The sequence below is a fragment of the Pelobates fuscus genome, chromosome 4 (genome assembly GCF_036172605.1).
Source record: "Pelobates fuscus isolate aPelFus1 chromosome 4, aPelFus1.pri, whole genome shotgun sequence".
Classification (NCBI taxonomy): domain Eukaryota; kingdom Metazoa; phylum Chordata; class Amphibia; order Anura; family Pelobatidae; genus Pelobates; species Pelobates fuscus.
Genome location: NC_086320.1, coordinates 113,175,688 through 113,319,866, shown reverse-complemented (window position 1 = coordinate 113,319,866; position 144,179 = coordinate 113,175,688). Strand labels below are relative to the sequence as shown.

General features: G+C 40.8%; 3 protein-coding genes across 3 annotated transcripts; 2 read left to right on the top strand and 1 right to left on the bottom strand.

Moving 5' to 3' along the window:
- Window positions 1-469: 469 nt before the first annotated feature.
- On the top strand, window positions 470-58,209 carry GREB1L (GREB1 like retinoic acid receptor coactivator). Its single transcript, XM_063451493.1, has 33 exons — window positions 470-487; window positions 7,065-7,224; window positions 7,445-7,642; window positions 8,200-8,376; window positions 8,817-8,993; window positions 9,323-9,445; window positions 10,019-10,153; window positions 10,257-10,394; window positions 11,743-11,850; window positions 12,071-12,193; window positions 12,695-12,880; window positions 13,166-13,492; window positions 14,354-14,482; window positions 15,273-15,407; window positions 15,935-16,132; window positions 16,679-16,859; window positions 17,408-17,600; window positions 18,183-18,316; window positions 18,756-19,095; window positions 20,338-20,453; window positions 22,427-22,671; window positions 23,785-24,338; window positions 28,960-29,062; window positions 29,538-29,693; window positions 41,649-41,788; window positions 48,073-48,234; window positions 48,454-48,661; window positions 49,223-49,391; window positions 50,865-51,095; window positions 52,799-52,940; window positions 53,206-53,406; window positions 54,751-54,889; window positions 56,866-58,209. Exons 1-33 carry the CDS (start codon window positions 482-484, stop codon window positions 57,027-57,029), a joined length of 5,898 nt encoding a protein of 1,965 aa, XP_063307563.1. The 5' UTR covers window positions 470-481; the 3' UTR covers window positions 57,030-58,209.
- Window positions 58,210-99,709: 41,500 nt separating this feature from the next.
- On the bottom strand, window positions 99,710-124,045 carry ESCO1 (establishment of sister chromatid cohesion N-acetyltransferase 1). Its single transcript, XM_063451491.1, has 10 exons — window positions 123,750-124,045; window positions 118,130-120,048; window positions 117,449-117,533; window positions 116,700-116,766; window positions 110,737-110,860; window positions 108,880-109,011; window positions 108,490-108,579; window positions 108,227-108,370; window positions 101,654-101,841; window positions 99,710-100,903 (listed from the first exon to the last, which is right to left on the bottom strand). The coding sequence occupies exons 2-10, from the start codon at window positions 120,044-120,046 to the stop codon at window positions 100,753-100,755; spliced, it is 2,898 nt and encodes a 965-aa protein (XP_063307561.1). The 5' UTR covers window positions 120,047-120,048; window positions 123,750-124,045; the 3' UTR covers window positions 99,710-100,752.
- Window positions 124,046-124,172: 127 nt separating this feature from the next.
- Window positions 124,173-139,260, top strand: THAP2 (THAP domain containing 2). The gene is made up of 3 exons (XM_063451492.1): window positions 124,173-124,257; window positions 136,568-136,763; window positions 138,716-139,260. The coding sequence occupies exons 1-3, from the start codon at window positions 124,193-124,195 to the stop codon at window positions 139,073-139,075; spliced, it is 621 nt and encodes a 206-aa protein (XP_063307562.1). The 5' UTR covers window positions 124,173-124,192; the 3' UTR covers window positions 139,076-139,260.
- Window positions 139,261-144,179: the final 4,919 nt, after the last annotated feature.

Genomic DNA, 144,179 nt, shown 5'->3' with positions numbered 1-144,179 from the left:
TTTTTATTTTGTTTAGTCAACCTCTTTATAGAGATGACACACTACAGATGTCCTGATTATCATTGTTTTTGCGTAACACAATTTTCTGCAGTTTTAAAACTGTACATGATAAAGTTGTCATTTTTTACACCGTAGTTATTTTATGCGGTGACAGATCTTTACGGGGCTGTTCGTTGTGACGGTTTAAGTCATTGCCACAGTCAAGATCTGTTAGAGTTTTGCAGTTCAGTAAGCTCAGCTCGCTAAATAGAGATGGTAAAGAAAGCTACATGTGGGAATGACTGACTGTAACTGAATGTCCTGCATAATCTGAAGACTGGGCCACTGTGACCCTTGTGTGTTATCTGTGCAATCACTGGCACATTAGTGAGATGTTAAGCAACATAGTAAATGAATAACAAGGTAGTAACTGCTAGGATCCAATACTGCCTGATCCATACATAATAATCTTCACAAAGTCAGACTGTTATTGCAGAGATGGATGTGGGTATGTGTATGTGCTGGTTTTTGTTTTTGCTATGCATTTAAAAAATAAATCACTTTTTATGTTCTTTAAAATGTTATTGACTTTGTTATTTTTGTAAAAACTCTTAATTGAGTATCCGTTGTTTTTGTAGAACTGCATGCAATAGTTATCCTTTCCTTTAAATAATGTGTATATATATATATATATATATATATATATATATATATATATATATATATATATATATATATATATATATATATAATTTACATTTTTTTTTTTTATATAGAAAAAGCCACTGATTTATTCCTCATTCACCCAGTGTATGCAGACTTCGACCTGATAGTGTAAGGTGTAGAGATGATTCACAGGAAGCCAGTCACATAATCTCACTCTTGATTTAGTTAAGGGTCAAGAGAATTGTTGTAAAGATCAGGGATCAGGCCTTGCTCTGTTTTCTCTGTTTAGATGGGTAGACAGATGGGAAAGGGACCCCTAATGCTAAGCTGTGTGAAGTCTGAAATATTGTAATGTCAGGACATACCGGTACTTGAAAACAAGAGAAATTTCAACATATCTTTCCTGGTAAAATATTTTATAAATAAAATAAAAAATTATTATTGGATTTTGAATTATTTATTTTATTATTCCATTTTGAATGATCAATTTTTAATTCAGAATTTGCTAGACTGTTCAGTTTGCAGGTTTTTAAACAAGATGTAAAAAAAAGGCCCTGCCCTTCAAGCTTACCTTCTAGATGAGGATGCTGTCTTACGATTGTGTTGATATACAGGTATACAGAGATATTATTATATAACAACCTTACCATCATATTATTTACAAGGAGCCTGTGACTCTGTTCAGAACAATTTTAGGCACAGTCAACGCCAGATTTGGCAATACATGATTTTTTCGGTTTTGTTTTGATCTTTTTTTGAATTTTTATTTTTTATTTTGTTTAGTCAATTAACCACTTTATAGAGGTGAGAAACTATAGCTGTCCTGATTATTATTGTTTTTGCTTAGCACAATTTTCTGCAGTTTTTAAACTGTACATGATAAAGTTGTCGTTTTTTTACACCGTATTTGTTATTTGATGAAGTGACAGATCTTCATGGGGCTGTTCGTTGTGACGGTTTAAGATATAGATAGATGGATAGAGAGAGAGATCAATATATATATATATATATATATATATATATATATATATATATATATATATATATATATATATATATATATATATATATATATATATATATATATATATATATATATATATATATATATCTTACTCGTACACTGTTTCTGAGGAGCAGCATGCATATATATGTTCCCCTACAGCGCCGAGGGGTTAAATGTATTTATTTATTATGCTCTGGCTCTTCCCTGATAACCAGGCATTTAATAGGAATTACAAAATAAACATACCGTATGTGGAATGTGAGCGGAAAAAAGTAAGAATCTATAACCAACCACTGTTTTTAAATGTATAGTGAATTCTGCCCTCTATTGACGACAGTCACTCATTGCGATCTCTCCTAATTGGATCTCCTGTATGGATTTTCACTGCAAAAAATAAGATCTCATTAGGGTGGCAATGAAATGACTTTGCTATGACTTCACTGGTCTGAAACTTTAACGTTAACATTTACTATCTAGAGTGACGTTAAATTCTTTACAGGTATACTCTGACTCAGTCCAGGATGATAGCTGGTCAAACCGGGCACAACTCTCTCTGGTACCGCATTGACAGAGCTTTTCCCCCCACCCCCCCTGGCTTTTGCAAAACCAGTTCATTGTGCACCACATCTAAAACCTACATTAACACATGCACTTTACCAAACCACTCTCCCATAAAATGCAGTGTAACCCCATCATTCCATATGTTCTGCAAACTCCAAAATAAATTCTGTACAAGAGCACACTGGCTCAAACATTCCTTCCATAGTGCCATCTGCATTGGATTAAAGTGAGAATTGCTTTTAATTCAAAGTTCATTTCAAATTTAAGGCCAAAAAAAGCCAAACTGCAAAAATTCAAGTCACCTTATGCTTTTGTTGCCTTAAAATTTCAATCCCCTTTGTATTCTCCTTGACTTTCTTGCGCTTCTTACTTTATTGAATAACCCTGTAAATGTATCCATTAGGGCAAGCGGGCTACTATTCAGTGAAAGTGCGGGCCATGCAAAATGATCAGTTTGGCCTGTTAAAGTGGGTACACTTCCTTGTAAGAGCACTTACAGTGCACTGATAAGACCATGATGAGCTCCCTTTGCCACATTCACTGCTAGAACTGTTTGAAAAGGATTTTATAAACGCAGGCCTCCCAAGATCAAAGTGATTTACTCTGCTCTGAGAAGCTGATGAGGATTTGGCAACAGCTGTGTTAAATATAGATTGGTTGCCCTGACTGACACTTCTCTCGTGCCTACTCTTTACCATACAACACGTGTCCTTTTGTTTCATTTTTTTTTCTTCACCTTCTCTTGCTGTGTTTGGTTCTAATTCAATGCGTTGCCTTGTGTCGCTTATTATTGTGACATGTCCCTTGGCTTCATGTTGCTGACCACCTGTCTATGGCTTGTCCCTGCCCCCGACCTACTCCAATACCATTGACAGATGGGTATGAGTATACATAAGGGGATTTACCCTTTGAATGCCAGATGGAGGTGGAAATCCTACTGTTTTGCAATGCCTTGCACACTACTGTGACATTTTTCAAATATACTTAGAATGTCATGCCGGGAATACATCTTAATTGTAAGCAATCTTATAATTTATTCCACTTTACTGATTTAATTTGTAATGCAGCCATAAGTGGTTTGCTCCACTAATTATTTTTTTTTTTTTTAAATTCTTTATTTTAGTGTGCAATAAAAGAATAACATACAGGCTTGCATAGCCACGACAGCATCCGCAAGCTTATTATGGTCAAACATTTGCATACAGTGCCATGACATATGAAACAATTGCACTTTTTTTTTTTTTTTTTGAAAGAAACAGGCTGAATTATAGATTGTATTGTAAGACTTAGAAAATTACAGGCTAGAGACCCTACTTTAGTAAAAGGTCGATTGTACAAGCTTAAAACAAGGATTTATATAACATGAGTATTTTACAAGGAGAGTAAAATAGGCTAGTGAAACCTTAGAAAGGTACAAGCTGTTATTGCCACTGGGAGACCAGGCCCTGCTGCAGAGAGTAGTGGGGCGCTTTTCATAGAATACTTTAAAACAATTTAGCATGGTGTAGCTAACAGAGGCTCACTGGTCTAGCTGAGTTAAACTAAGGGCACAATATTCTGCGTCTAACTTGTTGAAGCCACATTATGATTTATTACTAATGGCACCAGGCCACCATTCCATCCTTTCAAGTGGCTAGTGGGAGTAAAAGAGTTAAGGACAGAGCTGCTACTTTGCAGTGGGAAGTTACATGGTCACCTCGGGGACCTGTGGTCAGTTCATCATGGGTGCTGGATCTTGCCTGTGTTGTCCCCATAGTATGCAGGTGTAGTTCGGCGGGACACTCAGGCAGGACTTCCGTGTGTGTCTCTACTCGGGGGTGTCCTCCGTGCGCCTCTCCAGCCACTGCTGCATGCCTGCTGTCAGGTGTTCATCGCGGCTCTTTCATGGGATGCTGGGGAAGGACGTCCGGCTCTGCGGCAGAGGTGTGCGGCTCGTTACAGTGGAGACCAGTCGGCTGAAAGGTAAGGTTTCTCAGAGTCGCTTGCCTGTTCCGTGGAGTGGGTGTTGTCTCGTTGTGCTCCCTTCGCCGGCTTCTATCCTGTTGAGGCATTGCAAGTGAATTTCTGTCCAAGGTCTCTGCTGTCAGGCTGTAGCTTGAGGGAAGAGTATTCATTTTCTCTTTCTTCTGCGTGCATGGCATCCGCCATTTTGGGCGAGGTGCCGGGGTCGCTGATCAGGGTGGTCTTGTTCCTGGGCCCTGATTGTACTGCAGCAGTCGGGGTTCCAGGGCAAGGACCGGGATCACCCCCCCGGTCCAGAGGGGGGGGAAACAGGGCCAGATCCACTCCGCTTTGGGCCTTCAGGTCAGGCATCGTTGGGCGGGATAGTGGGGCAGCGGCCGTCCGCCTCACTCACCGCCGGAGTAGGCCCCATCTGGGGTTTCAAAGATTCCTCCTCCAGGGGACTGAAGCTCAAGTAGCCAGCCTCTCCCCGGACTCAGTGCCTCCTTTGGGCCAAGGACCAGTGCTGTCGGTTAGCTTTCAGGCTGAAATTCGTATGTTTATAGGCCTAAAGTAGAGGGATTTGCCGGAGCTGATTAGCCTTGCGACCGTCCAGCTCGGCGGTCCGGCCCCGCCCCGTGCTCCACTAATTATACAGGTCTATTTGAATAGACAATTAAAACAAAAATTAAAATAATTTTTTAGCATTACATATAACCAACTATTATTTTCCCTTCGCCAATTACCAATACTAGGTATATCCTTAGAATGCCTGACATACAATCTTTAGAGCACAATCATGTTCTAATTTCATTTTGCAAAGCGAGAATACCAAAGTGACCTAGAGTGAATATCACACGGAAAATTATCAGGAAATTGTTCTAAACCCATTTTATTATTCAGCATGGCATGACTTTTAGGTGTGCTTTTTTTAATCGAGTAATGATGGTAAATATTTACATAAGTAATGGTGATCCTTTACCTGTAGGTAACAGCAATTATACAGTGGACAGGTCTATGACCCCAGCTTTATTATAATCTCAACATGTCCGCATAAAAAATACCAATATGCCAGCTTTTGGGTGAGAATTCCCCCAACAGACTGTTCATTCCATAATTTTCAAAATGTGTCAATATCTAGCATCGATCTTCAGTCTCAAGCATATACAGAGAATACCCATGCGTGCATGTGCACACAGAATTTTCAGCAGAAGTCTGTTGTGCGTGCATGTTCTGTAGTGTTTATGGTGCCAGAAGTGTCTCCCCTTAATGCAATTAGTCCATTTGACAATTTATCTCTGATTTGCAGGGTTTAGCTCTGGAGAGCAAACATATGCTCCACGCTCTGCAGGAGCACCCTCCTCTTAAAGGGACAATCCACTGCCCAAATGCAAAATAAATAAAATCACTGTTTAGTAGATATATCCTAAATGAAAACTTCCGTGCATTTAATTATTTAGTTTTTTTCTTCATTGGGGCCATATCTAAAATCAGTTTGCAGAACCTGCAGTTCTCTTGTCTGCAGCCTTTGCAAGCCCTCCCCTTCAAACCCCCTCAGACTTTCTATGGCTGTCCAATCACAGACTTCCCAATGCAGCTCAATGGAAGTCAGGTGCTTTGGGCAATTGCTGCATTGAGCTATTGAAACCAGGAAGTAACAGGATCTGTTTTCTGCTTGAAAGCCAGTGGGTGTAACCTGGTTAATTTATAAAAGTGTTACTTTCTATTGTAATGTGCACTTTTGCAAAATGAAAAAAAGAGGACACACTACTCACACACACAGCTTTTTGGCAAGCTTAATGTTGGTTAGGGGTCTGGAGTGACCCTTGAATGGAGGAAGAGATCGGCACCTAGCATACCCTAGTTAAGTATTCAAGCTGCTCAAAACAAATTGACAAAATTTTCTTTGTCTTTTTAAACATGCCTAGCCATTTCGTATACTTTTGGAATTTTCATATCCAATTAAAATGTTCTTATTTTCAGATATGCCTGCTCCAGTAATATAGTGTTTTAATAATTTCCATTTTATCTTTTTGCCCAACACCTTTGTCAAACATATTCGAAAATGAACATACAAAGAAACTATGGCTATGTAAAGGAAATAAAAATAAGTTTGATAACTGTGCAAGAAGTGATCTGGTTAAAGGGGACTTGTCTTCCTATAATTTTAACATGTGAAAAATAAATTTCAATGTAGAAATCCACATACCGGTATTTCATTGAACAGGGTGCCTCCATCGTGACTTCCTGTCATTTATGAATTTAAATATTTCTTATTTTAAACATAGTTAGTTACCCCTTTCTTCTTGATTTGGATAGTGTGCCCTGGTTGTGCATGGACTGGACTGGACTGGATTGTGGTGTCACTTGCTAATTTCCTATTAACATATTTTGTAAGCACTTCATATGGAAAAAGGTTAACACAAGTTATTAGGTGATATTCAATGTTTTATTCAATGTTTTATTCAATGAAATTATCTCCCAAGAAGTAACCGTTCTGGTTTAACGTACAAGATTAATGTTAAATAGCATTTTTTTTTTTGTCCACAAAAAGTTTCCATCAAATTGTAGCAGTTTTTTTTTTTTACTTTGCTGTGTAGAAAAGCAGTGTGACATTAAAATCATAAAAGTACATTTTTGTTGTATATAAACGCCCATTGATTACCTGAAAGATAGTCCTTCATAAATCTCTAATATGTGCAATTTTAATTAAATGAATTGTTTTATTACTACAAGTCTGATTTGGAAAAAATATTGTTTAGGTCAAAACAAAGTGTTTTTGGTTTGTATTTTATTTGTTTTAATTTGATGTATATTTTTTTACATTTGTTTATTTATTCATTTTGTTTGTTTATGTTATAATTTGCGATTTATGTATTTCTAACTACCCACAATATTTTTCTATCGTTAGGCCATGGGGAATTCTTATGCTGGGCAGCTCAAGTCTGCGCGTTTTGAAGAAGCTCTCCACAATTCTATAGAAGCGTCTCTTCGGTGCAGTAATGTGGTACCTCGCCCGGTATTCTCTCAGCTCTACCTTAATACTGACAGCCCTACATCATCTCCAGGTGGTAAGTGATATGGGATACCTGATCTGTATTGGGGCATCAACCCATCCTTAAAGCTTCACAGCCAAGGGGGTATCTGTTGTGTCAGTTACTTCTGTATCCAAATTCAGGTGCCGCTTGATGAGTGAATAGTATCTCAGATTGTAATGGTAGATAGGATCCCCTTTATTGTCCCATTGTTCACATTGATTTTAAGTTTTGCATCCTGTTTGTTATGGCATAGATGTGAAACCGAAGTTGGAGGAGCTAGACAAGGATTTTGTTCAAAGAAGTAATCCGCGTGGGGGCTTGAACTTCCCTAGCAGCCAGACAGTATGTGAAGTAGAGGAAGACGATGATGACGAAGACATCTCAGATACAAGTAGTCCTCCTCTACCATATGCCCAGAAACCAGCTCCAGAAGGATCTTGTACTTTGGATGGTAAGAATTAGTTTGTTGCAGAGTGCAATAACTACTTAATGTTCAAGATTTTTCTTATTTATGGTTATTATTCTTATTATAGCTTTTGTTTATTAAATGTAAACCATTTTCTGTATTTGGCATTTGTATTCATAAATTGGGCTCTTTAAAATCCATCCCTCTGCTTACCGTGCTTGGTCAAAACAACCATAGAGTTGGTCTTACTGGATAGATGATCACATAAAACGTTACTATGAAGGTCAGATGTTGATCAATAACTTCATAAGAGCTTAAGATTTTAATTGTGTATGGGTGTATTGAAATGCTATATATTCTAACTAGTAATCATCCTGTTCATAAATCTATGCCAGAGTGCCTTTTTGGTACACTTTTCTTACCTAAACAGTGACCTATTATGGATGTCAATTTCTTCAGGGAGAGACATCAGATGTATTTACCCCAGCAATATGCGTTTTTCATAGTGTAACAGAGATATACATATTTTTTGGGGGTGTATTTTTTTTTATTACATTGCCTGCATGGTTAAACTAAAATAAAGATCTGTTTGTTTGTCTCAGGTTTTTGCCAGGCAGGGAAAGACTTGCGGTTATCGTCCCTCTGCAAAGAGCAGATTGAGGTGCCTTCAGGATTTCTTTTGGTTGGAGTAAAAACTCAAAGCCTCTCCGAGCACATTCTTGTCTGTGCTGTGGACAAGAGGTTTTTACCAGATGACAATGGAAAAAATGCACTTTTAGGTGAGAGGGTACACTTTAAATGGCTTTACCAAGCAGTAAGTCTCTGGGGAAAAAAGGCATGTTTAGCTCACCCCATTATAACTAACTTGAACAGTGATTCCCTGCAAACCGTGTAACATAATTTTGCAAATAACTTTTCTCTGATCTATTGAAATGTACGGATTTTGAACCACTGGGTCAGAATGCATACATTGTACATTCTATATATATATATATATATATATATATGTTAGGTGTTGCTGCTATACTGAAGCTGAATTGTGGCATTTTGCCCATACCCAAATTAGGGTATTATTGTGGTTAGTACTTATTTTGCGATAATCCTTTCAAGCAGCGTGTAGATACCATCCTATAAATGCTCATCTCAAACAATATTTTATGGCTTAGTATTTCTTCTCAATATATCAAATGTGATTTAATTAGCTGATATCTATTTAAAGGTTTCTCTGGAAACTGTGTTGGCTGTGGAGAGAGAGGTTTCAGGTACTTTACAGAGTTCTCCAATCACATAAACCTAAAGTTGACAACTCAACCAAAGAAGCAAAAGCACTTAAAGTATTACCTAGTGAGGAACTCCCAGGGAGTTTTATCTAAAGGTCCCTTGGTCTGCTGGAAAGGTAGGTCTACCATATATTATCAATTCCTAACCACGTTTCTTACTGTGTCCATGTTATGCTATATTTTCTCTCACTAATTGCTAGTGGAGAGTGAAATGTGTTTAGCTCTGCTTTCATTCACATGGGCATTATCAAATTGCAAATTGTTAATTATAGTTCCTATAAAAAATAAATTAAAAAATTAAACTCTGCTTAAGATATTGTGTATTTATTTTTTTTTTTACATTTATTTATTGACCAGGGCAGGACATCAATCATTTGTTTAACATTGCCACATAATGTTTGTGTCTGTCACAGTGATACTCTTTGTATTCTTTTAAATGTTCTAGAGTCCCGAAACCGACAATTTCCTGGTGTCGTTTCACCTGCTAAGCCACTTGCATCTGTTTCGTTGACATCTCCAGTAGAGAATGGCAGCAGCAATGGATATAAAACATGTTTTGGATATTCAGGTAAGGGATAGCAAGTCCTATTTCTTGTACCAAACATGCCAGTTATTCCAGGATTGTATATTTCCAGAATTCAAAACTACAGTAATCTAAAAACAAAATGGTTGGACTAAAATTCACTACACTTATGCAAGGTGGAAAAATTTGTTTGGTGATGCTAAACTAAATTTGTTTATTTGGATGACTTAATTTAGTTGTCTGAATTTTGTACATGCAAATTCAGACATCCAGAATTAACTAGTTTTTAAGCAGTCACTGAACGTTTTTGCCATGTTCGTCCATTAGTCTTATTCTCACATAATGCAGAAAAATAACTTTACATACTCTTTATCTTATTAGCAGGGCTCTGTAAGAATATTTTACAATGTACTCTTACACATCACTAATATGTAGGGCTATTGTGGGCTTTATTATATATGTAGGGCTTTATCATATTGTTATAAAGCATATTTTTTAATTATACTTTTAGAACATTTTCCGTAGCACTGATGACTCTTATGGAGGCTTGGTTGGCCGCTTAAACTCATTATTTACATAATGTGATGTTTTTGTTTTTTTTAATCCACCTTTTGATAGAGATCCAGTCTTTCACCTCCGGAAATGCACTCACTACTCCGATCTCGAGCACCCCTCAGGATCTCTCTCGAAATAAAGGCGTTGTGAAACCATTACCTATTCCTGGGCATATTGTGGGGAAGACATTTCCTGCAGGTGAGTTGTCATTTTTCACAAATGTCACTGGAGATTTAATGAATTTTCCTTTGATAACCTTGCCTAAAAAAAATAATAATTATTGAATTTGATGATATTTCAGCACCAGTTTCATATCAATCCCCAGAGATGTCGAATGGTTCTGCGAGTGGAAGTCGTGTTACGCCACTAAATCCTGCACCTTCTCAGCCTGTTCGTCACGCAACATCACCAAGTCCCGGTAGTGTTGCTGGTGACCATGGTATAAATGCTAAAATTTGCTTTATTTATTTCAGCAATGGTAAAGCACAGAGCAGTGAAAAAGGAATTTATTATAGGTCTTCGTCTTGGTCTGCATCTTAAAGGACCACTATAGGCACCCAGACCACTTCAGCTTAATGAAGTGGTCTGGGTGCCAGGTCCATCTAGGATTAACCCTGCCTGCTGTAAACATAGCAGTTTCAGAGAAAATTATAGTTCCTTTAAAAAAAAAAAAAAAAAAAATTACTAACGTCAAGCCAACTACCTCTCTGACTTACCCGCTAAACATCAGCTACAATATAAAAATACCACACAGCCGCGTAAACACTCATATACTACTATACGGTTACCATCGACGAATACGACCAACCAGAATACCTTACCACATAAAACTACTGCTGTAAAAATACAGCTACTGACGCATACTTATTAACATAAGCTTTGTACAGGCTGGTTGGAGCAGAGAAACTGCTATGTTTACACTAGGGTTAATCCAGCCTCTAGTGGTTGTCTCATTGACAGCCACTAGAGGCGCTTCTCACTGTGATTTTCACAGTGAGAAGACGCCAGCGTCCATAGGAAAGCAATGAGCATGCTTTCCTATGGACTGGCTGAATGCGCGCGAGGCTCATGCCGCGCATGCGCATTCAGCTGATGAAGACCGAAGGAGGAGGAGAGTCCCCAGCGCCGAGGGAGCCCGGCGCTGGAGAAAGGTGAGTGTTTAACCCCCGTTTCTCCCCCTTCAGCCCGGCGTGAGTGGGACCCTGAGGGTGGGGGCACCCTCAAGGCACTATAGTGCCAAGGAAACGAGTTTGTTTTCCTGGCACTATAGTGGTCCTTTCAATTTTACTTTGAACTCTACTCTTTCACTAAACAAATGTTTTGTTTGTTTTCCATATCCTAAATCCCAAGTATGCTTGCGCTGATTCTTTCTAGGAAATTCTGTATTGCATATTTTGATAGTTGATTATTACATTATGTATCGGTGTGCATGGCATCCGCAGGCTAATTAATCCCCTTCACTAATTGCATTTTTCATTTCTGTATGCATAGAAAGCGCACAGTATTTAATGTTACAAAAACAAAACATTTGGTTGGATAGAAAAAAAACTTTAAACATTTTAAAAGTTAATTTTCCAAATATTGAATTTATAGATAAGAAAATAGTGTTGGTAAATAACAAATCTGAATATGTGGCATGTGGCATGTGATTTGATCTATACTCACATAGTGAGGAGCAACAGCTGTTTGCATTACAAATTGCATCCTGTTCAAAAGTATGTGGTGGTTTTTTTTTGTTTTGTTTTTTGTTTACATTTTATTATAATTTTAAAATTTTCTCAACACAGCAGTTCTTTCAATCTGTGGTCCACCAAAGAAGAGGCACAGAGGCTGGCCTCCCAGCTCTCCTGTTATAGCAGTTACTGCTCCTCCTGTCCGGCCAGTCACAAGAACAGGTAGCTTATATTTAATCAGTTTTTGTCAACGTAAAACTAAAACCTCTAACCATATATTGCGGTCTCTCCTGTTTTTCACAAAATATGCTACATGAGATGACGTATTATCGATATTATTATTATTGCTTCTTCCCCTACATGGGAATTTCTTTCTTTTTGTTTATATGTTTGTTTATTTATATAAAGATGTACTCCATTCTCAAAATTGTTGTCTTGATAGCGTGCGTGCCACAACCTGTTTTGGGAGGCGTTTTCCAACCTCAGCCATTGTCAGCTGCAGAGACTGTGATTGTACCGGAAAATCTATTAAATAACTCTGGAATACGGCCTGTTATTTTGATCGGTAAGTATAGTTACATTTAAAAATACGTATGTAATTAGTTTGGTAGAGCTTTTACTTCCACTTACTAAACTTCTGATGACTAGTTATAATAATTCAATAGTGGTTTGATTAACTGAGAAACCCCAGCTATTTCTGATTCTTCTCTAAATTCTGCAAATAATTTAATTTTAAAATGACACTCGTTGCACCAGAATCACCACAGCTAAAGGAACACCAAAGTACTATATGATGCTAGGAGTGGACAGGTACCCCCATTTGCAAGTAGTCAAACATTTTAGAAAAGTTTGACTTCTTTCCTGAGGTAAACCAGCACCACTCCCCATGGTGGTGAGACTAGAAAATTCATGGGATAGTTCTGTCCTGAAAGCAAAGTAATACAAGTTCATTATAGGAAATGTACTCAATTGGATTTGTTTTACCTAAAGACTGTTCCTATACATGTTTTCTTTATTTTAAGTGACATATATTAATTTGATGTCTTGTTTGTTTTTGGAATGTCAGGGCGTGGCACTTTACCGTATTTCTATGGGAATGTTGGAGATCTTGTTGTAAGCCCATTGTTGGTGAATTGCTACAATTTCCAGGAAGTTGAAAAGAAGGAACTGGATCAGATGGGAGTGTGTAGTACCCAATTTCTAAGCGTGGAGAACATGATTCTCCTTACGATACAGTATTTAGTGCGACTTGGTGAGAATTTTCTACACTTACCGAATTAACTCTTTTAGATCTTGATTATCTTTTTTTACAGATATGGATACAATTTAGATTTCTGTGGGTCAGTGTTCTAAATTAAACTGAACTCAAGTTTTATTTAAACTTTTCATTAAAAAACAAAAAAACAAACTGTTTTAGTTCTCAAATTACAAAACTAACAAAGTATCTTGGGAAATAAAATTAATATAAAATATTTTAATGTAGTGTAAATATTCAAAATTCTACCTTTCATTTTTGTGTACATTTTTTTCCCCTTAGGTCCTGATCAGATACCAGTCCGTGAAGTTTTCGAGCAGATTGTGCTTAAAGCGTTGCAGGAATTAACAAATAAAGAACATATTTTACCAATGGCTTCCCCAGGAGTGTGTGTGTCCCAGGGGCAGCTCCCTTGGCTTGCCCGTCTGTCTGCCAGTGTTTCTCAAGATTTGGTGCGTGTGCTGGTAACCCAGAATACACTGGCGGAAGGCATTTCAGAAACACTTGGGTCTCTTTGTGAAACCAAGCAGTCCCAAAAACTACCAGACTATATGGTAGTGATTTGTTCCTCAAAAATGCGTGGCAGTGAATTTTGTGTGATTGCATTAGGTAAGTAATAGGGCTATCTTATGATTTGTTTAATACTGTAGTCCAGATACAAGAGATACTGTTGTTAAACTATTTCTAATAATGCACATGATGTGTTTTTATTTTTTTAATTTTTTTATTCTCTAGTCAGAACATTTTCTGTTGAAGACGCACTCAATTTCTCTTTAGGTTATTGTTACTTTTCTTTAATGTGGGCTAAACAAATTATATTTAAAACTAAAACAAAATAGCCTTCAAATATAATTGGTAACAAATTTCCTTTATGTATCTCTTACGTTTCCGTTATATTACCCAGAATGCACAGGCCATTTTGTTTCTGATTGATTGTATAGTGTCCTTGGGGGGAGGGAAGGGAGGGAAGGGTTCAATTTTTGTCCAAAATGCCTGTCACTTACTTCTAATAAAAATTAAAAATAGCTTAGAAATTGCTGAACTCCTTTAAACAATATATATTATGACAAAGACAATTTAGTATGTCACATTGTTTAATGTAAAGGTATTTTGTTTTTGGTAAATATACAAAACTAAAATAAATGATTAATTTGGGGTGATCAGAATGTAGACTGTTGGATACTGCAGGCATGATGCAATGTAATAACTGGCTACATGTGCACAGTCTGGCATAACGTTGACTGTGTTCTAAAGGTTTGTTCAGTACATGACCTGCTTCTTTGTGCTTGTATGTCATGGCAACATGACTTTTTGAGCCTCGTGTTTCAAGTGGCGTTCTCTGTTTGTTCACTTCAGCGAGATCATTCGTACTTCTGCAAGCTATTTAGTTAAGGTATGGCGTTCACATCTGTAAATGAGAATTTGAACATCTTCCCAGCATAATTTGTGCTCTGTGTTTGTCTTTGGCAGGGCAGTACAATTCACGTGTACTTGCTGAAAGCATGCTCACAACCGGTGAATTTTTAAAGGAGATCAGCTATGAATTGATTACTGGCAAAGTCAGTTTTTTGGCATCGCACTTCAAGAATACATCTCTTGGTGAGTGTTCCTTTTTGCCCAACTGCCCCCGGTCTGGCCTGTCCCTCTCTACCCCGTCTCCTTGTTCCTCTTCCTCCTTGTGGTCCTACCTTTTGTCCCTGTTTTTTTTTTTTTTTGTAGTAGAAATTTATAGGGGTGAGGCAACCTACAACCGTATAAGTTGATTTATTTTCAATCCGTAAATGTCACCTGCTATCTCTATCAACTTATTTACACAGGGAGTACTGGTTGAACGATATAAACCAGAAGAAAGTGCATTAGTGCTTGTAAAGTGACTGCAGTCAACAAATTACTTTAGAAAACTAGGGACTATCAAGAGAGGGACATGGGGTAAGGCAGGGCTTAACACATGTTTTGTTGTTTTTAAACTAATCTTACGTTTTCAATAAGAAAAATTGAATTCTTAAGGGACACTAAAGACACCAGAACCATTACAGCTTAATGCAGTTTTTCTAGTCTATAGCCTGTACCTGCAGACCTTGCAATGTAAACTCTGCCTTTTCAGATGCCTACTGCCTACCTCCATGATCTGATTTGATGCCGCAGAAATAAAGTAGGTCGTCTTCCTAAGGAAATTAATACATAGGTTTTTATTACAGCTGTTGGCTGGATTTCATAGGGAGATTTATAATTATTGGTCTTTCTAAAAGGTCAATATCTTCAGCTGAATGTACTGGGAGATTGCGGAAATCACGGAGGTCTTTTGAGTTCAAAATACTAAACAAGTGGAGCTTAAATACTCTTCTGTGTGACAAAAAAGGTGTTCTCAACTGTTCTTTGTCTCTGTTAGGTGACGACCTGGACAAATTACTGGATAGGATACAGCACAAGAGAGGAGATAATGTAATTATCCCTTTTCATGGAGATGTCAAAGAATGCGTCTCCTCTCAGGAAGCTTCGACTATGGTGCCTATTCGTGGCCCAGGTAACGTGGACTGGATTGATAATTAATCAATAGGTTGACTGGTTAGTTTTTGCCTGTTGTTACTTACATGCTATAATGGTGGTATTGCTTCATGACCAATATCAGATTTTTTTTGTGTAAATCTTCTCATAACCACAATTAGTCCTCTGACATTATGGATTATCTGAATCAACCGTACTTGTACGAAAGCCAGGCAATTACACACACGACATGACATCTATATGAACACAAGGTCGAGAACATCAGAAAGTCAGCAATCCATCTTTATCCCGGACATGAAATCCAGACTGACATGGCATCCTGCCAGTGACTATCTGGTCTTTCTATCAGAAACACTATATAATACTGTGAAAAATAATTGACCTTTTTCTTAAAATATATATTTTAATTCCTGGATAAATAAATGAAGAAAAGTGGCTTTTGTGCTTTGTATGTGTGTAATAGTTCATATGTTAATGCACATTTGCAATTATTTACTGAACGATAGTGAGTGTATACCTTTTAAATGTGTATGCATTGTGTTTTAGGCTGTCACATAGACAATTTCCAGATACACCAGACTCAGCTGTTGATGGCAAGAAGACTTCTTTCCCAGGTGTGCAGTATAGCAGACAGTGGCACACAAAGTCTTGATTTGGGCCGTTTTCGCAAAGTTGACTTCCTCATTTTGGTCCCTCGTTCAGAAGTGTTGGTACAGCAAACACTGCAGAGGATAAGATTATCTGGTAAGGAGAAAAATTGTTCTGGTACACACACACGCATAAATATGCTCGTGAACATGTATATTGTCGATTGGGGACAATGTGAAAGTGTTACCATCAGAGTATTTCTGCTAAGCATTGTTTCTGAAATGCAGTCGCTTCCTCTGTCGTCCTCTCTGTTTATAACTGAGCACGATCAATGACTGCCCATTGGAAATTAATTCTAACCAACAAAATAAATGGGATGTTCATTCCAGTTAGAACTACTGTACTTATTTCCATGTTTCATAATAGCTTCACGGATCAAACCATCTGGTAATCCTCGTTTTCCAAATGTGATGGTGGGGAAATTGTAATCTTATGATGGTATACTTGTTGTGCAGTAGTTTTACCTGCAAAAATAGAGAAAAGTAAAAAACATAAAAAGTGTTATTACCTTTCACTTATTGCTGTAATTTTATAAGCAGAAGGAGATGTTAACTAGAAAGAGATGGTCAAGTTATTGAATAAAGAATTAAAAGAAAACGGTTGCTGCTATATTTCTCATTTGGCTAATTTATCATTTGGCAGGTGTGCTAACAGACTTGGGTCTAGAGGAGGGAGGCTCTGCACATCAAAGAGCAGAAAAGTATATCCTTCGACTCGATGGGGATGTCCAGGTGAAGTTTGAGGCATTCATGAAGAAAGTGAAACAGAATCCATACACCTTGTTTGTTGTTATACATGATAACAGTCACGTGGATTTAACTAGGTAAGTGCACTGCGGAGCTCAAACCTTTCAATATAAAATACAAACCACTCTTCCTCATCAAGAATATTGATGAGATCTGCAGGGTTAATGTATAAAGAGCAATCCTGCTACAATATTTTGAAATTGCTGCAGTCAGAATATACATTAATATTTTCCATGATATCTCCACATTTAGTGCAGCATTTAAAAGACAGATTCAACCTGAAACTATTAGTGGCAAAAAAGGTCACTTTTCATATTCAAATATAAAATCTTCTGAAATCCTAGAGTCTGATTTTAAGATTAATAATAAAAAAAAAAAATCTATCTATTGTGTGTAATTTGACCTGTTTGAACTTATAACAATTCATATTTACAAAAATAATAATAAATAGGAATAATTTTATCTCCCTCGATGTGATATAAATTGTTTATAAATTTAGCAGTATTTACGTCTGGTGGGGGCTGTTTTTCTGTTCTCTCTTCAAAAATGTTAAATGTATATTTTAACTATTGAGTGTTGTTGTAATCGTATAACATTTTATTAAAACAAATGCTTCTGTCTTAAGTGCCTTATCAGGATCTCTGTCTCACGGAGAGCCCACGCAGGGGTTGTCTGATCGGATTATCAATACCAAAGAAGTGCAAGACGCCCTGAATCTTATTGTACTTCAAGTCAGCTCCTTCCCGTATGCTTTGCAGACACAGCAGTCCAGGATAAGTCCTAGTAATGAAGTACACTGGGTCCAGCCTGACATTGCAGTAAGGCATTTACTAATTAAATTCAGAGAGAGTTATCTGTAAAATGTAGAATCCAGCTTTTCTACTGTCTACAGGCTTATAAAATGTAACTGTGTAAGGTCATCTCATTTTCCATTTATATTACAGCGAAGAAAATGATCTATTATTGACATTAAGTTGAATATAATAAAGCGTTGTTCCTGTGATATGAATGATACAAACCAGAAATCCTAATTTCTTCATTTTGCAACTATAAATTCTTTAGCGCCAGATAACCTGGGTAAAACTCAGTGTGAGAGACAAACAAAATCTGCCTACAGGATTACAATCCAATATCATCCTTTAAAAGCCCAGAGTGGGATAAAAATTCTGAAGCACACACAAGCTAGTCGTGGCTTTCATCACTTTGGGTGAATCAAATCTCTTTAATACATTGGTCCTGCAATAGCAGAGGGTCCTAATGTTTCCTACTGGTTAACAGTCCCATGATACATTTTGGCTTTAAGCATATGTTTTCCATATTTTCTCTATTTAAGAGATATTTATACACGTATTTCTATACAGATGACTGGTTCTGAATATTTTGTTTTCAATTTTACATAGGAGGAAGAAACCAATGAGCGTACTGTTTATTTTGGCATAAATGAATACTGTAAATCTCTTCAGTGGGGTATAACAAGTCCCCTACTCCGGTGTGATGAAACCTTTGAAAAGATGGTTATTACGCTCTTGGAAAGGTAAATGAAGCACATTTTTACTCTGTATTTTACATTCACATACATTAAACCGGCAATGGAACTGAACCTTCTACTGGCCTAGGTCCAACAGACACATACATGTGTATATATCAACTTGCACAATATTGCATGCATTTCACATTTGTTGCAATTCTCTAGTCATGTCTCCACAGCTCCTAGGGTTAGTGAATAATACAAGTGGTGGTCCAAAATAGATTTGCAAAAAAAAAAAAAAAATATGCTCATTTGGCTAAATTTATTATTCGGCTGTTTTGACACAAAACTGCCTAATAAGTCAATTTTTCTGGTTCACTGAATAATCTTCTACGTAATGGTCAAACTGTTGACATGCATAGATTAACACTTAATCATTTGTGTACCATGCACAATCAGGTGTTATGTATCTTGTCTTATCTCGTGTCATGCATATTCCCTACAGGTACCCCAGATTACACAGTATGGTGATACGATGCTACCTACTCATCCAGCAATACTCTGAAGCATTAATGGCTTTAACCACCATGGCATCACTTCGAGACCACACCACACCAGAGACTTTAAGTATAATGGATGATCTGCTTGGCTATCCGGGAAAGGACAAGAGTGGTCACGGACACATGCTGATTATCAGAGTACCTTCTGTACAGCTTGCAATGTTGGCTAAGGATAGACTACAGGAAGTGAGAGATAAACTGGGTTTACAATACCGGTTTGAAGTTCTGCTTGGTAACCCATCTACAGAGCTGACTGTTTCTAAACACTTTGTGACTCGATTAAAGGTAAGAAAATAAAAACCGAAAGTATCATTGCTTTAAATCCATTATAGTAGACTTTTGATAATCCCAAAAAAATAAACAATTTCTAAGTAATTAAGGGGAAAGAGAACTTTTAAAACCTTGTTAAATTGAGTCATACAGTGAATGGTACCAGTTTTTAAATGTGGGAAAACCTATATCATACCATTATACCTTCTGAATGTTTTTGGAGCCACAGTGTCTGCGTGCACAGTATTTTGTGTACAAATGAATCACCAAGCATCTAATCTGTACAGAAATCAAAGTGCTGTTGTATATTGTACTTGTAGATTTCTGAAGATAATTTGTTCTGGTTGCCCTATTGCAGAAATGCCTTGCCCTATTAAATCAGTATTAACAGTAGGTCTTGAAGTTTTTTTAAAAATTCTTAAAATTGTCTGGACAGCTTGTCACCTTTCTAGCTGCTATTCAAATGATATGTTCTGAGTTTACTTGTGATGCTTTTAGATGGTGTGAAATACGATATTATCATATTGTTATAATTCACTCAGCAGTCTGTGATGCTTTAATTCTGGATTGGTTTTCTGAGAGATTGCTATTGCAATGTGTTTCCAGTCTAACTGACCTTTGTATTATTATTTCTTTATGGATTTTTGTTCATTTTTCTCTAATTATTGCTGTTGAATGTAATCCAGAAATCTTACATTTGTATTTTGAGGTGGACATCTGTAGAACATACTCAATTAGGATCCATGCTAATGATTTTGTGTATGAGTAAAGGTGTTTTAGTACAGTTACAGTGGGGAGAGTAATCCCAATGTTCTGTAGTAAAAAGTGGTGCAAAAATGTAAAAGGGGAGAAGTTACAAGTGGGATGCACCTGCTGTTTCCATGGTGACTGCCTTACTTTTAGTATTTCAGACCATATTTTTAGAATAGAACATTTTGATAAATCACCCGCATTGTCTCTCATTGCAGGAACATTTAGGACACTAACCAGATGTCCTGGGCAGGATGAAAAGAAGCATGTATTTTAAAAATTGTGTTCGGTTTCACAATTTTTGGTGCATTGTACGAATGTTTGCTTTTTTCAGACTAGCATGGGTGTTCTTTAAAGTTACACTTTCGTTCTTTAGTGGGTATTCTGGATGGTAGACTATAATGCTTCTTTGATCTTATGGTAATTCAGATTGCGAGTGGTTACCATTGTAACAAGTTAGAAGAATACAAAATATGCATATTTGAGTTGCATTTCTTTTTTGTCAAGGTCTGGAGGGGATGTGAAAATGAAGACTGGGTTCCAAGAACGTTTGGTGACCTTGAAGGACTTCCTTGCATTGTTGTTCTTACTGGCAAAGACCCTCTAGGGGAAACATTTCCTAGGTATGTGTATATTTTAGTAATATTGCATTGGTTATACCTTAGAGGGACACTATAGGCACCTAGACCACTTCAGCTCATTGGTCAAACACACCTCCAATGACTCTCTAGACAGCCACTGGAGGTGATTCCAGCTGCCACACCTGATTTAAACTATTACATGTTTGCAGTGCCATAGGAAAGTATTAATTTAATGTTTTATTATGGGGAAAATTGTTGCTTGCGTAGTGGGCTGTGCATTATCTCCCGAACGCTCCTCTATGTGAGGCATTGGATTGGACCGACTCTGGAGGAGACCATACCTCCTCTGTGACATCACAGGAAGTAGAGAGATAAGCAGCACAAAAAGTACCTCAGTGCAGGAAAAAGTTAAAGTAAAATGTGGTGGGGGCTGCCTATCGGGACAGGGACACAAAAGTGTATTCATAGCACTTTACTATTCCTTTAACATTTTATGAACACCATCTCCTAGTGAAGGTTTGAAGCATTCAAATAGTGATCTCCAATAGCAATATATAAGCCAGCCTTCAAGTAGTGTGTGATGTTAGATTCATCAAGTTTTTCTTTAACATTAACAAGCAGTCTTCATGGGCTGTTTCTGCTCCTTTGCACACATCTGCGCAGCAATGTAACACAGAAAAATTCCCGTAATTCAGATATGTAAAATCATTCAAAACTTATTTTTGTTTCTTTAAATCCAAATGCAAGAAAGTGGAGAGTGATTTATCCAAACTTGTATAAATAAAGAGAAGTCATAATTTACTCACTCAATACATTTCATACTTAATAGTTTAAAGCTATTACTTAAATCGCTTGAAACGCTTTGAGGGAAATATCTGTAACGGGCTAAATTGTGGCTGTTGTTCATTTATTGCAAGTTTGACTATATTACTTTCCACTTGTTTGCATGCTGTTTTATAGAAATATAAAAAAAATTTGAATACTTTTATGGATCTGGACTGTGGGCATTTCTGTATCGCATTGATTCATTATTATACCTTAAATGGGACACTAAATACCCAGAATGAAGAGGTTTTGGAGCAGTGTCGTGTTTCACTTCTGCAATGCAAAACATTGCTGTTTTGGAGATATGACTATGCTTATATTATGGGGCTAAACACACCTTTAGTGGCTGTCATCCTGATAGTAAAGGGATCGTTTAATTGGGGGGGTTGGGGGGGGGGGAGTTAAATGCTAATAAGGTCTAAAAATCGAAATATCTCCTCTAACTATTTAGGGCAAAAAATGTCTATAAATGCAGAAAGAGAAGTCCTGCGCTCACTCCCATCACTACTGGGCGGCAGCAATGACTACAGTACACATCAGCCCCAATATATAGTAAAAACCAAAGAAAAGAAAGTTACCTGCACCCTCTCCTTAATCCCTATGTATATTTAGACAAATGGAGGTCATTTAGTTACTCCAATAGCCATTGGGGGGAATGCCCGCCTGCCAACGTCAAGGCAGACCCCCCCCTAAGCGGGTCCTACGCTGACCCTTCACCTTGCCTGCTTGAGCTTCTGGCAAAGATATCTCTAATGAGACAGAGAGGGGTATTTTTTATATACACCCCTATATATTAACCCTTAATAAGGAACACATGGGATGGGCGGCAGCATTGTAACAAGGCTGAGTGATCCAAAAAATGGATACAAATGCAGAAAGATAAGTCCTGCGCTCACTCCCATCACTACTGGGTGGCAGCAATGACTACAGTACACAACAGCCCCAATATATAGTAAAAACCAAAGAAAAAGTTACCTGCGCTCTCTCCTTAATCCCCATGTATATTCAGACAAATGGAGGTCATTCAGTTACTCCAATGGCCATTGGAGGGAATGCCTTGACGTTGGCAGGCGGGCATTCCCTCCAGTGGCCATTGGAGTAACTAAATGACCTCCAAAAAATGTATATGTCTAGCTTTAACAATGTTTCATTAATGTGATTAAGCAATTAATTTTCTTTCTGTGTTCTAGGTCATTAAAGTATTGTGACCTTAGGCTGATCGACTCCAGCTTTTTAACACGTACGGCCTTAGAACAAGAAATTGGCCTGGCGTGCTGCTATGTGTTAAAAGAGGTTGTGCGAGAACAGATAACTGCGTTGGATCTTAGCGATAAGGAAGGAGATAATTTTAACAACATAGAAAATGAATCTGATGAACTGTTTATAGATTTGGACAGACCTGAAAGCAACAGCAGTGCTTTCACTGGCACCTCTGGTTAGTTTACATCCTCTTTTAGTTTATTTAGTGGTGTTTATGTTCATCTGATGGTGATTCAAGTCACTGAAGATCTTTTCCATGGCCCCTCCTGATTTTTACAGGAAGCAGTAACTCATATTAAAATTAAATCATGTATTACTATGTCCTATGCTGAACTTTTAATCCTTATTGATTAAAAAAAGAGAGAAAAAATGTGCTCCATAGGGCCATTAGCAATGAAAAAGTATCAATGAACATTCTTCCAACACAAAAATGGTGATCACCAGGCTCTACAGAGTATCTGGCAAATCCTGAAAGAAAATAAACTTATTATTATTATTATTATTATTATTACTGGAATTTACAAAGTGCCAACTTATTCTGCAGCTCTGAACATTTAGGGAAAAAGAGCACCGTATGCAAAGACCAATACAAAAGGTAAAGAGGACTTTGCCCACTTGCTAAAATCTAGCCATTGTTTTTGGTTAACAAACATTGTTTTTTTTTTAACAAAGTACTTAGCCTGTGCGCTTACAATCTAAGAGTAACTAGGATAAACATGTTTTATATACATTCTGACTTTGTGAAGAAGTAAAATCATTTTTGGAACATGGTTTATAAGCAGATATAATCTAATGAGTGAAGTTTGGGTTAGGGTTACATTGATCATATAGACGTAATATTGCACATTTAATGTTGATTGGGGTAGGTCTGTGCAACACAAGTCCTTGTTTTAGTTTTAGACAAGTAGTTAGTGGTCCATTAGAGAAAATATGTTGGTCAGTTAAACGTAGAGCTTTCATTGAATAGTTTTATTGGACATTTACAGCTGCTGGCAGGGAACCAAATGGATCAATATACCTAACTTACCCCAATATGCTATAGGTTAGAAGCCAGAAAATAGGCTATACATTGTCATATACTCCTCCAAGTTCTCAAACTCCTTTGAATGTATGTTCCCCTTTAAGTCTTCTATGATGAGAATTTGACATTCCAAAAAAATGGTCTGTAACTTATTTATTTTTCTTTTCTACAGTGAACGATTATATAGTAAGTCACTAATATAAGTTTTGTTGAAATATTTTGTCACAAAACCTGTCTGCACCTAAACCAAGCCTTTGTTTGGAACAGGTTCCATCGTGGAGAATGGAGTCAGTTCATCCAGCGCAGCAGATGATGCACAGAGACCGCTACCAAACCCTGCTTTCCAGAATGCGACAAACGGCTCAGTGCATGAGGGAACCTATCCAAATTCCACTGCTACAGACTTTTGTAAACCTGAATGTGACTCTCTGGGGAACCAAATGGCCAGCAGCACTACTTCAAAATTATCCCCTCCATCACACACTCTCCAGTGGACCACCCAGTCGGGAAGAAAGAGCAGGACCACAAATCTAGCTCTTCCTCGAATTGTAATTTTGTCAAGGGCTACCTACAACTTAATGGCTTCACAGAAAAATGGACCGTCTCCTTCATCCAGTTTGCTCTTGCCTCATTCGGATGTAAGTTGGTTGAGGTCTTTGAGGCCTTCAATGGATAAAGACATTAGCACTGAAGGTCTCTCCCTATACTATAGACAGTGGACAGCACCTAAGCACCATCATGCTGATTTCAGTAACACCAGCGAACCAACAGGAATAAGGAATTCTTATCCTCGGCGTCTGCTACTGGTTGGACCACCACAGGTAATAGGAATTCGTATTTTTTCTCTGATTTATGGTATGATTTCAGCTTAATATTCTCTGCTTATATTGTGTGTAAAATCTAGAGCTGCGCAAGTTTTTATTCAAATATAGTAAAAAAAAAAAAAAAAAATTATATAACATTAACTTTAGGGATTTAGCATCATGGAAAAGTGGTGTGACGGACCGCCTGGCACCCCGACCGGGTACCTCCATCAATCGCTGCTTCCTAGTACTTGCGAGCACCATAAGCACTGTACTGGGACACCATAACCACCTTAAACGCTGCAGCTTGGTTGGGATCTCCTCGTCCTCCACCCACCCTGGACCCAAGACCAGGATCCAGCTTCCAGTGGGTAGACCTCTCCTAGTCCAGAGAGCGTAGCAGGAACAACTCTTAGAAGAGCTAATGATTATACTCAGGGGAGATATAGCAATTACCCAGAGTGTGTGTATTTATCCAATTCCCCAAACATGAGCCAAGACTTCATGAAGTGGTAAACAAATCTTTAATGGGAGCCACACTTGGCCTTTTATGACAATCCCTATGCAAGTGGTACGCCCACATGGACCTTGTTGGGGACTCCAACACAAAGACACAGACCAATAAGAACAGTGATTCAATGCCCGACACTCCCATAACAAACATACAATCCCTCCTCCCTGCTTGGGAGGTAATTAAATCAGTAACTGTACTAATTATAATCCAATTATCTCCAAGCACAGAAAAAAGATACTTTTTTTTTTTTTTAAACACCCCAAAAGTACCCTACAAATGCATAAAACCCCACAAATGTTACATTCCCCTGATTTCTCTGATCTGGGTGGCCAACATATCCAAAAATCACCCAGATCAGTTCAGGGGTTCAGGAATTTCCTGGAAGTAATTTATTTGACAGACCGCAGGCATGGTCCCATAGCCGAAAATAGTTCTATAGATTTGCGGCTAAGTGCTGCTGGAGGGCCGACCGGGAACCGCAACGTTTTCATGCCGAAAATAGTTCCAGGGCATTCAAGTCCCCCTGAAGTCTATTCGCGGTTTTGGTCCATGCGAACAAGATGGCCGCCACCTTGTGGTCAGCCATAGGAATTGTGGCCACCCAGACGAACACTTGGACCACTGCGGTGGAAATTGCAACAATGTATCAATTAAGCTCAACAAGCTCCAGGGTGGTCTCCGTTTCGTGTGGCTGTTCGGTAAACGGACCATGTAGACCCAATTGCACAAAGGAGCCTGTTTAAAGTATTTAAGCCAGGTCTATTGCAAGGGCCATAGTCACAGGGTAGGAGGCTGGCAAACAGGAAAAACTCACAGAAAATAGGAGTGTCACAAGTGGTATCAGTGACCCACAACAAACCAGGCATGATAGTGCATGGTGATAAATACCAATCTTACATAAACTTTGCTGATGCTCTCCGCTAATCAGTGACATCATGTTATGTAGTAAATATTCCTACAATTATAGTTGTCTTCTTGGCATTTAGATTCAGTGGCGATACCCAGACCCTGCAGCCTCCCGATCTACTCCCGCAACGCCATTCGGACTCTTCTTCTTCTCATTCCATCCAATGCTCCTCATAGACAAGTATTGGAGACGAGAAGCACATGTGCAGCCAACCGCGCACTGCTCCTATTAAATGCTCCGTGAGAACAGTGTCTTACTCTGTTATCACAGCAGAAGCAACTCTAGTGGCTGTCCGGAAGACTGCCACTAAAGGGCTTTTTAGCTTTTCATTTGAAACATACAAACCACTAACAGGGGCACTGCACCCAGACCACTCATAGAGATTAAGTGGTCTGGGTGCCAATAATGTGTCCCTTTAAAGATTGTCACATTTAAAACTTGTGTAATCTTTCTAAGACGTATGTCTTTTTGTCAGTTTATGTAAACCTGGACATGTTGTGTATCCCTGTACTTGGGTTATATAGCTTAATTATATATATATATATATATATATATATATATATATATATATATATATATAAAATGTTTTTTCTTTTTGTGTGTGTGTGTGTGTGTGTATGTATATGCATTTTGATGAGGTGTAAGCCAACTAGAAATTGAAATGTTTCATCAAATTATGCTTCTGACTCATTTGCCCCTATTTTTTATTACAAGGATGGAGCTACCATCGCGCAGCTCCCTCCTTGTAATATGTAAAAATAGAAGTGGCAGGGAGCAATGCTCCCCGCCACTTCCTAAGCCCCCTATGTCCTCCCTCACTCTATGGGGGCAAATATGACCTTCATAATGGTATAAGGGAGATTAAAATCTCCCGAATGCCACCATGAGCGGCAGGTGGGGGCCCAAAATGAAAATGGGGGGGACCGATTGTCATCGTCCTCCCCGCCCCCGCCCATGAGCGCCGGGAGGGAGCCCTAAATGACTATGGAGGGGGACCTATTGTCCTCCCCCACCCTTGGGCGATGGGTGGGGATAAATGTAAACCCTGCACCCCCCAGCCCTCAGGAGACTAGGGGTCCCAAAGCCTCTAGTCACCCCCCCCCCCCAAAATGTTTTAATGAAGGCTTATAATGCCTTCCCTCGCCCTGCAATTTGACCTAGAGCACTCTGGTTGATTCCAAGCCAACCAATCAGAGTTCTCTGACAGGTAAGTCTCTACATTTACCTGTCACAGCTTGAAATCCAACCAATCGGAGTGCTCTGTCTCATTTTACACATTTCTTTGGAATTTTCCCATGCTGTGTAATTTGACTCTTAACACTGATTGGTTGCTCAAAGTCAATTGCAGAGCGTGGGAAGGCTTTATAAGCCTTTCCCAGCCCAACGTAGCTCAGTCTGCGTGGTGCCTTGCTAGGTGAAGATGGATAACTTTTTTTTTAGCGTTTTTTGCGACGGGTATTTTAGGTTTTTATTTGGCCTTTTTTGGGGCTGAAAAAATAAAATTTTAGAAAAAAGACCTCAAATGGTAAGTTATTGTTTATTTACAGGTATTTAGTTCTCTTGTTCCCCCTCACTATTTTTAGGGTGAGGGGGTTAGGTAGGTCTTAATTAAAAAAGAATTGGGTGGGGGTGGTGACTAGGTGCTTGGGGACCCCTAGTCACTGGGGGCGGGGGGGGTATTTACTTTTAGCCCCACCCGTGGTGCTGGGGAGAGGACAATAGGCCCCCCCATAGTCATTTAGGGACCCACCTGCCGTTCGTGGGTGGAGGCCAGGGGGGGTGGATTGGGGGGAAACTTATTAGGTCCCTTTCTCATTTTAATTTAGTGCCCCCACCCACCGCTCATGGGTGGGGGCGGGGGAGAAGGACAATAGGACCCCCCCTCCCCCATTTTCATTTAAGGCCCCTACCCGTCCCTCATAGGTGGGGGCCGGGGGGTGGAGGATTATAGTTCTCCCCCCTATTTTCATTTAGTGCTCGCTAAGGGGGAACACTAGGGGGCTTTTTTTTTTTTTTTTTTTTTTTTTTTTACAGTGAGCGGCCAAAGGCTGCTCACTGTTTAGTATACATGCCCCATCTTGTGGTATAGTAGTAGGGGCATGTCTACCATTATTAGTAAATTTGTAATTTAGTAAATTTGGCTGAAAGACCAATCTTTGTCTTTCAGCCTTTTGGTAGATAGCTTCATAATTCCCACGGTATTGGGGAGCTTTCTACTAAGATGCAGCTGTGGCACGAATAGATTGGAATTTCATTCATTTGTATGAAACTACTGTTTTCTGGATCTAATATGCACGGCACACTCTATTTGAAGTCTGACAGTTGAACTTAAAGGACCACTATAAACACCCAGACCACTTCAGCTTAATGAAGTGGTCTGGGTGCCTGGTCCAGCTAGGATTAACCCTTTTTTTCTATAAACATAGCAGTTTCTGAGAAACTGCTATGTTTATAAATGGGTTAATCCAGCCTCTAGTGACTGTCTCATTGACAGCCGCTAGAGGCGCTTGCGTGCTTCTCACTGTGAAAATCACAGTGAGAAGACGCCAGCGTTTATAGGAAAGCATTGTAAATGCATTCCTATGAGACTGGCTGAATGCGCGGCTCGTGCCGCGCATGCGCATTCAGCCGTGGAGGAGGAGAGCTCCCCGCCTGGGCTGGAGAAAGATGTAAGTTTAACCCCTTCCTACCCCTAGAGCCTGGCGAGAGGGGGACCCTGAGGGTGGGGGCACCCTCAGGGCACTATAGTGCCAGGAAAACGAGTATGTTTTCCTGGCACTATAGTGGTCCTTTAATCTCTCTCTTCCTGGCCCTTTTTATATATCACTGTGAGAATGTGGAAACTCCAGGAGAGATTATTTTTTATAGCTTATGTATAGGATATCAATTGATGTGAAAAATAAACAAACCATGAGAGAATACTCCAACCAGAAGCGAACGCGCTATCCAATGCTTCTCATTGAGCTGTAACACAGTTTATTGGAGGGAGGTATGCTTCCCAATATTTGGGAGGGAAAAATTGGGGCAGGTGTTACTTCCAGCACTTTTAAATATTACTGAAGGTGTGGACACTGCTCATCAACCGCCATCTTTCATATTCCTTTGAGTGTATTTATTTATTTTTGTTCTCCAAGTCTCTACAGCAGTCTAATTTAATGCTGTGTATGTCATGTATCTGAAGCCGAGATCATTTGTTTGTTGTTTTTTTATTTTTTTAGGTTGGAAAGACTGGTGCTTACTTGCAGTTCCTCCGAATACTATATCGAATGTTTATCAGGTTTCTAGAGGTAGAGGTGCATGATGAGGAAGAGATCAAAACAGGTATGGCACGTAGATACAAGACTTAATCCTTACAGCGGTTCCTTTTTACATGATCCTGTAATTTTTTTTTGTCAACTTTTTGGCAAAAAAAAATGTTTTTACGTTGTTAGGACTTTTGCTTTAAAATATATTGTAATTTATAGGTATTTCTCCTGTAGAATATTTCCCATAAACAAAAAATAAAATAAAATTATTTTTTTTAAAGTATGTCTTATATTTTGAACTCATTCTGGGTGTTATTCATTAGTAGAGCATGGTGTCTAATGACCAAACGTTACCTGTATAACAAGGTGTTATCTGTTAGAGAGGGTGTAGAAAGTTCTGTCACTGGGTAAGACAAAGTGAATGTACAGATGAGTTGCCTTGATGTCTTTTGAATTAGTTGTTTACAGTATAACTTCATTGACCATTTACTTTCCTAGAATGGTTCACAAACATTTTAACTTAAATGTATATATATCTTATTCACTTCCAGTAGAAGAATGTGAGGTAGAGGAGATGACCCAAACAAGCCATAGCCAATGGCCTGACATTGAAGTTGTCCGTAGGATTCCACTTGATGTAACAGTGCACAATCCGAAGTATCGACACATCAGTCTAATCGCTGACCGGATATCACAGACCAAACAAGGTGTCCATTTCTTACCTATAAAGTTGAAATAAATATTTGCTTTTACTTGTTCATGAGTTATTGTATGTCTTTTTTCACTAGAATGCTGTATCTGTATTATACATTCTGCATCTGTTTTAATGATACATTTTATATTCTAAGCCAGAAGCAGTTTTATTAAACATCTACAAAAATCTGAGTGGGTTTTTTTTTTTTTTTTTTTTATTCCCTAGTGTGTTAACATTTGTTTATACTGAGGAAAGGAAAAGGTTAGTCATGTTTAACCTTTTCGGACGTATTTCCCACTGGACAAATTATTAAGGTCATAACAACAAAAAAGCAAATCCCTGTTACCTACTTTACAGAGATACTTTCCATCCTTTTTTAATAGTATAAATCGAATCATAAAGCCCTCCCTAAGCTGTGATTCATATACCATTTATTGTACTTTTAAAATCTCTAAGTAAATAAATGGACTGCATGTTCAAATTAGGCTATGATATTTAGTTTATAAAGAACCATCATTTTCTTCGTGATACCATTTATATCGGCTGATACATTAATGGCCTTTGCAATCATTCACTAATCTAGCACAATGTTGCCCTGGATTTTTACAATTCATTTTCCTAAATCCATCACGTAAAGCATTTTCTTTCATTCCTATTTTTAATAGGAGTTTGTTTTTGTTCAATTCTGTAACCCTCCATTTTGTTCAACCCTTTGCAGAGGGGACTCCATTTCCAATCAAAGAACCCTCAAGTACTCCTCTTATGTTTTGCATTACATGTACAAGCCAGTTATCAAGCCAATTACATCTGTATACCTTTTTATTTATTTTTTGTCAACACATTAAGGTTTGTTTGACATAATGTGAAATTTGTTAAGCCATGTTAACAATTTATAGTTATTTTGTTCAGAATATGAAAGAACAAATACTCCCTTAGCATAAAGTTCAGCATTTCTGGTTGACCTCATTTGTTGATTCAGAAGAAGGCAAAAAAATTAAATATTTTCAAATAATTTTTTTTTGCTGGGAATATGGAACTCTCAGAAGAGCTTGTTTCTTGCTGAGAGTTTTAAACAGGAAGAACCTGTCTGCCATTTGCCAGCCCCTTCCATTCCAGGAAAACAAAATTGAATATTAAAAAAAAATTTGTGACTGTTAATAACCTGTACTTCAGAAGTACCCATGTATGTGCATTACCATGAGCCTCTGGTATCTACATTTAAATTAAATAGTTGTGCCCATAATTTCATGCATTATGACCATCATAACCGCTACAACACACTGTAGTGGTTATCCAGTCAAAGTTACCTATGACCCGGTTCTGCACCAGGCCCCTGTTTTTCCTCAAGCAGGTTAGGACATCTGGCTTCTGCTGAGCTGATAAAGCTGGATACCTGTACTGCCGCTCATTCTTTGGCTGGGAGCTCTTAGCCAATTAATAAGTGTCTGTGCATAGAAATATGCATATAATTGATATTAACCAGCTCGGAAGTCTAGTTCTAGATTGGCTCATGAAGCCCCAATGACAATACTGGACATGGAGTTAAACCTCTGGCAGCAGAGGAGTTAAACTCTGTATGTGCAGCGTTTCATAGCAAAATGCTGCATATACAGACTCCAGGCACCATGACCACTTCAAATCACTGAAACGGTCATGTTGCTTGAGTAAGCCTTTCATGTTTTTGTAAAATTAGATCGACGCTCTAGACACCATAATTGCTGGTTATTATTCCACTTTCAAACCGTGAATGAAGGTCCCTGGACACCAGTTTCACCAACTCCCACTGTAGAAATGGCTAAGGTGGAAGGTAACTTCTCACATTATAATATTGTTAGTTTATAGGAAACAGAATTTCGATTTTGCAGTATTTAATAACTGGAATGCTACAATTAATATTGAAAAGCGCTACAAAATGTCTTGGTGCTATATAAATGCCAATCATAATTAATAATTATTGTAAACATTGTCTAATCGCAAAGAAAGAAAATTAACAACCAGAGGAAAAATGTAGAAAAATAAAAACCAAAATAAAATCAGAAAAATATTGTATACAGTTTGTGGGTTTTGTGTAGATAAATTGAGGATACCATTTTCTTTTCATTCAGCTCCTATCTGACCTCTCTATTGGTTAACATTGACTTTAATCTGCTTCTCCCCAATTGTTTTTTCCTTTTAAAAATGTGAACCATGAAGTCTTTGTGTGAACACCTCCCTAATCAGCTACCAGAAACAAGTCAAAGATAAAAAATACAAACTCTATTGCAGGAGAGATTTAACCCATCGTGAATTCTCTATTCCTACTATGTTATGAGGAGAATAGTCAAATGCAATGCCAGGGATTTATTGTTCCAATGGGCTCAATCTAATCAAGAGCAAAGACCTGTGTAAATGTGAGACAGAATGTCACACTGCTCGAATGTATTTTAGTCTGAACATTTGTTGCATACTGTAACAGATCCTTCCAACTTAGTCTTTTCTTTTGTTCGGTTCATGCCTCTGTTCGCCTGATTTCGTGCGAAGTCCGTATGTGAAATATAGGTGGCCGCCATTTCGGGACTTTACACGTGTTCGCGGCCATCTTGTGTACGAACAGCGGTGTTTGCCTGTAACCGCATGGAACTAAAAACGGATACGCAAACAGGCGAACACCGCTGAGTCCTCCAGACCTCCATAAGTTCGCACAGAAACTACCGAACACTCCACCATTCGGTAGTTACACTCAGTCATCTATGGGGATTTCAGCGAACCCCGCGATTCGGATGGATGACAAGATTTTCATACCGTTTTACCGTGCGAACAGAGACCGACCGCAAGGCCAAAACTCATGGAACTATTTTCGGCTAGTTGGTCTGTGCGGTCGGTCAAAACTTTGAAACTCTGTAACTCCCGAACCGTTCATCCAATCGGGCTGATTTTTGGACAGAGTGTTCCCCTAACGAAGATCTCTCAAGCGGTGCCGGATTTAAAGGTGTACCCCCTGTTTTTGGGGTACATCCAGAACTGGGGTAAAATATTGTATGTTCTAATTGTGTTATGTGGTTATCTGAGGGGAGGAGACGGGGGGGTGTTACCCTGTGCATAATTGGTTGTTTTTATCCTCCCCCTGGGAGTGTCCTGTGTGTACCCTTTTCTAATAAAAAGCAGGCTGGGTGTCCCAGTCCTCAGTTCTTCTTGACCCTTCATAACGTAGCCTCGTCTCGTTCTTGAAAGGGGATTGTTTGGGAAGGTTATTCTGTTCCTGTTGCAGCTGAACCTGATTTTCGCTCTGGATATCGTGGATGGGATTACATCAGCCTACTTCTCCACAGCAGCTTGCAGGGAAAAAGGACGTCTCCAACGGCAGAAACCCTCTCTCTATCTGGGTAGCCGTTACATTGGTGGCAGCGGTGGGATGGTCCTTTTATCCAAGGAGCAAGTGCTGAATGGAGTCTCAGTATGCCAAGCTGAAAAGACCCACACTAAAGGATTTATTGGAGAATCGTGGTAGGAGTGCCAGCAACAGACCACGGAGGGAGCTGATAGCTGACCTGCTGGAGCTGGACGAGATGGATAGGTCCATGGAGGTAACGGAACCCAGGGCACCCATCAGTGAGGACGATGTGATTACGGCAATTGTGCAGCGGAGATTAGCGTTGTATCCAGTCACGTCTACAGAGCTAATAACCCAACTGCTCCGGGAAACAAGGGAAGAGATCCAAACCAAGAGGGATCAAGAAATGGAACTGGTAAGAGCCAGACAGCTCACTACACAGACAGTTCCTACCCCGCTACCCACTACTACAGTAAAGAAAATTCCCTTCAATGCATTTAAAACCTTTGCGGAAAATGAAGAGGAAATTGATGGGTATTTGGCGGACTTTGAAAGACAGTGCTCGCTACATCAAATACCGCCAGGGCAATGGGTCACTATCCTGGCGGGAAAACTATCAGGAAAAGCTAGTGAGGCTTTTCGAGCGCTCACTACAGAGGAGATCACGCAGTACCAAACAGTAAAAGAGGCACTGCTCACCAGGTATGCGGTAACCCCAGAAGCCTACCGTCGCCGCTTCCGGGAGTCCAAAAAGAAAGCTGTGGACTCCCACATGGAATGGGCCAACCGACTACAAAGAGTGGCATCACATTGGGTCCAAGGGTGTAAGGCCAACACCGGAGAGGAGATATTGCAATTGTTCTTAATGGAACATTTCTTCCAAAATTTGGCTGCGGACCTACAAGACTGGGTACGAGACCGGCGCCCCGCTAATTTAAATGAGGCGGCTCGGCTGGCCGATGAATACGCCGAGACAAGGAGAGTAAGCCAGGGTACTCCACGACCAGCTCATAAGATAGAGCCACGTACCCCAGCCGCTGTCTCACGCCCAGAGTTTCGAGCTCCAGTCCCACCAGGACCACCCCGTCCTCAGGGACCTACCAACTACCCCCGAGATTTGTCGAAAGTGACGTGCCATCACTGCGGCAACCTCGGACATATTGCTCGATATTGTCCCCTAAGATCCAATAGCAACAATTGGAGACGCACAACTCCCAACGCAGAGGCCCCTGCATCACGACCCTCTGCGGCTCACTGTGTGGAAGCTGAAATGGGCCCTGAGGAATGCCTGGGGATTTTGTATGAAGCAGATCCCATACAAGCTGCTTCGCCAGATAACCGACAGCATCATCGGCAGGAAGTTCGGGTGAATGGACAAACAGCACAAGGCCTAAGAGACACCGGGGCTACCATCACGTTGATCCAAAAACACCTAGTAAAGCCAGAGAATGTGTCTACCCGCACTGTTGCTGTTCGGGTCGCAGGGGGCGCTGTTTTTCGCTTGCCCACTGCCCGAGTACACTTAGACTGGGGAGTCGGATCGGGGAAAACCACAGTTGGCATTATGGACAACTTGCCTGCCGAGGTCGTCTTGGGAAATGACATTGGCCCCTTGACCTCAGCATATTTGCCCACACCTGCTGCCGCTTGTCCCGTAACCACCCGCTCACAGGCCCGTGTCACAGATGACCCTAATACAGGCCGGGAGACCCAGGTAAGCCAAGCACCCACATGTAACCCCACTACAACAAGCAGGCCCATAGCTTGGGACACCCCAGAGGAGTTTGGGAGGGAAACTAGAGAGGACCCCACCCTCCAAAAGTATCGAGAATTAGCAGACAGTAGGGAGGGCAAACAGGAACGTTTCCTATGGGATGGGGACAGGTTGTACAGACTGACGGAAGGGAAAAAGAGAGGCTGTCCCCCTTCGCAGAAGCGCCAACTAGTGGTACCCAGAAAGTACCGGTTGGAGCTTCTCCGAATCGGCCACGACATTCCGTTGGCAGGGCATCTAGGGGGTAACCGTACCACCTTCCGGATCACCCAGACCTTCTTTTGGCCGGGGATCTCAAAGGATGTACGACGTTACTGCAGCACTTGTGACGTATGCCAACGGGTAGGGAAGAGAGGAGATCACCCTAAAGCTCGACTGTTACCTATGCCTGTGATCGAGGAACCATTTAGCAGGGTGGCAGTCGACCTAGTGGGACCCCTACCTAACCCCAGTCCCTCTGGTAAGAAATACATCCTTACCGTAGTGGACTATGCTACTCGCTACCCGGAAGCTGTCGCTCTGACGAATATCCAGGCTGACACTGTCGCCAGTGCTCTAGTCGGGATATTCACCCGAGTGGGATTTCCTCAGGAAATCTTGTCCGATAGAGGGACCCAGTTTACCGCAGACCTAACCCAGCAGCTATGGAAGGTTTGTAGTATTAAACCCCTACTTAGTTCCCCGTACCACCCTCAGACTAACGGTCTCTGTGAACGTTTTAACGGTACCCTAAAGCAATTGCTACGGACCTTTACAGCGGAATACAAAGATTGGGAACGATTCTTGCCGCACCTCCTGTTCGCTTATCGGGAGGTGCCACAGGAATCCACAGGGTTCTCTCCCTTTGAACTGCTCTATGGCCGGAGAGTACGAGGCCCTCTCGACCTCATCCGAGAGCACTGGGAGGGAGAGACAGAACATGAGGGTGTCCCCATCGTGCCATATGTACTAGAAATGCGGGACCGTATGGAACAATTAGCCCGGATGGCACGGGACCATCTCCATGCGGCCCAGGGACGGCAGAAACGTTGGTACGATCAGGGCGCCCGCCAGCGAACGTTCCAAGTAGGCCAGAAGGTGCTGGTGCTTAGACCTGTCAAAGGGAATAAGCTCCAGACCTCCTGGCAGGGCCCTTACAAAGTGGTAGCACAGGTATGTGACACCACCTATGTAATTGCCAGCAGCAAAGATGAAAGGATCCAGAAGTCCTTTCACGTAAATTTATTAAAAGAATATCAAGAAAGGCCCGAGGATATAGCAGCCATATGTATACCAGCCACTGAAGACCCTGACAGCTTACCCATACCCGACCTTTTAGCTAACTCGGAACCTAAGACCCTGCTCAATACCATACAGCTAGGGGAGCGGTTAACCCCCGCTGAAAAGGGACAGATCCGACAACTGCTGACTGAAAAGAGGTTGACGTTTTCCCAAGAGCCCGGATACACCCCCTTAGCAACTCACTATGTAGAGACCCCAGGTCAAACTCCTCTCCGGCAAACTCCCTATAGGATCCCTGAGGCAGTAAAAGATGAGATGAGGAAGGAAATCCAGGAGATGCTAAGACTAGGAGTGATAGAGCCATCTGACAGCCCGTGGGCCTCACCGGTGGTCCTAGTCCCCAAAAAGGATGGGACTACCCGGTTCTGTGTCGATTATCGACGTCTCAATGACAAAACCCTGACAGACGCATATCCCATGCCCCGAGTAGACGAGCTATTAGATCGTATTGCCAGGGGACGTTATCTGACCACCATCGATTTGTGTAAAGGGTATTGGCAGATTCCCCTGGCCAAGGAGGCTATCCCTAAGTCGGCCTTTGTCACCCCATTTGGCTTGTACCAATTTAAGGTCATGCCATTTGGGATGAAAAACGCCCCGGCTACATTTCAGCGCTTAGTGGACCGCCTCCTTGATGGCTTCCAGGATTTCGCCTGCGCGTACCTGGATGACATTGCGATTTATAGCGAAACCTGGGGAGAGCACTTAAGGCATGTAGAGGCCGTACTGGATCAGATTCGGGCCGCAGGGTTGACTCTGAAACCAGAAAAGTGTAACTTCGGCATGGCAGAAGTCCAGTACCTGGGACATCGAGTGGGATGTGGGAAGCAGCGCCCAGAACCCGCTAAAATTGAAGCTGTAGCTAACTGGCCCACACCCCACACCAAAACTCAAGTATTAGCATTTTTGGGGACCGCAGGATATTATAGGAGGTTTGTCCCTGACTATAGTACCATCGCAAAACCATTAACAGACCTAACCAAAAAGAACTTGCCTAGGATAGTCCTGTGGTCTCCCGCCTGTGAAACAGCCTTTCAGGCCCTAAAGAATGCTCTGATTCATGCACCTGTCCTGTCTGCCCCCGTCCCTAACAAAAGATTTGTCGTTCATACAGATGCATCCATGTATGGACTGGGGGCAGTTCTAAGCCAGGTCGGAGAAGATGGAGGCGAGCACCCTGTCGCGTATCTCAGTAGGAAACTGTTACCTAGAGAAGTGAGCTACGCGGCAGTGGAAAAGGAATGCTTAGCCCTGGTCTGGGCATTAAAGAAACTCACCCCATATTTGTACGGACAGGAATTTACACTAATCACCGACCATAACCCCCTGGTGTGGTTAAACAGAGTAGCTGGAGATAATGGACGCTTGTTGAGATGGAGCCTAGCACTGCAACCCTACAACTTTTCCATTCAATACCGCCCGGGCAGGTTTAACGGGAATGCCGATGGTCTGTCCAGACAAACAGAACTATTACCCTAACAAGGGACCGGACAGCCCCAAGTTGACCCGAAAAGGATCAATCCGGGTCTGCCGGAGTGTTCCACAAAAGGGGAGCAGTGTAACAGATCCTTCCAACTTAGTCTTTTCTTTTGTTCGGTTCATGCCTCTGTTCGCCTGATTTCGTGCGAAGTCCGTATGTGAAATATAGGTGGCCGCCATTTCGGGACTTTACACGTGTTCGCGGCCATCTTGTGTACGAACAGCGGTGTTTGCCTGTAACCGCATGGAACTAAAAACGGATACGCAAACAGGCGAACACCGCTGAGTCCTCCAGACCTCCATAAGTTCGCACAGAAACTACCGAACACTCCACCATTCGGTAGTTACACTCAGTCATCTATGGGGATTTCAGCGAACCCCGCGATTCGGATGGATGACAAGATTTTCATACCGTTTTACCGTGCGAACAGAGACCGACCGCAAGGCCAAAACTCATGGAACTATTTTCGGCTAGTTGGTCTGTGCGGTCGGTCAAAACTTTGAAACTCTGTAACTCCCGAACCGTTCATCCAATCGGGCTGATTTTTGGACAGAGTGTTCCCCTAACGAAGATCTCTCAAGCGGTGCCGGATTTAAAGGTGTACCCCCTGTTTTTGGGGTACATCCAGAACTGGGGTAAAATATTGTATGTTCTAATTGTGTTATGTGGTTATCTGAGGGGAGGAGACGGGGGGGTGTTACCCTGTGCATAATTGGTTGTTTTTATCCTCCCCCTGGGAGTGTCCTGTGTGTACCCTTTTCTAATAAAAAGCAGGCTGGGTGTCCCAGTCCTCAGTTCTTCTTGACCCTTCATAACGTAGCCTCGTCTCGTTCTTGAAAGGGGATTGTTTGGGAAGGTTATTCTGTTCCTGTTGCAGCTGAACCTGATTTTCGCTCTGGATATCGTGGATGGGATTACATCAGCCTACTTCTCCACAGCAGCTTGCAGGGAAAAAGGACGTCTCCAACGGCAGAAACCCTCTCTCTATCTGGGTAGCCGTTACACATACCTTGGCTTGTGTAAATATGATTACATACCTCCCAAGTGTCCTTGTTTAGGGTCCAAATCTTCATTGAACTAAAAAGAAATAACTCACAGTAGTATGTCTTTAAACTACAATTAACGTGTTTAGAAATTGGTCTTTGTAAATAAGATACATTGTTCTTCTAAATTACATTATAGTTGCATAAAATTCCATGAAGCAACTTCATTTCCACCTCTCAACTTTAAGCAATTAACCGAAAGAAACCTACTTCACTTCCAGTAAACCTTCCAAGTCTTGACTGTTTAACTCAATGCCTTAATTCAACAACCAACTGTCCCGAGTACAACTTGGTTTTTCTCTGTTCCTTTAAGGACTCTAGCATCACTCATATTTCTACATCTAAAGAGAAATGGGAGATTGACTTGGGAGAGACCTTAGAGCTTCAAATCCACACTTTAACCATTTGCGTGACTATTCTTATAAGACCTTAGCGCTATAGTACCACTCACTGGATAGGCTTCAACAATTCTGCCTGTCCAACTCTCCATTATGTTTCTGATGATCTGGTATAAGAGGAACATATCTACATATATGGCGGGACTGTCAGATGATCAGATAACTGTTGGAAAGTATGTTTGCTAAGCTTAGTGTGATAATATGGCGTTTTGAGCCCTGGACCCAGAATGGTCCTCCTAAGTAAATGGCTTTGAGAACTTGACTGGGTCAGCAAATAAAGAAAAAACTTCTTTCTACTTTCATAAATAAATCCTGGAAATACTATTATGTCTCTTGCAAGTAGAACCCATAATCTGGCACCTACTCTCAATGTAGAAGCTCACAATTTCTAATAATGATTCAAAGAAAATCTGGACTCTGCCCTTGTTGGAAAAGCTCATAGTTTCTAATATTGTTTTTTTTTCTATCTCTTTTCTAAAAATCTGGATCCCATGGATATCTTTTGTGACTAAGCCGTACCATTCCTTTTTATATTAAATTTCCAAAACATCTCCTCTTTACTTCTACATTCCTTTCATCCTTGTCCTACCTTTTCCATTTGCTCACCTATACATGTCTATGAGAAAAGGAAACTTCAAACAGCTTCCATCCTCTGCATCTTGATCTTTCCCATCAACAATCACGTGGAACATCTGATGGGCGTCTTCTCATTAAATGTAAAAAAAAAAATACCTATGCCATCTCATTGCACATTTTCAAGATCCATCTAGGATTCTATGGTCTTGCAAGATCTTCCATAGACCCCAACTTGTTCTATCGTGCATGTGCGAAAGTACAGCACTGACTCTGGTCCTGGCATCATGTTTACTAGAAGCTGAAGATTCAGCTGAACCTGAAAATGGAGACACTGGGGATGGCACCGTGCAAGTTAATGCCACTTTAAGGGATCTTTGCAAAAAATAAAGACCCCACAAGTTACCATGCTACCATTAAAGTTGTGTTTTTTGTTTGTTTTTTAAGCCGAGAATATCAACCTTTTTGTTCTGTAATTCCATTATTCTGTGAACTATGCAGGAGATTTTTTTTTTTTTCCCACAACACTCTCCTCATCTATAATTACTAGTGCTGCTTTGAGCGAACTGCTGTTGTACCAGTGAAAAGCACACCAATTATATGCTGCTTTGGGAAAAGTTGACCGTGACCTGGGTAGTCTAGATATAATTGTGTATATTGGGTTTACAGAGGCTTGCTGAGAAGCAGGCATTAAATAGCAGAGAAATAACCAATTAAGGATTTAAAAACTCAGTGCATATAGAAAACACATCTAGTAATATCCATGTTTGTAAAATATGAAACCTATCTTGTTATATATATTTTACTAACTTCAAAATTAGGTCTTTATTTAAATGTGCACCCTAAATTGGATGTTTACCATTCATTACATTTATTTAAAAAATAATGAACAATACTTGTTAATGTGTCCCTCTTGCATCTCAACCAATCTCTAGTCTGCCATTTTCAGTAAGTGAAGCCCTGCGTAGGTAGGACGACACAGCATAGGGAAATTTTCAGCATAACTGCTGTAGTTGTGCACGTGCAATGTTTCTTGACTATTTAATCGTGTGTACTGTTTGTGACTGTTGGAGTGATAAGGGTGGCTGTAACTAAGCAGCTCCCGCAAAGGTTTTAACGGTTACACGTCATAAAATAGTTAATGGAAGCATTAGAGTAGGAAGTGGAGGGTGAGGGGGATAATATCCCCACAGTCATAATGTGACTTTTAAAACAATTAAAATTTAACTAGAACCTGCAAAAATATCAGTGGAAAGACTGAATATACAAATCGATATACACTTAAGAAATCTATACCTTTTAATATATTAACTTGTTGATTTATTTTTCTGAGAAAGTATGTGTGTTTATAGCTACGATAGTGTATAATTTCGAAAATTGAGTTCTGCATGTTTGTTACGTTTGTCGTTAAAAGGCTGTCCCCAGGGTTTTCTTTAGCTCCTACACCTAAAGATACGAGCACAGATACAAGTTGATAACTAAAGCAGTTATGCATAATTTCACTGTAATGCAGTTTCCTAATAATGTATATCTGAGAACTGTTTAGAGTAGTGGATGTTTGGTAAAATTTGTATTTCAAACATAGTCATATAGGTGCCACTGCATATTAGCGAGACAAAAATGAGACTTCTTATGCAATAAAAATAACAAATGCAGTAGAATATCATTGTAAACAGAAATACATCTCTAAAAAGTGAACCAGAAAAAAAATGTAAAAATCAATGTGTGCAAATTATAAATTGATCAACAAAAAGCTTGAAATAAAAAGTGAGCCAGTATTCCTATTAGACTGCATCTGTTTTCAAAATAGCTATAAAAGAACAAGTACTGTACGGTGTTCATTTTTTATTCACTATTAGCACATGTTATCTCTTTGCTCTGCAGTGAGCAGTACACTAATTCAGTTACATGGATGCAGTGAGTTTTCCAGCAGTGTATATTTGATATTTTTATGCAGTATTCTGTGAAATTACTTTGTAGCACCAATTGATTTATTCAAAAGTTTTCTTTGTGTGCTAGCGACAAATCACAGCTTTGCCACGTAACTACATGTAAGAATGATCAATGTTTTTATATGTCAACAATTAAAAAAATTTCATCTCTACACAGAATCGGATATTCCCATGAAGGCTGATGATGTGAAGAAGCGTAAAACCGTTTCAATGATGCTGACTAAATATGCGGCCTACAACACTTTTCATCACTGTGAGCAGTGCAATCAGTACATGGATGTTAGTTCTTTTGCACAGGTAATAATGGCACATGCTTTACAGACTAGACTGGATAAGACCTGTTTATTTTCCAATAGACCGCTTTCTGTAGTAGACCCTCTAGAATGACTTGAAAGAAACACCCCAAGCACAATAACCACTATATCACATTGCAACTGTTATGGTACCAAGAGTGCCCTGCCCCCTCAATATGCTTTTGGTTTGACATTTTACCTTGGGTGCCAGTCACTGTCTCTATAACAGGTGGAATCTCTCTGCTCAGAGCAAAGCGCTGATGCTGATTCTCTAAGTCAGTGGGCTGGTCCTGCATGACAGGGCTTAGCTCAGGATAACTAACTGACGCTCCATGCAAGAGCAGCACCCGTAGGACCAAAGTAAAAAGACAAACTGTTGGCAAACAGCCTAACCACTACAATGAGCCTTAGTATTTAGAGTGCTTGGAGTGTTCCTTTAACCCCTTAAGGACTGAGCCGAATGTACACGTTATCAAAACGTAAACAAAACTTGGCATTTGCGCCATATGTCTGTCCAACCGTAATTCACCTCTTTCATATTAAATGCACCCACACTTATTATATATCAATTTATTCAGGGGAAACAGGGCTTTCACTTAATATCAAATATTTAGCTATAAAACCTAATTTAATATGAATAAAATATACAAAAATGGGAGAAAATAAGATTTTTTTTGTTTTTTAGTTCTATGTGACATTTTAACTGTGAATGTCATAATACTCTTTGCTTTTACTGCAATAAAATACACATATTTGTATTCAGCGATGTCTCACGTGTAAAACAGTACCCCCTATGTACAGGTTTTATAGTGCTAGCAAATTAAACTCCCTATACTTTCAGCCTGGGTTGTTAGGCAGGTCCCGCAAATTGTAATTAATAAAATGACCTAATTATGTAAAAATAATACATAAATATATATATATATATATATATATATATATATATATATATAATTATGGCGGAGCCTAGCTTCCAGGCTGAGCAGACGTGCAGGACCCAAGCTCCTGACCAAAACTGCTGTTTTTGGGGGAAAACCCCCAGAAATCCGGCACGTCCACTTTCTGGAGGAGAATAAGCGAGGAGGGGATACCCGGAGGAACCCTTTGACACCCGAAGCATGCCTGACACTAGCCGGGAACCCTAAAAAACCTGCTGAGGCCTACCAGGGATCGAAGCGTGGAGAGGCGGCCGCTCTCCTCGCTAGAGAACAGGCTCACAGACACCTCCTACCTCCTATCCCCCCCCCCTTTGGACCGGTGGGGGATATCCCGGTCCGCACAGGGCGCTGGAACAAGCACCACAACGTCAGAACCAAGAGGCCGCACCGGGGAAATCTTGGTGAGCCACGCGACACCCTCAGGAACTTCATCACCTCACACGACTGCAGGATCTCCAAAGATGGCGACAGTGCCCTTACCTCATGAGCACAAGCAGCCCTGGTGTATACAGCAGAGTTATGAGGAGCAAACAGTAAAGCAACTGGATGAAATCTTTAACCGTTTCTGGGCAGCAATTGAGGCTCGCACAGCACCATCCCCAACCCAGCAGCAAGTAAGAGATCTAGATGGAAGTAAACGGAGGGGGAATGGGACACCCTCAAACCCTGACCACATGCAAGAGCAGGGTGAGCTGGGGGGGAATTCCAAGCTCCCACGAGGGGTCCCCGCTGCTAACATACCTCACAACATTGCCACTCACCTTCATAGGCCGAGAGCCACACGAGGCTCAGCCTCACAGCTTCACCCACAGGTGCGGAGGATCACTCGCCGTCGGCTGCCCGCACCCCACGGATCCTCTGCATACCCCAGGCGGCGGAAGGATAAGGTCTTCAAGAGAACCAGAACCCAGATGCAAGCTCTCACACAGACCTGGGGCCGGAAGAGCACTGTGCCCTGGCGGGGATATGCCGACCTCCACCTGAACTTGCTGGGCTACATGAACTCCCTACAAGACTTTCTAGTGGCAACTGTGAGCCCCCAAGCCCTACGCTTGCCTTCCCTCTGCTTCCCGGCTCTAGGCATAGGCTGACTGTTCGCTTATCTTTCTGGGCTGTTCTGCCACACACACCCTGAGACTTAACAGCATGATGTCGTGGCTAAATGGTCCCACATAGCCCTCGCGGCTACTTTAAATTTGCCTGGCAGTGACCCCTCCATAACCACTTTTTAAGTTTGCTGAGGCTAGGCTATAACATTTGCTTCCTATATAATCGTTAGCTGCCATACATAGCTAGGGGCAGCCACCTTATATTGATGCCTAGCCCAGCATACACTATATGATTTTAACTCATATATTCAGTGACCCCTATGCAACTATGATAGCAATTATACAGTAATGTAAAACGGGGACCCATGCTTGCATGTTTCACAATAATAGCTGCACCCAGCAACTTTCGAGCTCTGCTGTAATTTCATATGTGTCAGTTCAATGGCCCACCCAGCATGATACCTAACCTGATTTAAGCGAGCTAGCAACACATGATAATAACTATAGGCAGCACTAGGATTAATCAGCTTGTTTTAGTTTCTCTTGTTCTAATGTTTATACTTGCATCTCATTTGTCTAGATCTTCTCCTAGGCTAGCTAAGAGTTATATGCTCATTCACTCTAGTCATGACTAAACAGCATGTTATAATTAACATTTACTAACCATTTACTTAATATAAAAAGAGGCAGACAACTATCTGAGGTGATACATACTGAGTTGTATTAATCCCTACTTGTACGTATTCATATCATCTCCCTCTCTTCATTCTGTACCCTTGCTACTATACGCCTCAATAAAATAAAGAATTAAAAATAAAAAAAAAATATATATATATATATATAATTATGTGTGTGTGTATATATGTTCCAATTGCTTGCACTCCAGGATAGGGAGTTAGAGCCCGGTGCTTAACAGCCAAATAATAGAAATGTAGAATTGCTTGCACTCCAAGGACTGCAAGAAATAAATTATGAAAAAACTTAGCTTTTATTCAGGCATCTGCCAGTAGTAGCTCAACGTTTCAGTTCTCTAATGGAACTTTGGTATCCTGACGAAAGTTCCATTAGAGAACTGAAACGTTGATCTATATTTTATTTTAAACTGTTTTAACTTTTTTTTTACCAATTACAGGCAGCAGTGGGAGTGGCACTCCCTCTGCTGGCATTGCTATGGACGGCTATGCTGTCTATGTGATCGTGAGGTCCTCACAAGGACCTCGCGATCACATGGCCCAGGAGGGCCGAATCGGAGGCAGGGGGACTCACTGGGATGCCAGGTGAGTCCCCCCACCGCGATTTCCGGCGTGGGATCGCCGGCGACTGGGTGAGTACATATGACGGCGAGGACGCCCACCGGCGTTTAGTACAGGGTCCCAAGTATGGCATCGAACGCCTGCCGTCCTTAAGGGGTTAAAGAAATAAAAAAAAACAAAAAAAAACCACTATAGTAACCAAGACAACTGTAGCTTAATGAAGCAGTTGTTGTGTATAAATCATGCCTCTAAAGTCTCCCTGCTCAATTCTCTGACATTTAGGAATTAAATCACGTTTGTTTCTGCCCATGCAGTCCTAGAAACACCTCCCCTGGCAGTGAGTTGTACAACCTGCATAAAAAAAAAAGGTTTCACTTTCAATTAGATGTAACTTGCTTTAAAAGTTTAACTTTAAAGGGACACTATAGTCACCCAGACCACTTCAGCTCAATGAAGTGGTCTGGGTGCCAGGTCCCTCTAGGGTTAACCCTTCAGATGCAAACATAGCAGTTTCAGAGAAACTGCTATGTTTACATTTGGGGTTAAGCCAGCCTTTAGTGGCTGTCTTCCGGACAGCCACTAGAGGCTCATCTGCGACGCTGGAGGCATTTAACACCTCCATCACGCAGAGCGTCCATAGGAAAGCATTGGGACGGGGGAGCTGACGTCGGCGGGGGAGGAGAGGTAAGGGAGCCCGGCGGTGGAAGAAGGTGAGTAACTGAAGGCGTTTTAATATTGTGTGTATTTATGATAAAAATTAATATTTAAAACTAAATTCAACTAAAAATATAATATTACATTTTAAAATATATATATAATTTTATTCTAACTGTATTTTGATATATATATATATATATATATTTCATTCTATGTATATCTCAATAACAACCGTGGACGTCCGACAAAAAACGGTCGTTAAGAACTGCACATGTACCTAGTATTATCACGGCAAATAGGAGCCCTGGACCGGCGATCCGCGGCGATCACGGTTAGGGGGGACTGCCTGGGACCCCAGCAGTCCCACTGCAGCAGCTCCGGCCACCCCGGCCCTCAAGGGCCATGTGATCACCATGATCAGATCGCCGCAATAGGACTCTAGGAGCTGCCAGCAGGGCTGTCCCCCAGGCTGCTAAAAAGTAAAAAGAATTATAATTTTTATACATATATTATATATATATATATATATTATAAAATTATTTAAGCATGTTATAATATATTATACATATATAATGAAATCATATACATGCATTATATATGTATAAGTGTACTTTGAGATATATACACATATATCTCAAAATACACTTGTAATGCAATCATATATATGCATTATATAGGTATAATATATTATAAAATGCTTTAATTATAATTTTTAATACATATACTGGATATAAAAGTACACACACACTATATACACATGCATTATATGTATGTTTGTGTGTATGTACACACACACACACACACACACATATATAATATAAAATATGGTAAAATGGTTGCATGAAAGGGGGTCAAAATACTCCAAGTTTAACCCCTTAAGGACACATGACGTGTGAGATGTCATGATTCCCTTTTATTCCAGAAGTGGGTTAATACCTTAGGTTGTCTACTTTAAAAAAAAAAAAAAACATGTGAAGGGTTTTCAGGGATTCTTGACAGATATCAGTATTTCACACAAATGTTTGGAAATTTCTTTTTGACATAGAGCACAAGTCCATCCGGGCCTGGCTGTTATTTCTTTGTTTAATGTTACCATCTCTACTTGTGAAATTTTGGGATGATGAAATTTATCCAAAAAATTCAAAAAGTAACAGAGGTAAAACTCTAAGAGAGCTCCACATTGAGCTAAGTAAGTTGGCTAAACATAATAAAAATACTCCAAACAGTATAACTATGACTAAAATTCAGGAGATACAATTACATATAAAAACTATGCAGCAGAACCTGGTTGATAAGTTCATCTGGGCCCTGCAACAACGTCTCTATCGCAATAGGGCAGGAAGAATGTTGGCAAATAACCTAAAATAAAAAGCAATAAACAATAGAATAGATATGTTACCTCACAACAAAGAATGCTTTTCAAGTCCAAACGATATAGCTAAGACCTTTGAGAAATATTATGATATATATAATTTAAATTTAAATAGAACTGATCAATCTATTAAAAAAGGAATATTTATATTTTTTAGACCAATATCAGTGTTACAATGTAACTTTTTTTGAAAAAAAAAAAATGGTTTGGAACTTGCAAAGTGCTACTTGTACTTATAGACTTATAACTTTCCCCAAAAAAACTAAAAACATTGGGCATTTCTGAACTCCTGACAAAATTTAGAAACTATGGGTGTAGATGCGCAACAGATTTAGTTTTTTTTTTTTTTTTAATTTTTTCATCATATTTTATAACTTGTTTTTTATAGTAAATTATATGATGAAAATAATGGTATCTTTAGAAAGACCATTTATTGGCAAGGAAAATGGTATATAATATGTGTGGGTACAGTAAATGAGTAAGAAGAGAATTACAGCTAAACACAAAAACAAACACCACAGAAATGTAAAAACAGCCCAAATGGTAAGAAAATTGAAAAGTGGTCTGGTCTCTAAGGGATTAAGAAGACTGTGTGAGTCACTTGCAGAGACTTGTGCATAGGTCTGTATAAACAATGCGATTTAACTCCTAAATGACAGAGATTTCAACAGGGAGACTGAAGGGGCAAAACTGCTTCATTAAGCCAAATTTGTTTTGGTGCCCTTTTGCCTTGTCCTGACTTTAGCAGAAAAGCATCAAGCATGTTCTTGCATTTTGTATTTTTTTTTTCTGCATAAACTTTATGAATCATGATGCTTAGTGTGTTAGCCTTACTATATCATTACATTTTGCACAATAAATATATATTGGCTGTGAATTCAGAGATTTTGCCTCATTAGAAGCCATCCAGTGCATGTTTTTGTTGTGGTTTTAAAATGGATTAAAAAAAAGCTATAGCTGCAACCAAATGGCGCTAAATGTCCCCCATCAATAAACATTTAAACACTTCCTTCCTTTAGGTGCCTGAATCCTCATTGCATGCCTTCACCTTCTCGTCTTCAATGCTGGGAGAAGAGGTCCAGCTTCATTTTATCATTCCTAAATCAAAAGAGCATCACTTTGTCTTCAGTAAACAAGGGAAACATCTGGAGAGCATGCGCCTCTCTCTGCTCTCTGATAAAGTATGGTGTTTTTGTGTTTTTATTGAAACTTTTAAAGTTTTATGCAATGAAAAGTTAGACCCATGAGCATGTTATCTAAAAATATATTTTTGTAAAATCAATTTATTTGGCGGCTGTGGATGTGCTTTTATTTATTTAAATAGTTTTTGTGTGTCTTTCTAATTCAGTAAAATGTATGTTGTAAGGTTGATTAACATGTATCCTCATTGTGTCCTCCAGCAAAATCCAAATGTTCTGAAGAGCCCCATTTTCACACCTACAAGTGGGCGCCATGAACACGGACTCTTAAATCTCTTTCATGCTATGGAAGGCATCAGCCACCTGCACATCTTGGTGGTGAAGGAATATGAAATGCAGCTGTACCGTAAATACTGGTCCAACCACATTATGCTGGTGTTACCTGGCATGTTCAACAACGCTGGTAAAGGTGAGTCGTTGGCCACCTGTCGTCAGTGTGTTCTATTCAAAACATTGAGTTCACTCTAAAGCCATCGTTAGGGACTCCTCTTTGAAAGGTTTGTGTAATAGACTGTGTTAATCTGATTTGGTGTTCTACACGATCCCCTCCCCATTAGTGTCTTCATTAATTAACAATCAAACACTTTTTGATAGAATTTGTCAGTTTATATCACTTACAGTAAAGATCGTTACATCGGTTTGTCAGTCTCTACATCAGGGCTGTCCAACCTGCGGCCCCCCAGATGTTGCTGAACTATAACTCCGATGATTCCCTGGCTATCGGTTTCATGGAATCCTCCCAAAGTTTTTATTTTTAATCTTCTCATGTATCATCAGTTTTAAGACCTTTCCCTCCATGTAGCACGCCAGGCAGATTTACATCTTATTGTCTAAAACCGTGTTTGCGATATCTTTTTGTGTGTTTTGGGGATTGTATTCCTGCCTTTCAGCAGGACCATGCTACATGAATTGACTGGTGTACATACTGGTAAGATGAGTTAAACCTTTTTTTTTTTTTACTTTAATGCAGGAGCTGCCAAGTTCCTTATTAAAGAACTTTCCTACCATAACCTGGAGCTGGAACGGAACCGCCTGGAAGAGATGGGTGTGAAACGTCAGTGTGTCTGGCCCCTTATAGTCATAATGGATGATTCATGCGTACTATGGAATGCACATGGAAAGCTCCAGGAACAGTTCAGGTATGGGTACACTGTGTAAAAATTGCCATTGATGCATAGAAACCCATCCAAAGTACAACATCTCAGATTTGTTAGTTTTCCATTATGCTCAGCGCTGTGTACATCTCACTCCATAATGTGAAACAGTATTTTTATTTATTCCGAACATGTTTACCAGGAAGATATCAGTGGGTTTGTTAAATTTCAGCTATGCTTGGAACATTCAAATACTCTAAGGATAAAGTGTAAAGCATATGTAGTGTCAGCAACAAAAATGTATATTCCTTACACTATAGTTCTAAACCACCATTGAGGTGGTTGGCCACCCATACATTGGGTTAGAAAGGTGATTTATGCATCTTTTTCCCTCGCCATGCGGGGCTTTTCAATCTGTCCCCGCCCCCGATCAACCTCCATAAGAAAGCATTAGATTGGCTGAGTTCATCACTTTTGATGATTTCAGGCAATGGGGCGGGGCTAAACGCTGCCATGGTCAATCAGCATATCCTCATAGAAATGCATTGAATCAATGCATCTCTATGGGGAAAGTTCAGCATCTCCATACAGAGAGTGGAGACACAGTGTGCAGTACGGCCGCTCAGTATCTGAGGAGTGGCCACTAGAGGTGTTTCTAGGCTTTAATGTAAACATTAAATTTTTAGAGAAAAGGCAAAGATTGGAGGTTTCATGTGAGAGATGCACTTACATATACATAACCTCTGATGTTACATATACATAGCCTCAAACTGGACACTTAGGTGTCCAGTTTGGGGGAGGGGAGCAGTACAAAAAATGTTTTTGCAAGTAGGTATCTAGGCATTTTGATAAAAAAAACACGGTTCTCCTGCATCCAGAGCCTACTACCTGTGCTGCAGATGTGATCATGAGGAAGTTTCACTTACTGATTGTCCCTCCAAAATATTTGCTTGCATTAGCACACTCTGACTTCAAGACTGATGCCTCTTCAATTAAGCCAGTGGCCCAGATAGGCTTAAAAGGTTGCACCAGTCACTTAACCAGTATATATGTATATTGGGTTACAATTTGCTATGCATATTAAAAAGTAATAATAAACCTGCCCCTTCTGATTCTTCCTTTCAACTTGCTATGTTCCAAAAATAATCCTGTACATAATATCATGATCCGGATTGGCTTTAAATATATCATAATGATTGAGTTAAACACATGAATAAAATAATAATAGATTTTATTTGCTAGTTATTACAATGGGGAAATGTATATACAAAGGGTTAAGCTATGATGCTGATCACTGCTGGTTGTGTTATTGGGAGTGAATAGATTTAAAATGTATATTAAAATGTATGACTGTAGTATAGAATTAAATTGCTTCTAGGGTTATTCATACAAGAGAGCTCATGGGTCTTTCAGCTTTTTTGCATTTTACTATACTGCCTTATTGCCAGAGCAAGGGAAAACACCAGGTACTCGGATCTCAAATCCTTAATGGTATTTTTACTCCATGTCTTGTTCCAGCAGCCAATCTTCAGAAACAGACAGCACCATCAGGAATGTGTCCTTAAGATATGTTTTGCAACACATGGAGGCAACTCCAAAGATCAGCAACTATGCAATACTGGGCATCCAAAAATGGAACCACAAGTTAAATACATGTCTACCCAAACGGCCATTTTCCAGGTGCCATGTCCACGACTTCATTCTTCTCAATGTTGATGTAACGCAAAATGTGCAGTATGACTTGAACAGGTAAGCGGCTCACATCCATCCCCGAAATGTACTCCTGTTTTGGGGCACTGTGACTTATGCACACATTTCCTTGATCTTCTCATTTTACATTATATTTTATCCACCTTTTCAAATATGATTTGCCTATTTTGTCCCAATACAAATGGGAGAAAATATGAATAATCGCTGCATTTGTTTCCTTCATAACACCCCGAGAAATAAATTTACAGTAGACCGACCCCTCAGTCACGTCCTCCCATGCTAACATCCATGGTTACAGATACAAAATAAATATCAAACCAGTAGGTGGTTAATTTTAATGAAATATATTGAAATCCTGCAGTGTAAGGGCTTATAGATCTAGATCATAAATATCAAATTCTTCCTATGCATTTAACAGCAGCATTGTATATTAACGAATATCACTCATTACGCCTTACTCATTTTAGAGCCTTCACTTGACCCCTATGTAGAGCAAAGGTTAATTAATAGGGGTAGTGTAGGGATTGAGGGTTAGAGTTAGGGAAGTGTAGGGGTTAAGGAGAATTCTTCACAGGGACATATAAGGTGAATTTCTGCCCTGGATTAGTGAGTCAGAGTTACCTATGGCATGGTGTTTAGCTGACTCTGTTAAAACGGCAGCATCATTAGCTATGATGTTAATTTCTGCCTGTTTTTTTTTTATTATATTATATAAAGGGAACACTATAGGGTCAGGAACACAAACATGCATTCCTGACCTGTTAACCACCATCTAGCCCCCCTGGCCCCTCCTTACCTCCCTAAATATAGTCAAATTTTACTTGTATTCAAGTCTGCAGCTGCTGACTCTGCTCCTGTCTGCCTTTGACCTGCCTTCTGTCTGCTGACATCATCAAAAGTAGTCGTCTAAGCGAATCACAATGCTTCCCCATAGGATTGGCTGAGCCAGCACAAGTCAAACGCAGCCTGGCTAATAAGCATTTCCTTATAGAGATACATTGAATCAATGTATCTCTATGAAAAAAGTTCAGCGTCTGCATGCAGAGGTTGAAGATACCGAATAGCTATACTCTATTCAGCACTGCCCAGGAAGAACCTCTAGCAGCCATCTGAGGAGTGGCCAGTAATGTAAACACTGCATTTTCTCTGAAAAGACAGTATTTACAGCAAAAAGCCTGAAGGGAATGATTCTACTCACCAGAACAAATACAATAAGCTGTAGTTTTTCTGGTGACTATAGTGTCCCTTTAATAATAGCCTGTCTAGCAAGGTTTAATATTGTGCGTTACCTGCTGATTTGAACCTACACAGATACACTTAGCGTGTCTTTTAAGGTAACATACCTGTTTAGCCTGTTTATTTCACAAAAAAATGACTGTTAATTCGGGATTTGATATGCCATCTGCATCTTGGTTATTTGTGTAATTGCTCTAATCCATTTTCTTCTTTCTATACTAAACTACTCAATGTCTCCATAAAAAATAAAGATTGACAAAAGAAATGGCAGCAGATGCTAGTAACTCTTACGGATCTTGGGCATTTCTGTCCCACTAGTGCCTGTGATTAGGGCCCATGAACGGCAGAGAGATGATCTATTGTCATTAATCGTTATTCAATACAGAAAGTAATTCCACAGTGCATTATTGAGTTCTGAAACAGAATCTCAATCTATGATCCCATTTATCTAGCCAGCCGTCTGTATGTCTGTCGATATATAACATTCCTATTTTTATTCTATGTAGGTATTTCTGTGAGGATATTGACTTCAATCTCCGAGTAAATAGCAGTGGTCTCCTGATCTGCCGCTTCAACAATTTCAGTGTCATAAAGAAGTATATTCATGTTGGAGGACACAAGGACTTCTTTATCAAGCCCAAAATTACAGTAATTGTTTTGTTCATTTATTTAATTTTTTTTTTAGCTGAAACATTATTATTATTTGTGAAATACATATTTTTGAGTAGTTACTTTTCTCTGCTTTTTTACCATGTGACAAAGTGCATGTACACAGAGTGAACAAAGGATTGCATTTAATATTAATCTCTTTCTGGCTCATTACATATCTGTAAACTTTAGCAGTTTGTTCATATTCGTATATGCTTTTATAACATGGTGTATAATCTTGCTGTTTTTGCCTTTTTCTTTCTAGATCACAGAAAGCAATGGTCCCATTTCCCCGATGCACTATGTATGTGCTCCAGACAGTGAACAGACTCTCCTTGCTGCTCCAGCACAGTTCTTGCTAGAAAAATTCCTACAGCTAAGTTCTCACAGGCTTTTCCCAAAAGCTGTTTACAACCCAAGGAATCCAGTGCTTGCTGTAGACTGTTACTTGAATTTGGGACCAGAGGTATTATTTTTTTTTTTATTTGGTGTAATAAAAGCTTGACGTGATAATTCCAGGCGGTAGTGCTTGAGATACCAATATATGTATTGCAAGTGCCAGCCTGATCAGCTGATATCTGTTGTATGTAATAACAAACTGTTAGTAATCGAGAAGTAGGTGGATATCTAGGTTAGGGAGATGAATGGAGCTTAACCCCTTAAGGACACATGACATGTGTGACATGTCATGATTCCCTTTTATTCCAGAAGTATGGTCCTTAAGGGGTTAAAGTGACCCTGTCATGTCAAATGTAACAATAGCTAAACCCCTCCCCCACCCCCACCCCTCCCAATAAATAGAATACATCAGATATCGTAGAGAAAGTTTATTTATTCAGTGTAACATTTTGATATATACTCTTCGTTCCAGTACTGCCATGTCCTGAGCTTGGTTACTTTTCTCATAAACATCCTGGTGTCTTGTGTGATTTGCACTGCTTTGGGGGCACATCCACAACCAGGGCAAGTTTCCTGTGTGATGCTGGCTTTGTTGCCAGCATCTAAACAGAACAACACGAGTCACTTTGTTCTATATTCTCTATCCAGCAATGTCGACTACGGAATTTCCATAGCAACTGCATTGCATGAGAAAAAAGGAGCAGTATTTTCTGCTCTCCCGTGTCAGTCAAATCGTCCGCACAGTCTATTGACTGAGAAGTGGGAGAAAGCCCTATCTGCTAGCACAATGTATAGACAGGATTTTGATAGCTAGCACAATGTATAGACAGAATTTTAGTCTTTCACATAGCGATGACGGGTATTCTTTAAAATAAATTTTTAACCATTAAGTGGTGAAATATTAAGTCAGTCGCTAAAACTATTACACTTGATAGGCTAAGAACCATTATTGGATAGCTTATATTAAAGCAACATTACAGACGTAGACATCCAGTTGTAAGCAGGGTCCTGCTCTGGATCAACCATGGTTCTATCTGCAACATTGTAGCATTACTGCTATAGCTAAAATCACTTTGGCTAAGAGAGCCTGAGCTGGTTTGCTGCCAATCACTGGTGTTCAGGTTGGATGAAATTGACATGGATTATGTCAAAGTGTTAAGACTATATCAGACTATTTTAAATGATCTAATATTAAACTGAGGGGTGGCACCAGGATTGTGTAGGGTACCTAATTTATTTAACAAGCCCTTGTGGTTACATTGCTTAGAGTGCTCCTTTAAGGATTGCTGCTTGGTCTATGTGTGTACCCTTACGTACACAACTAATGGTATTTTTGGGGATCGTTATCTTTGATTTGATACTTATTACTCTAATTTGCAAATTGAGACTTTTTTTTTCCCCCCACCACCAGGTGACTTTGTGCTATGTGAGTTCCAGACCACACTCTGTGAATATGAACTGTGAAGTAGTGGTGTTCAGTGGTCTTCTCTTATACCTGTGTGACTCGTTTGTCTGTGCAGGGATGTTGAAGAATTACAGGTTTCTTAAAGGTATTTTTTTTTTTTATTCTTTATTTTTGACGTGCAGGGACAAAAATACAGAGTAGCAAGGACATGTAATATGGTTAAAGACTGTGTATGATTAGGACATCTACATTACAAAAGATATAAACAAAGTGTCCTGAGAGCAGGCGTAGTAAATTATTTATTAGCATTGGACACTAAGATAATGAGAGAACAGCTTAGCCCCTTGAGGACCAAACTTCTGGAATAAAAGGGAACCATGACATGTCACACATGTCATGTGTCCTTAAGGGGTTAAAGGTATTTTATATCAAAAGATCAAGAACAAATGTATATCCTCTATATATTTTGCATGTTGTGACCCAGATCCAACATTGTGTTCATCAGTGAAACACGTAGTGGGATTGAACGGTTTAATAAAATAAATACATTTTAAAAAAAGTAGAATTTCTTGCTTAGCATATTATGCGATACTAATTTGTCAAGCTGTATTCTTTTAAAATCTGGCTGCCGTGAAGTGGTGTGTGTATACTATAAAAGTCACCTCAGTGGGATACTTTGGAATATTAGAGAGCTTTTGCTGAAATCTGTTTGATGACCAAAATTAAGTGATCTCTGCAGATCCTAGCAGGACTATTTACTGAAGTGTGAGTGGTTAGGAATTCAAAGTGAATTTACAACTTTTAGTTCTAAAAAGTCAATTTGAAAAAAGTAAGCTGTGTTTCCAGTTTCACTATGTTGGTCCTAAATCTTAAATTGTCTTTGGATTCCCAACAATCCACAACTTATTAAATATAGGGTACTTAATGTAAGTGAGGAACCTTTAAATGATTTTTTTATGCTTGATATAAATTCTACAACACATTAAAGAACCTACTAAAGGCACCGAGACCACTTAATCTCAGTCAAGTGGTCTGGGTACTGTGGCATTTTAGATTTAAACCTGCAATCTAAAACATTGCCGTTGGAATTGCAGGATTAAGCACGCCTCTAGTGGCTGTTTTCCGGACGGCCACTAGGGGGAATTCCACTGAATAACATAGTCAGACTTGGTTGTTTAATTAATTGCGGCTAATAGCGTTTTGCCGTACAAACAAACTAATCTCACAATACTTCTCTATGGAGAAGCATTGGAGTGGGTGAGATCATCAATCTCGATCTCAGTCAGAGAGGTGGGGATGCCATAGCAAGCCCAGCATGATGAGGTAGCAAACGTAAGTAATATCATTTGGACCCTCACAGAGGGGCAAGAAACCTAAATAGCTAGGGTAACACCAGGAATACATGTTTATATTCATAACACTATAGTGTTCCTTTAAAAATGCATTTTCAGACCAATTGAGTTCCCCTTTAAATCTTTTTGTATAAAACTGATGCATTCCTTTTCTATGGCACTTTGCTCAATCTATTGAGTTATTCAGTACTGTGTTGTTTTTACTGTTGAGCATTGAGAGGGAAGTAGATCGGAACCTTGAACCCAATTAATGTTCCAGAAGCAGTTTGTGCTGCTATGGCAACACATCATTTCTTTTTGCTAGCATTACCTGGCTACAAACTACTTCAACTATTCTGGCCCTATTTAAATCTAAAGAGATAATAAAATCACGAGTATTTCTTTGTCAGTTTGGTCAGTGAAAACCTATTACTAATGCTATATCTAGGGTGTTCTTTTCAGCGGAGATGATATAACAGATGTGTAATAATATATAATAGCCCTCAGAACGGGTTTTTTTTTTTTTTTTTCTTTGGCAAATATGCTAGACAAATCATCTCAAATAAAGGTTATGATTAGACTGCTGCTTACTTTGTCAAATCTTTTGCGTTTTGAACACTGAGGTTTTGGGTATGATACATATGTTTATCTGCAAATCCTTCAGGGCATTATATTCTCAACATATTTTTGGGAGTTTTGCCTTGTGGCTCTGCTTACTCATGTGTTGAATGGTTGTGTTTAGTAGGTCAATATAGTTGACCGTCTCTATTAATTGTATTTTCATTTGCAGGTGCAACTCTTTGTGTCATTTGCCAAGACCGAAGCTCCCTACGACAAACAATTGTGCGACTTGAGCTAGAGGATGAATGGCAGTTCCGGCTTCGAGATGAGTTTCAGACTGCGAACAGTAGTGATGACAAGCCACTGTATTTTCTTACTGGACGCCACATCTGAGTCTTTTATGGAAATTAGACTGCTCAGATCAATCAGCATGGAGGAAATGCAAGCCTACCTTTGTGTCAGGGATCAGAAGGCAGATACTTTAACCTTCTATCCTGCTAGGAAGATGATGTGAACTTGGTATGTCAAACATTTTATATGTTTTGTCATCTGTTATTCTCACAAAGAGGATTTCCCAGTGAAGCTAGAGCCCTGTGATAACTGTTTGGGCTCCATCTTGAAATAATGGAGACAAAGCTCAACGATGACCACTTGGGGTTATATATTGAATTATGGAAAATTACATTTCAGTTACAATTATTGTTGTGGGTTGCCTTGGAATACTGAAGAGGAAAGATCAATGGTGACTACTTTGGATTCTTTCTTGAAACATTGTAGATGAAAGCTCTGTGAGTGATGACTATTTGGGTTCTATCTTGGACTACTTGGAATAATTAAGATTTTCTTATTTTATTTTTTAAACTTCGATTAAAATGCCCATAAGCTATTACACCATCTTCTATCATGAGAACATACTATTTTCATTGGACAATTAATTTTTCTATTCCTTGTATACTGCAATCTCAGGGGTTCTAAATGAGCAGATTTTGGATAACGGGGTAATATCTTCCTTTTTTCAGTGTCGGCTTCTGTACATTGAGCTATTCTAAATATTCACTGCATTCGACTCCATGGATAGTTTAAGACTCATCTTTATAGATCCTGAATCCTTTGAGTGCTTAAAGAGTTTAACTACCTATGATCTATCTATGATAATGATAATTTTTATCATTGTATCCTTGGATACAGACTGTTATGGAATACAGAGGTTGGATGTGCTGGAAATCAGACCTTTTTGGCATCTTTTTATCATTCCTTGCCACCTACCATGGCTTTGACAGTGTGTATACTGTCCAACCTTACCAGTTTACTTTCTGTATGTCTACGTTTTTCATTTGCCGTAGCAGTGATAATAGAAAGGTTTTCAGTTGCAGACATCAGATTGACCGAAAAGGGAAATCCATAATGTAAAACCTGTTATTTGTGCTTGTTTTCTTAAACTAAAGCCTCCAATTTACTTGTGAAAACCCAATAATTTGATTAAGCATTACCAACCTGTCCACAAGTTGGAACAGATTCTCCTATTCTTTGGCCTTAAACATGACTACAGAAAACCTATTTCTGGGGAGGACTGGGGTAACTGGGACACTTGGATAGCTCCATTCAGTTAATACTGCATGGGAAGGGCGTGTATACTATGAATTTTCCAACTATTGTCCGTAAGTACCCCTCAACTATGTTTAAATATAAGTATGTTTCTCCAAAACATTTCCTGGTTGGGATCACTTTCTTTCCTGCTGTGGGAAATGGAAATTTCCAAGTTACAATTTTGCTGATGGATTCTGAATAACTTTGTTGGCAGAAATCTTGGAAGATAATAAAACTATAATATATTTGAACAGTGAATGATATGCACACGCACTCGTGAATTATACCAAGGCTGATCAGGTGTAGCGCTACAGCTGTTGTCCGACTAGAACTCCCATAATTCTCTGTAAAAATGGCAGGCATAGAACTACAGGAAGTGTAGTGCAACAGCTGTGTGGACCAAACTTTGGCACACCTGATCTAAACATTAGTGATGTGTGTGTGTGTGTGTGTGTGTGTGTGTGTGTCTGTGTGTTGATTTGTAAATGTTCATTATTAACCCCAATACACTACCATCTTTAATTTACCAGTATTGGCCATCTCTCACCCACACCTTGGGAAAACATTAACCATGTCCACAACACATTTAAAAAAAAAAAAAAAAAAAATCCAAGTATTATGTTTGTAAAAATAAATGTTTACAAATTAGAACAAAATATTTAATATATTCGTAAATAAAGCAAGGACTTATGTAGCACATTTTAAAAATACATGGTCTATTTTAGAGCAAATGTTTTGATACACTTTTTATTTTATTTTATATATTTTTTTTACCATTATTTTGCTATTGAGCTTGTCTTATGAACTCTCCCTCATGCACAAATGACTATATTCACTAAATAATTGTGGTGAGCATAACATTTACGACAGATATTGGGAAAAGCTAAAGATTTGAGTAAAAATGTTTTCCCTCAAACTTTTTGTTTAAATTTCACAACTTTGTTGCCAAATCACCACAACCCACTGTCTAGTGAATTAATAGCAATGTGTCGGGGTATTGAGTCAGGGCGATGATAACCAATTAATTTTTCCTGGTGTTTGGTTTTGGTTATAGGAGGAAGATTTGTATTGGCTCAACTTCATGAAATGTTGGTTGGATCTGTATGTTTCAGTATTGTTACAAAACTGTATGTAAATTTCGATGTTGTGGTACCCTTACTGCCAAAGGTTCCTGCAGTGCAATATGTTTCCCTTTAAACCTGCTGACCGTTTTAAATTTGCACTAAATTATTTCAGTTCTTGGTTTGGGGAAAAAATATTTTATATTTTGTTTATGCTTTATTTTACTTTTTTTTTTTTTTTCTCTTATTTTTTTTTTTTGTGCTGTAGGAACATGATGTTAAGACGGTAGACACAATGATATGTGCGATTTACAGCATTCTGCATTAAATTTCATATTCGACAACAAAAATAAACTATTTTCTATAGTTAAGATGTTGATTCGCACAACTTCTGATATACAGTCATACAGCCCATCACCAAAGAATTAAGTGTACTATGTAAAGCCTACAATTCCCAGATCAAGGGAAATGCACATGAATGTAAAGTGTATTCTACCAATGCCATGTTTATTTTGCTATAACTTATACAATTGCTTTTTGTGACTGATGGGAGATTAAAATATGCTGCTTTATAAATGTACTTTATTGACCAAAACACAGTGAATTTGGCTTCACTATTCAGTCTACCTCATGGCGTTTCTTAATGTGTGCAAATTTGGTAAATGCATCATATAAACTGAATTGTATGAAATTTTGGATTGTATTAAAGTTATTTACTGAACTGTGTGTGTGTTTATTCTATAACTATTCGGGGGAGAGCTTAGAAAGGTTTAGAAGTTGTGTTGTGCTTTTTTTTTTTTTTTATTGATGCTGACTATTTTCACTCTGTATATGAAGCCCAATATTCCGACATATTTGTGATAGAGTTGTTACACAGAATAAGACACATGGGGAAATAGTCACTGAAGAAAATTATTCAAAATTCAAAAGCTTTATGTAAAATGTGATGTGGACATCAACAAGAACGTATTCGCTTTATGATAAGGCCTATAAAGCATCAATTTATTTTGTCCAAAGGTAAAAACATTAAAAATGGCACCCACAACTTAGCTGGAGTTTAAATTTATCCCAGAACAGAGCTGTATGTGTTCACTATGCAGCTTGTGGACAGTTGCTCAGATCAACCTTGAACAACTTTGAATTGCAGCTGCAATATGGCTGCTCTCAAGTTTTAGAGTATTTCCACATATTCTAAAGGCTCATTGGAAATTAACTTTTTCTCCCATAATTCAAAGGAAATCTGAATCTTGAAAAGATATTAGTCAATTTTATGTAGCCGCTTACTTTTAAATATAGTATAGCTGTATTATTTTGTCTTTTTTCTTTTTACATTTCTACTCCGGTAGTGACGCCGGACAGTACTGTGGATTAAAGTTTGAACAAGAATCACATAAATATATATAATTGTGTTTGGGACATAATGATTTTAGCTATTGTAAGTACTGATTCATGTAGTAATAACAGGGGATGTGATGGGTGATTGTATGGGGAAAGTAGATAATTGTCATAGGACAGTATGTCAACCATGTGACTTGTTTTTGTGTGGGATAGTGAGAGTATGTAATGATCATGATGTTTATGGGACCTTTTAAGACAATTGGTGTTTGTAGAATTAATGGTGGTGAACGTTCTTGGTTTGAGGAAACCATAAAGCACCAGGTAGATAACTGATTTTATGACCTGATTTGTATGAGGTTCAAAGGGTGTGGAGTCCAACAGATCGGACAGTGGCTGAAATAAATGGTTTTGAATGGAAAGTCTTTTTTAATGGTTGAGTGATGCTTTATTTTTGTATACCTTTTAGGATGATTCTAATCTGGTAAGATGATAGAAAACTTGGTTTGTTGGGCTATTGATTGAGCATATGATGTTGTATGTTAATTAAATAAAACTTTATTGTATCATTGTATAGTTGAACGCTAAGGTGGCAAAAAGAGACAAAACCCACCAAAGATTCCATAGCAAATTCATCACATATTTTGAGAGAAACCTGGTGAATAATTGGAATGCCTTATCATAAGACCGTATTGTCAGAGTGCAAGCTGAGTAAGTTTTCAGCCGTGTCCTAAAAGATCAATTAGTCCATTGTCATGTCCTGAAACAGAGGGGCTGGTGTAACTAGTCAGAAGGCACTAGGGAGGACTATGTGAAATGCCTGAAAGTGAAACCGAGATAAGTGATCAGCAGCAACAATATATATACCAGGAACATGATTACAAGCAGCTTACCATGTCAATCAGCTGGGGTATATCATTACTCATTATGGTCAGTGATGATGAGCGCCCCTTGTTTGTAGCACATAGCTTGGTTGTCCAAGAAATATCTCACCGTCTGACCTGACTATAATGTACTAAAAGAGCAGAGGTTAAGGAAAAACATTATAAGCCAGTGATGGATGCTGCATTAGTCCAGATAGTGATTTGTTGGATAAACATGATCTTCCCGTTCCATGTTAGTAGGAACTTCTGCCACATGAATAGATCTGATGTAGCATGGGGGTGATTCCCCCTAAGAGTGATTGAATCCTAAGAGTGATTGAAGTTCTCTGCCACTGCATGAACCTAATTGTATGTGCTGGTCGATACTTGTTAGGATGTGGTCAATTTCCCTAAAACCTTGACCCGTACTATAGGACCTAATAATACTGCAGACTTGTTTAAACTCGCCAACAGCACAAGACGTACATACTCACTCACTGATAGACACACAGACACACACACACACACACACACACACACTGACAAACACCTCCCTGGGGTCCAGTGTGGGGTAGCCTCTCACTCCTCCAGCGCGCCGTTTAATATGCCGGGGCCGGAATGACGTCATATTCTGGCTCCCGGCATCACAGAGGGTGCACGAGGGAGGGGTGAGAGGCTGCTAGAACAGCCTCCCTCGCTGCCTGCCAGCTCCATCCGCTCTCCTCCTCTCCTCGCCCCTCTCACCGGCATTTAGTGGCAGAGCAGGCACAAGGTAAGCGGGTGCCTGCTCTTCCATACCTAGCTCTGCATTGGGGATGCCCTGAAGTGGCCAGATGGCCACCTCCTGGCGCCCCCTGTGATAGGGCTCCTCTTGGCGCCCCCACCTTTGGGCACCTTGATTATCGGCCCGGCACTGGGGGCGGCTTAAGAGCCGCTCACCCAGCGCTGCGGCCCCAGACAGGGGTGCCAGCCCTGTAATTACCTTGTCTGTTTTGGCAGCAGAGCTTGGTATGGGAAGGTTGGGAGAAACCTCAGAAGTGTTAGGGTAAATAAAGGCTGTGTGGGATGTTGATGTACACATTGCACAGGTTGGTTGTGTCCAGTTAGCGCCAGTCTGTCTTTATTTTGAGTGAGAGAATAAGATGCCTTTACAGAAAAAGACAGATGGTAGTCTTAAAACGCCGAACCCTCATATTTGTGCCCCAAGTCCACCCGCTTGTGCAAATACAGGTAAAATTCCTCTCTTCTATGAGGGAAAACAGAGCAGAGGCCGTCCCTGTAAATCCCACCCAACATAAATTCTGGGATGGAAAGTTTCCTATTTAGTCTAGGATCCCTAGCTTTCAAGAGACAAGCGACAGATCCCCATATGAATATGTCCTATTATCCAATATCCTGGCAGGCAATGAGGAGTGATACCAAAGGTTTTTAACGTGATGTTCAATGAATGTATATAACAGCAATACGTACCAGGACTATTGGCTGACCAGCAGATTCAATAACCAACCAAGTAATTGTACAGCAAATTCCCCTCTCCTGCACATATCCTCTCTCCTCCTCCTACCTAGCATACGTTAAAGGACCACTATAGTGCCCTGAGGTTGCCCCCACCCTCAGGGTCCCCCTCCCGCCGGGCTCTGGAGAGAGGAAGGGGTTAAACACTTACCTTTCTCCAGCGCCAGGTGGGGAGCTTTCCTCCTCCTTCCTCGCGACGTCATCGGCTGAATGTGCATGCGTGGCAGGAGCCGCGCGCGCATTCAGCCGGTCACATAGGAAAGCATTTACAATGCTTTCCTATGGACGCTGGCGTCTTCTCACTGTGATTTTCACAGTGAGAAGCACGCAAGCGCCTCTAGCGGCTGTCAGTGAGACAGCCACTAGAGGTTTTGGAGGCTGGATTAACCCTCAGTATAAACATAGCAGTTTCTCTGAAACTGCTATGTTTATAAAAAAAAAAAAAAAAAAAAAAGGCTTAATCCTAGAGGGACCTGGCACCCAGACCACCTCATTAAGCTGGGTCCTTTAATGTGATCACCATAAAATGCTGTACTGAAAGCTCCTGGACCAGTTACAGATGAATATTACCCATAATACCACATATGAAATTAGAGAGAAACCACTACTATCAAGATGTCATCTAGAAGGCATCCTCTCAGCATCAACATAACCAAACATAACCATATGTAAGAAATATATACAAAGTCCATTTGTGCAAAAAAACATCAATTTAGGTTGAATAGAAACAAATGTATGTCAATGTAAATGTGCACAAATGCTCTATAAAGCCATAGTGCATTCATGCTATCGAGTAACCAACCTATCCACCTCATTGAGCGTTCATCAGAATGGAAACGAATACTCTGCCGAAATAGAGTAATCGTGAAGTACCATGTGAAATGAAAGAGCGTTATGCAGTAATAAACCAATAATTCCCCATAACTGCAAGTGTGCCCAGACAATGCATTAATTTAGAATATTAATGAATGTAATAAACGAAATGGGAACAAGTATTTTTTTTTTTTTTTTTTATGTAATTGAAAGTAAGGGAATAGAGCCAAATCGTGATGACGCTGTGCATATGCGACTGAGGCACGCCGGCGAAAGGCCTGTAACTCACAATTTTATAGGTGCCCCTCTTGGCAGGCTTTGTTGAGCCTAAGGAGGAAGCGAGCGCCTCCTGAAGGTTGAGGACGAGTTAAGATGAAGACATCTGCCAGAGAAATTATTCAGAAGCAGAGCATAGGGTCTACGTGGAGCCAGGTAAGCACTGCAGATGGAGATTTGCCTGTAGCTGCATGCAAATCGCCAGACCAGGTAACAGCATTTTTATATATATATATATATATATATATATATATATATATATATATATATATATATATATATATATATATTTCCATTTCAAATGATTTTATTGAAACATTTTTTTTTTTTTTTTAAATTCTTTATTTTGATTTGTGCATGAGGTAACAACAGGCGTGTAGCGCATTTCAACATGTGGCGGATTAATCAACACAATTTTTATATACCGTATATACTAGAGTATAAGCCGACCCGAATATAAGCCGAGGCCCCTAATTTTACCCCAAAAAACTGGGAAAACGTATTGACTCGAGTATAAGACTAGGGTGGGAAATGCAGCAGCTGCTGGTAAATTTCTAAATAAAATTAGATCCTAAAAAAATTATATTAATTGAATATTTATTTACAGTGTGTGTATATAATGAATGCAGAGTGTGTGTATGAGAATGCAGAGTGTGTGTATGAGAATGCAGAGTGTGTGTATGAGTGCAGTGTGTATATGAGTGCAGTGTGTGTATATGAATGCTGTGTGTGTGTATGAGAATGCTGTGTGTATGAGTGCAGTGTGTGTGTGTGTGTGTAATGCAGAGTGTGATGCAGAGCCTTGGTGGGGGGTGGGCATTTTTAATTTTTAATTATTATTTTAATATTTTTTTTTGTTTCATTACATTTTTTTTATTATTATAATTATTTTTAAATTTTGTTATTATTTTTTATTTTATTATTTTTATTTTATTATTTTTTATTATTATTAATATATATATAAATTTTTTCGTCCCCCCTCCCTGCTTGCTAGCTGGCCAGGGAGGGGGGCTCTCCTTCCCTGGTGGTCCAGTGGATGGGCACTGTGTAGGAGGGGGCTGTGGGGGCTGCAGAGAGATGTTACTTACCTTTCCTGCAGCTCCTGTCAGCTCTCTCCTCCTCCGCCGGTCCGTTCAGCACCTCGGTCAGCTCCCAGTGTAAATCTCGCGAGAGCCGCGGCTCCCGCGAGATTTACACTGTGAGCTGACAGAAGAGCTGAACGGACCGGCGGAGGAGGAGAGAGCTGACAGGAGCTGCAGGAAAGGTAAGTAACATCTCTCTGCAGCCCCCACAGCCCCCATTGTCTGTATTATGGCAATGCAAATTGCCATAATACAGACTCTGACTCGAGTATAAGCCGAGTTGGGGTTTTTCAGCACAACAAATGTGCTGAAAAACTCGGCTTATACTCGAGTATATACGGTATATGAAAAATCAAAACTATAAAACATGAAGGTAACTGGCTGTGTTTCGCTAGTTGTGCAATGTGGAAATGCTAGACTAGTCATGCCTACAGCAGAGCCAGTCCTATAACTGAGCTAGTTACTTTTAAGAATATGATGTGCAGAGTGGCATTACATTTCTGAGAAGGGAAACATTTATATTTATACTGAAGCCAGAATTACTACAGCTTAAGTTCTTGCTTGGTAGTTAACAGGATAAGCTTAACACAGTAGAGTTCCGTTCAAGATCCTGCTAGGTTTCAATATCAAATTGTATGACAATAGCTTCGCTAGGCTTTCATGCAGTAGTGGTTGAGCTCAGGCTAAACCAACATGGTACCGTGTGGTTGCTAAGGGTATACACACTTATTCTACTTTCCGCTGGTGTCAGTGAGTGTTAAAGCGGTAGGCCTTTCGCTAATGTCGGTTGTCGTGTAGTGTGCAGGGGGAGGCCTCAGGCTGTTGGTTGCAGGGTGTAGGGTGTAGGGTGTGTAGGGTGTGAATAAAAAAGAAAATAAAATAAAATTTAACAGTTTGAGTCCTATCTTTGAACAGGAATGTCCGCCTTGCCCCTTACGGTGGTATCAGCACCTGTCCTCGATCAGCCGACCCCACACATGGGCCACTTGAGATGGATAGTCTCTGTGACTGGTAAGGTTATGGGCCCCTCTCCGACGTGGGTTCTCCTGGTAGTCTGCTGTGCCGTGGCTTGGTAGGTCTCTTTAGCCCTGGATTGCAGAGTGTTGGCTTGCTGGCCAGAGATGCTGTGTGCTGATGCATTGCTGGGGCTTTGTGGCTGCCCGGTATTCCCGTTCACAAATACGTGGGAGCGGGTGCTTGGTTGCCGCCGTTTGCTCTGCCGGGTGGTGGTTTTGGGGGCCCGTGGCAGGGGCCTATAGTGGCGGCGCCTGGTTGTGGGGCGGATCCAGGGGGCCACCGCTCGCACTGCTTGGTCTTGGGTCAGCCCCTGGTGACAGAGTAGTGTCCAGAAGCTCTCACAGAGCCGATCAAGAGTGTCCAGGGACCCTGCCCTTGGCCTGGTGTGTGCGGCTTTTGAGTCGGGTTGCTGTTGAGCCGCCATCTTGGCCGGGCCTTGGTGGCGCGGTTTCCCCGTGGGTGGAGATGCCGGTAAGCGTGTCGTCTGCTGCAGCAATCTGCTTTTCACGTGGGGACTGGGATGGCCCCCGCCGGTTTCTAGCGGGTCTCGTTGGGAGGCAATTATGGCGTCCGCCATTTTGATTGGTGCACCCAGGTAGGCCTCGGAGTTCAGGTCGCTTGTGGGGTGTTAAATACCCTTTTAGTGGGAAGCCTTAGCCTGTGTGCGGGTGCCGTGATATCCCTCACTGGCAAAAAGGGGGGGTACAGGAGCCCCTTCCACCTCCCATGTGCCCCGGCGCTGCTGGCTGCAGGGAGACCGGCCGTATCTCCTCTGCTGTGCCCGCCTGCAGGTCCAAAGGAAGCTGCGGGTTCTGACCACCTGTCGAGTGGCGGGACGCCTCACAAGGTGTCTCTCAGGATTGCAGAGTGATTCTAGTCGGATCGGAGCCCGGTTTCTCGGGAGAGAAGTCGTTTTTTTTTTTAAAGTTGTTTGCTTTCCCTTTGCAGGATCTCTCTCCGTGAGCGACTTGTCTGCATGGCGGTCAAGCCCCGCCCCCCGTTTTTATTTTTATACAATAGTAATGGACAATAATAAAATGAAAATAACATAAAATATAAACAATGAAAAACGGGACTAATGACATTAGTACAATCATTCAGTGATACATATATAAAAGTCTATCAGTGCTCAGTTATTATGGTGCAAATTGTAATGTGGTGTTCAATATATATATATATATATATATATATATATATATATATATATATATATATCCTGACCCTAATCCTGCTGAAATTCCCGGCAGGGGACTGAAACGCTGACTATATTATATTGCCATCTGACTTTGCGGCCTACTGGGATCACTGGCCTGTAGGCTGGTTGAGGCGGCCGATCTCCCGCTCAGGACCCCACATCCCGAAGCAAATCCTCCAAAGCCCCCCCTCTGGACTAGTGTGGGATATCCCATCCCCGCTGAGCACACTGCCGTATCCCGCAACCCAGGCACCTTGTGTCAGCCACGAGACACATGACCGCAGCTCTTCATACCCAAGATGGCGGCAGCCCCTTGTGGTATATTACCAAACTCTATAAATGATTATGTACGCATACACATATAAACTCTGGTCCGTCTACTTTAACAAATATTTATTCAGAGACAAAACAACAACAACATACAAATAATGACACACAATCTAACTAACTATACCAACAACAACAACAACAACAACAACAACAACAGCAACAACAACAGCAACAACAACCTAACTAACAATAACAACTAAATCTTATAAAATCACCAGATCCCACTCACAGTTCACCATGATAAAAATTAGCCCATGTCTGCTTAAGGGTCTGCTTAGTAGCACAGCCAAGAAGGAACAGGAAGGAATGGGGATAGGGGGGAGTGGTTATCTCTTTCCTGACCTGTAAAGGTTTTGAATTACCATATCAAAGGTAAAGCTTATCCCACTGTGAGAAAGGCATACATGAGCTTGGTCACATGACCCCTGGTCACCATATTAGTTTGATGACAGAATGTCACCACATTCCCTCACTTTTTTTTCTCTTATGTTGAGCACATTTAAAAGTGAGAGAAAGAATATAGTCAAACAGGGGTTGCATCACCCCACATTCCCCCAATTTCTATTGTTTTCAGTTGTTCCGTTTTTTAAATTAACTACTGCCCTAGTGGGTTGGTAAGAACCCTGGTAGTTGTTCATTAATATTATATGGTAATGTGTTCATGTGAAGTAAAGTAAAATCCAGACACAATCAAGCCCATACAGTAATAATCACTAGTTTATGACACAAAATGATGTTTAGTTTAGCCTGGGACTGGAATCTGAAGACTGTGACTGATCTGTGTGCTTGATAGCTGTGATTTTAGAATTAATTCTCCTTGAATATTGTCTTAACCAATCCATTACGAAGCTTGAGGTTTGTTTGTTTAATGGCACATGCAAGTTCATGAGTGTAGGGGAAACTCATTCTGTGACCACCTTGAAATGACACAAATTCCTGCTTCTTGCTGTTACTTTATCCTCATTCTGGGCTGTGTTAATAGTTTGACTTGGTAATCTCAGCACTTCATCTGTATAGTATCCATTTTCATGATAATAGTTTGTCTTGGTAATCCCAGCACTTCTTCATCTGTATAGTAAACTGTGACAGGACATGTCAGTTACCTTCACCTCTCTGGGCCTTCCAATTAAAATGTTCTTTGAATCAAACACAGACAATGAAAAATGTACAACAGTAATCAGCGTATTGTCTTGTGTCAAAGGCTTAACTAGTTTTGTCTAATAAAATCTATTTGGTTGTGGTGTCTTAAGGCTATGTTTACATTTTAGATGTAGGTAAAAGACCCACAAATGTCTCCTGAAATTTTGATTAATTTAGACATTTACTCCACACCTGATGGAGAGTTGAACACAAAACCATATTAGTTATTTTATAATTTACTGGTGAATACATGCAATAATCACAAAATGTACATAGTTTTAACCGAAAATTATTATACATGAATGTGAGTGGGAAAGATGTAAGGGTGAAAAATGTATTCATGATTGAACGTAGGTGCAAATTCTCATACCCACAACTATTTAATCCCCTGCGTATAGCCAAATAGAACAAATAGCATACATTGTCACTTTATTCTTTATGCCATCTTCACTCAAGGAAATCTAATTTCCCTATATTCTTAATGACAAAAACCAAAAAAAACCAAAAAAAAACCAAAGCATCAAAGATGGCGAGAGAGAAGAAAAAAAAAAATAGACTGAATGCTACCATGACACAGTTTGGCAGCGTGCAATCTATAGATCAATCAAAAATCAACTTGAGGCTATATTTGTTGGGAACCAAATAAAAAAAAATGCTTTTAATGTTTTTACTGTTGTAAACCAACAGAAAGTTACACTATCACATCTCTCCAGTGTGATCAAATATAAGCCTCACGTTGGCCACAATTCACTTAAACTATGATTTTTTTAATTATTAATCCAGCATAAAAAAAAGAAAACATAGCTGGCAGTGCAGGCGTGCTAAACTAATAAAAACAAAAAATATTTGGAATTTGGCCCACCTGACTGTAATTAATGAATTTAGAGGCTTATCCTTAATATGAAATATATATATATATATATATATATATATATAACAATACATACTAAGGTCCTCTTTAAACTGGAGTGTTACGAGATAATGGTGAGACAGATAAAATATAGAAACAAAAGAAAAACAAACATACATACATACAGATGTAGAGGACAACAAACATTATGGGAGTTATTAATTACTGGGGACCCCCAATTGATCAGTATTTCCCTCCCTCATCTGTTCCCTAAGCGCTTTCACGTCTGCCTCCAATCTCTCAGTATGTCTCTTTAGGTCCCAGTAGTCTCTATTCCCTTCTTTATTCCTCCAATTATCCCAATTCCGTCTATTAGTCTGATGCTCATCCCATCTATGGTTCCTTCTCCAATTATTCTCCCAATAACTGTTCCTGTTGTTTCTCTGTTTTTCCTGCCAACTGTGATTTTTGCAGTTATTCTCTCTCCTTTTTAGCCTCTCCCATTTATTATTATTATTCCAATTATTATTAATTACCTTAGGCCCCTCCCATCTATTTTTCCAATTATCTCCCATTACATTGCTCCTTTTAGCACTGTCCCTATTCCTATGGTCCCTCTGTGGATCTCTCCATCTTTTGTCAAAGTCCTGTGTTGGTCTCCAGTTCGCATTATCCCTCTTGTTCTGGGGTACATCCCACCTCTGGCTTCTCCATTTACCATCTAAATCTCTACCAGAGTCAACCTTGAATGTTCTTATGGCTGAAACGGAGAAGGCCTGTTCTGAGGAAGGATGCTTAATCCACCAATTGTCAGCTCTAGTTAGTACAATCTCTAAGTCTGCTGGTGTTGGATCAAAAAGCCTGACAAATTCTTGACACTCCCAGGGAAGGGCTTCCATTACTTTAGCAATGTGTTCTGGTGAGCCCAAGACCAGAGGCTGTTGAGGTTGGCGTAGCGTATACCAGAACAATATCCTTTGAGCTACCTCTCTAGGACCATCTGCTGGTCTCATCATAATATTAGCTATTTCTTTCTCTATGCTGACTAGATAGAAATTTGTTGCAGCAATTCTTCCTGCCTGATCAGACACACTGTTATTAAATCCAAATAGTCTGCTAGCCAAAGGACCCATAGCATATTCTAACAGTTCTGTCCATTCTTCGAAGTTAAGACCTCCTTTTTTTGCTCTATTTGCTCCCCTCATGAACCAATGTGTAAAGGTGTTAAAGTCGTCAGTTGGCATACTTCCCCACCATTTCTGGAAATTATCTTTGTCTGTGATTGACATAGTCCTTGTCTGTCTAGAGAAGCTAGTAGGCCTTTCTCTTACATTAAAATGTTCAGTTATTATTATAGGGGCTTGTGGGACACAATTTACAATTGGCACATTTCCATTGTGTTTTGTTCCCAGCACTGGTTCTTTACTTTCAGATATAAAATACAACTGGTCTGGGTATACTCTAGGAATCTCCTTATCCCATTTATTTCTGTTTTCTTTAATTTTCATTTTATATTCCATGACTAGGTCTTGGAGTTCAGTGATCTTAGCACTATATGCATCTCTCTGTTGTTCTATTTCCTTTAATTCCTTCTCCAACCCCTCGATCATTTTGTTTGTTCTTAGGACAGCTATTTTAAAACAATCTCTTTCATCAAGAGCATCTTCCATTTTATTAGTGGTTACTAAATTAGCTTGCTGCAATTCGACTACCATGCTTGCCAAACCCCTTATTGCAGCAACAATCGCTTGTGCCACCAAGCTTTTCCTTTTCTTAATATTGCACTTTTTATTAGTAACAATCTGTGTCAAAACATCCATGAAACCTTCATATTTTCCACAATTGGGGCCTGCTGGTTCTGGAAGCTCATATGGTCCATCATGTTTGTCAATGTCATTCTTGAAGTACTCTAGTACTTCTACAGAAAAATACTTAGTACCTAGAAATGACATTTTAAAACTGAGCTCTCCCTGAGTCTTTAATCGAAATAGACTAGCAGACTAAGTAAAAAAACAACAAGCTTTTAACAATGGGATTAATTTAAAAAAAAAAAACTGAAACGGGCTCCAAAGAGATTGAACCATTTGAGAAACTTAATTACATTAACCTATTCAAACAAACTCTTGTCTTTTAAGAAAAAAACTTCACAGTACAACAAATGCCCACAGATAGCAAAACACAAAACCACCCTTCTGCCTTTGTTTAAGGGGAGGGGGTGGGGGTTTACAAATAAACAGAATGATTTAAAGGAAGATATGGGAACTGGAAAATACCTGACTGTAACTTCACAATGATAATTCCCAACCATATAACAATCTAACATAGGCACCTTTACTTCATAATATTTACCTCAAATACAAACTGTTCATTTTCTATTAAACACACTCCAGTGTAAAAATGGAAATGGTAACCTGGCTAAACAATAGCCACCACACTGTATTAGCCCCAATACCTTTATCATGTAAACACAATGCTCCTACCCAGAATTCAATGGTTCAAACAGACAAAAGAGAACCAAAAAAAAAAGTTTGCTATTTAAACTTAGAATGCAGTGAAGCCACAAAATGTACAAAATGTAACATCTAAAAACAATTACAATATATTCAGTTTAGTTCTAGTTAGTTGCAACAGGAGAGAGACAATACAGCACATGGGCTATTAAAAATGGCCGAAACATCCATAATACCAATGCAGTGCAACTATTCAATCTTCCCCTTTAATCACCAATAATTTAAAACTGTGCAGAAACAAAATTAAAAATGCTACAATTTGCAACAAAATACGTTCTGTCAGTCATAATGCACAAACATTATGCTCCTATCCTGAATTCAATTATTCAAACAGACAAAAGATAACAACAACAAAAAACGTTTGCTATTTAAACTTAGAATGCAGGGAAGCCTCAAAATGTAACATCTAAGAAAACAATTAAAATAGATTAAGTTTCATTCTAGTTAGTTGCAACAAGAGAGAGACAATACAGCACATGGGCTATTAAAAATGGCCAAAACATCAAAGGTTCCAATGCAGTGAAACTATTACATTTTCCCTTTCTATCACCAATACTTTAAAACTGTACAGAAACAAAGTTAAACCTATAAATGCTACAATTTGCAACACAATATGTTCTGTCAGTCACAATACACAAATTTAAAACAGTCAACAAAACACATATGTATATTTGTTTGAACAACGAATCCTATGCTATAAAGTCTCTTGCTCTTAGATTATGTATCAATATGGTAGTTATTGCGCCTCACAAACATTTGTTGTAGAAGTCTAAAATTCATGGTCGCCACATGTGGTATATTACCAAACTCTATAAATGATTATGTACGCATACACATATAAACTCTGGTCCGTCTACTTTAACAAATATTTATTCAGCGACAAAACAACAACAACATACAAATGATGACACACAATCTAACTAACTATACCAACAACAACAACAACAACAACAGCAACAACAACCTAACTAACAATAACAACTAAATCTTATAAAATCACCAGATCCCACTCACAGTTCACCATGATAAAAATTAGCCCATGTCTGCTTAAGGGTCTGCTTAGTAGCACAGCCAAGAAGGAACAGGAAGGAATGGGGATAGGGGGGAGTGGTTATCTCTTTCCTGACCTGTAAAGGTTTTGAATTACCATATCAAAGGTAAAGCTTATCCCACTGTGAGAAAGGCATACATGAGCTTGGTCACATGACCCCTGGTCACCATATTAGTTTGATGACAGAATGTCACCACACCCCTCTTCAAGACACGTGGGGCTTGGGCCCGGCACGGCCACCTTCTTGCAGCTCAGCTGAGCAAATTGCACAGTGCCTGGAGGAAATTTTTCATGTCATCTGGGCCAAACTGCAAGCTCGAGTACAGCAACCTCTATAGAATCCTGCTACAGAAGGGGGGGAGCCCTTGAGTACCGTAGAAGAAGGTGTCAGGGCAAAACCTACATCCCTACTCCCTTGTCAGCAATGACACGCTATCCTAGGCTCAGAACCACCCGAGGCACAGTGCTCTAGCTTCGACCATACTGGCCGAAGAACTCAAAGAACGCCAATGCAGGCACTTACCATCAGGCTCTTTCTGCTACCCCGGCAGGGGAAAATATTTGGCACTTATATGTCTCAGAGTCTATGGATCCAGGCTGCAGACTCTCACCCAGGCCTGGGGCTGTTCTGGCAAACCAGGGCGACTGCCACCCTGCCACCCTGGGCTTCAGTCTCCTTAACAGCGCTAAGTGTCTGGAGGGCAACTTAACACAGCTGTCTCATTATAGCTACAGTGAGGGAAAAAAGTATTTGATGGGGGCGGAGCCGAGCTAGAAACCAGATTAGACGCACTCTGCATGGGCTCCCGCAGTTAGAGCCATAATACAACAAATAACTTGGGATATAACGATGCAACTTACCTACAAACCAGCCCACGGGAACGGGAAAGCAATCTCGAACATGCCGACACCACATTCGACAACCGGCAGGACCGGGACCCGCAGCTGCAGATCGAGGCCTACTGGCGGAGGCATGGGGGAAGGACGGCCGCCTTCCCGCCAAATGCTGAAAGCCGCAAGCGAGCACAATCCGCTCACCCCCCCCCTATGGACCGGTGGGGGATATCCCGGTCCCTGCCAGGCGGAGAGCCCAGAGCCCCACACCGAACGACAGGCTCAGCAACTTTAAGCAATACGGAGCCACGGGCCTCCAAAATGGCGGACTCTCGGGTCCTGACAATGCCAGGACACAGAAGCAGGCACAGGGGAATATGCAAGAGACTCTCTCACAGCAATATTTGACCGATTCTGGGCCAGACTGCAGTTGCACCTATACCCTGAGGTGCCTCGCCGCCCACAGCCTGAACGAAACAGAGCTGACGGTAGTCGGGTAATTGGGAACCCTCCTCAAGGCAAATCTAAGCCCTACGCTACAGGCCCCAGTACCCATGGCCCTCCCGGACTGAGGGCGGCAGGGGACACACCCCAGAGGAGCCGGCCACGCCGGAGGAGAACATTGAAGCAACTCCTCCCACAGAAAGGGAAGACTCTCCGCTCCACCCCTGGGCCGCAACGGTATCCAGGCTCGTGGCCTACGAGCACCGGCCCCCACACAGCTCCAGGGCAGGAGAGAACTCCCACCTGTGAGACAACACGGCTCTACTCAGCAGAAGCGGACCCCCAGGTAGAACCACAAAAATGGAAACAAACAGATGACAAGCGATCGCCGGGCAGGCGGCAACACGGCTGTACTCCAGGAACGTGCTGGGCGCAAGCACTCTGCGGCAGACCGCGCCTGCCTGGTCGCCCGACTCCACGAACGGCATCTACAGGGGAGCACAGGTCGGACGGCGCTGCTAATACGGGTGCTCAACTCGACTGGGATCTGGTACTTGTCACAGAACAGCGGGAGAACGCACGAAGACACCCCACTGGGCCTACGGATGGACTATAAAGCAAAGCACACCAGTGGCATCGGGTGAAGGGCTGCGGTTACCTTCATTCCAGCCTGGTCTAGAAGCAGGACTTGATGCAAACCCATTCTGACATAAGCTGTTGACAACCTATTGGTACAAACGTTTTATTTTGAGTTCATTTAAGCTGACAGTTTCAGAAGCTGGCGGCTACACATACTGGTATGCCCTGGTATTGCCCTTTACTTAGCCTTAAAATTGTCTTCCCATTACACTCAAACGACCAAGCTTGCTATGAGCTCACAGCTCCCTCCATATTACTCCTCTACTTACACACACACTCTCATACAGGCAAACCTGTGCGAACTTATAATCTGCCTGATACAAATGTATTGCTGTAAGCACCTTTCGCCACCAGTGTTGCCCTCCCGCGTGGTCAACTACTGGCGGTCTGCCTTTACATAAATTAATTTAATTGCCTGTATTGCAGCCTACCCTAGCGATGAGAGACCACCAGGTTATTTGTTGGTGGCTCCCATTGGCACCTTACTGACCTCAATACCCAGTATCCTGCCAGCCACGAGAGTATACTGCTTTTATCCTACCACAGGGCTTGGCAACTCAGACCTGACAGAAAACATCATCCGCTCAACCTGCACTAGATAAAACTGATCTAAAATAGATACTAGCATTACAGGTTAGGCCCTATTTGCATTTATGTTACCAGTTTAAGCTATAATATTAGTTGCTGTCTTTTTTTTTTTTTGGTCTCAGACCTGGTTGCCTCACCATGACGCGACCTATCTAGCATCAATTCTAAGGCACTAATCATACGCTCTCACGTAACCTAAGCCATTACGATCAGCCTAACTCTGTCATTCATTATTGATGCCAATAATCTACTGCTCTACCATACTAGTGTCACACTGTTCCTCATGGCACATGCTTGTTAAAACCCTACTCGATATTAAGCGTATGTCTAACTGTTCTTAATGTGCTTAACTTTATGTTGATAACTTGTTATTGTATAATAGTCTACACAAGAGCAGCGTAACCTGTATGCACATCACACACAAGCCAACTACTGAAACACTGCAAATTGTACTGCCACTATACACTCATGTAGGACTAGCTAATCTAGTACTGTTAAACGTTTACTATAATATATGTTATATTTGACTTTGTTTTACTTTACTCTAAAGATTTCACTGTCTAGCCGAGCTTGTAATCACTACATAATATGTGCAACTTTTTACGCCACTGTCTAACCTTAGTACAACGTTAAACACGCCGATGTGGCATCTGTAGATAACTGGTAACCAGCTCAAACTTCTTTTGATTGAAGCATATTCTTGATCTATCAAAACCTGTCTAAACGCTGACAAGTAGTCACATCTGAATGTTCGACCTCTTGATAATTATTGTTACTTTTCTCACTTAAAATGTATGCATACCTTACATGCCACAATACTGTTATAAACTGCTTATAGAAATCGAGCCTGCTGACGCTGTTGTGGCGATACAGGCACTGTTGTACCTACCTGCATACCAAAAATAAAGAATTAAAAAAAAAAAAAAAAAAAGTATTTGATCCCCTGCTGATTTTGAACATTTGCCCACTGACAAAGAAATGATCAGTCCATAATTTTAAAGGGACTCTATAGTCACCATATAAAAGCAAGAAAGACAGGTCTCCCAGCCTTCCTTCTTGCTTTTATATGAACTTTCATTAATTAAAAAAAAAAATTCGGTGTTTTTATATTAAAAACTTACCTCCGTTCCAGCGCCGAGCTCCCCGCTAGGCCGCGCCCCCTTTTTCGTCAAAATGACGAAATCGCGGGGCCCAATGGGACGGCTTCGCGCTGCACCAATCGCGTTCTTCATAGAGCGGCATTGAATGCCGCCCTATGAAGAACCTGAGCGCTTTACCGCGCATGTGCGCGGAATGCACGTTCGCGAGCTGAGCTGTCTGACTGACAGCTCAGCTCGCTTTCTAAAATTATCAATAAGGGGGGGGACCTACTGTCCCCCCCCGGCCCCCACCCCTGTGCGGCGGGTGGGGGCCCTAAAATTATCAATGAGGGGGGGGACCTACTGCCCCCCCGGCCCCCACCCCTGTGCGGCGGGTGGGGGCCCTAAAATTATCAATAAGGGGGGGGGACCTACTGTCCCCCCCCGGCCCCCACCCCTGTGCGGTGGGTGGGGGCCCTAAAATGATCAATGAGGGGGGGGACCTACTGTCCCCCCCCGGCCCCCACCCCTGAGCGGCGGGTGGGGGCCCTACAATTATCAATAAGGGGGGACCTACTGTCCCCCCCCGGCCCCCACCCCTGTGCGGCGGGTGGGGGCCCTAAAATTATCAATGAGGGGGGGGACCTACTGCCCCCCCCGGTCCCCACCCCTGAGCGGCGGGTGGGGGCCCTAAAATTATCAATAAGGGGGGGGACCTATTGTCCCCCCCGGCCCCCACCCCTGAGCGGTGGGTGGGGGCCCTAAATACAAAGGGGGGGGGGACCCTAGTTAACCCTCCCCCCCCCCAAAAAAAATATCTCCCTACCTACCCCCCTCACCCTAAAAATAATGAGGGGGTACCATTAACTAAAAACCTGTAAAAAAGAAAAAATGAGATAAAATCAACTTACCATTCGATGTTTTCTTTCTTCTAAAATCTTCTTTCTTCAGCCCCAAAAAAGGCCAAATAAAAATCCATAATAACCGACGCAATTAAAAAAAAAAAAAAAAAAAAAAAAACGAGCGCAAAAAAAAATAATCCATCTTCACCCATGGAGGGCTCCGCGCAGACTGAGCTCCGCCGGGTGGGGAAGGCTTATAAAGCCTTGCCCCGCCCTGCAATTAGGCTAAGAACACTCTGATTGGTGGGTTTGAGCCAATCAGAGTGCTCTTTGTCATTTTACAAGCGTGGGAAAGTTCTTTGGAATTTTCCCACGCTTGTAAAATGACACAGAGCACTGTGATTGGATGGATTTCAAGCCATCCAATCACAGTGCTTTTTGTCATTTTACAAGCGTGGGAAAGGTCTTTGGAATTTTCCCACGCTTGTAAAATGACACAGAGCACTGTGATTGGATGGGTTTCAAGCCATTAGTACTTCGGTATTAGTACTTCGGTAACACTGTGCTTCGGAACTTCGTAAATTCGGCAACTTCGACAATTCAGAACTTCGGCGGTTTGCTGATGGCAACGGTGTGGATCAAGTGGCCCATGGTGGCGGAGAGGTAATGGTATGGGCAGGCGTATGTTATGGACAACGAACACAGGTGCATTTTGAATGCACAGAGATACCGTGACGAGATCCTGAGGCGAGGCCCATTGTTGTGTCAATGATCCACGACCATCACTTCATGTTTCAGCATGATAATGCACGGCCCCATGTTGCAAGGATCTGTACACAATTCCTGGAAGCTGAAAACATGGCCAGCATACTCACCGGACTAGTCACCCATTGAGCATGTTTGGGATGCTCTGGATCGGCGTATACAACAGCGTGTTCCAGGTCCTGCCAAAATCCAGCAACTTCGCACAGCCATTGTAGAGGAGTCGACCAACATTCCACAGGCCACAATCAACAACCTGATGAACTCTATGGAAGGAGATGTGTTGCACTGCGTGAGGCAAATGGTGGTCCCACCAGATACTAACTGGTTTTCAGAGCCTCCCGGACCTCCACAATTCAGCAAAACTGCACATTTTAGAGTGGCCTTTTATCCCTCTAGAATGTAAGCTCATGGAGCAGGGCCCTCCACCTCTCTGTTCCTGTACGTCCTGTTGTCTGGTTACAATTACATGTCTGTTAGTCCACCCATTGTACAGCGCTATGGAATCTGATGGCGCTATATAAATAATAAAATAATAACTGTGGCCTAAGGCACACCTGTGCAATAATCATGCTGTCTAATCAGCATCTTGATATGCCACACCTGTGAGGTAGATGGATTATCTCGGCAGAGGAGAAGTGCTCACTAACACAGATTTAGACAGATTTGTGAACAATATTTGAGAGAAATAGGCCTTTTGTGTACATAGAAAAAGTCTTAGATGCAAAAACAAAAGTGTTGCGTTTATAATTTTGTTCAGTGTATAATTCAGAGAGGTTTTTGTCTCTATATATGTTATTTTGAGATGCTAAATTAATATAGTGTTTCCTTATGCCACATTTAAATGCTGCTCATATTATTGCTGGAGACAGATCAGAAATATTATTTTCCTTAAGGTATAATAATAGCAGATTCCTAATGTGTTCTCTATGTGAATGAATTTCCAATAAAAATTCCCTTAGTTTCCACTCAGGTCTTTTTCTAGTAAAATTGTCTTTAAGAATCGTAAATACCATATTATGGTCTGACCATGGAATTTCTATAATTTGAGGTTTTTTTTTTTAACTCTTTCTGTTGTATCAAAGTCCATCAAGATATAGTCAATTCTCGAATATGATAAATTTGATTTTGAAAAGCACGTATAGTGTCTTTCAGTGGGGTGATATACACACCAGGTATCTAGAAGTGCATTATCTTGAATCAAAGGTCGAAATCTCATCGCTTGATAGATTGAATTTCTATCTTGTGTCTTTCCTATATGAGATTGTCTATCCAACTTTACATCCACAACACAATTAAAATCACCCAACCAAATAAATGATCCCTGTTTTATTTGATCAACTCTATCCCAGAAATTGGATATAAAATTCAAAGTTGAATAGTTTGGAGCATATATGTTGTCCAGTACATATGAAATCTGGTTTATAATGCTTTCTATTATTAAATACCTTCCCTCTGAGTTTAAACTCATTTTATATATTTGTCTCCAGTGTGTTTCCTGTATTGCACCAATGTCAATATTATGCTTTTTTCAGAGTCTGAATCAGTATTGACCGCTTATAAGGGGAATTAAGGCCTTGCACGTTCATTAAAGCTAGATTTACCATTTTCCCATACTCGGAAGCAATCTCTCACCTCCCATAGGCCATCAAATATAATTACAAGAAAAAAAAACATCAGCATCAAAAAGTAACAAAAAACGATTACAAATATCACAAAAAATACTTAACAATAGAAAATCTAAGGTAAAAATACATTCTCCAGAGAAAATCTCTAGAGGTGAGTACTTAAAGGGACTCTCCAGGCAGCAGAATTTACTTACCTGGTTCCAGCGCCGGGAGCCTCGTGAAGCCGCGCCCCCTATTTCGTCAAAATGACGAAATAGGCGGGCGCAAGCAGGGAGCAATCAGACGCTTCCATTTGGAAGCGTCATTGCTCCCTTGTGCGCATGCACGGCTTCGCCGCACATGCGCACATACTTCAGAGGGCGGCATTCATGCCGCCCTCTGAAGTCCTGAGGGCACTATCGCGCATGCTGACTGACAGCTCAGCTCGCGGTCTTTGCCAGCCCCCCTCCTCTGCTGACAGGCTGGAGAGAGAAGGCGCGCACACAGTGCCTTCTTTTTTCCTGCACATGTCAGATGTATTTTAATACGTCTGACGTGTACATGGCCTTTTTAGGGCCCTGCATGATAGGAAGTCCCTCTGGTGGCCATCTGAGTGATGGCCACTGGAGGTATTCCTATCAATCAATGTAAATACTGTATTTTCTCTGAAAATACAGTGTTTACATTAGATTGCCTGCAGGGAGCTATAGATCTCACCTGGACAAATACATTAAGCTGTAGTTGTTCAGGTGACTATAGTGTCCCTTTAAGATAAGGACAGGGACTAATGAAAGCATTTAGAAATTTGGGCAGACTAGATGGGCCAAACGGTTCTTATCTGCCGTCACATTCTAGGTTTCTATGTTTTTGTTTTTATTTTATTTAGAACTGGGATTTATGAAGCGTTAACATATTCCACAGCGCTCTACAATCAAGGTAGAACATACAATATGCACAGACCAAAACAAAAGGTAAAGAAGGCCCTGCCCTGAGATCTAGATATTAAAGCTCTTTTATACAAAGTGCTTAGATAGACAGCCCGTGAGCTTACAATCTAAAGTTACAATCTTTGTTCAGTGAGATTTCCTATAGATATGCTGGAGGTAAATCATATTGTTGTATATCGACACTTCCTAACCGCAAAAATAGCTTCTCTCCTAGTTTGTTAATTATGTGCATGTTGTCTCTTTCCTAGCCCTTCTTCAAAACATATGTTTTAAAGTCCATACCACATGGCTGTATATCAGGGGGCACACTGGACATATATTAGCAGTATTAAAGAGCCATTGTGCTTTTCTAATCTTATCAAAAAAGGACAAAAGTCTATTGAAAGGCCTGCCAGCACGAGTCAGCAAGACCACGAAACAGATATGTTCTCCATTCAAAACCAACCTTCAATTCCATCCCTGGGGCACGCCATGGTTAAAACACAGCAAGGATTAAAGTGCTGCAGCAATAGATAGATTCACCAGCAGAACAGGCCCACAGCTGCCTTTAACCAGTTTGAAATGTAGCTCCCTACAGTGCTGTGTAATTATTAAACCAGAGGGGTCTGTGTACTGTCCCTGCCATAACCCCTCATTGAAAATAGGTAGGGTTTTCTGCCATTCATTGAATGGCAATTACAAAAAAGAAAAAAGAGAACCACAAGGTTAACCTCTATATATATAATAGAAAAGAGACTATGAGACGGAGAAAGAGGAAAAAATAAAAAATAAATCTTACCCTGCTTTTCTTTTCTCTTCGTTTTGCATTAAGGATGTTTTGACAGAAATTTCTAATCTGACTACATAATCATATCCTGGATAAGAGTTATTTCACTATAGGCATTGCTTGCGTATTAAAGCTCATTGTCTGAATATAAGAAGGGGGAGAAAAAAAAACTAAAAAAAAAACTGTTGTCTAATTTTATGCTTTTTATTTTTTTGCAATTTGTTTATGCATCATGATTTTTAAAGGTAAAGTAATAAACATGATTTTCTTTTCTAAATCAGAGGGGTATTAAGTTCACCTAAAGCTCTCAAATCTTAACATTTTGTATATTAATTTTGTTCCTTTTTTAATATTATACAAGCTCGTTTTTAGCATTTGAAACATTCTCCCCTTAATCCTTGTTATTCTCTGTAGTAACCAGCAATAAAGGAACCATATAATGGAGAAGAGAAGGAGGAAGAAAGAGCTTATTACAAATTCTGGTATATCAAAACATTTTTTGTTTCCATTCTTTACATACAATTCAGTCAAGTGAAAAAAAGAAAAATCTTAAATTAAGTATATATGTTTGATCCAATAATCCCACTAATATACATATACAGTTATGCTATTTCATACAATAATGTGTCTCAAAATTACTGATACCGGAGAAACTGACGGAAGCCAAGCACAGAGAGATGGACACAGGTTTCTTCAGGAAGGAAGAGATGCTTTATTCGGTTCACCGATCGGGACTCAGAGGGACTAATGTCACCAGAATACAACAAGTTCTGAGCCCCGGACAATAGTGCAGGCTCCTTATATAGGCACATAACTCCTCCCATAATAAGCTCCACCCGCACATTCTCTTAACCAATCAAAACGAACAAGAACTAACTTCCTGCTTGACCGCATGGCTTGTCCAGCACAATGGAGGAGGGGAATACTATATCCGGTATTCTCGCACATGCTCCGTACACTACTGATCGTATCTTTGCCACGTGCAACCAACCGACCGATACGCCAGTATATGCACGTACACATGCCACGTGGTAATCTCGGCCTACTAAATTTATTTTTACCGAGATTCCACCACATTCCCCCCTTTGTTGCCTCTGATATTTCACAATTACTTGAGGCATCACTTAACCTTGGTTTGCATATACCTCAGGTTGCTATGAACCAGACCAGACTTTTCGATGATGTGAATCCCTCAACACTCCTCTTCCTGCATTGGTTCTCCCAGATCTAGAGCCTCATATTTATACATGGCCATTATCTGTGCAGCAGCCTTTCTCTCTGCTATATTTTCTATAACGCTCTGCACAGACCTAACTATTAAAGGAATAAGACATGGCAGGAGTAGACACAACATTAAAATCAGCATGATTTGACCAATGCCTTAAGCCCTCCAAACTGCTCATACCAGTTACCAAACCAACTACTTGGATCATACCCCTTCCATACCTGAGTAGGCACATGCGCTAGTTTAACCATATGGCTAGTAAGCTCAGCTATTGCTTGCCCTTCGTCATCTATTTGAAGACAGCAATTGCTCAGGTTAAACTTCCCACATACACGTCCCTCTACTGCCAATAGGTAATCCAAGGCTAATCTATTTTGGTAAACTGCTGTCCTCATCCTGGTATTATGCTTCGCTAAAAGATTGAGCGCTTGTGAGGTCTCATTAGTAATTATCTCAACCACCGCCTGTAACCTTATAATGCGGTTGAGCATGTATATTGGGGTTCTATATCTGTCATGACATGAAGGGGTGCTGCCCTGCAACAGCACTGTCCCTTTAAGTGTGGGAACCAACTTAGCAGAGAAATAATTCTAGGACACGATAAATGGAGTAATAAAGAAAATGTATTAAGGCAAACCAAAAGGATATAGATATATATAATATATACAAAACAAAATATGACAATGCCACAAATATATAAATATATACAAAAGAGCAGGCAGAGTCCACGATAGTCCTAGGCAAAGGTAAAGGCTTAGTCAGGTGAGTGCAGCCACCAAGTACAAAATGAACATCAAGGGGCAAAGTCCTAAGCAGGTCACACAGAAATAATGCAGCAAGGTCAGAATCACTGGAGATGGAGTCTAGACAGGAACACAGCAGGCGAACACTGGAACAGGAGGCACAGGACACAGGACCATAAGGACATCGGAACACCGGATCAGGAAACACAGGATACACAGGAAACAAGACACAGGAGACAGGAGCAAGGAGCCAGAATCACGGGAACCAGGAAACAGCAGGTACAGGGTCAAGGATAGAGGATAATGATCTGACCGGGAGTGAGGGGAGAAACCAGAATATATAGGTGCTAAACAAGGGCCAGGTGTAGTGCCTAACGAAAGGAAATGAGAAACAGTGCCAAACAGAAAGAGTGGTGAGTGCGAGTACTGCACGAGGGCATGTCGACTAAGGAGTCTCGTGACAGTACCCCCCCCTTAAGGAGCGACTCCCGGCGCTCCAAAACCCAAAGATCCCCCACGGGTGACAGAAGAAAATCAGGGCCACCCAACCAGTAGAGGAAAACAAGGAGGAGGCTTAGGAGGAATGAGAGGTGGACAATCCCATGGGAGAAACCAACGAGGCAGAATAGAAACATACAAAAGCAAGGACTGTAGAGTAACATTTAGCAATAGAAGGGCAGACACAGAAACAGAAGGTAAAGGCACATAAGATAAGAAACACTCCATACCAGTGACCGACAAATGTGTTAACCAACTAGATCTGGGACTATTGCTAGTAACAGGTTCATCACTCAGAAGTCCTGGGTCTGACTTGGTTTCTGGCTTGTGGGATCCTCGGAACAAAGACTGCGATGCAACTTCAGTCGAAGGGAGAACAGTCTCTGCGTAATCTTGGGTAGGTACCACTGGAACCAAACAAGGAGAATCCCCTAAATTAATAGGTACAGGATCAAGAACATTCTGCGAGCCTTCCTCCACAGACCGCAGATATGCATCAAGGAAGGGTTCCTCAAATTTCTCCGAGCACGGGGCTAACCGAAGCAGAGACGACTCTCTCTCAAATTGACATTTTTCTGTAGCGGCTAGAGATACCTGGTTAATGAAGTCATTCTCTTCTTCCCTTGTGAACTCAGCTCGAGGTAGTTCTTTATTTGTCGTAGATAGACTTTCAACTGAAGGCAAGTCTTCATTTAATACTTGCTGGAGTTTAGGTGGAGTGATAGACATCATGGTAACTGAAATGTCATAGAAGGAGCTTCCTTCATCATGGGAACAGGTACCTCCTTGTTCGGTTACACTCCTTTCCTTTGGCGTTTGGTTAAGCGGCTGATTAGAATAATCTTCGGCGCTTGGTTCAGGTACAAGCTTGGTAGTTGGGGTTTCCTCTTGCAGCAGAGAAATTGTTCTACCAGAGCATGTAACTTGAAGAACTGTAGAGTCTTCTTCAGGCTGTGGGTTTAGAACAAGCCTGGTCTCATTTAGATTCTTCTCTTGGGCTTGATCCATCACGGGTTTGTCACGTTGCACCCAGTTTGAGTCTTTGTCTTCTATTTGAAGATAACTGTCTTTTTTACTTGGCGACAACTCATTTTCCACAGTTGCGGTTGTGAGAGGGGTGCCAATCTTCAAACCCCCAGAGGTAGAAGGGTTAAAATTGGAATCATCAAGCCTCCCCACATCAACGTCATGAGCTGCCTTTGGCACAATAGCCTCTTCTTCCACTGGTTGTTCTGAAGTTTTCACCTTTGGTTCTTCAGCCTTCTCAGCCAGTGTCTTGAAAGAAGTAGGTCGTTTACCACGTCTCCTACGTGGTGACTTTTTGACAGGAGACATCTATAATAGATAAGCATAAATTAGAGGCCTTTCCAATCTGCCGCTGAATTTTTCCTAACTGATTACAACAAGTCTCAATGAGAGCACACTCTTGCTGTGAATCAGCGTGAATACCAACAAGGTTCTTCATCGTGATCCTAGACATTATACTCTGCCGGTTCCAAGTGGTCAGATCATTCTGTCATGACATGAAGGGGTGCTGCCCTGCAACAGCACTGTCCCTTTAAGTGTGGGAACCAACTTAGCAGAGAAATAATTCTAGGACACGATAAATGGAGTAATAAAGAAAATGTATTAAGGCAAACCAAAAGGATATAGATATATATAATATATACAAAACAAAATATGACAATGCCACAAATATATAAATATATACAAAAGAGCAGGCAGAGTCCACGATAGTCCTAGGCAAAGGTAAAGGCTTAGTCAGGTGAGTGCAGCCACCAAGTACAAAATGAACATCAAGGGGCAAAGTCCTAAGCAGGTCACACAGAAATAATGCAGCAAGGTCAGAATCACTGGAGATGGAGTCTAGACAGGAACACAGCAGGCGAACACTGGAACAGGAGGCACAGGACACAGGACCATAAGGACATCGGAACACCGGATCAGGAAACACAGGATACACAGGAAACAAGACACAGGAGACAGGAGCCAGAATCACGGGAACCAGGAAACAGCAGGTACAGGGTCAAGGATAGAGGATAATGATCTGACCGGGAGTGAGGGGAGAAACCAGAATATATAGGTGCTAAACAAGGGCCAGGTGTAGTGCCTAACGAAAGGAAATGAGAAACAGTGCCAAACAGAAAGAGTGGTGAGTGCGAGTACTGCACGAGGGCATGTCGACTAAGGAGTCTCGTGACAATATCCGAAAGTACCATCCTCTGCCCAAGTGGCTGGCCCATAATAGTCTATAATACGCTGGGGAGGCCATTCATCATCTTCCCAGGCGCCTATCTCTATGGGTCCTCTATGGGTTCACATCATACACTTTAACTCCCAAAGTCTCACCTGTTTCAATAGGCAACAAGAAGACGGATGGTTTGAGCATACCTAACACACATGCCCCTTCCCAGTCCTGTGGTAACTCCGAATAGGCCTTCTTACCACAGATCCAGTACAAATTTGCTGGGGCTCTCCAACTAGTTGTGATGGATAAGTCAAACCATACGTCCTTTAAATTGGCATATCTTGCAAACGGGTTGGGTGGTTCTGAGACATTTGAAGCCGACCACCAGGTTGTATTCTTTGTATTATCATCATAAGCTTTTTGCCCTAGACAAGTTAATTCTCCTACAGAAGTATTAAACATTATTCCTTTCCTTGCTATGCAAATATAACCTATGATGGAGGTTTTTAATCTCCACTCTGATTTACCTCTAACACTCATATGATAATCGGCTTGTGAAGATATTATTTGTTCAACTGCCTCAGAACCGGACATTACCTCCTTTGCTTCCCAAGGCCATTGGTCTCCCATGTTAGTACCTCCACACACATAGCAGTTGGTTACATTAAGACTACCAGCAATACTCTCAGCTAAATCTATAAACAGGTTTTTAGCGTTATGGGGGATCTTATTATCTACACTCATCTCTTCATAAAAAGAATGGAATACCTGATGAGTTTGGGATGCTACGGTATCGGTCTCTATCCCTATAAACAATATTGTCCCAGGATCTAAACCCGTCCCATATATCTGAAACCCAAATAAGTTTCCGAACCTGTCTAAGAATCGTTCAGGATTATTTACAAGTATATGGACTAGGTTACATTCCATAGACTTACAATATGGTTTGGTAGGCAACTTAGTAACAATCATATCCTTGTCTGCTGTCTGTCCCCAAGTTGCCCACCCCACACAAGACCAATATGGGCAATAATTATATTCCTAATCTGGGCATCTTGGACTTACGTATTTGTTTTTGCTACTGGGACAAATATATTTATCGTTAGACCCATACGTTCTCTGCCACTTAAGATCCCCACATACATTCCACGGCTTTCTACCACCTGATATCGCTTTACATGCATCAAATAGCAGAACACCCGAAGAATGTACGGTTTCTAACACAGTTTTATTTATTAGGGTCCCCTGTGGATCTCCATTCCTGAGGGTCAACCAAATTGTACGGGGTTGATACTCCGGATTGAAGCACTTAGGTTCTCCTACACCTAAATGGCATACACTATATTCTATACCTAGGTATCTACACCTAGACACATATCCCTTACACTCATATTGTGAATGCCAAATTAGGGTCTGGGAAATATGATTACCTGTTATAGTAGTCTTAATGCAAACCTCACAGCTAGGAGTGTCGGTACCTCTACCTTCCTGAATATAAAAAGACATATAAATAAACATTATCAATAACACTTCTTTCGTCGGCTGCATCCTCAGTCTTCGTCCGTGCGATGGCATCTCAGCTTCCAGGATGTAAGGGCTGCAGGGAATGGAGTTCTGCTCGTCTTCACAGGGGTCCCTTTGAGACACCCTGGCTTTTAATACGTTGGTGAGTGGTCAGGCGTTATTATGGCCGTCAAAACACTCACTTACCAATCTCAGTAAAAACAATAATTGTAATCCTAAATGGTTCCTCGTCACTCCGACTAAGTGGTGCGCTTTAACCGGATCTTGCAGGGATTCTCTGGATCTGTTGTAGCTTGCCAAGAATCTACTGCTGCTGGTTTAACCCTGGAGTGATGAATCCACGGAGTCACTTCAGCCACCTTTATTGCTGTAGGGGTAGACAAAAGAACAACATAAGGACCCCTCCACTTAGGCCCTAACGGTATATTATTCCACTCTTCAATCCACACTTGGTCTCCTGGATGGTAACTATGAACAGGGGGATAAATATTCACAGGTAATCTATCTTGTACCCATTTCTGTACCTCCTCCATAGTTTTACCCAACTCTACAACCTGCTGCCGAGTAATTCCTTCTCCCAACTGACTCAAATCCCCCCTTAAGTTACCAAGTACGGGAGGTGGACGCCCATACATGATTTCAAAAGGAGAGAGACCCATCCTTCTGGTAGGTGTACTTCGAATACGCAACAGAAATATAGGCAAAAGCACATTCCACTTGAGTTGGGTTTCCTGACACATTTTTGCCAACTGATTCTTAATAGTTCTATTCATTCTTTCTACTTTACCAGAACTCTGAGGTCTATATGCCGTATGAAGTCTCCACTTAATACCAAGCATATGAGTCAGTTGTTGTAGGCACTGGTGAACAAAGGCTGGACCATTATCCGATCCTATAGAGCATGGTAGTCCATATCGGGGTATTATTTCTCGTAGCAGGAATCGCACAACTTCTCCTGCTTTCTCTGTACGAGTAGGACATGCTTCTACCCAGCCTGAATAGGTGCACACAACTACTAGTAGGTAGCGATGTCCACCGGATTTAGGCATAACTGTATAGTCAATTTGTAGATCGGACATAGGGAGTCCCCCCATATACTGAACTCCTGGTGGCTTTACTGGTCCTTGCCTTGCATTATTTTTAGCACATGTTACACATCTTCGTACAATGGCTTGAGTTAAGTTGGACAATCTTGGTATGTAGAAATGTTTTCTGAGAGATTCTTCCATACTATCTCTTCCAGAATGTGTCCCGTTGTGATAGTTTTGGACAATTTCTACCGCTAGTGAAACTTTCCAGGTTCAGTCTTTAACCACTCTTCTTCTTGAGCTGTATAAACTGGAGTCCATTGAGACAGTGGAGTCGGTATAAGAGCAGCTATATGTTCCACATATTCCTGTCTTCCTGATTCAGCGGCACTCTTAGCTGCATTATCTGCCATCCGATTTCCTTTGGTTACATCACCATCTCCTCTCAGATGCGCTCGACAATGTATAATCCCAACTTCTTTCGGTTCCCATACTGCTTCCAGTAGTTGTAGTATTTCAGCTGCGTACTTGATTTCTTTACCCTCTGAATTCAATAGTCCTCTTTCTTTATACAAAGCTCCGTGGGCATGAGTGGTTAAAAACGCATACTTGGAGTCCGTGTAGATGTTCACTCTTAAACCTTCAGCCAATTGTAACGCTCGTGTTAGTGCTATCAATTCTGCCTTCTGTGCCGATGTTCCTTTTGACAGTGGCCGAGCTTCTATCACCTTGTCTATCGTTGTTACTGCATATACCTGCATAGCGAATCCCTTCTTTCACATAACTACTGCCGTCTGTATAATATTGAACATCAGGGTTCTGGATGGGAAAATCACGAAGATCTGGTTGACTTGAAAATACTTCATCCATCACTTCCAAACAATCGTGTTGACTTTCAGTAGGTTGTGGCAAAAGGGTAGCTGGATTTAAGGTATTGACAGTCTCTAAATGCACTCTTGGGTTTTCACACAACATTGCTTGATACTTAGTCATGCGGCTGTTACTGAACCAATGATTGCCTTTGTAATCTAGCAACGTCTGTACTGCGTGCGGGACTCGCACATAAAGTTCTTGACCCCGAGTGAGTTTATCGGCTTCAGCTACCAGCAGGGCGGCTGCAGCTACGGCTCTTAAAATGGGCGTAATCATGGCCAATGCACCAAATGATACCGGAGAAACTGACGGAAGCCAAGCACAGAGAGATGGACACAGGTTTCTTCAGGAAGGAAGAGATGCTTTATTCGGTTCACCGATCGGGACTCAGAGGGACTAATGTCACCAGAATACAACAAGTTCTGAGCCCCGGACAATAGTGCAGGCTCCTTATATAGGCACATAACTCCTCCCATAATAAGCTCCACCCGCACATTCTCTTAACCAATCAAAACGAACAAGAACTAACTTCCTGCTTGACCGCATGGCTTGTCCAGCACAATGGAGGAGGGGAATACTATATCCGGTATTCTCGCACATGCTCCGTACACTACTGATCGTATCTTTGCCACGTGCAACCAACCGACCGATACGCCAGTATGTGCACATACACATGCCATGTGGTAATCTCGGCCTACTAAATTTATTTTTACCGAGATTCCACCACATTACCCCTAATATTTTCCTTGTGAATATATTCACACTGCCCGAACACGGCCTTCCCACTGCCCTGTCCCCAACACTGCCCTCCCACCCCCACTGCCCTGTCCCCAACACTGCCCTCTCACCCCCACTGCTCTGTCCCCAACACTGCCCTCCAACCCCTCTGCCCCAACATGGCCTTCCCATTGCCCTGTCCCCAACACTGCCCTCCCTCCCCAACCCTGCCCTGTCCCCAACACTGCCCTCTCACCCCCACTGCTCTGTCCCCAACACTGACCTCCCACCCCCACACTGCCCCAAAACTGCCCTTTAACCCCTCTGCCCCAACACTGCCCTCCCACCTATACTGCCCCAAAACTGCCCTCCCACCCCCCACTGCCCTATCCCCAACACTGCCCTCCCACCCCCACACTGCCCTTCCACCCACATACAGTTCACCCACGTTGCCCTGCCACCCACATTGCCTGCCCCCCACACTGCCCTGCCCACCACATACACTTCACCTATGTTTCCCTGCCACCCACATACCCTGCCCCCCACATACACTTCCCCCACACTGACCACCACATGCCCTGCCCCCACAATGCCTTACCCCCCACATACAATGACCACTTACACTGCCCCCCACATACACTGCCCCCCACACTGACAAACTCACTGACAACCACATACCCTACCCAAACACTGACCACTGCATACACTGCCCCCCACACTGCCCCCCACATACACTGCCCCCCGCAATGACGACCACACTGACAACCACATACCCTGCCCCCACACAGATGACCACACTGACCACCACATACACTGCCCCCCACAGAAACTGTCCCCCACATTGACCACCATATACCCTGACCCCCGCGCTGACCACCACATACCCTGTCTCCCACACATTCTGCCTCCTCCACTGACTCAATCACTCTCACACACCCTGCCATGCACACTGTCTCTCACACAAAATGCCCCCCACTGTCACACACACTGCCCCCCACACTGTCTTCTACACACTTTGCCACCCACACGGTCACACACCCTTCCCCCCTACACTGTCGCACACGCTGCCCCCTCATGCTGTCGCACCAGCTGCCCTCTCTACACTGTGTCCCACACACCTTGCCCTCCCACACTGTCACCATCCTCCACACTGCCACCCCACACCGTCATCTTCCTCCGTCACCCACTCACACCCTGCCCCCTAAACTGTCACATTCCTCTACACTGCTCCCTCACCCTGTTACCCTTTCACACACTTGCACCCCATATTGTCAGCCCCCAACACTGTCACCATACATAGTCACTCCTCCCACACACTACCCCTGCACACTCAGTCACCCTTTTCAACACTGCCTCCCACACTCTCACCTACCCACCATCACAATTCCACACACATACAGCCACCCCCCACCTGCTGTCATGCCCCCTTCACCCAGCCTCGCTCACATTAACCTCTCCTAGTCTTGTTGCTCTCACCCTCTCCATCCATACCACAATTACCGGCTCTCGCTCTTCCACACTCACCCTATCACATTAACTTCTCCTATCCTGTCACTCATCCTGCCTAGACATGCCACACTCACCCTGTCACATAACCCTCCCTCATCCTGTCACTCTCACCTCCCCTCGCCCTGGTACACTTTCTCCTTCAACCGTGCCACACTCACCCCAACAGTGAAAACAGTGAGTAAATCTCTGTATCCAGTGCTGCAAGCCTGTCGTTCAATATAACAACAGCTCATTATACACACGATGCAACCCCTATATGTTTTTTTACTATGAGTGTTAGTGGGGGCCTCTTGTTTGAGTTTCGCCTAAGGCATCATAAAGTCTAGAGCTGCCACTGGTTTTCTTTTGATAAGTTCATTCTTACAAAGTGGACATCCTTCTCTTTTCTTTTTTTGCAAAAAATAGTACCTTTTCAATTACATTTTTTTGTAAAGTATTTATTTAGTGGGTTAGACAAACAAATACATATCAAAACCATATTTAGTGAATAGAGTGCTTTTTTTTTATGTAAAAAAATGTTTACATTAATTAAATGTACCTTTCTTTCTTGTATTGTTTATCTTTAATAAAACTTTACATTTCAAGTGTCCATATTCTAAAAAAAAAAATCTATGTATATTATGCTATATTTCTTTCTCCTATCCTCTTGTTCCTTCAGAGAATTGTTATATTTAATGTATAATATATTTTCTTCTTATCTTCTTTAATTTGACAGCTAGGTAACTTGAAGGGTATCCATTTAGAATTTTCATGGGAAAAAAAAATCTCCAACTCTTAAAATTCTATTTATTTTCTTTTTTTTTCACTCTGTATCTTTCAGTTTCTTTTCCTTTATCCAGGTCTTTAAATTTTCAGGGGGATCAAAAGTAAAAGTTCTGTCATTAAAAGTCAAAATAATCTTAACTGGTAGCCCAAGCGATAATGAATATGATTGGCTCTTAAAATCTCAGTTTGTTTTGAATACCGTATATACTCGAGTATAAGCCGACCCGAATATAAGCCGAGGCCCCTAATTTTACCCCCAAAAACTGGGAAAACTTATTGACTCGAGTATAAGACTAAGGTGGGAAATGCAGTAGCTACTGGTAAATTTCTAAATAAAATTAGATCCTAAAAAATTTATATTAATTGAATATTTATTTACAGTGTGTGTATATAATGAATGCAGTGTGTGTGTATGAATGCAGTGTGTGTATGAGTGATGTGTGTGTATGTATGAATGCAGAGTGAGTGTGTGTGTGTACGAGTGCAGTGTGTGTGTGTACGAGTGCAGTGTGTGTACGAGTGCAGTGTGTGTGTGTGTGTAGCTGAGCCTTGGTGGGGGGTGGGCAATTTTATTATTTATTTTTTTAATTATTTTAATAATTTTTTTATTATTATTATTTTTTATTTAATTATTATTTTAAATTTTATTAAAACAAATTTCGTCCCCCCTCCCTGCTTGATACATGGCAGGGAGGGGGGCTCTCCTTCCCTGGTGGTCCAGTGGCATTGGCAGTTCAGTGGGGGGGGAGGGGGCTGTCAGAGAGCACTTACCTCTCTTGCAGCTCCTGTCAGCTCCCTTCTCCTCCACGCCGGTCCATGCAGCTTCTCTGTCAGCTCACACTAAATCTCGCGAGAGCCGCACTATGACCCCGCGGCTCTCGCGAGACTTACACTGGGAGCTGACCGAGGTGCTGAACAGACCGCCGCGGAGGAGGAGAGAGCTGACAGGAGCTGCAGGAGAGGTAAGTAACCGCTCTGCAGCCCCCTGTCTGTATTATGGCAATACAAATTTACTTCACTAACCTATATCTGAACGACATGGACTCATCACTCAACTGGGAAAGGTGAAGGCTCTTAAGGAAAGCCATGCTATGCCCATGGTTATCCGGTTGGGACCCAGTTATTTTTTAGTAGTAATCATAGAATAGCTTATTGTAAATGATCCATGAAAGATGGATTTTTAGTGAGATACACTGAGAAATGCCAGTGTGCGGTAAATGGGTGTGAGGGCTGTGTGGAGATAAGGAGCGTGATAGGTGCGTGGTCAGAGACGGGGATTGTCTCCATGGTAGAGCAGGTGACAAGTGGTAAAACTGTTGGGGTAACCCGGAACATATCAATTCGAGAGAAGGAGTCGTGAACTGGAGAATGGAATGTGTAATCTCTCTCGTCAGCATGAAGTATCCTCCGGGGGTCATGCAAATTATAGGAAGTTGTGAAGTGAAGGAGTCTGCAATCACTGTCTGTGGGAGGCATGGATCCTGCTGAAGATCTATCTTGGAGTGGGGCAAGGACAGCGTTAAGGTCTCCCTCCATTATAAGCTGATCAACCTCTAATGAGCAATGTGAGAAGCTTAGTTTAAAAAAAAAAAAAAGGGGGGGGCGGTAGAAGAGTTTGGAGCATAAACATTGATGATGCAATAACATGTTTTGTTAATTGTAAGAAATTAAAAAAATTTAACATCCTCAGAATCAACATCACAGCTCTGGATCACATATTGCAGGCTGGAGTGTAGGAGAATTGCCACATCTCTAGCCTTAGAGTATTTGGCAGCTATGCAGGATTGAATCCATGGAGCCTTAAGTTGGGTGGTTTCAAAACGGGACCAGTGAGTTTCCTGCAGTAAGACAATCTGAGACTGATGCCTGGAAAGGTATGTTAAACTTTCTCTCTTGATTGGCGTATTCGCTCCCTTCACATTCCAAGAGAGGAGCTAGAGGGTACAGGCAGGAGTGTTTGTGGTAGAATGAGACCGACATTTTAGCCAATACCTCGCCGAGCGATGAAAATAGACGGGGTTGGGGTTCCGCTCGTCCCAGTCCGAGTGAACGGATAAATCCCAGGGAAGGAGTGTGTGGAGTGCACTGCAAAACCGGCTAAACAAGGGCTATTAAGCTGAAACTATGTACAACAGGGTAATCCAAGTAAGAATAACAAAGACATCACTGCGCTTCGTGGGCAATCAAGGGGCTGGCTAATGGGCCAGGAGAAGTGCTATCCCAATCTGGCAGGATATCCTGTAGAAATTCAGACGCCTCAGTCACTGAAGTTGTGCTGTTTTCTATTAGCAATTTGGAGACATAGTGTTGAGAAGAGCAACTTTCTTGTGCAGTGTAAAACAGATGGGCGTGAATGCCTTGCGTCGTTGAGTAACCTGTGAGGAATCATCTTTAAAGATCAGAATTTTATTACTTTGATATGTAGGCAGGTCTAAGTTTTTGTAAGCTGTGAGGATGCAAATCGTATCATGGAAATTTAAAAATGTAGCTATTATGTATTTTGATCATGTTCTGTTGCCAGAGTTTTCTGGGCCTATTCTGTGAGCTCATTCAATGATGGGAGCAGAGTCAGAGGTGGTTGCAAGTTGTCCAATAGCCAGGACTGGAGAGTGGGAATGATATTTCCAGACTTTACTGATTCCAGTAAGTCAACAAATCTGAGATTGTTCCATCTGCTTTGGTTTGGTTTTCAGCTTGTCCTGTAGAGAGGTCAGATTGTTATGTTGTTGACGAATCGTGGTTTGTAACTGGTGTACCTCATCCTCCATAGTACTCTGTCTTGTTTCCAGCAGTTGAGAAGAGTGAGCTTGGAGAAGATCGACTGCACCATCTATTGATTCTGTGATGTCCTTAAATTGAGATTCAAATATCGGTTTAAGTAGGTTGGAAACCTCCCGAGCGGTTTCTGAGGCCTGTTGTGAAATTAGGTTAGTATTGGAGCCCATTTAAAAGGGTGCCTCATCTGTATCCGACCCGGTCAGTGAGCAATGAGGAGTAGAGGCTGATATAGGGTCTTTTGTGTTCTCTTGGATGGGGTTTTGTCAATTAACTTATCCATGATGGTGGAGCAAAGATAGGTAAGGAAAGGCAAGGTGTTAGAATAGAGGGACCTGATGTTAAGAGCAAATGTGATCTTTGTGAATATAATGTTAGAAGGCAAAGAGAAAAAGAGACAGGGTGTCAAGCATACCGTGCTGGGTTGTTGTCAGTGGTGGATGACTATGCTAAGTATACGTTTTGTGAAACAAGATAAGAATGGCCTAAGGAGAATAGGTAGTGAGCATGGGGGAAATGTAGAAAAGCCAAGAGTGAAAGAGAGAGCAAGAAAGAACCGCCGGATGGGGTTTCTGGGAGTGTGGTTGGTAGGTGTATCGCTGTCAACCAATCTGGACTGGTTAGGAACGTTAGGCAATGTATCAGACATCAATGTGAGCAATTTAAAACCAGTCTGTGTTAGGGCAGGAGCGTGGTGTAGACAAAATGAAAACTAAGCAAAAACTGCCTAGGTATATACAAACAGGATATCTGGCAAGCAACAGGGCTCTGTTTAAGTGTGCCCCTATAGAGAGATGGCATCCAGGAAATGAGCTGCAGTGCCTGAGGAGCCCTGCCACCACAAGGCTTTGAAGCAGTATGAGTCAGTAGGCCTGCAAGGCGAGCGCAACAGATGAGCAAGCAGCAGTGTACAGTTCCTCAAAGTGGCACAGGCTGTAAGGGGTAAGCAGATAGCCTATTAGCAAGGTCACCAGTGTTGGAGTGGCAGCAGTAACCCCCAAGCAGTGATGAGGGGCAATAAAGAGCAGGAACATTTGGTATAAAATAATATAATAAAGTAAGGTATGCATAGGGAGTCCAGCCACAACAAAGTCCTAATTTCAAGGTTGAAGGCAGGGTGAAGTGAATTGTGACAGGGCATAAAGGATCTGTCATGAGCCCTGAGAGAGAGTCCCTTCAGACTGGAGAGGCATGGACAGGAGCTGCATGACAAGGCCAGCAGTGCAAAGCAGAGAGAGGAGCAAGGGAGGAGGGTTGCTAGCAGCTGTCCAGCAAGTTGGAGTGGTAACTGGTGCGGCTTCCACCGCTGTGATCCTGCACCCTCTTGAGGATGGAGTGTCCAGGCATCCCCAGTCCGGTAGGTATTGATGCGTCCAGAAAGCCACTAATCTTGACAAGCGCCGTGACTAGGTGTATGCGGCGGCCTATCACACAGGCCTTGACTATAAAGCCACTGCCTCCTCAATGTAGGGAGACCATCAATTCCACCTTGTGTGGTCAAACGGAGCTCAGTCCACTCCTCCAGGTGTAGCAAGATCGGCCCAAGTAGCACTGCACTGCCCGGATAGTGTAGATGGGTAAGGATTGTCTCAAGGTGGCGGGAAGCGGTTACAAAGTGCGGCCAGCTAAGATAGGGCGCGACCGGAAGTTGGTCAGATGTAGATTTACCCACATAAGACAGCTTGACTGGAGTATCATACCATCTAAATAACATTTTAGGGGATTATTCTTGCAAAGAAACACATAAGGGCACCTGATGTGGCTTCCCACATATCTTCACCCTCAGTCCAGGTTACCATGCAGGTCAGGCTGCCACAAACTGTTTACCTCCTTTTAGAGATTAGATCTTTGTCAGGTCACAGACATGGAAAGCATCTCAAAGAAGGCTTTGTTAGAATTTAAGAAAAACACACCATTGATACTTTTTCCAGGAAATAATAAAATCTATCTTGCACTTGTGACAGTATCTGAGACATATCACTAAACAGGTCAGAGACCTCCACTTCACTTACCACTGGTGGCCCCCACACTTCAGTATCAGAAGCCAGGTTTTGTTTCAAGCTCTGGGTTGAGTCCCCCCTGAGATAAACCTGCCAGGTCTTTGGCCTTGGTGGGTTAATGTTTTGCAATATTATGTTCACATGTTTTTAACAAGGAACACTATAGTCACCTAAATTACTTTAGCTAAATAAAGCAGTTTTAGTGTATAGATCATTCCCCTGCAATTTCACTGGTCAATTCACTGTCATGTAGGAGTTAAATCACTTTGTTTCTGTTTATGCAGCCCTAGCCACACCTCCCCTGGCTATGATTGACAGAGCCTGCATGAAAAAAAAAAAACTGGTTTCACTTTCAAACAGATGTAATTTACCTTAAATAATTGTATCTCAATCTCTAAATTGAACTTTAATCACAAACAAGATGCTCTCGCAGGGTCTAGCAAGCTATTAACATAGCAGGGGATAAGAAAATCTTAATTAAACAGAACTTGCAATAAAGAAAGCCTAAATAGGGCTCTCTTTACAGGAAGTGTTTATGGAAGGCTGTGCAAGTCACATGCAGGGAGGTGTGACTAGGGTTCATAAATAAAAGGGATTTGACTCCTAAATGGCAGAGGATTGAGCAGTGAGGCTGCAGGGGCATGTTCTATACACCAAAACTGCTTCATTAAGCTAAAGTTGTTCAGGTGACTATAGTGTCCCTTTAATTTACCTGTGCAAGAACAGTTTCTTCCACTTTTTATTTTGTTACTCTGGTTCCCCATTACTCCTGTAGTGTACTATTTATGGGATATAAGCCTAAAGCCTCTATGATGATTAAGATAATTATTTTTGGGTTATACCATTTGTTACTATCACCTACTTAAAGGGCCACTATAGTCACCAAAATAAATTTAGCTTAATGAAGCAATTTTAGTGTATAGATCATGCCTATGAAATTTCACTGCATAATTCATTGCCATTTAGGAGTTTAATCACTTTTGTTTATGTAGCCCTTGCCACACCTCCCCTGACTGTGACTAACAGAGCCTGCATAAAAACAAAATGGTTTCATTTTTAATCAGATGTAACTTACTTTAAACGTTTTTGTCTCCTCTGTAAATTGAACTTTATTCACAGGAGGCTATTGCAGGGTCTAAGCAAGCTACTAACTGAGCAGGGGATAGGACATTCTAAATTAAACAGAATTTGCAATAAAGAAGTATAAGTAATATGCATGGAGGTGTGACTGGGCTGCATAAGCAAAGTGATTTAGTTCCTAAATGGCAGAGAATTGAAAGACGTGAGACTGCAGGGGCATGAGCTATACCCCAAAACTGCGTCGTAAAGCTAAAGTTGTTTTGGGGACTATAGTGTCCCTTTAACTTCATATCAACCATATATACTTTCACGATGTTAAGTCAGTAACTCAAAGTTTCAAAAGAATGTAACCTTTTTTCTTTTTTTAACTACAGCACAGTTCCAAGACCTCTTAAAGTTATAGACGTTTCCTAAAGATTTATAAAAATGTAATAGTATTTTTGTTTTTTACTGCAGCACAGAGCTCAGAGTGCCAGTGCACCCCTCTCCAATCTATTTTAGCTTCCTCCATCCTTGTACCTTAAATTTTAAATATCCTGCACCAATATATGTCAAATCAAATGTGACAAGATGCGGAATTAAGTGACAGAAAGAAAATAAAGACTTGAGAAGTAGATGTGTCCAGTCATGGCTAGAACCTCTAGGTATTTTATGTAAAGCTTTAGAGAAACCCCAGAGTTAACAAATGTTTATTACACAGGCTATATAAGGTCTGAAGAAGTTTCATACAGAGGTACTAACTATATCACAAGTGCAGACTCAGTTGCTGAATAAGGATAATGTATTGCACTTCTGCTGTTGTAGTTTTTAAACTACTGCTACTTCCAATATCAAAGTACACTAACGCTATATACATGTCAGTAGATTATTTTAACGGAACAATACCTTTTCTATACTATAGACACCAGAACAACTATATCAAGCTGTAGATATTCTGGTGACTATAGGGTACCTTTAAATCTCTTTCAAGCCCACTAAACAATTGGACAGAGTGGCATATATGTGGACATTTGAGAGTTTTAAAATATCAGGGGAATTTTATTTTCTTTTATAAAGGCAACTTTTTATTCATATTCTACACATTTACAGAAAGGCCACAGCAGTTTATGAACATACAGTATTAACTCTTAAAACAAGAGTCGCTGAATCTTAGACAAGTCTCATACTGAAGTCTTTAAAAAAGGTATATACACAGCACAGAACTAGGAATTGAACAATGCTGCCAAGAGTAACATTTCAGACAGTGAAGCTACCAGTTTCTCGTGTGCAAATCAAAAACACTTATTACAAGACAATGCATACATTATATCCCTAAAAACTATTTAGGGTAGTCGTGAAACGTTTGCTGACCAGTAAAGGAATAAAATCACTTTGTGACCAAAGAACCATCTCTGGAACTGAACTTCACTATGTCACACGTGCCATCTGATACTACAAGCTGACATTCTCTAAATGGGTGGTTTAAAGGGGAAATCTGAACATAACATGATGTTAGGACTCCTATAGATCGTGGTAGGAACACTTGCAGGTTAAATTGTTCACTGCAAACCAATGTTGTATCACGATGACTATCATTGTACAATTTAAAGTTTTATGACAATACTGGCATAAATTATGCAGGATATACTTTAAGCAGAGTGTCAGCACAAGCCACAAGCCACTTGTGCCGTCTGGCACTCAACAGACATAAAAAAAGAAAATACAAAGTGTCCACCACATGTAAGCAGCTGTACTTGTATATACCAAAAAATAAAAGATCTTCAGTTTACACTTATCATCAAGGCTTCTATTTTTACAGTTAGTTTAGTCTGCTGCAAACAAAACAATATGTTGCATGATACAAGACTAGTGTGTAGAAAATACTTAAACTAGAATCTGCTGAAAAAAAAGATAGCAAAATATTTGCTTAAAAAAAAATTAAGCTTTTTTTCTGAATCTTTTTTCCAGTTTTATTAAAACCGAACAGCCCTTTGGGTGTTCATATCCTGAGTTCACTTTTAGGAGAATACTAAAAATAAACAGGGCTCTGTGAACTATTTCAGCTGTGAAGTCCTTGCTTCAACTCATCAGATTCTGTCCATTGACAAAATTGTACACAAGAAACTGACTGGTGCCACAATAATGTGTTGCAAACAGTTTGCCATCTGGTGTTGGGTCCGAAAATGCAATTTCTTCTTTACTCAGATAAGAGCCATATATGAAGTGATTTCTGCAATATATAAGATATTAGCAATGTTAAATATGATAAAATATAAATTAAAGAGACATTACTCTCACAAAGTAGGTTGCAATGGCATACATAAATATATATATATATTAAAAAAAGGACAATGATGAGAAAGTATGTTCTATACTAGTAAAAATATCTATAGACACACTTATTTAAATCTTAAACTATAATAACTATAGGAATCTCAGAAAATGCAGTTAATTTTTATTATTAGAGATTAGGTCAATCAGCCTAGATATCTCTAGTAATAAAAATAAATGTACGCAATACTATTTCACACATCTACTCTGCTGGACATTTATTGGGCTCTGCATCCTCCAATCAAGCCGTTGTCACTCCGGAATGAATGAGAGGCCTGGTCTAGTCTAAAACACTAAATATTTTGTGCAGTAAACTACCAGTTATCTCATACTCTAAAACTAAAACCATGTCATGACTTAATCATATGATGGATTTGCTTGGTTCTGCTTGGAATCTCACCTTTTGGGAACACATTTTGGTTGGTTCGGGACAACTCTCTTTATCAATGTATTCTTTTAAAAGCGGTAAATTACAAAGGGTGCCCTTATTATAGTTTTTATATCCTGATTAAAAAAAAAAAAAAAAAAAAAAATGCATTGGAGAAGTCTACCGTTACAATGTCAATTACACGGCTGTATTCTGTGCTGTGAAGACCTGCAGTACAAAAGTAAGCTTAGCTGACATTTATATGCTTTTAAACAGCCTTACCTTAAACACTCAAGCATCCTGGAGGCAATCTTCCTCCGCCTCATCATTGAAAACACCCAAATACGACTTATTCCACAGATGGCTGGTTCAGGTGTAGTTGAACAGCACCAGGCTTTTACCCTCTCACAAATGGCTGACTCGCTTTCCAAATTATCTCCAGGATCTTTTTCATCAATCACCCTGTAGCCCTAGAAGACAAGAACAGGTTTCCCTTTGTCAGTCGGAGTCTTGCTACCTTAACAGATCAGATTTAGAAAGCACGTACTCTCAAGTACTCCCAACAGTATATAGATTATTCCTGGTCAGGCTCATAAACAGAACTGCTGGAAGTATATTGATGCAGAGTCACTTGCCTGTGCTCATGTGAGAAGATCCTGAATGAAAAAACAGGCTTAAAATTGGATAAACTAGGTGATAACCTCAATCTAGATCAAAGCAAATATCTAGATATTGCATCCTTCGCAAAGAAAATGCACATAAAATAAAAAAAACAAACAAAGTTGCTGGTAATACGATCCCAACTAACATAGGTCAAATTTACTCTTGGACCTCCAGCATTTCTCTAAGGTTTTGTTGGTTCTAGCATCTACTTACAATGTCCTGCTATCCAACTTTTGTGAATTTTCTCCTTGATTCACATTGCACTGGGAATCGCTCACACTTCAGACCCCAAGAATACACTATTCAAACAATCCAATGGCCAACCAAAATGTAATAACTCTTAAAGCTTATATTTCACCTTTGTTCCTTCACAAGAATGGTTATCGTTTAAAGGGACACTATAGCCACCCAGATTACTTCAGCTCATGTTCACATTGCAGTAGTTCGACACCTTCTAGTGGCTGTCTACCAGACAACCACTGGAGGCGATTCCAGGAGTTTACCTGACTGTGTTGCCAGACGCTGGAAGCCCTCACGCTTTGCATTAAAACATCCAGTGTCAGTAAAATCCGATAGGAAAGCATTGATTCAATGCTGAGAGATGCGTGTTCCATGTCTACCCTCATTTCCCTTTCTTCTATGGAACCAAAAAGTAATACATTTGTACTGCTCCTATTCCCAAGCATTCCTTTTGAAAGAGTACATAATAATCAATATATAGATTACAATTTACTATAAAAAATAAGTCTGTATATTATACATACAGTACTGTATCTTATTAATTTGCAAAGCTTCCTCTTTTATAACAGATTAGTCTATTTTAATTGACGTCTGTAATAAAAAAAAATAAACATGATCCTCACAGCATTAGGATTACTGTGTGCACACCATTTTATTGCAACTCTGCTTGAATAGAAGTGGAGTAAATTAGCCACAGATGAATATTTCTATTATTGTGCTTTATGTCAAGTTATTAGCTCTCCCAGGTGTATAGGGCCTGTAATGTGGCACTAGCATTAGTTAGGCAGATTTTGGAGCCTGATCACTGGTAGGGTGTAGTCACAGACATATGAGGTACATAACACACAATGACAAAGTAAGAATATGTTCTTTATGTAAGCATACGTTTGATCATCCAGTCTACCTTCCACTGCAGAGGCTGCATTTTGTAATATACAAGCGGTGTGGTTTTCTTATTAACTGACTTTTTCCCCTTTCAAACCCCTTTATACCATGGGGTTAATTCAGTAAACAGCATATGACATAGCCCCATTACCTGAATTTTGCCATTTACTATTTCAGTTTAGAAATCAATTCAGCACAGTTTAGGAAATTAGCCAGGTATATATGTACATATAGAAAGAAAGAGGTTACTGGTCGGCAACTCGAAACACGAATTGCCCTCCAAATAGACCTTATATCCTTAAATTTACAAAAAGGCTTATGCTGCAGGTACCCACTAAAGGGAGTCTTTGCATGCAGTTAGCCAAAACAAAAAAACTCTTTAATAGTCCCTCTTGAGGAAGAAAGCAAAAAAGTGGTTATATGTACAAGTGTGAAGTTAAAATAGAGGACCTAGTGGGGTACGGGTCATAGCTATGCCTGGCTGTTACTTATAGCGAACACAGAGGCTAAGGAGATATAAATGTGGCTTCAAACATATGCCAAATACTCCACTAGAATAATTGTGTCGAAAAGACCAAGGTTACAGAGTATGCAGCAACAGTTGCTAAAACGTCTGATTGTATTTTGTATCAAATGGTGAAAGCTGCAAAATGTATACCCAAAAATGCAAAATATAAATACAATAGAATACCCAGAAACACCAAATATATATACAGTAGTACTTTAGTATATATTTAGGTAGATTGTTTTAGATATTACTTGTTGTGTGAGACAAGGGTACAATTGTAAAGGGTATGAAACTGTAGATGGCTTAAAGGCTGTAGATTACAATGTAGTTGTACCTTAAATTGCCATAAACTTTTATCCCTTGCAAAGATGTGAATCTTTAAACAGGCTCTAAATATCTCGTTAGAATATATAATCGATATATATCACAATGTGAAAATACCTGGAGATAATTTAAGAGCTGTTGGGTTACAAATGCAGTTCAAACTGTAAATATACCTTTAAATGCCATAAATATAATTCAGTGCAGAAAGCAAATCTTAATTGTTAAGGCAGAAGGTATGTGCAAACCCATGTTCAATCATATAGGAAAGCATAGAGATGAATAATGTAACCATATGTACTTAGATGCCTAAACAGCTAAATGTGATTTGGGGGTAGGAATCCCTAGCATCTTGTACATATCGTATACATGTATATTCAAATGGTCTTAAGCGTGCTCAGGATCGTAGAGATGTCACAGCCCCAGAATTGTCCAAACAAAGAAGTTTAAAAAGTAAAGATGAATCCGCTCATGGTGAGCTGCTCAACGCGCGTTTCGGCGATACCAGTCGCCTTTGTCAAGAGCCGTTTGCAGAGTGGATGGCGCCTCTTTTTAAATGAGTCTTAGGACTTCCCCCCAGTATGACGTTAAACTCCCTGTCTAATCGGAAAGTCCGTACGGACGGGAGGGGGCGGAGTAATCCCTTCAATTGATACAGGGTCTGGATTGCAGTTAACCCTGATCGGGAAACCAAGTGCTGGAATGAATCAGACAATGATTCAAACACTAAGTAAAGATAGCAATATTGGGACCCTGTTGTAAGTTTATAGAGATATAAATCGTCCAACATAAACGAACAGATGGATTAAGTACTTAAAAAGGGATGTAGAAATTTTACAATATGTAAACCAAAGTACATCAGATCCAATTAGTATACAGGACGATATTATTCTATAATAGGCATACAATTGCCATGATTAGGGACCGAACTGGAAGTTCAGAATAAAAAGAGGCATAAATGAACACTTATAAGTAAATGTTCATTGTAAATAGAAAAGAAGTAATAAGCGTTCTAACATACAGAGAAACAAGGAGAATTTGTTTGAATGGACGTGTTGTGTTGACAGTTGTTGTTAGAGGGTTAATAAGATTAACCTTAAATGAAGATAAAATAAGAAAAAGGGAATTTTAAACCAACCAATAAACTTGTAGATATATATGCAGAGTATTTACATAGTATTAACAGTGTAAAGTTTTGCAAAATAACTTGACAGGATATATGAATTGGTATATTTAGATAAAGGGGGCAAAAGAGAATCCTTCATTGAGACCTCTTGGGTGTAGTGTTTTAAGTTGAAAAATCCAAAAACTTTCCCGTTGTCTCAGAAAGCGGTCATAGTTACCCCTACGTCTATCCTTCCGGACCAATTCTAATCCACAGAAACGAAGTCCCTGTGGATTACCAGCATGGACTTCCTTTAAATGACGACCTATGGGGGTATCAACGAGCAGTTTAGGTGATCTGACATGCTCTTTGATACGCTCCTTGAAGGGTCTAAAAGGTTTTTCCCACGTATTGCAAATGGCAAGAACATGTGAGGAGATATACTAAGCCTGCGGTATTGCAGTTGAAAAAAGATTTGATCTTAAACGATCTTTTTCCAGTGCTATCGGAGATGATTTTGGAGTCCCGTTTAATAAACTTACAAGCCACACAGTGGCCACATTGATATGATCCCACCGTGGTATTGTGTAGCCAGGTACGTATAGGGGGGGGAGTGAAAATGACTCGGAACAAGAATGTTTCTGAGGTTTTTCCCTCTACGGGCGGTCATTTCGACTCTAGGTCCCAGAACCCTTTTTAGGTGGGTATCGTCCAAAAGGCACGGCCAGAACTTCTGAAAAACAGTTCTGACGGCCTCCCAGCCTGAATCAAATGTGGCTATCAAACGTGGTGGTTGCGGTTTAGTGGAGAACTCCACCTTCTTGGGTAATAGAAGGCTATTCCTATCTGCCTCTAGAGCTCTTTTGTAAGCCTGTTTGAGGCATTTGTTCGGATAGCCCTTGTCCCTAAACTGCTGTCGTAGTGCATCAGCTTGTACTTTGAAATCTTCGATACTGCTGCAATTTCTGCGGGCTCTAATATATTGTCCGGTGGGGATCCCCCGTTTGAGTGGTTGGGGGTGAAAGCTTTCCCACCGTAGAAGGCTATTAGAGGATGTTGGTTTTTTGTATAGTGTCGTGCTGATGGAGTCTCCCCTTAATGTAATTGTGAGGTCTAAAAAGTTTTACACTTTACACTGTTAATACTATGTAAATACTCTGCATATATATCTACAAGTTTATTGGTTGGTTTAAAATTCCCTTTTTCTTATTTTATCTTCATTTAAGGTTAATCTTATTAACCCTCTAACAACAACTGTCAACACAACACGTCCATTCAAACAAATTCTCCTTGTTTCTCTGTATGTTAGAACGCTTATTACTTCTTTTCTATTTACAATGAACATTTACTTATAAGTGTTCATTTATGCCTCTTTTTATTCTGAACTTCCAGTTCGGTCCCTAATCATGGCAATTGTATGCCTATTATAGAATAATATCGTCCTGTATACTAATTGGATCTGATGTACTTTGGTTTACATATTGTAAAATTTCTACATCCCTTTTTAAGTACTTAATCCATCTGTTCGTTTATGTTGGACGATTTATATCTCTATAAACTTACAACAGGGTCCCAATATTGCTATCTTTACTTAGTGTTTGAATCATTGTCTGATTCATTCCAGCACTTGGTTTCCCGATCAGGGTTAACTGCAATCCAGACCCTGTATCAATTGAAGGGATTACTCCGCCCCCTCCCGTCCGTACGGACTTTCCGATTAGACAGGGAGTTTAACGTCATACTGGGGGGAAGTCCTAAGACTCATTTAAAAAGAGGCGCCATCCACTCTGCAAACGGCTCTTGACAAAGGCGACTGGTATCGCCGAAACGCGCGTTGAGCAGCTCACCATGAGCGGATTCATCTTTACTTTTTAAACTTCTTTGTTTGGACAATTCTGGGGCTGTGACATCTCTACGATCCTGAGCACGCTTAAGACCATTTGAATATACATGTATACGATATGTACAAGATGCTAGGGATTCCTACCCCCAAATCACATTTAGCTGTTTAGGCATCTAAGTACATATGGTTACATTATTCATCTCTATGCTTTCCTATATGATTGAACATGGGTTTGCACATACCTTCTGCCTTAACAATTAAGATTTGCTTTCTGCACTGAATTATATTTATGGCATTTAAAGGTATATTTACAGTTTGAACTGCATTTGTAACCCAACAGCTCTTAAATTATCTCCAGGTATTTTCACATTGTGATATATATCGATTATATATTCTAACGAGATATTTAGAGCCTGTTTAAAGATTCACATCTTTGCAAGGGATAAAAGTTTATGGCAATTTAAGGTACAACTACATTGTAATCTACAGCCTTTAAGCCATCTACAGTTTCATACCCTTTACAATTGTACCCTTGTCTCACACAACAAGTAATATCTAAAACAATCTACCTAAATATATACTAAAGTACTACTGTATATATATTTGGTGTTTCTGGGTATTCTATTGTATTTATATTTTGCATTTTTGGGTATACATTTTGCAGCTTTCACCATTTGATACAAAATACAATCAGACGTTTTAGCAACTGTTGCTGCATACTCTGTAACCTTGGTCTTTTCGACACAATTATTCTAGTGGAGTATTTGGCATATGTTTGAAGCCACATTTATATCTCCTTAGCCTCTGTGTTCGCTATAAGTAACAGCCAGGCATAGCTATGACCCGTACCCCACTAGGTCCTCTATTTTAACTTCACACTTGTACATATAACCACTTTTTTGCTTTCTTCCTCAAGAGGGACTATTAAAGAGTTTTTTGTTTTGGCTAACTGCATGCAAAGACTCCCTTTTAGTGGGTACCTGCAGCATAAGCCTTTTTGTAAATTTAAGGATATAAGGTCTATTTGGAGGGCAATTCGTGTTTCGAGTTGCCGACCAGTAACCTCTTTCTTTCTATATATTTCAAGGGGTTAAGCCCCACTATATCCTATAACCACCACAACATTGGCGGATGGATTATATCCATTTCCTCCCAGTGGTTGTTCTTTATCTTATATATGTACATATATTATTACATACATAGACAATTCTGCAAAAAAAAAAGTTTGCAGGAGTCAAAAAAGTATACAAAAAACACACACACTGCAGAGTTTGTTAAATGTATACTTACCCACTGAATGTGCTCTGCTATCAAACACCCAGCCACCTTCTTGTCATTGCTAATGAATAAAAGTGTTTTTGTTCTGGAATGTAGCCTCAGGGGAACCTGCTGAAAACCTAGATCACTATCCACCATTTCTCGGATTTCTTCAACCTAAAATGAATATAAAGACATGTCAGTATTAAAAAAAGCACGCGCGCGCACACACACACGCGAACACACACACACGTCTTCAGCACATTCTGACACATTTAATAGAGTGTAGAGGAAACCTTTTTAAGCGCATATCTTGGATCATCCGGTAACACCATGATGATCTTTCCATCAGGATACTCTGCCACAAGTCTCTCCTTCTTCCAGCCCTGGGTGAGAATTTAAAGAAGCCTGATCAGGCACACAATATTTTTTTTGTGAGGACACTAGCTCTACAAAGTCAACATGACCTGGAACTCCTTAAACAAAATAATGTAGGCGTTTATAGAAATTCTAAATGCAGTAAGCGAGGGACAGCAGCAAGTGGCTTCTGTCAAAACAATTCTAGTAATCCAGGCAAGAATGCGATCAGCAAAAGAATTGAATTATTTCTACATTACAATATTGCCATTTTTACTTACGGCTGTGATAGAAATGCTAAAATCGGTATGACATTTTATTATTATTACCACATATTTTACAGCACTGATGAACTGGTTGTGAAACAGTAAGTGCTGGGTTTCATCTTCAGGATTTGATGCCGTGTATAACATTCCACAGATGCTGCATGATAGCGCGCCAAACTGTTTCTGACCTGCGTCCTGAAGGGGAAGAAATGTACACATCTCCTTAAGTTACTGACCACTACATGCAATATTTACCCATGTAAAAAGTTGACTATATTTTATATATTCAGATTTTTCATCTGTACACAAACCATTGGTTTAATTTCTTATTACCCAATAAACTTTAAGAGGCACTGCTATTTCAATAAATGAGAAAAAAAATTATCAGACAAAGGGCACCATTACATCTTATAAGTGCAAAAGTAATGACAGCATCCTCAGAGATAGAAAAGACAAGTGACATGTTTACATTTACACATTGATACTTCCACCTATACAATAGGATCTATCGTAGTCCTGTTACAACTTTGTGCCATTGTGACCAAACTCGGTCGAATTTATGTAAAGAGCCTGAGAAAAAAAAAAAAACCCCAAAGTGCATCTTCATGAAATGTTTTTTGAGCAGACGCAGTTTCTATTTTTAGACAATGTAAAATGTTGTCGTTTCAGAGAACGTTTTGCATTTGTCAGACTGACACCCAGTATGATGACGCCAAACACCGTCAATGCTTCTCTATTAAAAGCACCAACTTGTTGAACTTGGCAACTGCCCTCTATTCACAAGGCTCACATAATGAGACATCCCTGATATCTATTTTTGCAAATGGCATGCATTGATAGAGTAATTTTAAGTTTATGAGGTAATACATTTTTCTCAGTCAACGAACTGCATCGAATTAAAGGAACACTATAGGGTCAGGAACACAAACATGTATTCCTGACCCTATAGTGTATCCCCCTCATGCCTACCTAAATATAGTAAAATCTTACTTGTATTCACACTTGAAGCTGTAGCTCTGCATGCTGTTTGCCTCAAAATAGCTAGCTACCTCCTGACATCATCAGAAGTGGTAGCCTGATCCAATCACAATGCTTCTCCATAGGATTGGCTGAGACTGACAAGTAGGCAGATCAGGGGCAGTGCCAGCACAATTCAAACACAGCCCTGGCCAACCAGCATCTCCTCATATTGATGAATTGAATCAATGAATCTCTATGAGGAAAGTTCAGTGTCTGCATGCAGAGGGCGGAGATACAGAATGTTTTGATGCATTTTAGGAAGTCATGACCCAGGAAGGATCTCTAACAGCCATCTGAGGAGTGGCCAGTGAAGTTATCACTAGGCTGTAATGTAAACACTGCATTTTCTCTGAGAAGACAGTTTTTACAGCAAAAAGCCTGAAGGTAATGATTCTACTCACCAGAACAAATTCAATAAGCTGTAGTTGTTCTGGTGACTCTATAGTGTACTTTTAAGGACAAAACTGATTATCTAATGTGGAAGATATCTGAAGAGGGAGCTTGAGTATGGGTGCCGTGGGACACCATTCAACAACTGTTTGACTTTTAACAGGACAGCACCAGGGGACGTCTAGCAGCATAACGCCTACAGCAGGTTCTGGTATCTTGCAATTCAAGATATTTTGCCTTCAATGGTTTTTATTGTATTTTTTTGCTGTTCATTTATCTCTAAGGGCAAACACCAGACGTGGACCGATGAAGTGTAAAAATCTATTTAATGAACAAACCACAACTTCCTTTAGTGTCTGTATTTAGATTCCTCCCTAGATACACCCTGCAGCGGATCAATGATTCAAATAACCGCAACAGAGACAATAATTTCCTTTGTGCCTATTCATGCTCACCCCCACAGCAATCATTGCTATTAAATAAACAGCAGTAGAATATTATGATTCTTACGATTATGGGCTGCTTGCTGCTATCCTTCTCCGCGTCTCTTAACTTCTTAATTTCTTTCTGCAGATTTGCCTCTGAGGTCAATGTACTAGGTTTTGCAGCCAATAACGGTTTTGTCACTGTACTCCTGTAAACACAAACAGATTGTCCAGTGATGGCTATCCTTTGGCAAGCTAGATGTTACAGAACAGGTTACCTTTGAAGCTAAGTCAGTGTTATAGTGGACTAAAAGCTGTCTGACAATCATTGGAAACGGAGGCAACAATCATTGGAAACGGAGGCAACAAGTATGTGGGTAAACACCATATAAATTATTTCTAGAAAGGAATGAAATTACACGAGAGGAAACAGTTTTCTTTTCCACTCACCTAAAATTATTTTTTCCATAGGATTAGCGGCACTACCCACAAAAGGGATTTTCTTCTTTTGTCTTCTAAAGACAGGCATCTTTTTACCCCTAACATTTTAATTGAGAAGGTCAGGACCTTCCCCACCCCACTTCATCCCCTAGTAGGTATAAAAAGAGGATAAAACCAACAGTCTCCTGTAATAATCAAGACATCATAGAATACAAAATATCTTTAATAAACAAACAAACAAAAGGGGGTGGGGGGTGGGACAAATATGCACTGCTGTTAATCCTATGAAAAAGGAGTTTACTGTGAGTAAAGAAATTCTGTTTTTCCCATACGGAGAGCGGCAGTACCACCAGCAGGGATCATACAAGTGAAATAGAAAGGTGGGTCATTCAATTACTGCCTGCAGAAACTTCTGCCTGAAGAAAGCGTCTTCTGAGGCAATTTTGTCTAATCAATAGTGGGGGGGTTTTCAATCAAGTTTTTTATTGAGGCAAAAGTTTTGCAGTACAGGAGAAAGAAATCTGCATTAATAAATATGTTCACGTGACAAGGTATGATGTAAAGAATACAAAGTGTAAATAACTCCAGGTATTTCCCCTGGGTGGCAGACTGTTCATCCTATGCCCTCCATGGGCAGATCACAGTCCATCCTGAGTGGAGGTGTGAGGAAGAGATGGGTCCACTCCCTGCCCCATCGATGATATCTCCGCCATGTTGGGGCCAGACGCGTTGTGCCGTATACCCGCCGAACTGTGGATAGCTCTGCTGTTATCTTGCATGGTCCAGCAGTGTGTCAGTTTGGGGCAAGCCGTTGTGCTGTACTGCACTTAGTTGAAGCGCGCTTCTTTTGCCACCGCCATGCGGAAGTCTTCTCCCCATGTGGGGCCGCTGTCTCCTGAGGGAGCCCCCAATATGAGGAGGTGCTTAGCTGTGGCGGAGTAGACTGATGCAGCTTGATTTCCAGTTGCTCCCAGAAGTGGAGGAAGTGCTTGTCCATTCGGGGGAGTACGTTGCTGGGATCATTACTGGAGGCTGTGGAGCGTGCACCTTCCACCATCTTGGCAAGGTCCCTGATAGGTAGGGTGCTTGCTCGCTTCCCTGTCCGAGGTGGGCAACCTCCCAGGAGTGGACCGGGATCACCCCTGCCGGTGAGGGAGGGGTTAACAGGTTTCATGGCCCCCGGTATAGGAGATCGACCGTATCTCCAGCTCGGCGCTTACTAGGCTGCATATTCCGTGGTGGGGCTGACAAACCCTCGATGCAACTCCAACCTCCTCCCTGCTTAGCATAAAGGTCCAGCAGCTTGTTTATCTCTTGTTCTGGCCCAGATCAAGAGGGCATTAGTGTGCAATTGTGGTGTTTGTGGAGGAGCTCGTCCAAAACACGTCTAGCCTCCATGACAGTCAGCCCCGCGCCCCCCCCCCCCCCTCCCCCCAAAATGGGATTATGGCAATAACTCGTCCTGTCTTTTCGAATACTTTTCAGAACCTTTGGAATTAGCATAAGAGGAAGAAAGACAAACAAACTGGAAGGACAATGCATCTAGGAATTTCAGGTTCCCTATTTTGTGCACAGAAACAAATTCTTGGGTCTTCTTCTTGACATATGAAGCCATAAGATCTATTTCTGGAACACCAAAATGCCATGTTATCTTTTGAAAGGTGTTTCTTGAAAGGGACCAATCTTTTTGACACAGTCCACTTCTGCTTAAAGCATTCGCTAAACAGTTGTCCATATAATAATTATTGAACATAGAGTTAGTAAATGTGTGGATCTCATGCCTCCCTGCTTGTTTATGTATACAACTGTGGTGAAATCGGAGCGGAGCAGTACAAATTTTTGTAACAATTCTTTGTAGAAGGAATTGTAGAATTTAACAACACTACAATTCTCAATGATCGTCTGGCTGAACAGACGTGCTTCTGACAATTTTAAAGCATTTTTTTTTACTTTTCTTGACGAATACGTTTCATGCTTCTTGTGTTTATAATGATTCCTAGAAACTGGATTTTTTTAGTGTAGGTGAATTGTGTGATTTTTTTTTTTATGATCAAGCCATGATTTTCTAAACAAGAAGAAAATTCTGATGTTCCTTTTCAAAATGTCTTCTGAATTTGCCACAAGGAGCCAATTGTCCAGGTAAGGCTGCTGTAAGGACTACCATAATTTTCTTGAAAATGTCCAGCGATAAAAAAAGGCAGAAAGGCAGTGCTGTGAATGGATACCACAGAATCTTTATGCTTTTTCTTATTGTAAATCTTAAAGATTTTCAAACAAATAACTATTAATATCGCACCCAATGGCATATAATATGCATCAAAAAGAATCGATATGTTGAAGAAAAAAAAAATATTTTTATTATACACTTAATGACAAAAAATGTACCAACCAAGACCACTATTGCCAAATATACAGAATGATACACACTCTGTTAATTCATCTACAGTAGTCAAGACAAAATTCCATAATATATATAAAATTTTGATGAAGCTGGTAATTCTTATATAGTCTGGTGAATCCACAAATAATTAAGCAATAATGACAATTCTTTCAGATTGATCAGATGAAAAAAAAAAAATTGAAAAAATAATAAATAAAAAAAATAAAAAAGGTGAAAAAAAATGAAAAAAATTCAATTTTTTTTCACCAGACTATATAAGAATTACCAGCTTCATCAACATTTTATATAGGTAATAGAGTGCCAACACCATAATTGTTATTGTCCATCTAAAAGATTTTCAACTCTTTATTGAGATTGGAATATGAAGATATGCATTTTTTACATTCAGTGATGCTAGGAAATCTACTCTTTTGATTAGAGTTGGCTTGCTGATGAGTTGTTCTCCAATCTGAATGTTTTCCTTGTTACAAATTTGTACATTTGTTTTAAAGTTAAGATTGCCCTGTATTAACCATCTGGTTTCTTCACTAGAAAGTGCCTTGAGTAATATCTCCTGAATTTTCTTTATCTGGGATCTCTTCTACCACGATGTTCCTCCACCCCCCCCCCCCCCCCCCCCCACCAGTTCCATGACCGTAAGGAAAGAAGCTTTTCTTCTACTTCCTTTGAGGAAACATCTGAACATAAAAAATGTTGGGAAGGAATGACGTCAAATTCTATTTCGTAGCCTGATGAATAATTCTTAAAACCCAATGGTCCGAGGAGGTGTTTTGCAAGTTATTTAGAAAATAGGAGAGCCTGCCTCCTACAGGCCTGGCATCCCCATGTCTATTTGGGTAAGATTTTGTTTCTTGTCTTTATTCTTTTCTCAAATATACTTCCATCTGATGTTACTGGAATATTATCCTTAAAGGGATTTCTGATTTTTTGATCATCGAATCTTTCAAGTTTGCTGTACTACCGATAGGAATAGTATAGTCTTTTCCCCTAACTGAGCTACTGGAACATCTACTTTAGGCATCACCTTCACGTTACCTTAAGTCAAAACATTTCTTTTTTTTTTTTTTTTTTTAAATAATAGTTTTTTCTGTTTCGTAAAATATATTCTTTTCAGGATTTTTCCACACTCACGTATAATTTCTTTAAACTTAGGATACAAAGGAAAACATTTAGTTTTCATTTTCTGAGAATCTTTACCCTCTTCTGCTTCCATTGAATATGTGACTTCCTTAATAAATTTAGACATATTATATTCCTCAAGAATAGAAAGATCTTCTGAAGACCAATAAACAGAAGAACTATTAACGGAGTAATCCGCAGCCGCCCAACCCCCTCACTCACCCAAGCAGGGCGCCAATGCAAGCCTGCCTTCCCGCCCCGCCGTCAATACGGCAAAGACCGACACCCCGCTCCACACAGTCAGAAGAGGCACATATCACAGCGACACCTACAGACACGAAGAGGACCCTGTGGGCCTAGACCGGCTCACGGACTGTGCTACTCGACGGCAGACAGGGCACGGAAGTGCAGAGGACCTCGGAGCATGAGGCACACTGGCAAGCAGAAGGTTTCCCAGATTGGACTCACCTAAGAACGGAGCGACACTAGACCGGGAGTGGAGACGGCGAGGCACAGAGCCCAAAATGGCGGCAACACCAGGTCAGCCCAACAACGTCCCACAACCACAACACGGGGCGCCCCCTGAGCACACGCCGCGACCAAGACTTACAAAGGCACCAGAGGGGGACTATGGTATAATTCTTGCGGGGGTTGGCTGACCAGGACTCTTGATACTACAGATGAGTCAATCACTCTATGCCTCATATAGTCTATATCTGCAAATGTTGAAGTTTTTATTGTTTCTCCTTGACATTTGAGGATACTCTTATACTTTTATGTTATGCTTTACAATCAACTGTTTAGGCCACTTCTCCATGCTAGCGATGAGGGCACACCACACTAAGGACACCAATACTGGGGCCCTCCCTCCTAGTGGTAAACTCTCTACCCCTTAGTTATGCCAACCAGCTGTCCGTTGCAGCGATCCAAGAGCTGCGCTGGCACCTGAGAACATAGCAAATGTTACTAAACTTGAACACACTAACTAACCCACTGTAATTATTCAGCATTAACTAACAAAACTAGCATAACCATGTACCAAACAGGTAGCAAAGCACAACTTTTTCATATGCTGTAGGGATATGTGTAACAACGGTGAAATGAACCATAACTCAACCTACATAACCCACCATAGCAGCTTCAGACTTAGCTTGTTCCTATAATCATGTATTAACCTCAAAAAATGTGCAACGTTAATAAGCCATACAACTGTTTCTATGTCTAGCCTGCACCGACTGTTGTGGCTATGCAAGCATACATGTATACTATATGCACTACTAAAATAAAGAATTACCTTAAAGATCACAGGGCGAAAGGTGACAACACTTTCGGCATGAAGATCGCACCAGAAGGCTTACGTGTGGTCACAGGGAGTTATATACATGGATAAATTCAAATTTGAGTCAAGATGGCATGATTCCAATGCACATGCATCGTAATGAACGCTATATCAGCGTGCATTCAAATTATAGAGCTCTTTACAATATTGCAACCGTTACTCTTTCATTTCCAGCCTCTCAGGGGAAATACTGCCTAACAACAGGTCTCTTTAGGTGCAGTCAGAAAGCTGGGAACTGTTGGGGTTTATCCTCTGTTTATAACTACAAGGTGATCCCAACCTTCACAATAAAAATTTTAATGGTGAAATACTGCCTGTCAGTGGAAGACAAAGGAAGAAATTCCTGTTGTGGGTACTGCCGCCATCCAGGAGAAGAAAAAAAAAAAAAAAGAACTTTGTTCACATAAATGTATGTTTAAATAGAATGTTATGGAAATCTGTAGTAATGAGGGAGACTGGTGTGTCGAGTTGTAGAACTAAAAACTGATGAATAAAAGGTGCATACAATCCACCTGCATATCAGTAGTCTAGAAGTCTATTAAAACAGCACAAAGGTGTCAACCTATCTCAAATTCAAATAAAAAATGTAAGTCTTCTGCAAAATGGTGAGCAGCATATTTTTATATTACTAAAAAAGTTTCACCTTTTTATATTTCCATGACAGAAGCACTTTAACATTTTCTTGCTATGTATGCAATATTTACCAGAAGGATTGTAGTCTTAATACATCACATACAGTGGCTCTTACCCATTTGCAGGAGATGTAGTCATCTGGTCTGTGACGAAATTATGAAACAGATGCTTGGAAACACAGTCTAGGAGAGAATCCAAAAGGTGTCAATGTGATATTTATTGCTTTCTCAGAGAAGAAAAAACAAAAAACACTCTCTCCCCACACACGCTGTTCTCTGGGCAATAATTAAGTAAATGGGCTATGGTGTTTCCAGTGAAATGAATCTACAGTGCATTATAAAAATAGAGGTAAAGTCCACCCTGGAATTTGTATCTAAATGTTTATTAAAGTGGCTCTGTCACCTCAAACTTACCTTTCTCCCGTTTCCGCTTCTCTCTTTCAGACTGTTCTTTTCTTTATTTCTAATCTATTTATCTTAAAAACACCAAAGTACGGACTTGTCTTATGTATTTTTCCTGCACTTGTCAATCTTGACAAGAGGCAGATCTTAAAGGGATACAATAGGCATCAAAAACAGCCTTTATCTTTTCTGCTGATCTTCCTTATTACTGTGGAAAACTGAGCCTTTCACACAAAATGTTAACTTCATCAGCATACATGTATCTTGTGTAGCTTTGTGGACTGAGCGGCACAAGATTTATTTTTTGATCTCCAGAAACTTAAACCTATGGTCCAGCCAGTTCAAATATCTGATCCTGACCAGGTCCCGCAGATTTGTCAAGCTCTGTATTATACCTTAGGAAGATAATTTTAACTATAGATCTCGGTGTATAAAATTAAAACAAAAATAGCAAATCACATACCTTGTGCTTCTTTGCCGACTAACAGAGATGCCCCCTTTTTTAAAGGAGTATTTTCGGGACTGGACTCCAAATGTAACCTAAAGCTCTAGGAATGTAAATAACACAATATAAAGTAAACATTTCAACTTGCAAAAGTGCTAGACAAACATGAAGAGTTTGAGATTTAACTTGTAGAAGAAAAAACCAAAAACTACTAAACATCATCCGTTTGTAAACAAGCTATATAATGTAAAAGTCCCAATAGTGTTATGTTCATGTGGCATCAAAGAGTAGGTTAGCCATCTAGTGAAACCACGCACTACAAATCCTCATTTAGCACCACCAATCTGCATCTAACGGTTTGTTTGTCTAAGATTTACGCTGAACTAAAATATTGGAGTGCTCATTCAATTATATTGCAATCACTTGCACAAAATGTAATTTGCTATAATATTTACAAATATAATATTCCTAAAAACTGTTGGGAAGACAGCCACCAGAGGTGTATTAAACACTTCAATAATAGCAACGTTTTACATCGGAATATTGAAACAGCATGACCAATGAACTTAGACCACTTTGTTGAGATTAAATGATTGGGTGCCTTTAGTGGTCCTGAACAAAAAAAATAATATTTGAATCTGGCATTATGGTGCATGCACAATTCTGCAAAACCTATGTTACATTAAAACACAACCGTACCTCATCAAGTGCCATCTCTAACTCATGATTAATATGGTTTTCCAATATGCCATTTTCTGCTCTCTTTTCCGATATATTTCCTTGGTCTGGAGTTCTCGATTTGCTGTTCTCTGAGAGGTTTGGTTTTATAAAATCAGTTTGTGTTGACAAAGTTGCATCAGAATCTTTATTTGTGCTCTTACTGGAACTCAATGTGCTTACCATAGGCTGGCTTATTTTTAAGGCAACAGGTTTTGCTGTAATTGAAGCCAAACTCGGAAGCATGGCTCTGTTTCTAAGCATATTATGGCCAAAGTTATTGCGCTTCTTCAGCTTGATTTTATTCCATTTTGTGTTTCTTTGTGCAGGTCTTTTTTTTTGCTCTATCTTGGCTTTCATTTGAGAGGATTTTCTGCTTGGAAAGAAACACTTAGAAGGGCTTTCTTCGGAAGGAACCAGTTGTAATGTCTCCTGCTGCATCTCCTCTTTCTTCTCCTCTATCAGGCTCTCTTCTTTGGGAACATTTTCAGAGTTCTGGACCTCTTTCACAACTTCCACAGTATCAGACTCAATTTCTCCAGCAATTTCATGGCACAAGTCCAAGATACTAACCCTTCTACTTTTTGAGTCATCTGTAACTGACGAAGCTTGCTTGTCACCACCTGATTGCCCAGTTTTCTGTCTTTTAATCAAAGGTTTAATAGCACTAGCTTTGCGTTTTACAGGTGTAGCTGAAGGTACCTTTGACTTTTTCACTTCAGTCTTTGTTTTTCCAGGTGATGATACACCTGATGTATGTAAACTAGGAGTGGAACCAACAGACGTATTTAACAAAGAATCTATGGAGACCAAGTCAAGGTTTTGGCTTTTCTGCTCTTCACTTTGTGAATTTTCACTAGAAGTATTTTTATTAGATTTTTTCTTTGTTCCTGCTGTGTTTTTTTTTGGTTTTCTTGTAATTAGGGAATTCTTAGCAACTGTCATGTGCATCACTTTAGTCCTCTTCTTACTTTCAAAGTCGTCGAGCGGTAAGAGCTGTCTGTTCGAAAGCCGGTCTAATTTTTTAGATCGAATACCTTTTGTTTCACTTACACTAGATGATTTAAGCTGCTTGCCATGTTTGTGCTTGGTGTTCTCTCTTGGGGCAGCAGGTGCCTCTTTGTGATTTCCTGCTTGCTTCTCAGTAGTTGAAACAGATTGTGATTTTACCTGAATAATCCTTTCAGATTTCCTTCGCAACTCAATATCTGTGCCTGAACTTTCCAGGAGCTTTTCAGTTTTTGTCCCATGTGGCAACAATAACGGTTTCTCGTTTATTTGGTTACCTGTGCGGCACTGAGCCTTCTTCTTAGACACTCTTGGCTGAGGAGAGACAAGAATCTTGCTCAACTTTTTACCTTTTTGGGATGAGTTTTTATTATTTTGTTTTCCAGTTTCCTTGGCCAGACCAGCTCGACTACTCTTTGAGGCTTTCGAAGTAGTAACTGAAGTTGTATCACTTCTTCTTAAACTGGTTACTGCTTTGGGTACTTTCACTGATGTTCTCCTGGCAGGCACATCTTTATTTCTGGCTTTTTTGGACTGTGCAGTTTTCTTTTTTTGTACAGATTTCACAGCAGACGAGTGCAAAGTGGATCTCGCATTCGTTTTTTTTACAGGTGTTTTAGGTTTCAAAGGGCTTTTCCCTGCAGTTTTTCTTTTTGAAGATGGGGTGGCTTTAAGCGTTTTTGCAATACCATTTCTTTTCTTTGCTGGAACAGAAGGCGATTTAGATTTCTGGGACTTGTTCTTTTGTGAGCATTGCTGGACTTTGGACTTCCCACCTGAAACACTGTTTTTTCGCTGGTTTGTAACAGAAGGTTGTTCATTGTCTTTACCAATTTTCTGGCGTTTGGCAGTAGGTCCAACCAGGGATGACTTCCTTTTCTGTGATGCCATCACTGCAAAATCAAACTATAATTACAGGGATGCCATATAAAAATGAAATCACATAGCAGATAGCTACTTTAAAAAAAGAAAGAAAGAAAAATAAAACACACACACACACACACACACACACATTTTGATATATAAACTACTTCCTGGAAGGATTGAGAAACTAGAATAAAAAAAAAAGTGACAATATTATTCTCATGTTTACATAAAATCTTACTTTCCTAGAATTCTGAAAACCGCTTTCACGTTAAACTGACCACTGTCTAGCAGAGCATCCATTAAATTCACTTGTGATGCAACACAGGACATCTGTAAATATTGATGCGGTTTGACAACTTAATCAGCTTTTGCAAACGGGGTACCCGCTCAATTTATTTTTTAACTAGTATTTGAGCTTTCAAGGCAAACACACCAAATGAGTTGATACCATGTTATTTGGTATAAGAGGAACACAAATATGTTCAAAGAACGACAAACCCCCCCAAAAAAAGAAAAAAAAATATTTAAAAAAAAAAAAATTTGAAAAGCAATAAAAACAGCCAAAACGCGTTTCGCCAACACAGGGCTTTATCAACTGGCTGATAAAGTTGATAAAGCTCTGTGTTGGCGAAACGCGTTTTGGCTGTTTTTATTGCTTTTCAAATTTGTACTATTAAAGGAATATTGGCCCCTAAAACTTTGTGTGTGCCATAACCCCCTTTTTGTACATTGTATTTAGTATTTTATTTTTAACCTGGACACCAAGAATATCGCAGTACATTCTCATTCAAGAATCCCAAGGTGGGGATTTTACCACCCACGCTATTATAGTGAGCAGTATACCCTGCTCACTAAAATGTGAGTATATACCATCTTATTATTATCTTTTTATTTGCTATATACAGAGAGCACTATTTTTTGTTGTATTTGTTTCCTCAAATCGAGACTTCCTTCATTTCAAACTACACATCATCAACTACCACCTACATCCTACCAGTGAGGGATCAATGTCACTAAATTCTATCTACACCTGAGCTTGGACTAGCTCTTTAATAGGGGAGTAGGAATACTATTGCTGTGAAGTAGATTTTTTGCTCACTGTTGGATACAGTGTACACTACTGGAGCTCTTCTTTTCATTTGCATATTCTGAACTGAACTAAGAGAATCGGAATACTTCAAGATCTGTACTACTAACAGACCTACATCACACTCAAGCTACGCAAGTCAAGTTGGTCCCCTAAAATCAGGACTATTATATATTTCATTTTATCTTATTTATGTAATGTACAGTCGACCACCCAGGGACACTCATACACGTTTACCACTCAGCCATCCATCAGTTAATCATACAATAACGTAAAGCCTAGCCAGCTACCAAGCTTAGTTAGCATGCATACTTCAGGGTCTAGCGAATATGTCACTGCTGATCTGTACGTCCTGTTAACTCATCTAAACCAAACGAGTACATAAGCTGTCGAAATATCGATCCTTTTACTTTATATAGGTAGCTGTTAACACTGTTAGGCTGGAATGTACCTACATATTTCGATTTAATTAATTTTCACAACTAGTCTAGCAACGACAAGCGTGGATGGTATTTTACATTTGTTTTCAACTGGTTTAACTCATTTAACTCTTGATGATACAATCGCTTAGTTAAAACTACATTGATAACTGTTTCTCTATGCGTGCTATTAACCTATTGAAAAGTTTGCATAATATAAAATATAAAATGAGGCTGTCATTAGAAGGAGATGTACTACTGTGTTTTAGCAATCCCACTCTGTACAAAGCTGTGCATCCCCTCCTCTTTATTCTGTACCCCGTTTAACTCCTGCCTCAATAAAAGAAAGATTGACAAAAATAAATATATCACTGTTTAGTAGATATACCCCCAATGAAAATATGCACGCATTTAATTATGCATTTTTAAAAATTGGGGATTTACCTAAAAACAGCTTGTAAAACCTGTGGTTCTCTTCTGTAAAGTCTTTGCTGCAATTCTCTTCTAACCAAGCCCAGACTTTCTGTGGCTGTCCAATTACAGACGCCCAAATGCAGTTCAATGAGAAGTTATTTCTAGGTATATAACTTTCAGTGATGCTCCTGCCGGACATCACTTTGCACTTCAATTTTAGAAGCCAGATGCCACTGGGGAACTGGAGATCTCCCGGAGCAGGAGGAAAGCTTTGGGGTTAAACACCCTTCAGGTAAGAAAGTGCCCAGGAACCTGGTGCCCACAATGTACCTAATATAATTAATATAATTCAAGATCCCCCCCCCCTTAGGGTCCCCCTCCCCCTTCTCTGAAACTGCTATGTTTACAGCAGAAAGGGTTAATCCTAGAGGGACCTGGCACCCAGACCACTTAATTAAGCTGAAGTGGTCTGGGTGCCTATAGTTTTCCTTTAAGTATGCAATATAATGAAGACTTTTAAGAGTTGTTTACCATACAACATTTACTAATTTGCACCTGCTTTCATTTTTTTTTTTTAGCCTAAACTTTTTTTTCAATCCATCTGGAATTAATAAGCATTACATCATCATGATCAAGCAATTGTGAGTAGTCAATGGTTTCCATAGATGTCCACATCAACATGAAAGTGGCTAGGACATCACAGACAGTCACTGAGCTCCCATTATAATCACTACCAATGTTATTCACCAAAGAGTAAATTGTTGGGAGTTCAAGCCTCCATTCCAGCATTATGCCAAAATAACCAAACTGTAAACACATTTTATTTGGAGAATATATCTAATTTGGTTATTTTGGCCTAAAATTTAAAATCCACTTTGCACAACCCAAAAATTGGCAGAGTAGTAAATTACTCTGTTCTGAGGTGACTATCATGTCACACTAGTCATGTCACTCCTTAGGTATGCCATATTGTATCATGGCACACATGTTCACAACTGCTAGTGTGTCAAAGTACATCACTAAATAAACCACAGACATCTTTCAAGCCAAGCAGATGCAGAATACTGGTGACATGGAACACTTAAGGAGCTCACCTGTTCTCTGTATTGGAGTAGAACAATGTATTAAACCGTCATATAACACAAACGGTACCCTCGCACAATAAAAGTACCCGATACCCCTGGTACCATACCGGTATGCGATACCCCTGGTACCATACCGGTATGCGATACCCCTGGTACCATACCGGTATGCGATACCCCTGGTACCATACCGGTATGCGATACCCCTGGTACCATACCGGTATGCGATACCCCTGGTACCATACCCTAACACGATACCGGTATCCGATACCCTAACACGATACCGGTATCCGATACCCTCACACGATACCGGTATCCGATACCCTCACACGATACCGGTATCCGATACCCTCACACTATACCCTCACACTATACCGGTATCCGATACCCTCACACTATACCGGTATCCAATACCCTCACACTATACCGGTATCCGATACCCTCGTACGATACCGGTATCCGATACTCTACACACCCCAAGGTCTGAAGCAGGTTTATATTAATGACTGCACAGATCAACAGGCAGGGCAGCTACATGGAAAGAAGGCTTTAGCCAAATATAAATTGCATTTAAGACTTCTGGCACATTTGATGAAGGCTATTATTATAAGTCATGGTGCTTGGAATGCAGAGCTCCAACTCCTATAGAACTACAACTCCCATGATGCACCGTGAAGCTGATTAACCTTGGGCCTCCCCTGCCGGCCTGTGAGGGAGTAACTTACCGCTCAGTATGGGATTAACACAAGCACCCAGCGCACTCCCCCCGGCTCCATACACCAGGCAGCGATAACTGCACAGCAAGCCGAACTTCTGTCCCACGCGGGGGGAGCGAGGGGGGCTATTACCAGGCGAGACACCGCGCACCCATCTCCTCTCCTATGTACTAAAGGATGAATGAATACAAGTAAGCTAGAGGGAGAGAAGAAACTTCCCGGGCGGAGCAGCCAAGCGTCTTAGCGTTTTGCCGTTCGGAGCATGCGCACACGGCCTGTCTGCGGCTCAAGCCTCACTCTGGAACACACTAGTGACGTCACGGACGGCCGCCCGTCGTTGGGTAGGACGTTGTGTTGGGCAGCGTCACGTGATGCAGTGTTACTTGTGTGTGCCTAGCGGCCAGTGAGAGTGGGATCAGGAGGGGGGTGGGAGGGGCAGACCGGTACCTGCGATGCCCAAGAGCTGCGTGGTATGCGGGGCTGTGATGAGGAGGGGGAGCGGCAGGAGCTTCCACAGGTGGGTGTGGTCACGTGATAGACATGGCTGCCTTCTAAGTGCAGTAATGCTGTCACAGGGACTCTGACTGCTTATCACATGGGACACAAGGGGGAGGGGAGGGGTGGGGGGTTTCTGCACCTATGGGCAGTTAATGTATAAAGGCCAAAATAGTATTTGCTGAGATTAAAGGGACACTCCACTGTCCAAATATAAAATCACTGTTTAGCAGATATACCCCAATGAAAACATCCATTTATTCCATTATGCATTTTATTACAGGAATATCTAAAAACAAAAAATGAAAAAACAAAACAAAACTGGAGTTCTCCTGTCTGCTGCCTTTACAAACCCTCCCCTTCTAAGGGGGCCCCAATTGCTGACTCTTGAGTTTAGCTCCACTGTGCTAAGCAAACCATGAAGTAACAGGACTGGTCTGCTTGAAAGGTAGAGGGGTGTAACACCGTTAATTTATGAAAGTGTCAGTTTCTATTTATTAAAATCTGCACTTTTTGGAAAATGATTTAAAAAAAACTAAATAAATAAGCGTTTTAGCAAGTCTGAGAGCTCTTCACTAGCGAATATTTTATTTAATATATTATTACGGATAACCTGACATGAATTGGAGTAGGGATTGTAGACAGATTTGGCCATTGATGCAGATCTGAACAGCCTTTAATAATGAATGGACTAGGGCCCCCATAGACTGTGCCCCCTCCCCCCCCCCCCATTCCCTTGCATGCAATCACGCCCTCCACCCCAACACAGTGGCGGAACTAAAGTATAAAGATCCCTGGTGCAAGAATTTTATTTGGCCCCCCAATTGCAAGGTTGAGCAAAAGGTAGAACCCTATCTGTTGTGGAACTCCAACAATGCATTTACAGGTGGGGTTCTACCAATTTCCCATGCTTGCAGGGTTGTATTTTGCCTTGTTTGAATGTAAGCATGGTTTTGTATGAAGTATGTTTGTCTGAATGTGTTTGTTTGTGGTGTTGGAGTTTGGATGCAAGTGTGCATTTATGTGTAGTGTTTTTTTTTTATGTGTTTTTTATATATAATTTTGGTGCTCTGACACACATGCAAATACACAGATACACACACTGACTACTTACAGATATAGACATATAAACTGACTGACATACTAACACACAAATAAATACATTGACAGGCATACTGACACACACACACACAATCATTGACAGACATTATGACGCACACGCACATACACCGACAGGCATACTGACAGATACAGAGAGGTGGTAACCGTCAGGGCTTGCTTAACCCCTTAAGGACCAAACTTGTGGAATAAAAGGGAATCATGTCATGTCACACATGTCATGTGAAAAGGAGAGAATCTTTTGGAAATTCATACATTAAATACCTTATGGCCTAAGGGAGTTTTCTTTTACTTCTCTTTTGTAATTAGGTATATATTTATAGTGATTCATTTCAGGTTTTTTCTCTTCTCTTGTTTTCACTGTGCTTCTTGAAGTTAAATCGTACCCTTTTGTACACACCTGGTATGTGGTGGTTCTACAAAAAGAATGTTAGGAATTACACGTGATTTTTTTTTTCGTTCATATGAATTATATTTCATGTGTATTCATCAGTGTATTTTCCTTCTTAACTGAATACTAAGGTTCTTTGGACTCTTTAGATGTTAGAATAACAATAAGTCTTCATCCATTGAGATTCACTTTCATTATTGATTATTTATAGAGAACAGAATTTAGCTTTCTATTTCCATTTCTTCATTAATATAGTACTCTCAAATTAATTATTGAAATTTTGCCTGCTTCATGGATTTATATATGCTAGTTTAACTTGATGTATTAGACAGGACATCCAATTTTTTTCATGTTATGGAATATTAAACTATAGATGAGTGTATTACCGTACTATATAATGGGTTACTTTAAGATCCTGGTCCTGAGTAGACTCCATGTCTTGTTTTTATGTTTTGTGATTTATATTTTTTTATTAACTTAATTGGATTTGGGGTTATTTAAACACTGCTGTTATGATGTGTCCCTTATGCATGATTAAGGCTCTGTGGAGCCGAAACGTCGCACTTATTTTTTGGTGAGGTGGTGAACCCACGAATAAACTTACGTTCATTATCCTGGAGTGCTGCCTGTGTTTCTCTTCTTTGATACTGCGTTGGTGGATTCAGCGGTGTCCATCCTACACACAGAGCGCCCCCTTGGTGGAAGGCCGGAACATTCATGCGGAACTTGAGTGCAGGGTATACTGTTTTTGTCAGACACAGATACACACACTGACAACTTACAGATACATATACATAAACTGACTGACCTACTGACCCACACACATACACTGACAGACATACTGACACCCACATACATACACTGATACACACACATACAGACATACTGACATACATGTAAAAACATTTTTAAAACACCCTCCAGTTTCCTACCTTTTGCTGGAGGGTGGCTTTCCTGCGGTCCAGTGTGGTGCCGTAGGCTGATGGGAGTGAGGAGTCGCCATCCTCACTGCCTTTGGCTTTCTCCCGCTTTGTTGCTCCTGCTCATTCCCGCGCAGCTGCTCTCTCTACAGGAGGAAATAACTTGCGGCAGTTACTTTCTCCCATATTGCCTAAAAACAAGGGCCCGGTCGTGCTGTTAAAGGGCCACAGCACCCGACTGGACCCCTGCTGATAGAAGTGCGTGGGCCTCCTCAGAGTGCGGGGCCCAAATAAATTGTTGAGGGCAGCAGGGCCCACAGGACAGCTGCCTTGGGCCCCCCAGGAGTAACTGGGCCCGGGGCAGCTGCACCGTTTGCCCCGTGTTAAAGACGGCCCTGATCTTATAATATCTTTTTAATGGGACTAACAGAATTTTGGAATTATCACAATTCTGGTAGTCCAATAAAAAGGTATTGTGAGATACTAATTTCATCTGTAATTTTACATCTGACATGAATTTGGTATTTTAGAATAAATTTGAATGATAAAAATATCAGCTTGGGTGGGAAAAAAAGTTCCTAACACAGCTATACAGGTTTATGGACCAAACACCGAATTTTAGCGAATTAAACGAACAGTTAGGGCACCATAACAACATGATATAAATTAAGTTGCCATGGTGCCAGTAGATCCCTAGCACTTCTTTGTCATTAGAGGTTAAACTGTTCACAACCGGTGCTCCAGCACCGAATTGCACTGACCCCCCCTGTCCTTCCACTTTCTGAAGTTCTTCGAAATGGAAAGCTCAGGCAGGGGCACCACTGATTGACATAGAGCTGTTAGCTGATGTGTCAGGGTACCTGTGGTCTCTACCTCCAAAAGAGGTAGAGACTTAGCTGTTCCACCATCCAGACGGTCTGATGACTCCCTTCCCCGCGGTCTATCCGGTCATGCAAGGCCGGCCGCGAGGGAGTGACTGCCTTTTACACCATCTAGGCAGGAAGTCATCATCAGGACACTCCCCCGGATCGACCTGTCAGTCAATTGCTGCAGGACCAATCAGGACGTCTCGGAGGTGTGGTTACTGCTCTGAACAGGGTATTTAACAGAGCTTCTTTCATTAGCTCATTGCCCTGTCGTGGTTCTAGCTTGTTCTAGTCACTCAGCGCTTGTGTATTCTATTATCCCTTTTGGTTTTGACCCGGCTTGTTTACCTTACTCTGCTTATCTCTGTTACCCTTGATTCGGCTTGTCTCTCGCTTACCTGTCTTCTGTTACCCTCGACCTCGGCTTGTCTTTGACCATTCTATACTGTACTACTTACGTTAGTCCGGCCATTCTAAGGTCCGGTATACGTATCTGGCTACTGTTTGTACTCTGCGTGTTGGATCCCTGTCCCGATCCTGACATTACGACAGGGCCAATGGATCCTGCAAGTACAAACAGTCAGCTGGCTTCTCCTGATCCTAGGTTTGAAGCCATGGATCACAGAATGGATCAGATGGCGCTTGCGCTACAGGCTCTATTATCTCATGCCAATAACCCACCAGAGGAGATACGTAATACCCCTATTTCTCCTGTCGGTTTAGGTCTAGAGGTAGCCACAGTGGGTGCTTCTTCTCGCATTACCCCCCCAGTACGCTATGGTGGGGCTCCTGAGAAGTGTCGTGGTTTTTTAAACCAAATTAGTATCCACTTTGAATTGCAACCCCGCTCTTATCCTACAGATAGGGCAAAGGTAGGATTTATTATCACCCTACTTATTGAGAAAGCTCTGAGATGGGCCAACCCACTATGGGAGAACGATAACCCATTAGTGTACAACTATAACGCATTTGTAGCTGCTTTTAGAAGAACATTTGATCCTCCAGGTAGAAAGGTTAATGCAGCCAGATTACTGTTGCGCCTGAGACAGGAGAACCGAACACTGGTGGATTATGCACTAGAGTTCAGGTCTCTGGCGTCAGAAGTCAAGTGGAATGAGCAGGCGTATATGGATGTATTTTTGAATGGCCTATCTGAAGTAATCCTTGATGAGGTTGCTACCAGAGAACTCCCTGAGAATTTAGAAGATTTAATTTCGTTCATCTCTCGTATAGATGAACGTTTAAGAGAGAGACAAAACACTCGAGAGAGGAACCGGAGACCTTCTTTTAGGTTAGCCCCCGCTTTTCCAAGTCCTGACTCCACGGTATCTTTGCTTCCTGAACCTATGCAGATAGGTTATACCCACCTCTCTGAGGAGGAAAGACAGTACAGGAGAAGAGAGGGTTTGTGTATGTATTGTGCAGCCAAGGGTCATTTACTCTCGAACTGTCCTAACCGTCCGGGAAACGCTCGCACCTAAGTCTCTCTAGAGGACAAGCCTTGGGTGTTTCTATTTTGTCCTCTACTCCTAATTATAAAGATCACAGGCTTCTGCTACCAGTTTCCTTAACTTGGGAGAAGGAAGTAGTAAGGGCTATGGCATTGATAGATTCCGGTGCTGCTGAGAATTTTATCGACCAAGCCTTTGCTATTAAGAACAATTTCCCATCCCAGCTAAGGGAGACACCCTTGGCCGTTGAGGCCATAGATGGTAGACCACTACTAGACCCTGTGATCTTTCGTGAAACCATACCCATTAGTTTAAATGTTGGTATCCTACACGTGGAGAATTTATCTCTTTTGCTCATTTCATCCCCTTCCGTTCCCATAGTTCTGGGGTACCCATGGTTGAAGAAACATAACCCTGTTATCGATTGGGAGTTAGGGGAGATACTCTCGTGGGGGCAGGGTTGCCAGGATAGGTGTTTATGCAAGGTTTCTCCATTAGCTAATGTTAACATACCTGAGACTCCTATTCAGTCCACAGAAAGACAGATACCAGACCTTTACCTAGACTTAAAGGCAGTATTTGACAAGAAGAATGCCGATTCTTTGCCGCCACACAGGCCATATGATTGTAAAATTAAGCTTCTACCTGGGACTATGCCTCCGAGGGGCCATGTATATCCTTTGTCTGTTCAGGAAAACTCGGTTCTAGAGGAGTATATTCGGGAGAATTTAGAAAAGGGATTCATTAGGAGGTCTTCTTCCCCGGCCGGGGCTGGGTTCTTTTTCGTTAAGAAAAAGGATGGCACGCTGAGACCTTGTATCGATAACCGAGGCTTGAATAAAATAACTGTCAGAAATGCCTATCCTATTCCACTTATTACCGAGTTATTTGATCGTCTTAAGGGCTCCAAAATCTTCACCAAGTTAGATCTCAGAGGGGCATATAATTTGGTGAGAGTCCAGCAGGGACACGAGTGGATGACGGCGTTCAATACTCGGTACGGTCACTATGAATACACAGTTATGCCGTTTGGACTTTGCAATGCTCCTGCAGTATTTCAGGATCTGATTAATGAGGTACTTAGGCAGGGCCGGACTGGGGATTCAAAGCAGCCCTGGAAAAAAAAATATATGCCAGCCCCATAAGTCATTGCGCCATATATTGTAATATGTAATATGTAGGGCTATGTCTTGCCACCCCAGATGATTGAGTTATATATATATATATATATATATATATTGCTTTTTTCCAATATAAAGTATTGGTCCTTTCAGAGTAAAACATTTAATTATACACTAAGCATACTCACATGCAGACACAGACAATCTCACTGACACTTATTGATACACAGCCTCATAGACAAACAATTTCACTAATATACATAAGCTCATTGGCATAAAAACACAAGCTCACTCACTAGCAGGCATACACACACATGTAAGCAAGCTCACTCACTAGCAGGCGCACACACACAGCTTAATGTAGTGGTTCTGGTGTCTATAGCCTGTCCCTGCAGGCTTTTGAATGTAAACACTGACTTTTCAGAGAAAAGGCAGTGTTTACATTGCTTCCTAGTGACACCTCTAGTGACAGACACTCAGACGGTCACTAGAGGCGCTTCCTGTGTCAGTGCAGATTGGCTGCGATCATCAAGCTTGATGATCTCAGTCATAGAGGCAGAGACCAGCACGACGTTGGAAAAAAATAAAGGTGAGTAAAACACTATTTTTAAAAACACACACAGACACCACGACTGACACACACACACACACACCACGACAGACACACACACACACCACGACAGACACACACACACACCATGACAGACACACCATGACACACACCATGATACAGACACACTGTGACACAGACACAGACACACACACGACACAGACAGACACACACCATGACCCAGACAGACACACACAGCATGACACAGACAGACACACACACACACACACACACACCATGACCCAGACAGACACACACAGCATGACACAGACAGACACACACACACACACAAGCTCATATAGGTGTGAGGGTCGGGCATCGTATAGTGCATGTTTAGGTAAATCTGAAAGGCTTGTAATCCAGGTTCCCAAAATATCTGTCTAGCAGACCTGCAAGGAAAGTACGGGTCTGGAAAATGATTTGCTAATACTAAGAAAGCGACCTATCATAGTTAAGGCCGGCCAAATAAAAAATTGGAGAATTCTCCAGTTCAGTTTAGCTTCTTTTACCATTTGGAACATGTCAGGCAGAACTTGGGCCAAATTTATTTTAACCTAGAACTACATTTACTTTACTTTAAATGGAAGGGTCAGTACACCATACCATAGGCTGTCCAGATTGCTGTGAGTGGCATTCCTTCTCTACGCTTTGCATGGAATGCTCCATGCATAATGACTGTAGCATTGTGCGACTCCCAGCATGCGTTGCAGGAGGCCAAGTCTGTCAGGGTTGGATTGGCTGGGACCTTTCAGATAATGTTTGTAAGTTGTAGAAAAATGCAGATATGCCTTACAGAAGAGTGGCCTGGATGTGTTAACCCCTAAATGTCTGCAGTCTGGCTGGACCCCTCCTGTGAAAAGGTAAGTGTATGGTAGCCAGGTTTGTCACCGGATCCTGGCCTCTTGTTTGTGTTCCTGTTAAAATGACATGTTCCAGTAAAGATAAAGTGATTGTGGCACCCTTATATGTTCCTGGCTTCAGGCTCCTTCAACCTTTGCCCCATCGTTAAGAACAGCTTAAAATCAGGTTCTGCACACCCTTGTTAAGAGACTAACTTGGCAGTGTAATTACGGGAGGCATTGCATACCTGTCAGCAGTACCCCTGTGGCTGTCTGTAGAATTTGTACTGCAATGGATTGCTGTCAGAACCTATGACAGCCCCTGCTTAATCCGCTGTAAGGCAGGGCTGGGGGATCAGGTGGCAAGGTATGTGATGTGACACAGGTCCTTACAAAACGTGCTGAGATAATTTTAATCCTGTTTCCAGCTGGGCCGCAGGGGAAGCTCTTCATGAGGCCGGGAGCAGGCTCTTCTGGGGGAGCAGGCTGTTCTGTCTCTGCTCCCCCTCCCTCGCGTGCAGCTTAATGAGATCGGGCCGGAATATGACGTCATATTCCGGCCCCGGTCTCTTTCTAGTGCGCGAGGGAGGGGGAGCAGAGACAGAACAGCCTGCTCCCCCAGAAGAGCCTGCTCCCGGCCTCATGAAGAGCTTCCCCTGCGGCCGCCTTTCAAGTTCTCCCTGCAGCCGCAGGTCACCCCGGCCCCAGGTGCCGACGGCCCACCGGGAAATTTCCCGGTATCCCGGTGGGCCAGTCCGGCCCTGTACTTAGGGAGTTTCAACATGATTGTGTCATTGTCTACCTAGACGACATACTGATACACTCTAGGGAGATTGAAACTCACCATAGACAGGTCAGAGCGGTATTACAGAAACTTCTGCAACATGGTCTATACTGTAAATTGGAGAAATGCAGCTTTGATCAGTCTCAGATAGATTTTCTTGGTTACGTGATTTCTGGGGAAGGTTTTAAGATGGACCCTGACAAACTCCAGTCTATTTTAGATTGGCCATTACCTAAGGGACTCAAGGCTATTCAGAGGTTTATTGGTTTCTCCAATTATTATAGGCGCTTCATTAAGGGTTACTCGTCTATTATTGCGCCCATTACCAATATGACCAAACAGGGGGCAGAAACTAAGACGTGGTCTCCTGAAGCTCTCGCTGCTTTCAAGAGGCTCAAAGAACTTTTTGCTTCTGCTCCAATATTAGTCCTCCCTGATACGACTTTGCCGTTTCTACTCGAGGTCGATGCCTCTGAGACAGGAGTAGGTGCGGTTCTGTCACAAAGATTAGGGGTAGATAAACCATTACACCCGTGTGGTTTTTTTTCCAGGAAACTTTCTGGGGCTGAGAGCAGATATGACATCGGAGACAGGGAACTGTTAGCAGTCATTAAAGCCTTAAAGGAGTGGAGACATTTGTTGGAGTGGACCCTACACCCTATTACGATTTTGACGGACCACAAAAACTTGTCATATATTGGGGAGGCTAAGCGCTTATCCTCTAGACAAGCTCGTTGGTCCTTATTCCTGACTCACTTCAATTATGTACTGACTTACAGACCTGGTTCTAAAAACTCTAAAGCCGATGCATTATCTCGCCAATATGAACCTTCTACTGTACCTGAACCAGTTCTTTCTTCTATAGTTCCGAAGTGCAATATCATTGCTAATACGAATCTCAGGATTCATTCTCCATTACTGGCCGAGATCATTAAGTTGCAACATCTCGCACCTAAACAGACCCCTGCGGGCCGTCATTTCGTTCCCCCTGCTTTTCAACTGGAACTTTTACAGTGTTTACATAATAGCAAGATGGCGGGACATCCTGGTATTCGCAAAACTTACGCCTTGATCTCTAAGGACTTCTGGTGGTCTACTTTACGGAGGGATGTTGAGGAGTTCATCGCTGCATGTGAAGTTTGTACTAAAACCAAACAACCCCATACGCTTCCATGTGGATTCCTGCAACCCTTGGAGGTTCCAGAGAAACCATGGTCCTGTTTGGCCATGGACTTTATTGTCGATCTACCAAATTTTTAAAGGCAGACTGTTATCCTCACCGTGGTTGACAGGTTTACTAGGATGGCACACTTCATTCCCCTGCCTAAACTTCCGTCTTCTCCCGAATTGGCAGAGATATTCGCCAAGGAGATTTTTCGCCTACATGGGATACCCTCTCAAATTGTATCAGACAGAGGCTCCCAATTTGTTTCCCGCTTTTGGAGGTCCTTCTGCTCTCAACTTGGTATTAAATTAAACTTTTCTTCTGCCTATCATCCTCAGTCTAACGGAGCTGCTGAACGTACCAACCAGAAAATTGAACAATATTTACGATGCTTTGTTTCTGAACAACAGGATGATTGGGTCGGTTTGATTCCTTGGGCGGAGTTTGCACACAACAATCTCGTTTGCGATTCTACTCATTCAAGCCCCTTCTTCATGAATTATGGTTTTCATCCGTCTATTCTTCCTTCGGATTCTCCTTCCCAGGGGGTGCCGTCGGTTGATGTTCATGTTGCCAATTTGAGGAAGTTGTGGGATCAAACTCGACAAATCCTTGTGCACAACTCTATGTTGGTCAAGAAACACGCTGATAAACGTAGAAGGGCGGCTCCGGTCTTTGTTCCAGGTGATAGGGTATGGCTGAGCACGAGGAACATCCGTTTAAAAGTGCCCTCCATGAAGTTCGCTCCTCGTTATATTGGACCCTACAGGGTGCTGACCCGTATCAATCCGGTTGCGTATCGTTTAGCTCTTCCTAATACCTTACGCATTCCGAACTCGTTTCACGTTTCATTGCTGAAACCACTCATATGTAACAGATTTTCCTCCACAATAGCCCCTCCTCGCTCCGTTCAGGTGGAGGGTCAGGAGGAGTATGAGGTCAACTCTATTATTGATTCTCGAATCTCCCGGGGGAGAGTACAATATCTGGTTGATTGGAAGGGATATGGTCCTGAGGAGAGGAGTTGGGTACCTCAGGAGGATGTTCATGCTCCCCGTCTCCGCAGGGCGTATCACTCTCGCTTCCCATCTCGTCCCGGTTCATTCCGCCCGGTGGGCGTATCTGAGAGGGGGGGTACTGTCAGGGTACCTGTGGTCTCTACCTCCAAAAGAGGTAGAGACTTAGCTGTTCCACCATCCAGACGGTCTGATGACTCCCTTCCCCGCGGTCTATCCGGTCATGCAAGGCCGGCCGCGAGGGAGTGACTGCCTTTTACACCATCTAGGCAGGAAGTCATCATCAGGACACTCCCCCGGATCGACCTGTCAGTCAATTGCTGCAGGACCAATCAGGACGTCTCGGAGGTGTGGTTACTGCTCTGAACAGGGTATTTAACAGAGCTTCTTTCATTAGCTCATTGCCCTGTCGTGGTTCTAGCTTGTTCTAGTCACTCAGCGCTTGTGTATTCTATTATCCCTTTTGGTTTTGACCCGGCTTGTTTACCTTACTCTGCTTATCTCTGTTACCCTTGATTCGGCTTGTCTCTCGCTTACCTGTCTTCTGTTACCCTCGACCTCGGCTTGTCTTTGACCATTCTATACTGTACTACTTACGTTAGTCCGGCCATTCTAAGGTCCGGTATACGTATCTGGCTACTGTTTGTACTCTGCGTGTTGGATCCCTGTCCCGATCCTGACATGATGCTCTAAACCGATCAAAAGCTCCCCATTCATAAAAACAGCTTGAGAAAGGTACGTACCTTTTCAAGACATTTTTATTTTTGGAGAGTGACTGATTTGATAAGAGTGTCAGCTGACCACTCTAAGTCAACTGCACTCCTGCCTGATAGCTTTCTCAGGCTTCAGTTCTGAAGAATTTCAGAAAGCGAAAGGACAGGAGTCAGAGCTGGAGCACAGACTTTGGGGTTAAACCGTTCATGAACAGTTTATCCCCTAATGGTAAAGTGTCAGGGACCTCCTGGCACCATAACAACTTTATGATGAAGTTGTTATGGTGCCCAAACTGTTCCTTTGACAGAATGGCAAAGCCGAGGCAAACAAAGCTGTGCTGGATAAATTCTCCAACTCAGCCATCATCACAACTTGGCTATTTTACAATCAATTGTTTATACTTGTTATAAGAACTCTATAGAAACATAGAGGGTGTCTACATTTTACAGATAACGCAGTCTATTTCCATGTTTTTGTCTTTTGTAATATTTTATGTCAATTCATTGTCAAATGTCCACATTATATAATTGTAAAGCACTGTGGAATATGTTGGCACTATATACATGCTAACAATAATTTACATCTTAATATTAAAGAAAACTGGTAATGCTTTGGAATTGACACCATTGAATAAAACATTGGAAATCACCTATAAACACAGCCACAGGACACACTACAAATGAAGAAATGAAATATACCCTAACAAAATTACAGGAATAAAATAATAACTAATAAGTCTGAAAGCAGGGTTGTATTTGCACCCCATTTGTGAAAACTCCCATTCCTGTTTCCATGTGCCCGGTACATTCCCTAGCTGACTATTTGTACACAATCTCCACTGTTCATTAGCTCTCCCTATATCAAGCTTCTTTTGGGTCCACTTTTTGTCCTGTATATTTTCTACTTCATCTTCATACATCTCCCTAGCCATCTCCTTTTTACACATCCTCTCCTGCTTCTGCTACCTCCCAATTTCACTTGCATCTACATCCTCCCAAACTCCCTGGATGTCTCTCTCCATTTTATAAATTGCTACCTCCCAATTTCACTGCATCTACTTCCTCCCAAACTCCCTAGACGTCTCTCTCCATTTTATAAATTGCTACCTCGCAATTTCACTGCATCTACTTCCTCCCAAACTCCCTAGACGTCTCTCTCCATTTTATAAATTGCTACCTCGCAATTTCACTGCATCTACTTCCTCCCAAACTCCCTAGACTCTCTTCCCAATTTTATAATGTATTGCTGATTTCCATCTGCCAATGAAGAGTAGAAATTTAGCATGCAACCTATGTAGTTGTAGAAAAATAACTTTTTTTCCCCCTAACATTTTTAGGTTTCCTAATGACCCTGTGAAGAGATCAAAATGGGTTTGTTTAACTGGCCGGGAGCATTTTATTCCTAATAAAGAAACTGTACTGTGTTCAGATCACTTTGAAGATCATTGTTTTGATCGTACAGGACAAACTATCAGACTTCGAGAAGATAGCATGCCAACACTTTTTGGAGGGATCAGGAAGCAGCTTGGTGAGGTATGGGTACGAGAATTGCAAGCTTACAAATGCCAGCCTTGTTAGTGATAGTGTTAATTAGTAAGAATTGTGACATACCATATTTTTCCATGTATAAGACTATGTTTTTTCCAATTTTATTTTAGTCTAAAATTTGGGGTTGTCTTATACAGGGAATGTCACTGCAGAGATTTAAAAAAAAAAAAAAACACTTGTACGTGGGGCCTAAGTTAAGATTGCGCCTGTCGCATTTCAGTGTGCCACGGCTCACACACAAACCTGGCCTCCCTCCCGACAATCCACTTCTGAATGCTGTGGCAAGGAGGAAGAGGTCCCTATATGTGTCGGAGCTGCAGCAGACGTCGGCACTTACCACCAATTGAGCTCCAGAGACATGCCACACCATAAAAGGAGCAGCCATATTAAGGTTTGCCCCACCTCAGGTAGGTCTTGCTTTCTGATTTATATTTATGGTGGCAGAAATGGGGATCGGAGGGAATACTACTGTGATGTTCCAGCATGCCCTCACACCACTTGCGATATTGTGGGAGCTGTAGCCTCCCAGCATGCACTATAGAGCCATTAACTTCCCAGAGTATCGTCAGGGGAGGCATGAGAATCAGAAGTGTGTTGTTCTCATCTGATGTATCAAAGTTGTTCTATTTGATGTTTAAAATATTGATTTCTTAATTTTGGGGTCGTCTTATACATGGAAAAATACGGTAATTGTTTTTCATAAACAAAATCATTTTATTATGGTGACATTGAAGATATACATTTTACTATTTGAGCTGTATTTTCTTGCCAATTTTTATTAAAATCTCAAACTGAAAACTTGACACAGTCCAGATAATTAAACCACTTGAAGTGCAAGTGCAAGCTGAAGTGCTTTATTTGTATTGATTACTTCTTAAAACCTTTTCTTTTAGTCCTTCTAATGTTAGGATTGCGCTGTAACAAACATCATAAAAATAAGTTCACATTGTATGTTTATTTTTATCACAGTTTTCTAGCTAGTGGCGAGGAAACTAAATTACAAACCTTGGAGACAATTTAAATAGATATTTTTCTTCCTTCTACTTCTATGCAAAGAATTGTAACTGAATTCTGAAATTAGAAAGCTTGAAATTTTTACTTTTTAATGAGTTGAATGAATACACTATATTAAGTAACCCGCAGCTACTTTTTTTTATCCAAGTGATATTATGTTCCCTCCTTGTAGGCTACCATAACATGCCAACAAAAATGGTGCTGATGAAAGCCATAAATATTCTTCATAAATAAGTAATGTCCGTTGTTTTTTAACTGCATCAGAGTTCTGCGTATGAATCTTTCTTCAAGACACATGGGAAGCACAGTATATTTGTTAGGTGGGATTATTTTTAAATACTGGTAATTTGCATCCTGGATTAACCCATTACATATATACAATATATGTTATTCTCATATACTGAGATAGTAGACAGCTGCATCAGAACAGAATGACATCATTCATGGACACAGTGACAGCAGGAGAACCACCTATAGAAGGGTTCTCCTTTCTAGTCCATCAAATTTCAGATTGGACCAGTATTTAGAGAATTGATTTTCAATTTTTTTTAAAACATTAAACTAAAAATCTAAATCAGCCAATCAAATGCTTGTCATAGATAAGCATTGAGTCCTGTGCTTCTCTATAGGACGTATTAACAGCAAAGTCTAAAAGAGAAAATAAATATTCTGAGTAACGTTTGTCAAAGTGCAGGGACAAGGTCTTTGCATAAAAAGCACTACTAAGATGTAGTGGCTGTGGTGCTTAGTGTTCTTTTAAATCCTGAATAGATTTCCTTTGTGCAAAGTTTAAATGGGTATATGCAGTGACACTTCATTGCACTGAAACATTTAGTGACAAGCATATTAGAATGTAAAGCAAATGTTTTAGGAAGCTTTGTTTAATACATTGTATTTATTTGTGTATTTCCTTTGTGCTTCAGCATGTAACTAAACTGTCTTTGAAGAGACATTTTAAAGAAGTAGACAGTGCCTCTGTGTGTCATGAAGGACTGACTGTGATCTCTGATCATTGCTATGCATTAGCATGCCCTGAGACTGCTAAAAAGAAGATAGCAGAGTTGCAGCGGCAAAATGAAACGTTAAAGAAAACTATGAAATCCAACATGCAACGAGAACGGAGATTGGCAAGGAAATGGAGAGCAACATGTAATATACTGCAAGGACTAAAGTCCCACCAAGGACTTAACCCTAGTAAGGCAGAGGAAGTGTTGGGAAATATTTTGAGTAGTATCTCTATGGAGTTTCTAGATGAGAAAAACCCTCCTCTTAATATATGTTGAAAACCATATTTATGTATATTTGTAAATACTTTAATGTCTCTTGTGTTATAACTCAGTGGCTTATTGTATGTCGTCATTTTTTAATAACACATGATGATGTAAAGACGGACTTAGCCCTCACGACTAATTGAGACTGTCTAAAGAGCTTGAAGAGGAGATCTGTACATAATGTTTTACATATTAGTAAAAAATCTTAGTGGGACAACCAGGGAGAGTTTGTTATATTTTGTATATAAATGATTATTTGATATTATAAAACAAACATTTAAAATGATTATAGAAAACTAAACCTACATTAAATATTGGTGTAGAGCAGCGTTTCCCAATTGGTGTTCCGCTGTGATTTGCCCATCGGGTGGCCCATGTACTTAGGGCCACCCGATGAGCATTGCTGCACAGGGACCTGGTCAGCGATGCGTCAATTAATAACGCGACCGGATCCCTGTAGGATGGGATGCTGGGACGAAGTTACGAACGGTCACTTCCTCCCAGCTTCATATAGAAAACGCTGTGCTGGAGGGAGAGAGGCAGCAGCCAGGAGTGAGCAGTTCTCCCCACACACCAGTCTCAGCCATTAAGTCACCCTCCTGCACCCTGTATAAAATGACATGTATCTGTGTGTAAGTGTCACTGTGCATATCTGTGTCAGTGTGTATCTGAGTGTCACTGTGTGTGTGTGTGTGTGTCTGTCTGTCTGTGGGTCAGTGTATCTGTGTGTTAAGGTATGTATGTGTGTATGTGTCAGTGTGTATATCTGTGTGTAAGTGTCTGTGTGTATATGTGTGTGCCATTGAATGTATCTGACTCAAAGGCTTTTTCTGGTAGGGAGTGGTTTTCCACAATGTTGATACACTATGTCAAAGGGTTCCACAGGAAAAAACAAATTGGGAACCCCTGGTTTAGAGATAAGTTTGTATTCAATACGATGAATGAATAGGACTATTGAAAGCTCTCTAAATTATGGGAGTTGCAGTCCAAACCTTCTTGAAGGAAAGCACCCCACTAAATCCAATCTCAACAGTTTAATGTAGTTGTTCACGTGAGTACAATAGCTCCCTTCAGGCATTTTCATGTAAAGAAAAGGCAGTGTTTACATTGCCCCTAGGAACACCTCCAAGTGGCCACTCCTTAGATTGCCACTGGAGGGGCTTCCTGGCTCAGGGCTGCACAGTAAGCAGCCCTGTCGTTCAGCATCCCCATGTTCTGCATGGAGACGCTGAATTTTCCTCATAAATATGCATTGATTCAATGCATCTCTATGAGGAGGCCCTGATTGGCCAAAATGGCATTTGGCCCGCCCCCGTGCCGATTTTAGCCAATCCAATGCTTTCCCTATGGGAAAACATTGGATTGGCTAAAAATCGTCAATTTAAAGTATGTTTTAAACTTTTATAGGGGACTAAGGGTGGTAAAAGCCACCTAAATGGTAGGTTTAGCACTATAGGGTACACATGTTTGTGACCCTATAGTGATCCTTTCATGGCATACTGTAGGCACTGTAATTCATTCATCTCATTGAAATGGTTATAGTGTCTGGAGTTCCCTGGCACCATCCTTCCATTCAGCATTGAACCTATTTTAATGCTAATTGAGACTCCCCAGCAACTCCCACCACCCCATCCCTGTGCTGCTTGGGCTAATGAGGAAGTGTTAGAATGATCAGCAGTGGGTGGCTGGGAGTGTCAACTGACCAGTGTCAGTCTGTCATAAAGTAGATTGCTGCCATGAGTTTGTATGAATATAAGAAAGTGTATAATCTCTACCTTAGCCATGTCTTCCGTAAGATTGTGGCTGTGGATGGCCAGGAACCCTCTTTCAGTGTTAAACTGCTTAAAATGGTTTATCAATGACAGGGTTATTAACTAAAGTGATAATTCAAAGTGAATCTCTAATTCAAGGGAAACATAGCCAAACTAGGGACAGTCCCTGGGCTATGCTTCCAGATCAACTACTTGGGCCTTAAATTTGCAATTTACTTAAGAGAATAACCATGTGCATAAAGAGACTGTGCCAGTGGAGTCCAGGCACTATAAACAAGAAAAAGACCTAGAAAGAAGAGGAGGAAGACTTAAGATTACAGCAAGTCAGCGATCCAAAATGGTGGCAACAAAGCTTCCATGCATCAGGATCATATTTTCAGGAAGGATTCATGACTGTGGTGAATAGTGCTGTGGGGATGCTTATGTGGAGACATTTAAGAGACACCATAATAAAATAACTTTAATGAAGACATTTTTAAAGTGTCTTTTATGTTTGGTCACAAACATTAAATTCTAGTAAAATAGCCACAGGCTTCTTGTTTGCCATTTTACAAATGCTTACATTTATTTCTCAAAAATGTGATACTTAAAAGGGAAATACATTTTTTTTTTAATGATTACAAGTAAATAAAAATCTACTTGTTAAAGTGAACTAGTCATAACATAGGTTTGCAATTTGCATGTTATGCAAACAAGTGTTTCTTCCCCTAATACAATAAAAGCAAATTTAAAAAAAAATAATTAATTACCCCGTCTCCTCCTTAACCCCTTAAGGACACATGACATGTGTGACATGTCATGATTCCCTTTTATTCCAGAAGTTTGGTCCTTAAGGGGTTAAAGTGTCAATCATGTTTCAGTGGATTCTACACTTTCTTTAATACGCCTACTGCATACACCTCTTCTTCTGCTTCTCATAACAGATTACAATTGCCCTATACTGTATGTTTGCTTTATGGTATGCAAATAAAACAACAAAAAATTGTGTCCTCTCTATCTACATTATCAGATTACCTGTTCAAAGCTCCTACTATAAATCAAGCCTAAATATATTTTCCCTTACAGGCATTGCTTTCCCTTAGGCAGAAGTCAAGCAGAAGAGATGCCCTGAGGAGGGTTTACCTGGTAACAGATACGCAGAGCACAGCCTTCTTATTTCTGTGCAAATCTGCACAGAGTGAATTGGCTGACAGGAGGTGGAAAGGGCGGCTTTTTGAAATCTCTGATTTTAGAGAAATCTATACATTTGCTAGCACAAAGTATAAATTAAATCCAATTCTCTTATCATTTAGGATTTAGTTGTATTTGGTATGACTGGTACCATTTAAATTCACAAATCTAATGAATTCCTAAACTAAGTTTAATGTTCTCCTTAGATGTGAAATGTATTTGCTCTCATGGAGATGATAACTTTGGAAATGTGCAACAGCTTGAAGCAACATTCTGTCAAAAATCACCTGTCTTTATCAAAAACCCTATGTTGTCATGGTGAAATGTTCATTCCTAAAATAACAATATGGCATCTACCTTAGGCAGAATGAGAAGTATCTGCATTTTAACTCAGAATAGCAACGTTTAAAAATAATTATTCATCTATTCAGAGTTGGTGATTTTATTTTGTTTCATTAGCTCTGTTTAGGCATAACAGTGATTAACTACATTTTCTTAAAATTCTCTACATGTATTACAAAAAAAAAAGCTTACCGTATATACTCGAGTATAAGTCTAGTTTTTCGGCACATTTTTTGTGCTGAAAAACCCCAACTCGACTTATACTCGAGTCAATGTCTGTATTATGGCAATTTACATTGCCATAATACAGACAAGGGGCTGTGTAGGAGGGGGGCTGGCAGGGAGCGTTTACTTACCTCTCCTGCAGCTCCTGTCAGCTCCCTTCTCCTCCGCACCGGTCTGGTCAGCTCCCAGTGTAAGTCTCGCGAGAGCCGCGGGGTCATAGCGCGGTCGCGAGACTTACACTGGGACTTGCAGAGGGAGCTGACCGGACCGGCACGGAGGAAAAGGGAGCTGCAGGAGAGGTAAGTAAACACTATCTGCCAGCCCCCCTCCACTGAACTGCCAATACCACTGGACCACCAGGGAGTGAGAGCCCCCCTCCCTGCCATGTATCAAGCAGGGAGGGGGGACGAAAAAAAAATCTAAATAATAATAAAATAAAAAATAATAATGTAACAAAAATGTATTAAAATAATAATAAAAAAAATAATAATAAAAATGCCCACCCCCCCACCAAGGCTCTGCAACACATACACTGTACTCATACACACACACTGCATTCATTATATACACACACTGTAAATAAATATTCAATTAATATTTTTTTAGGATCTAAATTTATTTAGAAATTTACCAGTAGCTGCTGCATTTCCCACCCTAGTCTTATACTCGAGTCAATACGTTTTCCCAGTTTTTTGGGGAAAAATTAGGGGCCTCGGCTTATATTTGGGTCTGCTTATACTCGAGTATATACGGTAATTCTCTTCTGGTAGTAAATACAATGTGCAGTATATAGGCTTTATATCTTATTTTGGAATGTGGCAGACATGGAGATTAACAAACTGTTTTTCATATGTCCACTGCAATAGGTCACGTGGTATATTTTATTATTTACATTACAGTCAGGCAGACATATATATATATCTATATATCTGTTACACTTCTTGTCAAACGTCTTGGAAAATCTCGTTTTCTTCTGAACACTACAAGCATGAATGCAAAATGTCGGTTTTCTTGTTACTTGTAAAACAATGTTATCTATGAACTATTCAGCGTGCAGAATTCCCTGCAAAGTAGCATTGACCTTGTATTATCCTGATGTGTAATATGCGGGTTTAAAACTCATGCGCATTGCTAATATTATGCAATATTTTTCCCACCGTTTTCCATTATATATATATATATATATGTATATATATACAGTGGTGTATCCTGGTTTTGTGCTGCCCTAGGCAGGACAAAACTCAGGCGCCCCCCCCTTCCCCCCGCGCCACCCCCAGTCAACCTTTCCCCCCGCCCCGCATTCTAAATACACACACACACACTCGCTAACAGAAACACACACACACTAACAGACACACTCACACTCACTGACAAACACACTCACTAACAGACACACACTCACTCACTAGCAGACACAAACTAGCAGACACACACACTCACTGACATACACACACACTCACAGGCAAACACACACTAACAGACACACACAGTCACACACTAACAGACACACACACACACACACACTAACAGACACACACACACACACACACACTAACAGACACACACACACACTGACACACACACTAACAGACACAGACACACACACT

Bases quoted from the DNA above. Each gene is read 5' to 3' on its own strand.
- GREB1L (XM_063451493.1), top strand. The intron at 7,643-8,199 runs GTAAGAATTAGT...TGTTTGTCTCAG, and splicing joins AGGATCTTGTACTTTGGATG to GTTTTTGCCAGGCAGGGAAA. The intron at 14,483-15,272 runs GTGAGTGTTCCT...TGTCTCTGTTAG, and splicing joins CTTCAAGAATACATCTCTTG to GTGACGACCTGGACAAATTA.
- ESCO1 (XM_063451491.1), bottom strand. From the start codon at position 120,046: ATGGCATCACAGAAAAGGAAGTCATCCCTGGTTGGACCTACTGCCAAA. The intron at 117,534-118,129 runs GTACGGTTGTGT...TTACATTCCTAG, and splicing joins TAGAGATGGCACTTGATGAG to AGCTTTAGGTTACATTTGGA. The intron at 110,861-116,699 runs GTAAGAGCCACT...TTGTGTTTACAG, and splicing joins ACTACATCTCCTGCAAATGG to GAGTACAGTGACAAAACCGT.
- THAP2 (XM_063451492.1), top strand. From the start codon at position 124,193: ATGCCCAAGAGCTGCGTGGTATGCGGGGCTGTGATGAGGAGGGGGAGC. The intron at 124,258-136,567 runs GTGGGTGTGGTC...TAACATTTTTAG, and splicing joins AGCGGCAGGAGCTTCCACAG to GTTTCCTAATGACCCTGTGA. The intron at 136,764-138,715 runs GTATGGGTACGA...TTTGTGCTTCAG, and splicing joins TCAGGAAGCAGCTTGGTGAG to CATGTAACTAAACTGTCTTT.